This window comes from Neofelis nebulosa, chromosome 9 (genome assembly GCF_028018385.1).
Source record: "Neofelis nebulosa isolate mNeoNeb1 chromosome 9, mNeoNeb1.pri, whole genome shotgun sequence".
Taxonomy (NCBI): domain Eukaryota; kingdom Metazoa; phylum Chordata; class Mammalia; order Carnivora; family Felidae; genus Neofelis; species Neofelis nebulosa.
In genome coordinates, this window is record NC_080790.1 from 129,463,248 (window position 1) to 129,578,132 (window position 114,885).

The window sequence follows — 114,885 nt, forward strand, 5'->3', positions numbered from 1 at the left end:
GCTGTGGGGACATGTGGCCATCAGGAGGGGCATGTCCCCAGACAGGCGATGAGCTCAGGACATGGGCATCGCCACACCTGCTCCTCTCCCCGAGGAGGGGGGGGGAACAGTTGGGTAACCCCTGATAACACAGCCTTTTCTGAGTCTGTGTGTGCACTTGTGTATGGGCAGGAGGGCAAATGGGGCCTCGAGGGAGGGACAAGGGTGCTTGCACCTGCAGTGTGCTAGTGGCTGTCCTGGGTCTGCTTTCTCCCATGTCTCTGCTTCTCAGCTATTTCTGAATTGCAGGAAGAAGTACATTTTGTCGCCACGACCTGTAACACACACAATTGAAAGGGAAGCTTCATGAATCTGTACCCACATTATGAGCAATGCATGTTCTGTTCTATTCTGTTCTATTCTATTCCAGCCTATACTATTCTTTCATTTAAAAAGTACTAGTCATGGGGCACCTGGGTGGCTCAGTTGGTTACGTGTCCAACCCTTGATTTCGGTCCAGGTCATAATCTCACAGTTGGTGGGTTCGAGCCCTACATTGGGCTCTGCGCTGACCATGGGGAGCCTGCTTGGGCTTCTCTCCCTCCTCTCTCTCTCTCTGTTCCTCCTCTGTTCTCTCTCTCTCTCTCAAAATAAATAAATAAACTTAAAAAAAAAAGTATAGTCATGACCCATGAAATAAATTTCACAGTTCCCTAATACCAGGTCTGTAACGTGGGTCTGTGAACTTGCATGGGACAAAATTCTGTATCTTTATCTTCACTGACCTCTGGCTGAAATGCAACACTTCCTTCGGTTATGAATATGGGCAGCAAATCATAGTAGTATTAACAGTACTTGCAACATTGTCACTAATAGAAATCGTAGATTTTTCTGTATTGCATTATGGCTGTTGCAGATGACTCAAAGCAGCATTTACGCTCTGCATGACCTCAATGTTTTGGTAATTAGTAGACCCACTGCTACATCTTGTTATTTGTTAATAAGGAAGCACATGTATTACTATATCACAGTGTTAAAATATTTCAATAGGCTTCTTTTGTAAACCCGTGTATTTTATTTCATGCATTTAAAATTACTTTTCTGAGAAGGTGACCATGGGGTTCATCAGACTGCATGGGGGGACAGGGCACACAAAGTTGAAGAGCCCCTGCATGAGTGGGCCCCAGCTCATGGTTTATGAAACACTGTCCTAAGCTGTAAGCGTCAGGGGAGCAGTGCCCTGGGGTGTCTAACCCGTGTGTGGTCCCTGAGCCAGCACTGAAACCACATTAATGGCCAACGTTCGTGCAACGCGTGTGTGTCTATACAAGGTACTTAATGCAGATCATACAGTTTAATCTTTACACCAACCTTATAAGGTAGGTGCTATTTTGTTGCCCCATTTCTCTCTTTACCCAATTTTATCTTTTCTTCTTTGCAGCCTCCCTCTCTAGGACCTGTTATTCTTTTCACATTTCTTGCAAGGCAGGTCTCCTGGCAACAAATTCCTTCAATTTTTGTCTAAGAAAGTCATTATTTCTCTTGCACGTTTGAAGGGTAATTTTGCAGGGTATAGAATTCTAGGTTGGTGGGTCCCCCTCCCCGCCTCCCCCGCCCCCCCCCCCCCCGCCAACACTTGAAATCTTCAATTCCACTCACTTCCTGTTGCATGGTTTCTGAGAAGTAAGATGTGATGCTTATCTTGGGTCCTTTATAGGGTGTGGTGTTTTTTCCTTTGGATTCTTTCAGGATTTTTTCTCATCTTTGATTTTTCTGTAGTTTGAAAATGACATGCCTACTGTAGCTATTTTGGGAAAGTAATGCTTCTTGGTGCTTCCTGGATCTGTGGTTCCGTGTCTGATTTTAACTTTTGGAAATTCTCAGTCATTATCATTTCAAATATTTCTTCTGTTTCCCTCTTTCTTTCTTCTCTTTCTGGTATTCCCATTATGCAGATGTTATTCCTTTGGTAACTGTCCCACAGTCCTTGGATCTTCTGTTTCTTTTAGTCTTTATCCTCTTTGATTTTTAGTTTTTGAATTTATGCTCTACTGAAGGGAGGGATTTATGATCTATTGGAGGGAAGTGACAATATAGTGTGTCAGAGATAGTGTTATGGAGAAACAACAAATGCATTAGGGGACAGAGGTGACAGGTGCACGTGTGTGTGCAGGGGGGGGGGGAGGTTGCCATTACACCTAGGATTTTCAGATAAAGGGGATGCTGAGAAGGTGAACCTGAAGCTGGTGAGGGAATGAACCATGGGGCTAGCTTGGAAAAGATGTTCTAGGTAGAGGGGACAGCCAGTGCAAAGGCCTTGGGGTGGAAGTGTGCTTGGCATATTCGAAAATTGAATGGTGGCCACTGTGCCTGAAGGGGAGTGAGGGAAGGGAAGAGTAATAAGCTAGGGGATCAAAGAGGATTGAGGAGTCTGGGAGGGAGGCTGGAAAGGGACAGCGTCACTGGGTGAGTCCACACTGGGCATGTCTGAGGAACAGTGAGGAGACAAGCGACAATGGAGCCCAGCACCCTCAGGGTACAGCAGGGGGAAGTGAAATCAAAGAGACAGGTGGGACCAGGGGATGTAAGGTCTTGCAGATAGTGCCAAGGACTTTGGAGTTTATTCAAAATGTGATGAGAAGCCTTTGGAACATTTTGATGATGAAGTGACATGATCAGACTGACAGTTTGACAGGATCCCTCTGGCCACTGTGCTGAGAAGAGCCTGAAAGGGATCGAGGGTGGAACTGGGGAATGTGGTCTGGAGGCTGCTGTAATCATTAGGCAATAGACAATGACGGTGTGGCCCAGAGCTGTGGCAGTGCAGGGCCGAGGAGCACAGATTCCAAATCTATTTTGGAGGCAGAGCCCACAGGAACCGCTGACAGGCCATTCATTTTAGCACTGTTTGTTATCACAAAAGTTTGGAAGCAACCTTAATGGTCAGCTGTAGGAGACTAGCCATTACTGTGCATAATAGCACACAGCACAGGCTTCCCAGGAGAATGAGGAAGCTCTTCGTGCATTAATACAGAAATACAGAATGATTTTCAAGATATATTAAATGACAAAAGCAATATGCAGAACAGTTTATGGTATGTTACTATTTGTGTGGGGCAAAAAAGAAAAAAAAAAGCAAAACACACAGATACACACGTGGTCCTTGGATGTTCTGTTTTGTTTTTGTTGTTGTTGCTGTTTTGTTTTTTTAGTCTTTATTCTCTCTGCTTTCCAGTTTTGGAATCTGTGTTCTCTCAGAGGGAGGGATTTATGTTCTATTGAAGGGAGGTAAACAATAAACAAAATAAATAAGGTATAGTGTGTCAGAGGTGGTGTTATGGAGAACAGTGAAGCAGAGAAGGGGACAGATTGTGAAAGTTGTGTGTGTGTGTGTGTGTGTGTGTGTCCCCAAGGCCCCATGAGACACTTTGATGAGCGAGTGGTAGTAAGGCCGAGAATACCCAGGTACAGCTGACACAAGAGCCAAATAACCAGAATTTGGACTTTGGTCCATGAACATAGCATGGGGTGGGTTACCGCTGCTTGCCTACTGGGGTGACAAGCTAGTTACATTTTCGTACCCTCTTTCAGGTGAAGGCAATCAGTGCTGCCCCTCCATGTCCCCCAATTCAGCCTCTTGTGCAGATCTCACCTGCCCCCCATCTCCCTGTGCCCTCCAGAAAATAAAACAAACTCCACCAAGCTTGTTTTCTCCATACCTTTTTATTGAACTGTGCATACTTCATTAAAGGACCATTTGCTTAGAAATTCTTAAACATTTGGACATATTTTACAAGACAGGACAGCAGCTGGAGGTCACAATTTCATCCCATCACATGCATAAAAAGACACGGGTTTTTTTGTTGTTTGGTTTCTTTGTGTGTGTGTGTGTGTGTGTGTGTGTGCCTGAGCATGCACACACAATGCTCATTGTCACCTTTACAGGAAGGACTAGAGACATCAACTGACCAGAGATGAACAGGACCCACAAATGCGACCCCGAGAGAAGAGTGGCTAAGGACATTGGTCACTTATGGCTAATGTGATTGGCTTGGCCCCCATCATGGGTGGGGTAATCAGAATGGCTTTGCTGGCAGAAAAGCCTCAACCTCACACCATAGTTCCTGGGCGAGACAGAGGGTCTTAGCTAATGGAGTTGGGGCACATGCTACCAAGGGAGACACTGGGGCTCAGAAAATAGGAAAACCCATTGGCTCTCAAAGTTGGAGGGCAGGCTGGCCCTCTTTTCCAGCTGGACTCCCATGGCTCAGGGATTGCAATCCAGTTTCCAGATGTCAGCTCCCAAATTCCTGCCCCAGCAAGTCCCAGACCAGGAGAAATCCCTTCTTTGTGAGCTAAACTAGAACATGAGGCTGAAAATGCAGGATAGGAGAGTAGGAAGGAGGCTGGGGCTGCCCCATGGGGCCCCTGGTAGTGTTGCTCTGAGAAGACCAGGGCCCTGAGGGCAGACAAGTGTCAAATTTGGACATCACCTTGGCCCCTAATTGAATCAAAGGCTAGATGGCATTGGTGGAACTTACAGGTTTTAATGAGAGCCCCCTCTCCCTGCCCCGCCATTTCTCTTTCCTTCCCAGTTAGCTAACTAATGAACTCCTGTATTCACTCACACATTCGCTCATTCAGAAGTCAATCATTTACACATTCATTCACTCAAAGGAACACGGGTTGGGTGACCACTGTGTGCCAAGGGCATACACTGGGGGATAACCCTGAGTTCCTGGTGCAGAAAATAGTGTTTCCAGCTCTTGCCTTTGGATCAAAGCCAGGAGGTCTGGAGAGCAAAGAGACCAACTTGCCCCCAGCTCAGCAGCTGCTGATTTTCCTTTTCTCCACCCATCAGGCACCCGGAGCTTAGATGTCAAGCCTACCAAAGACAGAGCCCGAAACCCTAGTGAAGCCTTAGGGGGCCATGATCCAAAGCCATAGAGAAGTCTGAATCTCTTGGGCATCTTCTCTTGTGCTTCCTTCCTTGTTGTGCAAACCTGGATTAGCTCAGGAGGCAAGAAGCATGGGACGATCCACATATGATCCTCGAGAGCATCTTAATGGAACAGAATTGGGAGCCTCCCTTCGTTTTCTAGAACCGACATGCCTTTGGAGCCGTTAACGTGAGCTATTTCTGCAGGACAGAGCCTCAAAGGGGGATCTTGGGAACTGGGTTTTTGTTTCACTTTGTTTTGAAGGAAAGTAGCTGATCAGGCTATCCATGCAAACCTACTGTCCTGCCTCACTTCATAATAAAACCACCTATCACTGCCTGGACTTGGGGTCATCCTGAGGAGGAAGGGCCACCTCCTCCAAACCCACCAGACACAGTTGGGGGGGGGGTACTTTAAAACTTCTTCTGTCAAATGGTCTCCTTGGAGAATGCAGTACTCAGACCCACTTGGGAAGGGGCTAGAGATGTGGGCGACCGGGCAGCTGAAGCCTAGTTTTGCTGTAAAAATGGATTACATCTGCTTCTCTCTTTTGGTCCTTCTGGATTTACTTCATTGGGTGGGGATTTTAAAACATCTTAAATGGGGTTTTCTGTTTTACTTGCCGGTTGGGGGGGGAGCCCTTTTGGAATGGTGCCATTTGCTGTTGCCTAGGCAGTTAGGCGGCTGGCTAATGGACAAAAGATCATTGCATCTCTTGTACAGAAAGCCTCAGGCCCATGAGGGCACAGGGTCTGGGCAGAAGAGCAGCACCGTGACATGGTCAGCCAGAGAGGGACTGTTCCTTGGCTGGTCTGGTGAGGGCAGCATAAGCCTCATCCCAGCCAGTGTGGCTCCTGTTAGGGCACTGGGGACAGGTTGGATGAGTGACCAGCAGGGTCATTAAAATTACCCAAGATAGGAAGCAGAGGGGAAGCAGGGTATCTTGCTGCCAATTCCTTCCCTGGCACCCCTGCAGAAAACTCCAAATCCTAGAATTTGAATTCCTGCTAACTGTATTGCTTTTGCCTCAAGGCTTTGAGCCTGTGCCTAGATGTCCAAAACACACACACACACACACACACACACCCCAGAGAGAGAAGGAGAATTGCCCTGGTTGATCAGTCCACTTGCCATGCAAATTGAGGGTCTCTCTGCAACATCCATCTTGTGCATGATCTATAGCCTCTTTTCCTCAGCTCATCCCCCAACACGGCACCGACTTCCATGGTGAGGCAGCCCCACCTGCGGGAAGCACTTTCTTAACTTGAGCTGAAACTGACCACCTTGTTCCTCTCACTCAAGAGAGAGGCTTCACTCAGAGGCTCGCTCGCAGCCATTCTGCAGGCAGATGACATCTTCTTCAGGAGAACGGCCCCCCTCCCTCCCCATCCTGGCCAGCCCTTAGAAGATCTTTTCGGAATCTCCGCAGAGAAGAATGGAGAGTTAGAATCGGAGGGAAAAAAAAGATGAGGGACCACTGGATTCACCAGAGCCCCTTCCAAATCCATTTCGTCAGGTTGGCATTTGGGGAAGTTCAGGAGAAATTCCAGGTTAAGACAAAACCAGGGGCAGTGGAGGGAAGCCCAAATGACACAATCTCTCTCTAGATGAAAACAGCCACAGGCTGGAGTGTTTGCTTATCTGGGCATCAAACCTAGCAAACTACTAGGAGACAATTTTGTTTTGTTCTTGTGCAAAAGTTTTTAAAAATCTCGTCTGTTTTATTTGGCTCTGGTCCAAACCAGATTACCAGGAACTTTTGGGGGTAGCAAAACTCCGATTAGGGTCATAGTCCAGAATAACACATTTGTCCTTCAATTGGTTTCCTCTTGGGGTTTATCCAAAGGGATGGTTCACTGCCATGGGGGTCCAGATTCAGCTCAAATCTCTGATCTGGCCAGAGGCCAGAGCCCTGAAGCCAACAGTGAGGCAGGTGGGGGTATGAATACCTAAATGAATGGAAGCTGAAGATTATCTGGGTTTTCTTCAATTTCCTGTAGGAGTTGAAGAGTGGAGAATCACTTTCTGCTGAAGATCCTGCTTCCTGAGATGTCCTCTGCCCACCTGAGGCTGGAAGCTGCTTGGGGGGGATTAATCAGGACACTCCAGAAACTCCCTGGGGCCTGGATAGGTGGGAACTGGAGAAACACCACTGCCCTTGCCACACGTCTCTGGTGCTAGGGAGCCAGGCAGCTGGGAAGGGGAGGACAGATGCGTTGGCAGATTCTGGGGGACACGTCTTCTCAGGGTTCGGCTGCAGGCTTGTCTATTGCTTTTTGGTGAGGCTGTTGGAAATGGATTAAAATGAGGACCTGGTAACAAGTTGATGAGATCTGAGGCCCCAGCATGTTCTCCGAGGTTTGCAAGAACCTGAAAATGCTCTGGCCTTCGGATCCAACTGATGTTACAAGGGAGCAGGGGTGTTGCAACAGGCCAGCTGAGAGGGGCTTAGGTGTATCCTGGACCCCAGCAGGAAGTTTGCTTGCAAGAGATTTTTGGTTCCAAGATCTCTGGGGATGAGAAAATTCAGTCTCTTCCAAGTGCCAGCAGGGTGGGGGAGAATGAGCTGAACCAGCCCACATTCTATCCCGATCTTGAGGGCCATCCACGGCCCTGCTTCTCCTGGTCTCACTCCTGCATCCATGCCCAGGATTGTTAAGAACAGAAGAAACACACAGAACGAGGGAAGTAACAGTGTCCGCAGACTCTAGGCCAAGTGTCAGGAAACGCCTGCGTGAGCAGGTCAGAACCCCAAGTCTTTCCCTATCCCCAGAAAGTCAGAATCAAAAGGAAGAAAAGAAAGTAAGCCCAAGGGGCAATGGGAGGAAATGAAAAAGACCAGAGAGTATCAGCTATGGTGATGACCCAACAATAAAACTCCTAAGACGTTGTTCTAGATTACAAAAGTAGCCATGAGACGAAGCGGCCCTATTACAAATTGGCTAAAAACACCTATGTATCTATATACTTTTTATCTGAACAGAACAAGAGGCTACTCTGAGACACATGGATATCCTACGATGTAGACCCGCATCAGACACTTCTAGAGCCAGAAAAACAGCAACAGAAAATGCAGAGGTAACTTTTTTATTTCTGGGCGTAGCCAGGCTGGTCTGGGTCCCCCTGGCTGAGCGAAAGCATTTGGATGCGGTCATGTGTGTGGTGAGAAATGGGCAACTGTAACTCAGGGCTGGAGGTTCTCCACTGTCCAGTTGGGGGTGGCGGAGGTGACCTCTTCTTCCTCTCGCCACAGGAAGAGCCATTTCCCAAAAAGGATCATGCCCCAGAGGCGGTTTGCCTGGATCTCATCGGATTCAAAGTTACCTAACTGGAGGCTGAAGCCTGGGGTTATGTTACTTGGGGCTAGTTAGCAGAGAACTAAGAAGCGAGGGTGGGGGGAGGAGAGAGACGGGGAGAGAGAGAGAGACCTGGCTCCAGTGACCCTTGTCCGCGATGAAGTTTGAATTTCCCCTTGTCCATGGACTAGACACTCCAGCCATGACTTGGAGCAAGACAGAAACGTACGATAGTTACAAACATGAATACGTCAGAGTTTTACAGAAGAGAATACTGTTTCTTTTTCTCCTCAGAAAAGGGGATCTTATTAGGAGAGAGGGCAGGGCTGAAGCTAGTCACCAAGAGGCGGTGGAGGAGAGCTGGGAATCAGTTTGGCCAAGTTTGTGGTCGCCAGCACTTTGGGGGCGGGGGTGGGGGGGGTGGGGTGGGGGTCAAGCCGGGTGAGTTGAAAGGAAGTGGTCTCCTCAGGATTTTGCCGTTCTCCGTCTTCTTCTTTCTTCTTGATCCCCAGTGCTTTTAGAGAAAGGGCCTTCACAGGAACAAATGTCCTCTCCTCTTCTTTCTTTCCCCGTTAAGTGTGCTTAAGATAAAATTCCTAAAGAAGGCACTGAGAAATCTGCACCAAAGCCCTGTTTTTTTCTTTTTTTTCTTTTTACCCAAAGATAAAAAAAAAAAAAAAAAGGTGAAAAAACCGACTCCTCCAGAGCTGGCCCTCCTCTCTCTGCAGGTCGCAGACTCCCCTGTGTGATCGGGACACACAGCCGCCTGGTCCCTAGCCCTTACTGATAATGGCGGAAGTTGGAAGCCAAGTTCGGCTGGGTTCTCGGCGAATTTCACTGAGTTCGCCAAAGGGACCAGGCATCCACCCGTGCGAGCCCCTAGCTTGGTTTCTTTGGGTTGACTTGTTTTTTTCCTCCCCCCCCCCCACCCGTTTTTGTTGGTTCAGGAATGGGTGCGATATGGATCACCAAGGTAAAGTGGTATTTGCCTCCAGACCATGCCTTCCTCTCTTCCGTGAGGACCTGTCTGTCAAGGTCAGCTTCTCAGTGGAGACTCTTAGGTAGATTTCCCAGTGCATATACACAGGTACAGGTAGGGTGTACACGTATTAAAAATCGGGGTATGCTCCTTTTTGGCAGATGGGGCCTGGGAAAACTTACAATACTCTATTTTGAATTGGGCACAGGGGAAAAGCTATATTCCCACAATACATACACAAGTAAAAGGAAAAAAAAAAAAACCCAAAACATAATGCAATACTTTCTAAGCATAGTATATGCTGAGTTTCAATTATTCTGTTTCTATAAGAACTCTATAGGACTCTGGCTAGTAAGCCTGAAAAGGTAGGTTCTTAATGATACTTCTGAATTCGTCCTTCAAAAGTGACTCCATAAAATGCTACTTTAAGGTCAGACAAACTACACAGGGAAGGAAGGGCCAGGTCCTGTGTGACCACACAAGGCAGAAAGGGCCTTTGGTTACAAGGAGAGTTGCACCAATTGGTTATTAGTTAAAAAAAAAAAGAAAAAGAAAGAAAAAAAAATCATATCCAATCTGTACACTTCTCATCGGCTTCAACCAACAAATGAAATGCCTTGATTTGAAGAAGGGGTGGTAAGTTCCTTCTCGCTGTATATGGCTATATTTAAACATGTTCACTTTTCTGATATGTAAAATAGACTATATTACTATTGTTACTAATTTTTACAGATAGCATCAGCTCTAAAAATATCGGAATCGGAAATCACAACTATTTACTTTTATCAAAAAGCATTTGTTTTCCCTGAATTTTCACGTTTGTGCTGATGGCCGACGTAAATGGTCACGAAAACAAAGAAGAGGCAGGTGAGATGAGATGGGCCGGGGAGGACTGTCCGTCGGCCGCTCCTCAGTAGGCCCCCAGCCCGCGCTGTGTGCCCGGCAAAGCGCTTGGGGGCGTGGCTGCTTCCTCTCTCTCTGGTGCTACCAGCACAGGATGACCTCACACTTTCCCTGCCCCTTAAGTCCCTTTGCGGTGGCTGCGAGGATGCTCTGAAGATACCTCAGAGTGGCAAGATACTTCGGCATCGGCATCGTAGCCTTTGTTAACACAGCAAAGAACAGGACTGCACCCTCTTGGAAGGATCCACAGTCCCCGGAGACACTGAGAAGCAGTATGAACCAGGTACATATTCAGCAGAGCACAGGTGTTTTTAAGGGCGGTGGGATGACTCCTGTGGACACCTGTGACAGGTGGTCCAACCGCATGCCATTGTGCAGAGGGCAGGCAGAATGACTCTGATTATTTGTGTACTGACAGGTGGCTCATGCCATCACACTCACAGGCAGACCAATGACATATTGTAGGAGGAACAGGAGACCCACGCCGTGTTTGTTCCATCAGGAAGACGTGTGCCTGTCACCGTGTTGTGGGCGGCAGATCTACGCTCCTGTACTTGGGACATCGTCCATCCGCGTTGTATTCAGGGAACGACATCGGTCCGCTGTACCAAAGACAGGCAGATACGTCTTCTTGACTGACAGATGGGCCAACAGCAGGGCATCATGCTAACCGGTGGCTCAACCCAATGTGTCTGAACTGAGGAACGGCCAACACCACCGTCCTTCCTGGACCCAAATCAGGCAGGCCAACGCCAGGTCGTCGAACTAGGACAGGAAGACCCACACCAAGAAATACACCGGAACCACTCACAACGCACACAAATACTTATTGCTTTTGTCCGTACTAGCTGCATTGATGGCTGCAGAAAGGAGGGCTGAGTTTTAGTACAGACAGTGACACTGAAAACATACCAACAGCTGGTTGACGAGAAAGAGAACAGAGTAAACACCCAGTGCCCACCACCTACTGTATTCTTCCGAGACGCGCTTGTCTCCTGCACACGGGACTCTGTGAGAGGCCCCGCTCCAGGGCTCAAGTACCCTTCCTCGCAAGGGGGCCAGCAGGAAGCTTCAGAGGGACAGGGAAGGAGCCCACAGACTTCAACGTGGCAGACAGCAATACCCGCACAACATCACCCACCGTGGCCCGACACAGGCATGTAGTTAACAGCCCAACTGTAGTCCCAAAAAGTGGCCCACGGGAAATAGTGCTTGTTTTAAAGTGCAAGATGTTGACACTGTCCCTGGTAGAACCTATTTTTGAAAAACATAAAGTGCTTTTTATTTTAACTTTTTTTTTTTTAAACTTGAATACCACAGGAAACAAAAAAGAATTTCTATCATAGTAGATGCTTTCCCTGCTGCCACAGGAAGTATTCAAAAGTCTGAACTGGGCATTTCAATTGGGGATTTTTTTTTTTTTCCATTTTTGCAGGTAAAAATAAAAATCAGATTTTATTCCGTTCTTCGGTAACATACAGTCTCTTTGAATAAGCTATTTCTTTTGCATATTTGACACTTCCATATCTTTTGAGGCTATGCTAGTGATGTACAGAGAGGGTTTTCCTTATACAACCCTAAAGCAATGTTCACAGTTCACACTGTTGGCTGAGTGCCTGCCGTCTGAACCCTTCCCACGTTGCCAGGGGGCAACCAGAATCAGGAACAAGTGGTGCAACTCACCCTGATGATATCTCAAAATTAAATCTCAGGTACTACGGAACACTGAAGTCGATGACGACATTTGAGGAAGGGTTTTGCGCTGGGACCGTGCTTTATGGCGCAGAAATTTCCCCACGACACAAGCATCCTCTGCAGCCTTCTGACAGTGGGATCCATCCAGGAGGCGATGGACAGGAGTTCCTAGAGGTGGCTGGGCAATGCCGAAAACGAAATCGGTCAACCCGGCCACTTGTTGTCCAGCGTCCGTCTCCAGCCGAAGCCCAAGGGATGGAGATGTTGCCCCCTGAGGCTGCGATGGAGAGCCGTGACAGAAAAAGTGGGGACTAGGTGGGCTTGGTGAGGTCTAGCATGTGGTAGTGGGTGGCTATGAGTTCTGCCCACGTCATCTCCCAAAGAGGGCAGCAGAGTTGTCACAAGGAGACGCCATAGCCTGTGGCTTGGCCCACTTCATCCTGCTGTACCTGTCACGGCTCTCCAGGCCCTAGGGAGCCTCCTCTGGAGTCTCTCTTCTGCCTGGGGGCTCTGCAGAGCCTGTCTGTCTGAGTTCGTGCGGAAAAGCTCTGCGGCAGGTAAGCTGAACAGCACGCCTCTTAGGTCTTGCCACAGGTCTCTGCTGCAGGTAGGGTAGCTCAGAGGCTCTGATCCCGTGTGCTCCCATGGGCTCCTCCCCCTGGCAACACGCGGACGTCGGGGGAGATGTGGTTCTCGAGTTTGCACTTTTCCTGACCACTGGGGCCTTTTCCAGTCAATGCTTCTGTAGAGTAAATACAGTTCTGCCTTAAGAACTTAGGGGACGTGGGTAAGGGGGAGCTTTCAAAGTGGTTCTTCTCTGATCTTGTCCCGACGCTGAACTTGGGACTGGTGCTCACATGCACGCTCTTGGGAGGGCTGGAATCTACACTGTAGAGAACCTGCCCCTCATCGTCTGTGTCCGCATCAATGTACTGGTGGATACCTGCTTCGAAGTTGAATGCTATTGCTGTGTGTTTCTCAGGCGACCGGGGGGGTGTCCTAGCACTTGCTGTGGTATAGATGGAGGACTCTGGGCTCAGTACAGGCCTGTCCAAGAGTGTGGCACACTCTAGCCCAGCGACAGCAGCTGCACCCCCCCGGTTCCTAAGAGGGTCATGGTACATCCCCAGAACGGGGACTAGTGGACTGGGGTCACCCTCCATGAAGTTGACTTTAAGTGCTCGTAGCTTCAGGGGGTTATTCGTCTTCATAGAACTCTTGGGGCTCTCAATGAAGAAAGAAGAGCATTGGCTGGCATCAGGGGTGGGGTTGGCCTCCACAAATCTCCCACCACTGGCACCCAGAGCTCCCCGCCAGCCCACCTCTGGGGCCATGCTACCCCCGGTCTTGCTGGGGAGTGAGGCCAAAGGGCTGTGGGAGAATCTGGTGGCTTCGGGAAAGTCTGTGGCACAGCTAATGAAGCTATCGATGCTCGACATGCTTCGCATGTCGATGACCCCTTCTGTACGAGTGGGCAGAGGGGCTACAGGGCTGGGGATACTCTCCATTTCAAGTTCTTCCTTTGGTGTGCTCTGTGTTGTTGACTCCTTGGTATTGAGGATGGGTTGAGACTGGGTCTTGGCCATCTTATTGTACATGTCTTCCAACTGCTGGACGTTCAGGTGCTGAGGACTGGAAGATGATCTGGCCTTCTCAGGGGATCCCTGCTCCTTGGTCTCAAAGGACTTACTTGAGCTAGTTTCAGATAGTGTCCTCTTTGTCCATTTCCATTTGTTGGGAGACAAGTGATTATCTTGTACTTTGTCCTTCTTACTCATATTTTCTCCATTTTTCTCTACCACAATGTCCATCATCTCGATGCTCCGGGCGAAAGCATCTTTCATGTTCATGGAGACAATGCTGCCATTCCTCTTGGCTCTCTCCAGAGCCTCTCTCCGCTTGATTGCTTTCTCCTGCCTCTTCTGCTCCTTGTAGAACTCAGAGAAGTTGTTGACAATGATCGGGATGGGAAGAGCAATCACCAGGACGCCTGCGATGCAGCAGAGGCCTCCGACAATCTTCCCCAGGAGAGTCTTGGGGTAGATGTCTCCATACCCAACCGTCGTCATGGTGATGGTAGCCCACCAGAAAGAGGCTGGGATGCTTTTGAACTTGGTGTCATCCTCGTCCTTCTCAGCAAAGAAGACGAGGCTGGAGAAGATCATGATGCCCATGGCGAGGAAAAGGATGAGCAAGCCCAGCTCATTGTAGCTCCTTCGCAGGGTGAAGCCCAAGGACTGGAGGCCGGTGGAGTGCCGTGCGAGCTTGAGGATGCGGAGGATACGCATGATGCGGAAGATCTGGACCACGCGGCGGACATTCTGGAACTGCAGCACACTCTTGTTGGATTCGGTGAGGAAGATGGTGACATAGTAGGGCAGGATGGCCAACAAGTCGATGGCGTTGAGTGGGCCCTTGAAGAACTTCCACTTCTTGGGTGAGGAGAGGAAGCGCAGCAGGTACTCCATGGTGAACCACGCGATGCACACGGCCTCCACGTGAGCCAGCTGGGGGTTGTCCGTGGTCTGGCCGAACTCATCAAGGCTCTGCAGCTCGGGCAGCGTGTTGAGCGACAGGGCAATGGTGGAGAGGACAATGAACATGATGGAAATGATGGCAAGGATCTGCAAGGAGAAGAGAGTGGGGATTTAGTTACCGACCTCCAGTAGGATGATCATCCTAACACCCTGACTCTGCGGGGTGCCCCTCAACAGTTCAAGGGCACTGTCACATCTCACTTGTCACTTAATGACTGGTTGTTTGAGCTAAAAAGATCATTTATTCAAATCCATTTCTTTTTTTTTGAATCCATTCAAAACCAAAGCCCGGAGACTGCAATGATTTCAAGCTAACTGTTCTAGCCTGAGGGGTCAGCAGTGAGGACACAGCAGGTTTGAAAGACACCGTGAGGAGCAACAATTTAAGAGCTTGGACTCTGGTGTCAGGTTGTTTTGGGTTTAAATCCCAGCTCGGCCACTTCCTTACCTGGAGCCAGGTGTTTATCCTCAGCCTCAGTTTCTTCATCTGCAAAATGGGAGGGCAAATACAGTGTCTATTTCAGAGAGCTGCTATGAAAAGTCAATGCGTTAACGTGTGCAAAGTGCTTAGGACAGCTTCCAGCGGCACATGGTGAGTGTTTGATAAACACCCGCTATCTTCGTGGGGGCGACCTCTCAGCCCTCACCCCACAACATGCCGTCAGCTGAGACCACCCAGGCTCCGCGTGGCTCAGCTGGCCTTTGTTTCCTGCCCTGTCCCCAAATGTCCTGTTATGTCCCGTGAGCAAATGCCACTGCTGTTTGCATGTGAGAGTTTTCTGTCCTTTGCAATCAGTCCTCACGCACAACACAGGGTGGTCAAGCCTACGTTTTTACTTCGACCCCTCTCTTTGGGTCTCTCCTGCCACAGGTTCCCAAATGTCACACTTCTCTGGCCACACGCCATTTTTGGCCGATCCCACATGTCTGTGTCCCTTCTTCTCCGTTCAGTGAACTCCAATCCATCTTTAAAAACCCAGCCCACGTGACCCCTCTCTGTAGAGGTCATTCCTGGTGGGACTGGCCGCTCCGTCCTTCGGGGTCCCTCACCACTTCGCCTTCCCTTGCGTGCTTTTACAACACATCCCATTACAGAGGTGTGTGTGTTCATCACTGCCCAGAATCCGTGAGCTTCCGGGGGGACGAGGGATGGGTTCAGAGCTTTGTCTCTGCACCCCTCGCACTCCTAGCACCTAGCCCAGGGCAGGGGCTAGTCCAAGTTCACAGAGTGACAAGCGGAAGGAACACGACCAGAATTCAATTGTCGATCTGGCTACTATTTATTGATCATGTACAACATGTGAAGCACTTTGCTAGGCACTGGGGGCACCATGAGCAGCAAGAAAGCTCTTTCTCCACCAGCCCAGATGCTGAAAGGATGTGTTATGCGTTTCTCCAACCTCAGGTGCTCTATCAACTTCCTGGTTTTTTGGTTTTTGTTTTGTTTTGTTTTGTTTTGTTTTGCTGTACTCATGTTCAACGTATTCTGTGTCTTTTATTTTTTATTTTATTTATTTTTACTGTTTTTTTAAAATCTTTGAGAGAGAGAGAGAGAGAGAGAGAGAGAGTATGAGCATGGGACGGGCAGAAAGAGGAGACAGAGGATCCAAAGCAGGCTCTATGCTGACAGCAGAGAACCCCATGCGGGGCACGAACTCATGAACTGTGAGATCATGACCTGAGCCGAAGTCGGACACTTAACCGACCGAGCCACGCCAGGTGTCCCCCCCAAGTACCCGGTGTCTTTTAAACAAAAGTTTTGAGTGTTAATACCTTGATTTGCACTCACCGGAAAAGTAAAATTCTGTAATCACTTTATAAAAAGAAATATCCGATACACAAAAGTAGGTCAAGTTTATATATATTTCCGAACCATAATCAAAAGAACACCCACGAACCCACCACCCAGGCAAAGAAACAGGGTACACAACAGAAATGCTGACACTTCTCACAGGTCCTTCCCCACCCTGTGGGTAACCAGAAATTTTTCTCCTCCCTTGTCTTTTCTGTAGAGTTTTTTTTTTTTAAGTTTATTTTTGAGAGAGACAGAGAGAGAGAACTCGAGCAGGGGAGGAGCAGAGGGAGAGGTAGAAAGAGAATTCCAAGCAGGCTCCACAGTGACAGTGCAGAACCAATGTGGGGCTCAAACCCACGAACCGTGAGATCACAACCTGCGCCGAAACCAAGAGTCGGATGCTTCAGCGACCAAGCCATGCAGGTGCCCCATCTGTAGTGTTTAATGCAGAGGTAGATGGCCCTCACAAATTGGTACTGTGTCTTGCTCAGGACTGACATCCTACTGTATGTGTCCTTTTGCTGCCTGTACTCTTTGCTCAGTAGTAAAACAACAACAACAACAACCACAAACACGGCTCACCTTCTCTGTTCTATTTTAGTCTCGTCCTGAGAAATGACATTTGCAAAGATGCTGAGTTTGGGTGCCAGGGAAAGGTATGTTAAATATTCATTAACATAAATATGTGCTTATTGGAATAAAGCATTTGGGCAGCATACTTCGGCAACTCCTGCACTGAGTTAGGAGTGTGGGTCCTAGAGGTAGAGCCCAGCTGGGTGGCCTTGGCATTGAAACTTTGCCTGCCTCAGTTTTCAAGTGCGTAAAATAGGGATATTCTAGTCATTCATGACTGGGGATGATTTTGACACCCCCCCCCCCCCAGGGGATATTTGGCAAATTCCACAGAAATTTTTGGTTGTCGCAACTTGGGGGAGGAAGATGCGATACTGGCAGCCTGTGAGCGGAGGCCAGGGACGCTACCGAACATCCTACTTTGCACGGGACAGCCTCACAATGAAGAATCACCTGGCTGGAAATGTCGATAGTACCAAGGTTGAGAAACCCTGGGGAATACTGGTAGCCAGCCCCTTATAAATTGTAGAGTGGGGGACAAGGAGATTATGCACGTAGAGTACCAGCACAGGTGGGCCTGACTTTGTGGGGGCGGCCAGCCAGGGTCTTGGGCCGAGCCTGGCAGGCTGCGGTTCTGGGCACTGACCCCCCAGCCAGGAGGGAGTCTGCAGGAAAGGAGCTGATTCCCGATTCCCGGGGAGCCTGTTCCTTTAACAGCTGGGAGGTCCCATTTCCCCCAGAGGCTGGCAAGGGAAGCCCGAGCCAGTTTCTAACCCCTAGACAACTCCAGGGAAGGCCCACATAATTGACGTTCTGCTGACAGACGCATGAATTATGCACCCGGCATATTATGTACAGTCCTTAGGGCTTGTTATTTTAAGGCGGGCACCACCTTTGTACCTGAGAATGGGCCCTCCCCGTCCCTCCTCTCAGCCTCAGGATGCCTAGAAAAGAAGAAAAGGGGGCGGAGGCCTCCCTGGGTCCTGGGGGAGGGCTGCCTGCTGCTCAGGGCTGTGTTGGGAAGGTCAGAGCACCTCAAGCCTCCTTCCCCGAAGGCAGCATGCAGGGTCTTTCTCTGCACCCTCTCCTGGCCCTGCCCACGAGACAGTTTTCTTTCCTGAACCCACTGAAGCCTTTAGAGTCAGGGCCACACTTCCCCAGCCAGGAAGTGGCTGGGGAACTTCCAAATGGGTGTTGAACCTTCTGTGCCTCAGTTTCCTTATCTGTAAGACTGAGGGGTGGGGGAGGAGGTGTCCAGGGCAAGGCTGCAATGAGAATTCAATGAATTCATAAGGCCCTTAGCTCAGCTTTTATTGCTATTATCCCCAGCCTTACCCTTATTTATGAGCTGGTTTTGAGTCCTGCCACTATCATCCCGAGCTGTGTGGCTTGGGACAAATCATTGCCCCTCTCTGAACCTCCATTTCCTTCTGTCTATAATGCAGATGAAAGCAATTGAGCACTTACCACATAACAGCCACTTAATACACATTATGTTACTAAGTTATTATCTGGGTCGTTTATCATCGCCCCCATCCCCAGCCCCTGGACTGGTTGCTTAGGTCTGTGGACCCCAGTGCCTGGCTAAGGCAGCAGACATCCTACAAGCTTGGGCTCTGTTCTCAAACCCAAACAGTTTTGACCCAGTCTCCGGATGGACCCCAGGGATCGGGGGGACCGGCCAACATCCAGAGCCCTCCCAGGTTTTGCTCAAAACTCTGTCTGGGCCTCTGCATCCCCAGCCCTGTTTGCCTGGGATCTGAGCCCAATCAGGTTTGGGCAGGACTCCAGGAACCCGGGGAGCAAAGGCAAAAGCCGGGACAAGGGACTTGGAGGCAGTCCTCAAATTCCCTCCCTGTGAGGAGATTCTGGATCCTGGAACCCACCTGTCTGCACCGAAATGGGGGAGGAGGCTTGGGCTCTCTCGGGGGAAGAGAGCAGCAGCGGGAGTCCTCAGGGTGGGACCCAGGGGGTGCTGGAGCCAAGCCCTCCTCCTGATTGTCGGCTCTGGTGGCTGATCACGGGGATGCCCACCTTTGGCTCAGCAGCTATAAATACAAACTGTTTATCATTTCCTGCACACGTTCCCCTGCTCTTCCAGGAATGTGAACAAGGCACAGAATATCTGTGCATAAAAGGGCACAGGCTCCTGTCTGGAAAGATGGGGAGACTCAAGCAGAGAGGGAAGGGACCCTTTCATGGTCACACAGCCCACTGGGGTCAAATCCGTACAGTGACCAGAGGCTCTGCAAGCTAAGAGCTGTTCAGGGCTTGGAAGCTGCCCCACCCTTTTTAAAAAAACAAACGTCATAAACAATTGTTCTAATTTTAACTCCAGTATAGCTAACATACAACAGTTCTCTTAGTTTCGGTGTACGATACAGCGATTCAACGATTCGATACGTTAATACATTACTCGGTGCTCATTGTGGTAAGCGCGCTCTTATGCGGAAACTTCTTCATGCACAAGCATGTTCGTAGCAACATTATCCGTAAATTAAAAAGTGGAGTGAACCCAATGTCCGTCACCTGATGACTGGATAAGCCATGGTCTATCCACACATTGGAATAGTATTTATCCAGAAAAATGGACGAGGTGCTGACGCCTGCTACAAGGCAGATGAACCTTGACAACATGATGCTAAGTGAAAGAAGCTAGGCACAAAAGGCCACATACTGATTGGTTCCATTTAAATAAATTATCCAGGGGCACCTGGGTGGCTCAGTCGGTTAAGCGTCCGACTTCAGCTCAGGTCATGATCTCGCGGTCCGTGAGTTTGAGCCCTGCGTCAGGCTCTGGGCTGACAGCTCGGAGCCTGGAGCCTGCTTCGGACTCTGTGTCTCCCTCTCTCTGCCCCTCCCCTGCTCATGCTCTCTCTCTCAGAAATACACATTAAAAACAATTTAAATAAAGTGTCCAGAGAAGGCAAATCTATAGGGATACAAAGCAAATTAGTGGCTGCCAGGGTGGGACTATGGATTAACCGTAGTCAATGGGCATGAGGGATCTCACTGGGTGATAAAAGTGTCGTAACACTGAGGTAAGGGTGATGGCTGCACAACTTGGCAAATTCACTAAAAAAAAAAAAAAAAAAATCACTGAGCTGCACACCAGAAGTGGGGGAATCGTATGATATGTAAAATAAGCCTTGGTAAAGTTATAAAATTTTTGCTTTCCATAAGGAGTATCACATTGCCTTTTTTATTTTAAAAATTTTTTTACATTTATTTATTTTTCAGAGACAGAGCACAAGTGGGGGAGGGGCAGAGAGAGAGAGAGGGAGACACAGAATCCGAAGCAGGTTCCAGGCTCTGAGCTGACAGCACACAGCCCGATGCGGGGCTCGAACTCACAAACCGTGAGATCATGACCCGAGCCGAAGTCGGACGCTCAACCAACTGAGCCACCCGGGCACCCCTGTTTTTGTTTCTGTTTTTTTTTAAGTAGGCTTCACATCCAGTGTGGAGCCCAATGTGGGGCTCGAACTCATGACCCTGAGATCAAGACCTGAGCTAAGATCAAGAGTTGGATGCTCAGGGCACCTGGGTGGCTCAGTCGGTTAAGCATCTAACTTTGGCTCAGGTCATGATCTCACAGTTTGTGAGTCTGAGCCCCATTTTGGGTGAGCTTGAGCCCCACATCAGGTGGGCTCAAGCCCCATATCGGGTGAGCCCCGCTTCTCTCTCTCTCCCTCTCTCTTTGCCCCTTGCTAACTTGTACCTTCTCTCTCTCAAAAAAAAAAAAAAAAAAAAAAAAAAAGTCGGATGCTCCACTGAGCCACCCTATCCCACTGATTGCTTTTGATGTTCACAGTCATACTGATAGATCATAGAAGAGAAGCAAAACTCCAAGCAAGCCATAGCCCTGCTGTAAACCCTGCAATGGCTCTCCAAGCTCTCGGATAATGTTCTAATTCTCTGCATATAGTTGGCATGTGTTTACTGAGCACTTACCAAATGCTATGCTAGTTGCTGGGGATGCAGCATGGATAAGAAAGACCATTTTCTGTGGCCTCAAGGAGCCGCTAGGGAGAAGTGGACAAAATAACCCGTAGGCCCAGAAAGAACAAGATGATGTCAGATAGTGTTACGTACTACACGTTACTGAGAAAAACAAACCAGGGGGAATCAGTGGAGAGGCAAGGAGGGCTGTCCACGTGAGGTTGGGTAGTCAGGGCAGACCTATTTTGGGAGGTATCCTGGTTGCTTAGACTTGAGGATGATCAGTGCGTCGTTCAAAGATCTGAGCATGCCAGGCAGAAGGCATAGCATGTGCAAAGGCCCTGAGGTGGGAATGAGTTTGGCCTGATCAAGCCATAGAAAGAAGCTCAGTGTAGGTGGGACTGAGTGAGTAGGAGGGAGAGTTGGAGGAGATGAGGTTGGAGAGGCAGGAGGAACTGATGAAGAATGATAAAGAGATTTGGATTTTTATATTGACTACCTCTCTGTCTCCAGATTTTTCTGAATTTCCCACTGCATATTCCATACCGAATCCTGCCGTACCACCATGGTTGCTCATACGTTGATATTCTCACCATGCTGTTCCCTCTGCCTTCAGTGATCTTCCTCCCCCACTTCTCCTGGCTGATTCCTACTGCCCCATGAGGCCCCAACTCAGGGGCCATTGCTCTAGTGAGCCTGCTCTGACCCCCAGGTCTAGGTTGGGTGTGTCCATCCTCCAAAGCCCCACATAGCACTGATGTTGCTGAGCTGGAATTTTCTCCTCTGTGCCCTGCAAAGAATGTCAGCTCCTGAGGACCCAGGCTGAGTCTGTCTTCCACTGCTGTGGTCTTGGTTCCTGAAACAGTGCCTGGCACAGCGTATGTGCTCCCTAAATAGTTGACGAATGAATGAACAAGCAGATGAATGAAACGGAGGCCCAGAAAATGAAGTGACTTTTCCAGGGCCACACAACACGTGAGAGGTAGATCTGGTCCGTGGGTGTCCTGAAGAGGTTTTCAAGGACACAGGAGGAGGCAGCTTCCGGACCATCAAACCTTTCGCTCCTTTTATGGCCCTTCCGCTTCCGCAGCTTTAAAGGGGGATTACAGCCGGGGAGTTTTAATTAGAAGGGTCACTGGTGCAGATCCGATTAAAGGGATTGGGAGCAGGCTGATGGTCTGTCCCCCCTCCCCGGCTGGTGGGGGCCAGCAGTGGGGGATAGGTAAGAAGTTGGAATCAGAAGCCTGCCGGTGGCGCTCCTGGGCACAAAGGGACGGGAATCCAGGGATCGTGTGCTTGGACCACAAAAGAGGAAGGCAGAGGCCTTGGGGTGAGCCAAGCAACAGCGGCCTTCGCCATCAGAGGGCAACCGAGTCACAAAGGTGGAAAAGGCAAGGTACAGTGGCATGGCTGGGGGCATCCTAAGCATTATAAACCAGAAGCCTTGGGATAAGAAATTTATTTTTACTTATTTGCCTAAGTTTCAAAATGGCAAGATTTCACATAAAAATCTAGATTTTCACATTCCCTTGGAAAATCAGATGTACCTACACTCACCCTGCATTCCCGACAGCAACCACTGCCAGGAGCTAAGGAGCAGCTGCCCCTTTAGACAGGGCATGGGCTCCCCAGTTTCCCTAGAGGCCCCTTGACTCCTTTTGTTATCTGTCAGGTCACGGTACGGGTTGGGCTTGCAGTTCTAGACCCACTGACACAATATCGAAGATCGTAACCACTTAATGACTTGCTACTGTATATGAAGAACTTTCCAGACAAGATTTGCATCTAATTGCACAAGAAAGGAACCTAGGGGTCACCCTTGTCCCCATATCCAATCCCCCACCAAGTTGTGTCCATTCTGGCTCACAAACATCTTTGGGTCTGTTCCATTCCCTCTACCTGTGAGCCACCACCCTGCCCCAAGCCACCATCACCTCCCACTGGACCACTGCAAACAGACATCTTCCTGGTTTCCCCAAAGACACTCTGGCTCACTGTGGCAAAGACCACTAGATGTCCTCAATCTCTGTTCTTCCCTTCCTCCATTGTAATAAACTTTTAGCTAGACACGAGCTACCCAGAATGAAGACTACATTTCCCAGCTTCCCTTGCAGTGCAGTGTGGTCATGTGACTAAGTCTGGCCAATGGAACACGAGCAGAAATGAAGCTTGTCTTTGTTTCCTCTTTCTTGCTGGCTGGGAGGCAGATGTGATGGGCAGAGTTGAAGCAACTCTCTTGGATCTGAGACGGAAGCTAATCCCAGCCCTAGCCTGGCCCTTTAGTGAAAAAGTTTGCCAACTCCTGGTCTACCTTATAGTATCTATATTGTTTAGGCCACTGTATTTTGAGGTCTCACTGTTACAATCACTTAGTCTATACTCTGCTGAACTCTCCAGCCTCATCTTGTACCACACTCCCCTTTGCTCTTTCACTCCAGGTGCATGGGTCTTCCTTTGGTCCCTCACGGTTCTCATGATCCTTCTTGCCACAGGGCCTTTGCCCATGCTGTTTCTTCTGTCTGGAATGCTTTTACCTCCGCTCTGTCTGGTCAGCTCCTAGTCATCCTGCTTAGCGCAGGCATCACCTCCTCCAGGAAGCCAACCCTGACCCTGATTTGATCAGATCAAATCCCTAATTACAGGCTTTCTGAGTACATGTCCTTCTATTCATAATGCTGTCCAAGTTGCAATTTTACAATAATGTCCACCTCTATAGAATGTAAACCATTTAAGGGCAGGGGTTTTGTCTGATTTTTCTGAATCTTGAATCCGCAGAGTACACCATAGATTCCTGATACGTATTTACGGAATGAAGAAGCATTCCATCCCAAAACCCACCTGCAGGTTGTGCTGTGCCCTTGCCACCGTTTTATAATTGGGGAAACTGAGGCTTGGAAAGACAACATCCAAAGTGACAACGAGGGAAGTGGCTGAGGCAGCGTTTCATACCGTATGTACTAGTCTCTAAAGCCCTTCTTTGTTTTAACACACGAGGACCTTTCTTACCCTAGAATCCTGGGGTTCAGGTTATAGTTTTTAACATGTCCTCACTTGAACCATCTCCCCCAGGTGACCCGACTCTTCTCTGGGTTGGGCATCCTTCGCCTAACCGGTCAGTTAAGCTCCCGTGAGCCCTGTCAAAGCAGGGATTCTGGGAGCTGGTGATGTAACAACCTCCTGCCCATCTAAGGACAATGTCTCTGGTGGTGGTGGTGGCGGTGGAGACCTGACTCTGGTCCCTGCAGAGGAAGGGGGTGATAGTGAGAAGTGTGATCAGAGCAGTGTCCTTCCTGCCTGAGGGATCGCCAATTCCCTGTATCGGCTGAAGGCGTGTGGAACTGAGGAAGGGACCGTCGGTCTCAACAGTGATGAATGGTATCAGTCCATCCATGCTGCAGAGAGCAGTGTATTGAATAAAAAAGGAAGAGAACAGGAAATGTTAGGTAAGGATAGTGTCCACGGGTCCTGCTGAGCCACAAAGCTGTCCCCTTGCCCCCTGAATCTGGCAGGATGGGGAGCGGGGCGGGTAATGTTTGAGAGCCTGGCCGGGGCAGCTGGGGGTGTTAAGGGAAGCTAAATACATTAGTCTGGATGCTGGGATTGGACACCACTCTGGCTAATGTCAGAATGATGGTTCCATGAGTGTTCATTCTCAAAAATAGCCAGATTTTCTGGTTAATGTCCAATTTACATTTAGAAGGAGACAGTGGGGTGGCTTAACAAGAGATCTTTCTCATGTACCATTTTTTTAATGTTTAGTTTTGAGAGAGAGAGAGAGAGAGAGAGAGAGAGAGAGAAAGCACGGGAGAGAGAGAGGGAAACAGAGGATCAGAAGCGGGCTCCATGCTGACAGCAGAGAGAGCTCACGTGCTCACAAGCCGTGAGATCATGACCTGAGCGCAGTTGGACACATAACTGACTGAGCCACCAGGTGCTTCTTTCATGTAGTATCTTAGTCTCACTAGAGACTCACGCTGAGGTTAAACGGATGCGTACCTATTCTGGCGGGGCATCCTGAGGCAAGTGTCTTCACATCTCTGGTCTTTCTCACCGAACAGCCACTGAGAGTCTGCTGGGTCTCCAGCATAGCTCCTTTCCAAGCGGTGACTCGGGGAACCGGTGGCTCTGTCCTCTCAATCTGTGGCCTCCATTCTTGCCAAGGCAGGGGAAGGGATAGTCTGGAGAAGTCACACTTGCCCGTGACCAGAAATGATACAGGTCATTCCCTCCCGACAGTGAGGTCTGAGATCTACACCCTGCCTCCCTCATGGGGAGGAAGGAAGTGCTCTGAGACCTATAGAATGCTTCATGAAGGCTAAGGAGATGGCCTCCAATGCAGGTGTGTGCAGTGTGATGCCCTGGGGAGGTGCAGAATGAAGTGGCTGGCACTTGGTGAGGAAGTCCTAGACGTCTGCCAGCCAGCATTGCACCCAGAGTCAACAACACTGCAAGGCACACCAACAAGAGGGTAGATGTCGCACTGAGTGTTCTCATAATAAAAACAACTGGGATAGATTTAATGAAAAATGATAACATTAGAGGCAGATTTAAAAAAAGAGAGAAAATACCGGCATTTCTACTTTTCAATGTAAAGAAAATAAGGGGGCGCCTGGGTGGCTCAGTCGGTTGAGCTTTCGACTTCAGCTCGGGTCATGATCTTGCGGTAAACGAGTTCAAGCCCCACGTCGGGCTCTGTGCTGACAGCTCAGAGCCTGGAGCCTGCTTCAGATTCTGTGTGTGTGTGTGTGTGTGTGTGTGTGTGTGACTCTCTCTCTCTGCCCCTCCCCTGCTCACGCTCTCTCTCTCAAAAATAGATAAAACATTAAAAAATTTAAAAAAAAGAAAGAAAATAAGAAATTCAGTTTTACTGACATTGAGTCCACGTGTCAACTCTGGCATCCTGTTCACTCTGTACATGAGACAGCAGTAGGGGAAACAGAAGTGCCCTGAAGGAGGTGAGGGAGACCTTGGCTCAGCGGGTTGGCAAAGAAACCCTCACATCTTTGACTGCAGCAATGCAGTGTATATATGCCTGGGGTGGAAGAACCTTCTAGCAGTCACTCCTATCTGGCTCTTGTCTTCTTCCCGGGCACGTTGGAAGGCTGTTTTCTCTGTGCAGAAGGTGTGGCAGGCTGTGGCCCATGGGCCGTGTGCAGAGATGATGTAGGTCGCTTCTGGGCTGAGCGTGAGTGAATGTGGTTGTCTTCCTGTCCTCAGCAAGAATGGAGGTCTTGGGCACCTGGATGGCTCAGTTAGTCGAGTGTCTGACTCTTGATTTTGGCTCAGGTCATGATTCCAGGGGCATGGATGGAGCCCCACATTGGGCTCTATGCTGAGTGTGGAACCTGCTTAAGATTCCCTCTCTTGTTCTGTCTCTATCTCGCCCCCCCTTCTGCTCCTCTCCCCCCCCCACCCCATTCCTTTCCCCTGTTGTGCATGCACGCTCTAAAATTAAAAAAAAGAATGGAGGTCTCATGTTGAGATGACAGCTATCGGATCCTGAGTCACCACTTGGAAGAGAGCTGTGCTGCATGGTTCCCGGGTCCTTAGTGGCAATCACACAAGTGAGAAACAAAACTTCAATGTGTCAAGTCATGAGATGGTGTGTTTCTTCATCACTGCAGCATAATCTAGCGTATTCTGGCTAATTCATCTAGTTGAGTTGGAGTGCAGATTCTGTTCTCCATTTTTAAGCAAACTAGTCCTTGCAGGCAAAGACAAATGGCTTACAAAGATCCTTGTAAAGAAACAACAGCTTGGAGCAGGTATTAGGACGTGAGCCCAGGTAAGCATCAAGATAAGAGCTAAACTGATACCTGTCCTGGTATGAGCCCCTCGGGCACTGACAACATGAGGTTAAAGACAATGATGGTCTCATCAGATCAGACAAAAAGTTAACTAAAAGGGTCAAAATTACCAGGAAGACTCTGTAATCTGAATTTCTGAATTTCATCCTGTCTTTTACAGTGAACCCTGTCTTCATTCATCTATCGAACACAGAAAGAAGGCATGATAAATGAATAGAAAAATGAATGAATAAACTAAGTCCAGCAGGAGGGAGGCACTAGAATGTATCGGTTAAGAACTTGGACCTGCATTTTAATCCCAGCTTCCCAATTTTCCAGCTGTGCAACCTTGGAAAAGTTACTTAACCTCTCTGAGCCTCAATTTCTTCATCTGTGCAATGGAGATCACCATAGTTCCTACTTCATTAAGGATTCAATGAGATGATGCATGCATGTGGTGCCTGGCATGTAGTAAGGGCCCAGGGAATGTTTGCTGCTTACTTGTTTTAAACTGGAAGAAAGATGCGAGCTCAATGTAGGACCATTCTAATGCAGGCACTGTTACAATAAGCTATTATTACTATTCATTGGCAGGGCTACTGAAGAAAAGGGTGGAGTTGGTGAGGTCTGGGTTCAAGTCCTGCCCCTGGACAATCAATGTTCCCCATGGGCCCCTTACACAGCTGTATTAAGTTTACACAAGAAACTTCACCTCTCTGAGCTTCCATTCCCTCATCTATAAAAAGGGAATAATAATATGTACAAGGTCAGATTTTCATAAGGATTAAACTCGCTTGTTCATTGGTCCGTCCATCCATCCATCCATCCATCCGTTCGTTCGTTCAATGATGTGCCAGGTACCACCTGAGGTTCCGGATACAGCAGCGAACAAAGCAGGCAGAAATCCTAGCTTGTGTGGAGCTGACCATCTTATAAAGGGAAAGGATACACAGTGAACAATAAAAGATCAACAGGATAATTCTGGGTGATGCCAACTGCTTCGAAAAAATTAAGCAGGTTGGTAGGAAGGGAAATGACTAGGAGATGTGTTTACTTTACCTGACGTGGTCAGGTAGGGCCTCTCGGTGGAGGTGACATTTGAGCGGAGACTCGAATAAGGAGGAGCTGCGCATGTGACCATCAGCGGGAAAAGCATTCTAGGCGGAGGGAACAGCAAATGCAAAGGCCCTGAGGTGGGAACATGCTGGGCCAGCGTGGTTCGAGTAGGGCAAGTGAAGAGAAGATGCATGAGGCAGGAGAGGGAACGGGGGCAGAACTTCAAGGGTCTTCAGGCCTCCCACGCACAGTGCAGAACACCGTATGGTTCTCATTAATATAGTTAGCAGTAGTCTTCCTCTGACTCCTTCTTAATGCCCCACTAAGGGCCTGCTTTGGAAAATAAGGACAATCATTCTTGTGTCCAAGAAGAGTCCCTCAGATGTTCAGATACTCAGCCAGAATCCCCCCCTCCCCCATTTTTAAAAAAACTTTATTTTGAAAGAGTATGAACAGGGGAGGGGCAGAGAGAGAGGATAAGACAGAAGCCCAAGCAGACTCCATGCTGTCAGCCTGGAGACTGATGTGGGGCTTGATCCCATGACATGACCTGAGCCAAAATCCAGGGTCAGATGCTTAACTGACTGAGCCACCCAGGCGCCCCCAGGATCCCCCTTAATGTGCTGTTTTCTCGTAGTGATTTTCCAACCACTGAAGTCACCCTGCTCCTTAGCTGTAAATTCCCACTGGCCTGTGCTGTACTGGGAGTCGAGTCCAACCTCTCTCCCCGCGGTAAGATCCCATTGCGGTGGTCCCTATACGGCGCGCAACGTCCTGGATAAAGTCTGCCTTACCATCTATAACAAGTGTCATTAAATACCTTTTCTTTAACACCTTTCTTCTCTGGATCCTCTGTAGCCTCTCATTTTCCTGTTATAAAAGAGAAGTCAGCAGAGCCCTCAGCACGATTCCTTTGCTGTCCCTTGGGCCTGGAGAGCCCCTTTCCTGTCCCTTCTTGCACACACAGTTGGCTTTGTCTTTCTTTCAGGACTTGGCAGAAATGTCATCTCAGAGAAGCCTTTCCAACTTTTCCCCAGACTGAATTACATCCCCTTCTAATGTGTCACTCAACCCTTTCATTGTCCTTGTCATAGCAGTCTTTAAGGGAGGAACTAGGTCTTGTCACTCTCTTTTTTAAAACCCTCCAGTGGCTTCCTCCTGCACTCAAAACAAGGTCCAAACTCTTACAGGGCTTACAAAGCCCTGCCTGATCTGGCCCCCATGTTGACCTCTTAGATTTGCTCTTTCCCACTCTCCTCCAGCCACACTAGCCATCGATCTGCCCCTCAACATGCCAAGATCATCTCTGCCTCAGGACCTTTGCACTTGCTATCTTCTCTGCCTGTGATGCCCTCCTTCCAGATTTCTCTAAGGCTGGCTCTTTCGTATCCCTCATATTCCCTCCTTACAGGGGCTGTTCCTGACAACCTGATTCAAAATAAATACCCCCCGGGGGCTCTTGGCTGTCTTAGTTGGGGGAGCAAGCGACTCAGGGTTATAGGTTCGAACCCCATGTTGGATGTACAGATTACTTAAAAATAAAGTCTTAAAAAAAATAAACTCTTCCCATTACTCATTCTTCCCACATTGTTTTACCTCCTTGGTGATTTGTCACAATTTACAGTCATTGTGTTTAGTTATTTGTTCACTCATTTATTTTCTGCTTTCCCACCAACCCAGATTAGCACTGTGACGGCAGGGACTGTATCTGTCTTGCAAAGCTGGATCCCCACGGGCCGGCACGGAGGTCTGGTACGGTATTGACACTCAACGAACACGGATACATTAAATGAAAAGTGGATGGGTAGATCAACGGATGGTTGGAAGGATGGGTTTAGAAGGCATGGCCCAAGTTGGACCGCTCAAGATGCAATGCTTATCGAGTCCTCACCCTGTACGAGGCACTATGATGAAATACGAGCTTCAATCAGCAGCTCAATGTCTCATAACAATGACATAATAATAACAGCCAAAGTGTATTGGTTCCTCCCCATGGCAGACACTGTGTCCACTACTCTACATAGCTCATTTCATTTACTTCCTTTTTTAAAAAAATGTTTATTTATTTTTGAGAGAGAGACAGAGACAGAGACAGAGCACGAGCAGAGGAGAGGCAGAGAGAGAAGGAGACACAGAATCCAAAAGAGGCCCCAGGCTCCGAGCTGTCAGCACAGAGCCCGACGCGGGGCTTGAACTCATGAATGGTGAGATCACGACCCACGCAGAAGTCTGATGCCCAACCGACTGAGCCACCCCAGGCGCCCCTTGTCTCATTTCTTCTGATGTCAACCCTAAGAGGCAGATACTCTCAGAATCCCAGGCTCACAGAAGTGAGGCTTCATGGAGGAGGAATCATTTGGGCTGGGCTTTGAAGGATGAATTCCAGCAGGCGGGATGGGAGGAGGACGAGTTTAGGTAGAGGTAACCGCGGGTGCAAAGCCTTGGGAGTGGGGAATGACAGTCAACCCAGTAGTGGAAGCCACCACTTAGTGAGCGCCTACAGCATGCCATGTCCCAAGGCATTTGCTCATAACCATCCCAGGAGGCAGGGCCTCTTTTCCATTTTTCAGAGGGGCAATCTGAGGCCTAGAGCAACTAAATAACTTGCCCAGAGTCACACATCAGAATTAGGATTGAACTCAAGGCCGCCTAACTCTGGGGTGGACACGCTGGGTCAGAGAGGTATTCACGGGTCCAAGAGGGAGAAGACAAAGGCAACCTTTTAGCTGAGCACGTACTAAGAACCAAGCACAACATATTATCTTGTTCAATCCTTACAAGTACCCAGGAGGCATTACTGCAGTGGATGTGATTTTGGGCTGCTTAGCATCATTTTTTGAGCATCACCCCACGTCCACTCTCATGTACTGAGACAAGTTGCCTTTACTCCCCAGTCCCAGTGGGTAAGAGTGAGACCCAAGTTTACCATTTAGGATAATCCATACCCCTAAACCACAGTTCAGTAGTGTGGACATGACTCACACTGGCCAATCAAGTTTCATCCCGGGTTTTTTTTTTTTTAATTTTTAATGTTTATTTTATTTTTGAGAGAGAGAGCACACGCGCGAGAGAGTGAGTGAGCGAGAGAGCGCATGAGCAGGGGAGGGGAAGAGAGAGAAGGAGACACAGGATCAGAAGCAGGCTCCAGGCTCCGAGCTGTCAGCACAGAGCCCGATGCGGGTCTTAAACTCACAAACCGAGAGATCATGACCTGAGCCGAAGGTAGTGTTTAAATGACTGAGCCACCCAGGTGCCCCTCATCCTGGGATTTTTCTCCTGGAATTATTGCGGAAGAAGTGCTCCCTTTCGTCAAGGGCTACTGACTTATCAGGATGTTAACCTGCAGAGGCCAGAGTCCTCATTGGCCCTCTGGAAAGAATCTTCCAAAGAATATAGCCAATGCTGAGGGACTTTGTGCCAAGGGACAAAGGCAGGTTGCCGATGACCCTATTTAAGCACCTGGATACAGCCATTCCTGAAGCCAGTCTCCCTGGATTTTTCCAATGACATGAACTGATCAACACCCTATTTTGATTAGGCCAGTTTGGGTTGGGTTTTTGACCCTTGCAAATAAAAAGTGACCTGGCCAACAAAATTGTCATCTTCATTTAGCAGGTGAGATAATATATTCATAGAAGTAAAGTGACTTGCCTAAGATCCCACAGCCAGGAAGTGGTTGAATCACACTGAGATATCACAAAGAAGGTAGCTGGCATCTAATAGGTCCTCCACAAATACCATGTTCTTTTCTTCCACTGACCAAGAAACGGTGGAGCAAAGGACTGGAAAACATACATCATGTGGAACCCTGGAGCTCCAAGCTGTTGGGCAGATTCTGGGTTCCTTCTGGAATCCTCTACACTGCACTGGGGTCTGGCAGGAGCAGGAGTTGGCAAGTAAAGTGAACTAGCTGCCAGGATGTCTGCATGTGAACAAAATTCCTGAGGTCCCCACTCCTCCAAAAAAGGCCCTCTGAGGGTCCTGGCTGTAACCCAGGGTTTCCAGGGAAAGACCTGAGGTCTTAGCACTTACTTACTTACTTATTGATTTAAAGTACAGTTGATCTTCCTTCTTTTTTTTCCCCTTTTAATTGACCTAGCACTTCTTAGAGACTCACACTTGGTAGGAGCTCGCACAGATAACAGACTCAGGACTGCCGAAGACTCTGTGGTCATTCGAATTTTTCAAAGCTCCTTCACACTGGAGCTGACCAGCAAGTAAGGGGTTAGCCTGCACAGTCTGATGCCGGACTTGGAATTGGCTCGTGGCAATCCTGGCTCGTGTGAGCTTGGTGACCTCCGATATGTTACTTAACCTCTCTGAGACTTGGTTTCCCCTTGAAATGGGGAAGGGGCAGATTAGGAAGAAAGAATAAGACAAAGCACACAGACGCTCTTAGGACAGACACTGGGACCTCTTCCACTTTTGGGCCACGCAAGCGAGCGCTACACATGCCATGGGTAATGAAGTCGACTCTCTGAGCCTGAGTTTTCTCATTTGTGAAATGGGTGCTTGTGAGGCAGCAATGAAAATCGGGGGGGGGGGGGATTGCACCCAGGGCATGCCTCTTGGTGCCAGGGAAGGGTGAGTGGCCACGCCACGTGTGAATCGAGGCCGCCCTGCCAGCTGGAGGGCTCCACCTACCTGTGGGCAGGTTGTTTGGGCCCACACACTGGATTATTTGCCAACACTTATTTCCCCTATGAATCCAGATTTCCAGCTTCTCAAAAAAAGAAAAAAACAAAGCTGTAGCTCTGGCTACTCTGGACGTGTCTTCCTCGGTGGCAACCAGGCAGGATCTGAGCGCCAGCTAATCCGGGCCTGTGCTTTTAAAGTCTTACACACGGCCCGCAGGAGTTGTTTATGAGGCCTGCTTGGCGTCTGTGAGGGATCTCGGTTTGTGAGCCTGGGAATAAATCATTACAAGTGTGGCCAGCGATGAGGGAAAGGATTGAACAGTGCCAGGGAAACAGTCACGGCTTCCTCAGAATGCTGGGCCTGCAGCTGGGTGCACGGTGTGCTCCGAATCAGGCAAGTGGGGACGGGAGCCCCTCACCCATCTGTACTGTGGCCTGCTTGTCCTGGTCTGCTGGGAAGCCACGTTGCCGCTTCCTTGGAGTCCTTGGCTGCGTGTTCTCCCCTGTCTCTCCTGTTTCCAGACTTCTTGAAGCCCCTTCCCATTCTCCACCACCTGCTCTGCTGGTAAAACAAAGTTATGACATAACAAACAATAGAGTGCCCCTGGAGGGCCTCTCTGAGGAGGTGACATTGGAGTGGGGATCTGACTGACTGAACCACCCAGCTGCCCCTCATCCTGGGATTTGATCTGAGGACAGGGTGTTCCAGGAAGAGGTAGCAGCAAGTGCAAAGGCCCTGAGGCAGAGAAGAGACTGACATATAAGAACAGAAAGGAGAACAGTGTACCAGGGACATGGCCAAATGTGGGTTTATAGAGCTTCCAGCTGTGTTTGGTAACAGACTGTAGGTGGGTTGGAACAGATGCAGGAATCTAAGTGAGGAGGACTGGCAGGTGTCCAGGTGAGGGACTGTGGCTGTTGAGAATAGAGAGAACAGATTCAAGGCATATTTTGGAGGTGGAACTATAACCAATTTGCTGATGGCCCAGATGTGTGGGGTGAGGCAAAGAAAAGTCAAGGAAGAGTCCTGGGTGTTGTTGAGAGTGGCATTTCCCGAGATAGAAGGACGGGCGGAACGTCCTGAAGAGGCTGGAGGGGTACCTGGGGTCAGATCAGGACAGGTGGTGAGCACAGGCTGAGGGGTCTGGATGAGACCCTGTAGGTAATGGGGAGCTATGGAAGGCTTCCTGATATGTTCCCTTTGATACTTCAGTTTCCCATTGTTTATGGTTTAGGAATACCTAAAAGGGTTCACTGTTAATAAAACAGTGTTACAAGAAAAAAAGAAAGAAAGGAAAATGGCAGAATATTCATTCAGTCTTTTAACACACGTTTATGAAGACAGGTGGTCCACTTTTGCTCTCTCGCAGACAGCAAAGCTCCCCCAACCAGCTATGGGTTTGGGAGTACAAACCACCTTCCTGGAACCAGGGTGTGGATCAAGGGATCTCACCTGCTGACCCATGGATTCCCTCCCTTTCCTTCTCCATCTCCTGATTAAGGAGCCAAAGTGCCTTCAAAAAATCTTTATTGAATTACCGACTGCCTGTCTTCCCCTCTAAAAGCTCCGTGAAGGTAGGGACCATCTTCAAGATTTCTGTGTCCCCCGTTGCCTGGACCTGTACCTGGCACACAGTTGGTGCTTGATAACCATTTACTGAGGAACTGAATTCAGAAGAAAAAGCCCCCGTCTGCCATCTGTAAGGACCAACTGAGATACTATGACGTGCCGGGCTCGGGGCCGGGTATCCGTTAGGCATTCAAGAAATGGAAATAAGAGTGCACAGAAAATAGTCACACTGTCTGCAGCCCTGGGCCAGTCTCTGGTGGGTCTGGAGGCTTCCCCAGGGGAGGACAGGCCTGAGGGGTGGGAGGAAGAGGGGGCCTGTGACCCATACTCCCGGGCCCCTGTCTTGGGCCTGGACAGGATAGGCGTGGTGTGTGGACTAATCCCGGCTAAGCAGCCGGATGTGTAAAGATGTGTAATCCAAGGCCTCAGCGTCCTGTCCAGCCGGCTTTAGCCTGACCTTGGCTGAGGATGACCCAAGTTAAGGTGGGTGCCCTGGCCTCCCAAGGCTCCCCAGAGTTGAGACCCTTTATATAGCCAAGGACAGAGACCAAAGGGAGGCCTTTTTGGAGCACAGAAGGCGGCAGGCTCCCCCAGGTTTCCCCCACCCTCCACCCCTGCAAGTCTGGAAAGTGCATCTCTGCACTCCTCTCCTGTTCTTGTATCTCTGTCCTACAGCCCTGTTGGGGGAAATGCTGTACAAAGACTTTGTGTCAGGGAAGAAGAGAGGAATCCGTTCATTCATTTAGCAAACATTTACGAAGCCCAAACTATGTGCCAGACCCTGGTCTAGATTCTCAGGATACAGCAGTGACCAAAGCAGATCTTGTCTTCAGGGAACTGACATTTGGGTGGGGGCGAGCAGATATGAAATGAGGAAACATGAATTAGCAAGGTCACTTTGGACACTACAAAGACAAGCAAATGGGCTACTGGGATAGAGAGTGAGTGGGTGTAGTGGGGGCATCATTAGCTATGGTGGTCAGGGAGGGCTTCTTTGAAGAGATGACATCTGAGCTAAGACCTGAAGGGGAAAGATCCAGCTCTGTGAAGATCCAGGAGAGGAGCATCCGGGCAGAGGAAAGAGATTTCAATCCTCACAAATCATGTTTGACATTATTACCTCCATTTATTGAGCACTTACTATGAGCCAGGCTCTCTTCTAAGAACTTTACATGCAATACATTGTTCAATACTCCCCAAATCCATGACTGTCATCCAATTTTACAGATGAGGAAACTGACTCACAGAGAAGTTAAGTACTTTGTTCAAGGCCACACCGTTAGCAAGTAGCAGAGCTGGGATTTGAACCCAGGTCTGCTCTATCTTCCAGCTTATATAGGTTGTTCCCTATCCTCAGAGCATAGGGAGGAGAAAAATCAATTGTTGAGCACCTACCAAGCACCAGGCTCTTTGACTTCTATTATCTTTACCTGCTCTTACCTCCGAAGACAATCCATGGTCCCCTGCCACGCACCGTACGTCTCTTTCCTCCTCTCTGTCGTCACCTGTATCTACTTCCAACTCCAACAGTGGCCATGCAACCCATTCTGGCCCAACCCCCATAGTTCAACCCTTCTAGTCATAGTGATTGGCTGAAGGATGGGCATGTGACCAAGATGGGCCAATGAGAGCAAATCCTGGGACTTTGGCTGAACTGCCAGGGAGGACGAGTTCTTGTTTGAGGGGCACAGTCTAGCTGGGAGGCTGGAAGTGTGGAAAACCAGAGAGCTTGCCTGAGAGTGAAGCTGGCCCAGGGGAAGGCAGAGACAAAAGACAGGGAGAAACTGAGTTGCAATGACAAGTCCTGACAACATGGCTCGAGGGCCTGTGTGTCTGGAGCTAGAAGCCAGAGCTCCTTCTGGACTTGCCAGTTGCTTGAGCCAATAACTCACCCTTCTCTTTCTTTTCTAGCTTAAGCCAACTTGAATTGGATTTCTGTCACTTGCAACTGAAATGCGAACATTTTTTTTTTTTCTCCTGGAATGTGCTCCCTTCTCTTCTCCCCTGCCACCAAGTATTCTTCTTCCTACCATCAGGAAATAACCAGCACTGCCATCACCTGTGTACCTTTACAACTTTCATTCATACCTGTGTTACCACCGCCAGCAATAACACCATCACTGTCACCATGAACCCAATGACCCCTGGGGCCATGATCGCTCCTACGACTGATGCCGGCACCTCCGCAAATGTCACATTCTCCCTCTGTAAATCTGTCCCCAGCATACAGGACATTTGCACAACCCAAGCCGGGTTCCACTGAGGTCCCATTGGAGGAGCAAGAAAACTGAAGTTTGCAAAGAGGATGGAATCTGCCTACAGCCACAGGCGCGGCTGCTCAGATTTTCACTCATTCATTCACTCATCTCCTCATTCGTTTCTTAAAGAAATGTCACCGACTGCCTTCTGCGTGGAGATGGGCTCCCCTAGATGCTCGAATGCCTGGGTGAACACAGACCTGGTTCCTGCCCTCACTGAGCTGGGTCAGGTGGGCTCTAGGACATTCCAAGGAGACCCCCTTGCAGGCTGCACAGGAAGCCCGGCCAGGATCCTTCTCTCCTCCTTGGGGTTCTGAGACTATGATGGAAGAGCCCAGCTTGTAGGCAGAATTGAAGGGCTGCTGTGATTTTTTTTTTTTTTTTTTTTTTTTTACCTCGTACCTGAGCTGCCTTGCGCAATGGACAGCCTCTGATTCTTGCTTTCCAGCCAGCCAGAGAGTTCCTTGTGTAGGTGTGTTGGGGTGAGTAGGGATCCTTTACTGAGTTGACTTCTCTGTCTCTGCACAGTGCCAAGCTTGGGGCTGCGCACTAATGGATTGTTTTTCTCAGAGACAGAACTAGGGCTCCTTCCCTCCACGCACCCACGCACCTACCTCTCCACCTGCCCATCCTTTCTTCCCCTACCCTTTGCTCCTCTCCCTGCCTTCATTCTGTCCTGTGTCTACTCATTCTCCATTTTTTTTTAATTTTTTATTATTTTAAAAAAAAATTTTTTTTAACGTTTTTTATTTATTTTTGAGACAGAGAGAGACAGAGCATGAACGGGGGAGGGGCAGAGAGAGAGAGGGAGACACAGAATCGGAAACAGGCTCCAGGCTCCGAGCCATCAGCCCAGAGCCCGACGCGGGGCTCGAACTCACGGACCACGAGATTGTGACCTGAGCCGAAGTCGGCCGCTTAACCGACTGCGCCACCCAGGCGCCCCTCATTCTCCATTTTTAAATTCACCCATCTTCCACCTACTTCACCAGCATCCAACATCCTTTAGTTTTCTATCATCTATTTATTCACCCCTTCCTCTCTGTGTTCCCTTCCTGGATTTGTCTTTTAAATAACCCATTATTTAAAAATTTTTTTTCAACATTTTTTATTTTATTTTTGGGACAGAGAGAGACAGAGCATGAACGGGGGAGGGGCAGAGAGAGAGGGAGACACAGAATCGGAAACAGGCTCCAGGCTCCGAGCCATCAGCCCAGAGCCTGACGCGGGGCTCGAACTCACGGACCGCGAGATCGTGACCTGGCTGAAGTCGGACGCTTAACCGACTGCGCCACCCAGGCGCCCCTAAATAACCCATTATTTAAATCAATTCTTTATTCATCCCTCCAACCTGTCAGGTCTTACGTCAGCTGCTACGGCAAAGTGACCCACCATCACTTGATCCCCTCCTGGGGTGGGGAGTGGGGGGGGGGGGGAAGCATACTTGAACGTCACCCTGTCCCTACAGTCTGTCTCCTGAGCTCTGAGGGACCCCAGCTCTCATCCAGGCACACGAAACTCTTCAGCCATTTTCCTTTCCTGCCTGTGTTTGGAATCCTCCCTAGAGTTCCAGCCTGCAGACCAGGCAGAGGCTATAAACACAACCACTCTCTTTGGCTGTTCGGGGAGCCGTTCTTAACCCCTGCCTTCAGAGAACACAGCCCTGGGCGGGGCCCAACTGCTGCATAACTCTGTGCAGCTGCATACAAAAACAATACAGTACTGCTTAAGCGCCTACTGTGTACTGGCATCACGGGGAGTGTAATGAGGACAACCTTAAAAATTTCTGAGCCTAAAGGCCTCTTCCCAGATCAACCCTACCCTTTTCTTACACCCATTCCCCCGTAGGAGGCCCAGAGAGGGGATGACTAACCGGGCCGGTCTGTGGCAGAACCTGGACTGGAATCGGGGGCTCCCGACTTGGTGCTCTGTCCCCCACCTCACTGCCTCCCAGCCCCTACCCAGTCTCATTGGGTGATGAAGGATGATTCCAGCCTCCAGGTTTTCGTTCCTGCTACGCCTCTTCCCAGCCTCCTTTCCTAGATTGTTAGCGTTTTCCCAGCTCTAAGCAATTTGCCAGGAGCAAGCAAGATTGAATAAACAAACAAAAACCCTGATTCTCTGAGCCACTTTCTGAAGCACTCTGAATTCCTACAGGACTTCTTATCTTTCCTGACAACCCAGCCCCAATCCCGTGTTTCCTTTTAAAAACCTTCCTTCCGGTTTCCTGAGTGGTGTTCTTCTCCCCACCACCACCCCCAAGCCCTTGCAGGCAGCCTGGGGTCCAACACGCAGCCTTCAACAGGGGCCAGGCAGGAAGTGCGAACAACCAACTTCGGTTGGGTGTAAAATGCCAGGAAGGGTGAGGGATGTTCAGGCCACCTCTGGCCAGCTCCAGGAGGGAACAGAGATGGCTCAAAGGTGGCCTCATTTTCCAGCTTCTCAAGAGAAACAAAAAAATCGAGTTCTTCCTGCTGAAATCTTCCAAATTGTTAACGCTGGCAACTAATTAAAATACGCAAATGCAGTTCAGTTCAAACAATACACATTAAATGGCTAGATCTGCGCCTTTCCCCTTGACAAGTCGTCTGTGAGCCGCTCCCTCCTCCCCCACAAATTGCCACCGGAGAGCCTCTGCTCCAAGAAGAGTTTATCGCGTTGAATACAAACGACTTAATAACAACAGTAGCAGCTACCGCGACTTGGATATCCAAAGACTTCAATCCCTCCTAGCAGATACTTTTATTGCCATTTTACCCATGAGGGAAACAGGAGGCTCAGGGGGGTTAAAGAACCTGCCCAAGGTCACATAGGTAAGTGACAACCTGGATTTGAGCCCAGGTCTGCGTGACTCCAAGACTGAGATCTAGCTCAGCGGGCGGTGGCACTGACCCCTGGGAGGCACTTTAGAAAAGTGAGGGTGGGCAGGCATTTCTGAAGGTCACGGTGACGGGGTGGGGGGTGCTGGGTGGGAACCTGGGACGGAAGACGCCCTGTGATGTGCAAACAGCCCTGCATCCTGAGCTTCCATCCTGATCCCGTCCCCATGCCAGTAGGGCCCCCAGCTCTCGCTCTCCCTGGACAACGGCAGCCATTATTGAGTGCCAGCTGTATGCCAGAGATTTGAGATCCAGTAGCCTGGACGTAGATAGTATTAGCATCCCAACTTCAAAGAAAGACAAACTGCAGTTTGGGGCTGGGGTGACTGAACAAAGGTTACACGAAGTAGCCCAGGGCCAAGACCAGGGTGAAGCAGTTTAAGGGAGTCCCCCAAACTCAGGAATCCAGATAAGTAAGCCCTTAATGCACTATTTTAGAAAGTCAAAAAAGCTCAAGATGAACACAATATCTCAATCGGCTCTGAGAGAAAAGGCAAATCAATCACGCGCGGACCCTGGGTTTTTGTGCCTGGGGTAAGTGCCTCACCTACCTCCCCCTAGTCCTGACCCTGAGCAAGAACCACACCCTGGGGCCTCTCTATCATTAGCCTCAATAAGCCGGGGAGCCGGGCAACCAGTCCTCCCCCCTCAACTCGCCAGGCCTTGATTGTAGCTGGTTAAATTACAGGCCCCTGAAAGCCATGATTTGTAAAGCAGAAGACAGACAGGCCTTTAATTAGAGCCAGGCGGGTGGGTGGCTGGTTAATACTAAGTTCCGTAATAAGTGCTGTATTTTTGAATTTGTTGGCTCGATCACGCACATTCTGGAGGCCTCTTTGGAAACCTGTTCACAGAAAATAGGGTAAACAGCTATTTCCACCCTGAGAGAAGGAAAGTGACTTTGCAGCAGGGTGAGCGGCACGAGAGTGGGCGCTGGGGGCAGCGGATCTGGGACAAATCCCAGCCAACAAGCCCTCTCCGAGCTCCTGTTTCCTGGTCCACACCATGGGAACGGGGAGACCCTACAGGTGGTGAGGAAGATGGGAAATAACAGCCAGGACACGCCGTCTCCCAGGGGTTTGCCCCAAGGGTGTCGTTTAGGAGGAACATTCTTCATTTACTCTTGAAAATCCCTTTCAATTGTGACAACCCCAAACTCGCAAGTCCAAAAGGCGAGACATAATGAACTTTATTTCACATGTGGCAGGATGTAAATGTCTGATGGGGTGGGGAGCGGTTAGGGAAAGAGGAAGAAATACAGGGGAGGGTAAAAAAATCTTTAGCGAGAGAGCAAGAGCCAGGAGAGAGGGAGGAGAGCGAGCGGGGGAGGGGCAGAGAGAGGGAGACAGAATCCGAAATAAGTTCCAGGCTCCGAGCTGTCAGCACAGAGCCGGACGTGGGGCTCGAACTCACACGCTGTGAGATCATGACCTGAGCGAAGTCAGATGCTTAACTGACTGAAACACCAAGGTGCTCCTGTCTTCCCAGTTCTCATGCTGGGATAAGAAAACCTGTTCCAGCTAAAAGTCTGGCCTGTACAAAAAGCTCATTACGGTTCCAGATCTAGGAAACAATAGGCAGGGGTTCCAGACCCCACGAGCTCCCTGTTTGTGGCTAGAATCACAAGTGGGAGCTGGCTAATGTCCACAGTGTTCGTCTGGAGTGGCTGAGAGTCCTTAGTGGATCCAGCCAGGAGCTGCTGACTTCCATGGGCATCTCCAGCAGGGATGAGTAGCGAGGCTGCTTCGGACCAGTCAGGAGATAATGTGTGCTGTTTTTGCCTCCTTGACTTCCAAGGGCAGTTACCAAGGCTGTGCACAAATTGGACAAAAAGACAAGCCCCTCACAGCGTGCAAAAACTCTAAGGCAGTGTAAATAAATAAACCGCTAGGTTGAGAACGGACAGAACGACAGATAACAAACACGGCCCTCTACTCAGAGACTGGCTGGCTGGTAGCTGGAGGTTGGATCCAGGGATTCTCAGTGGGGCGGTCCTGCTCAGCGAGCGCTGTTTCTGGAAATCCATGAGGATGTCCTGAGGATGGAGGCTGGCATGCCAGGTGACCTTGAATACCCAAGCCGGTGCTGCTTAGGGCTTCCTGAACCTAGACTCTGACTCCGCTTTACATATAAACACAACGAATATCTTTTCTTTTTTTTATGTTTATTTTTGAGACAGAGAGAGACAGAGCATGAACGGGGGAGGGGCAGAGAGAGAGGGAGACACAGAATCGGAAGCAGGCTCCAGGCTCCGAGCCATCAGCCCAGAGCCCGATGCGGGGCTCGAACTCACGGACCGCGAGATCATCACCTGAGCCCAAGTCGGCCGCTTAACCGACCGAGCCACCCAGGCGCCCCCACACCGAATATCTTCTGCCAAGGTTTTAATATACCCCGAATTTTCCAGAAATGCAACCACTAGGTAAAGCAGAAGGACTGTACTTTTTTCTGTTCGGAACTTTCTCAAGAGTTAGTCACCCCATCGGAAAAATCACGTGGCCGGCTGACGGCAATGCCGCTTGTCTCTGTTTCTGTCACTGTCACACTCACAGTGCTTCTGTGTATAGTGGAAGCACCTGACACTTTCATGGTCTTCTGGTGTCTCTGTCGTGATCAAGCATCTGCACACTGAACTGCATACTAGTCTAGTATAAATTACTTCCCTCGTCATTCTCCTTTCTGCTACAGGCAGCGTGTCCCCTGGAGAAGGGTTGTCACGCTGGGCTTGGAGTGGGGTGGGGGTGAGTGATGCCTAGTGGCATCTAGAGGGCAGAGGTCAGGGAGGCTGCTAAACACCCTACAGTGCACAGGACAGCCCCACAGCAAAGAATTTTCCTGCCCCCAACATCAGCGGTACTGAGGTGAAGATGTCCGCATAAAAATCAAGTCCTGCTTCTGGGCCACATCGGCTCCTGGGAAGGTCCCGTCGGATCTCACTGTCTTTCTACTTGGTGACTAATCACCAGCCTTTCTACCGCAGTCTGGAACTGGTCTGGAGAAACCATGCTTTTTCCCCACACGCCCGGGGATCCCCACTAGCCCCCAGCTCTCCAGCTCACACTTTGATTTCTCTGGTTCAAACTTCAAAGCGCCCTGGACATAGGTGCCTGGATGTTAAGACCCCTCTTTTGCACACAGGCAGAGAGAAACAGAGAGAGAGTCACCAGCTTGACCAAAGTCACACAGAGAAGTGCGGGGGGGCTGGGATTTGAACTCAGGCACTGTGACCCCCAGCACATTCTCTGAAGTTGCGTTTTGAGAAGTGACCTCCTCGGGGGTTCAGGTTTCTTGTGACCTCTCTGCTCACCACTTTCCATGCCCTTCTGGTTAGAAATGAGCCCTTAAGTTACAGTGGAAACAGAAACAGAAGCTGGTTTTGAACCCTCTCCCTCGGTGATAGGCTGAGGCTCTAAGGTCGATCTTGGAAGGTCTTCCTAATGACGGCACGTTACGTACAGTGAAATGGAGGAGTGTGCCGTGAGCAGCACAACACAGGGGCTGAGGAAACAGACTCTGGCTCCAAACTGGGGTCTAGTGTCTGGCTTCCAGCCCAGACCCTGGAGAAATTCCTTCAGCTTCCTGAATCTCAGTCTCCCCATCTGGGAAATGGAGCAGTGATACTTCGTCAGTCATTGAGTTGTGAGGATTTGATGAGACTATTCATGTGGAAGGCTGGCCCAGGGCTTGTTCAATGAGGCGAGCTGGGGTGGCTGTTAGCTCCAGGGTCTGTGGAGGCAGGGGGATGCTCTGGAGAATTCTAGAAGGTGGCAGTGCATCCTCACCTCCAGAGAGTCGAGGAAGGAAAAGGAAAACGATGGTCTTGTTTTCTCTTTTAAGAATTCTCTCCAGCACCCCTCTTTGCCTATGTTCATGCCACAAAGTCATATGCCGAACCCTTAACCAGCAGCCCCCCCCGCCCCCAGCCGGGCACTGAGTGTTTAACCAAGAGGGGACCCCAGAAGCTTGGCTCGGCCCTTCTCTGGCTCGGGCATGTTTTGTATTTTATGTTCATTCAGTCACCGTATACTGAGTGCTTTCTGTGTGCCAGGCACTCTGCTAGGCTCCGGGGGCAGAACAGGAATGAGGCAGCAGTCACTGTCCTAAGCAAGAGAAGGAGTCAACAAACACACGCATGGACAAACAGCAGAGAGGGAGTTCATGGGTGATGGGGAGAAGTGTCTGTGGGAGGTAGGCAGCTGGTCAGGAAAGGGCCCCCTGAGGACACCTGCTAAGCTGAGGTCTGAGGATGAGCATAGAGTAAGATAGCCGGAACAGCAAGTGCAAAGACCCTGAGGCAGGAACAAGGTGTGTTTAAGGGCCAGAAAGAAGGCCAGTGTGGAAGAAGCAAGGGAAAGGGGGCTCAGAGATGATGATGGAGAGGCAGGCAGGAGCCAGATCATGCAGGGCTTTGAAGGCCAGAGTGGGGGGAAGGGGGAGCTTCCAGTTTATTCTAAGAACCCAGAGGAAGAGAAGGCTCTGGCCCTGAATGGAAGAGCTGCCTTATCTCTTGGGAGCACCAGGGCTCACAGGAGAACCTGTCACCCCTCCCCAGGAAATCTGGCTGGTTTGTGTATAGCCGGCCCCTGGGTACGATACCTCACTGCACATGCTGGCCTCATTCCTGCCTTTCCACCTTTTCTCAGGCAGGTTCCTCTGTCTGGAATGCCCTTTCCTTTCCCCTAACTGGTCCAACTTCTCCTCAGCCCACCCTTCCTGAGGAGGCCCTCTCTGACAGCTACAGCCCATGGCGACTTCTTCCTCTCCTGAGCACCTCTCTGATATTGAAATCATTTTGCTGGCAATGTAGATTCCTGGTTCTCCCAGGAGAGACTGATTCAGGAGACTGCGGTAGGGCCCAGAAATCTGCATTTTAGACAAACTCTTCAAGGGGACTTCATTACACGGCCTTGGAGAGACCCAGGTGCTGACGTTTTCCCAGAGCCAGCTCAGGCAGTAGGGTGTGAGGGGGGTGTATGGAGACGGAGGGGAGGGGAGGGGAGGGGAGGGGAGGGGAGGGGGGCTAGTCAGTGGAACCAAAAGACTGCAGGCTCAAACCTCAGCTTTGCGCCTTATAACCAGCTGGGTGCCCTTTGGCAAGTGCCGTCACCTCTCTGAGCCTCAGTTTCTTCATCTATAAAATGGGGACAGTCACACCTAACTCGAAGTGTTGTGGAGATGACAAATAGATGCCGCTCCCCCAGGGGGTGGCCGGCTGGCTTAATAAACACAGTGTGGTCCCCACCCCACAGCTGCTTCCCAAGGACCTGAATACAAAGAGCTATAGCACGGGGCGCCTGGGTGGCTCAGTCGGCTGAGCATCCGACTTCGGCTCAGGTCACGATCTGGTGGTCCGTGAGTTCGAGCCCCGCGTCGGGCTCTGTGCTGACAGCTCGGAGCCTGGAGCTGCTTCAGATTCTGTGTCTCCCTCTCTCTCTGCCCCTCCCCCGTTCGTGCTCTGTCTCTCTCTGTCTCAAAAATAAATAAATGTTAAAAAAAAAAAAAAAAAACCCAAAGAGCTATAGCACACTGAGGCTTGCTGTGTACGGGCAATGCTCTCTAGCCCAGGGGTCAGCACACTTTGCCTGTAAAGGGTCAGATGATGAGTATCTCAGGCCGCGGGCCATGTGCCTGTCACGACGACTGCACTTTGCACGGCAGCACCAAGGCAGCCAGAGACAACCCGAAACAAACTGGCATGGCTGCATTCCGAGGCACCTTTAGGGACGGACACTGAAATTTCAATTTCGTATCATTTCACTTGTCGTGAATGGAACTCTTCTTTCGATACTTCTCAGTGCCTTGGGAATGTAAAAGCCACGGTTAGCTTGACACAAAAACAGGGCGTGGGCTCGATTTGGCTTGTGGGCCCAGGTTTGCTGACCCTGTTCCACACGCTTTGCAGGGATTCGTGCCTGGGACCCTTACGGGATAAGCGTGTGGTCACAACCTTGGTTTCAGATGGGGGAAACAGGCTCGGAGAGGCTGAGATGCACGTGCTATAGGTCCATTCGGTCTCTGTTGAGAGCAGCAGTGGTCTGAAGTCGTAGGAGACAGATTCAGGGCCCATGCTGGTCACCACTGTGCTCTCCTACCTCGCTGGGGCCACACCAGCCTCAGATGCAGACGCCGTATTTCAAGAACCGGTGACCTCTCTTTACTGAGAAAGAACTCTGATATTGTTCAAGTCACTGCTACTCAAGTCTCTATCGCAAGAGCCAATCTGTATCCTAAGTGATGCTGAAAATGCCCGGGAGTCATACTAAGTGGGGTGGCCAATAATGGCCTTTCTGAGACGAGATGCTTGAGCTAAGAGCTAACTGCGTGAAGGGGCTGCTTATGAGAAGCACCTGAGGCAGAGAACCCCAGGCAGAGACCGGTAAGTGCAAATGCCCTAGGGTGGGAGGACCCCCTTCCCCAGGGCTTCTGTAGCTGCCAGGGCACCTCCCACCAACAGGCTGTGTTATGATCATCCATGAGGTTCTAACTTCTGTGGCAGGTGGCTTGATTTCGTTGAGCCTTAGTGTTCTCAGCTAAGAAATGGGATAAACGGTACTCTTTTCATAGGGCTTTTGTGAGGATTGATTGAATTAATGCACATAAGGTTCTTAGGAAAGTGTCTGGTGTATAATAGGTGCTCAGTAAACGATGGGTTCCCTTCCCTGCCTTCTCTGAAAAGAGATGGTGTCCTAACTACATGCTTCCCAAGGTGAGAGGGGAGCCTGATGACTTAATGTGCAAGAACAGCTTTCTCAGATGGAAATTCTCTCTCACACCTCTCTTATTTCTTTTTCTACTTCATCCATCCATCCATCCATCCATCCGGGAAGCATTTATGGAGAACCTGTGCTAGATTCTGGAGATGCAGAAACTAAATAAATTCAATCTATGCTCTTGAGGAGCCCAAAGGCCCTTATGCAGGATAAGTACCTAAGTTGCCTTATAGAACATGACAGAGTGTTGGGTTTGCCACTTCTCTCAAATGGCCTCGAAGTAGTGATTTCACCTGTCATCTCTAACTTCTTACCAGTAAACCAGAGGTGATAATCCCTACCCACAAAGATTAGATGAGATCAGAAAGTTAAATTACTTTCTACAGAGCTTGGCACATACATAGTAGGCATTCAAAATATGGTTCCTGTTATGCTAGTGGATACCCCAAAAGGTTTCTTGGAGGCTTCCAGGCTCGCATAAAAGGATGGAAAGAATTTGGATATGCGAGAGTGGCAGAGGGGAAGGGGAATCCAGGCAGAGGGCACAGCAAGAGCAAAGGCAAAGAGGAAGAGAAATTCAGGGTTCAGAGAGGGGCCAGAGGAAGAGGAATGTTCTGGTTTCCCTCTTTCAGTGTTCTCAGGGCAGCAGGGTTCCCAGAACTGAAAAAGGCGGCTGGGGTAGGATGGGCTCCGAGGGGTGAGGTCTTGCAGTCCGGGTGACCCAGATAGCCGGAGGCAGACAAAAATGGGTCATGGAATTCATCACTGCCACAGGGCGGGCTCCCCTCCACCCACCGTCTGGGCTGGTGGGGCCTGGCTGGGGAGGAGGAGATGTGTTTGGACACCTGGATGTCCCATGGGCTTGTCAAACTTAACCAGGTCGAGTGGAGGGGGTGCCTGGGCTGGCTCAGTCGGTAGAGCATGCGACTCTTGATTCTGGGGTCATGAGTTCGAGCCCCACATTGGGTGTGAGCCTACTCAAAAAAAACCGAAAACTGAAAACAGGGTCAGTGAAGTTCTTGATAACCTACCAACTGCTCCTTGCTGGGTTCTTCCTGCTTTGGCAAACGGCAGCTCCCTCCTCCCAGATCCTTAGGCCACAAACCCAAGAGGCCTCCTCGACTGTTCTCTGTCTACCAGCAAGCTGTGTGGGCTCCACCCTCAAAACAGACCCAGGGTCTGACCACTTCTCACCTCACCATCACCTGGTCCAGGCCACGGACATGTCCCACGAGGACTATTCCACCTGTCTCCTCACTGGTGTCCCTGCGTCCTCCCCCACCCCTACCACCCATTCTCTACAGTTCGTTTTGAGAGAGAGAGAGAGAGAGCGGGAGAGAGAGAGAGAGGGAGAGAGAGAGAGAGCGCCAGAGAGAACACAAGCGAGAACAGGGGAGGGGCGGAGAGGGAGGGAGAGAGAGACTCCCAGGCAGACTCCACACGGTCAGCACAGAGCCCGCTTCAGATCCTCTGTCCGCCCCCCCCACCCCTCCCCCACTTGCGCTCTCCCAAAAATAAACATTAAAAAAGAAACCACTTGGGGGCACAGGGCTGGACCCGGCTGGCAACACCCTCTTCCTGAGCTACTGACTAAAAGGACAGAGCAGGGATTGGCACCCGTGGAAAAGCAGGCGACTAACCCTCCTGAGCTCTCTGTGCCGGGCCTTGTTCAGGACGCGTTGCGTGCTTTACCTGTTACGTTTTGCTCCAGCCCCAAAAGGCAGGTGCTGTTCACCCCATGAGCCCCTTCACCATCTTCGCCCCTACGAGCAGTGAAGCGGGTTGCCCACAGCTTACCAGGGGCAGGACTGAGTTCCCTTGGGGCAGACGGGCTTTGGCCTCAGACCAGGCTTCTTGGCGGGGTGGGCAGGTGGGTAAGGGTGAAGAGGGGCCTGAGAAGGGGATCTTTGAGCTAAGACAGACAGGGGCTGACCACCAAATGATGGAACAAAGAGTGTTGTAGGGTGGCTAGAGGGGTGTATATGCCCAGCCCTACTGCAGTCCCCCCCCAGGTTCCCATCCTTCCTAAAATGTGCTTGGCCCAGGCCAGTGTGGACACTGGGATGGGCCAGAGGCAAATCTGCAGAGCTGTGGCAAGGCACTGGGCTCTTTCCTTTCTGGGGGTGACCTTGGGGAATGCTCTAAGAGGGGAGGGACCACCAGTCTCTCCAGGAACCAGAGGTCAGGAGAGGGCCATGTCGGTCTCTTGCAACATAATGTCTTTTTGGTTGTCATAGATGTGGCTTCATTTACTCACTTAATCCCACCTCACCATGGCCCACTGGTGCCCCTCCGCACCCTACGGCCTCTTTAACCTCATCTTGTGCTACTCACCCCCTCACATGCTCCAGCCACAATGGCTTTCTCGGTGTTCTCCTACTGTGTTGAGCTCATTTCTGCCCCAGGGCCTTTGCACTGAAGTCCCCTCTGTCGGGAACGTTCTTCCCCCATTTTGTGATGTTATCCTCAAACCTCAGCTTCTAGGAAAGGGTTGGGAGTATGCAAAGGAGAGGCCATTCCTCCCAGACCTCACAACCCCTAAAGGGCTTAAACAAGAATTTTCATGATAGAGACTTAAGATTATTCACTGCACCATAGCTTATTAGATCAGAAAGTTTGGAAACAACCTCAATGTCCATCAACAGGGGAAAAGTTAAATCAACAGTGGGCCATCCACACAATGAAATACGATGCAGCTATAAAAGAATGAGGTGGCCCAATATGCATACATAGGAAACGATTCCTATTAGCAACAAACAAAGCAAGATGAGAACATCATGTACAACCAGCTCCCATTTCAATAAAGCAAAGAAAAAAGAAGGTACACATATGGATTTGGATTTACTTATATATGGATACACTATTTCTGGAACGGATCAGAAGAAATTGGTAACAGTGGCTGCCTCTGGTGGGGGGGTGGGCAGCGGGACCGGGGACAGGGGCAGAGGGAAGGACTTTTCACCGTGTGCCCTTTTGAACACTTTGACTTTTTTTTTTTTTTTTTTTTTTTTAATTTTTTTTTTTTCAACGTTTATTTTATTTTTTGGGACAGAGAGAGACAGAGCATGAACGGGGGAGGGACAGAGAGAGAGGGAGACACAGAATCGGAAACAGGCTCCAGGCTCTGAGCCATCAGCCCAGAGCCTGACGCGGGGCTCGAACTCACAGACCGTGAGATCGTGACCTGGCTGAAGTCGGACGCTTAACCGACTGCGCCACCCAGGCGCCCCTGAACACTTTGACTTTTATACTGAGAAAATATATTACCTATCCACAGAACTGGCATTCCAACATTTTTAGGATTTTGACCTTATCTCTAAATGGGTTACGCACACAAACAGAGACAGAGAGGGGATGAGCAAAGGCTAGGTTTATTGAGCCACGTCACCCTTACATTCTGTCACCGGCTCACTCGGAGAAAACACCGTGAATTTCAGATATAAATGTATAGATAAAGAAGACAAATCCCGCGGTTATCTTGTGAGCCTCACACTTCTATGTTGCCTGGTAATTTCATGCACGTGGGTCAAAAGCATGAGTTTGGTCAATTGAATATTTTAAGTGAACTGTAACTTTAGGGATGTCTTCTTTTTTTTGTTTGTTTTGTTTTTAGATAAATTAATATTCTGGGAGTCTCAAAAAACAGAAGTCTTAGAAGTCTCCCAGGCTTCTGTTGGCCCGAGGGGACCCTGTCCCAGTTCTCTTCAGGGAGAGACCGGGGAGGCTCGGAGGACAGGAACAGTAAATCCACAGTTCCACATTTAGCTGCCCCTGGGGGACAATGACCAGAAGCAGGGCCAGCCCTGCCACTGGGAATGTGGCTCCTGATAAATGTGGGCACAAGCGAATCCCCAGCTTAGAAGGCCGGTCCTGCTATAAACTGGGGGGACTGCCTGTTGTTTTTTAGCTGCCTCTTCTGGAAACAGCCCCTCACAGTATGGAGCTAGAACTCTCCTCAGTTCTGTCCAAATCCAGGGCCTTTTAGCCACTACGTCAAAGTGAAGGATGCTGATTTAGCCGTGGCTGTGGCCTGACCTGAGCCAAGGTCAAAGTTTCCTGAAATGCTCAAACAGCCCTACTAAGGATATCTGAGACTTTGACCCGTTCGTGAGTGTCGTCCTTTGCTGCCTCCGAAGCTCATGTCCAGCCTGCATCTCACTGGATTGTCACGACTCCTCTAGGAGGTAGCCGGGCTGGCTTCATAGCTCCCATTGTACAGACAGGAAAGCTGAGATTCAGAGGGGGAAGGGACTCGTCTAAGGTCACACGGCTGGGGAATGTCACACATGGTTAGGTTTTCCAGTCCAGAGCTCTCTCTGAGACACTACCTGGAGGAAACCAGGGGAGGTCTAGCTCGGTGCCTGGGTCCCAGGGCATGGATGTGCGAGGCCCCTTCTCGCCAGGTGGGCAGAGGCCAGATGGGTCCAGCCACCTGTCCTGCTGAGCCTGGTAATGAGGGACTCCTGTGGAGCCACCTACAGGGCATCATGGAATATCTACAGGCTCAGCAAGCTCTGCCAGATCCGCCTCCAGAAGGTATTTGCCAGACACGTGCCCACCTCTCACCTCGGACGGCCCCTGGGCCAGGTCACCATCCTTTTCTTCCTGGAGGAATGCAGTCACCTCCTGTCTTCCTTCTGTCCCCCACAGTCAAAACACACTCCGTTTTGCACTTTCCTGTATTGGGGTCCTGCGAGAACCTAACCCACATCTCATAATTCTTCTTTGTTCAAAACACCCCCATGTCTTCCAATGCACTCAGAGCAAAAGCCAAAGTCCTAACAATGGCCCGCAAGGCTCTGTATGGCCTGGCTACTCCTTACCTCTGACCCACCTCTTTCCACTCCTTTCTCTCACTGCATCCTAGCCACCCTGGCCTTCTGGCTGCTCCTGAAACGTACCCAGCACTCTCCTGTCTCAGGGCCTTTGCACTTGCTACTCTCTCACCCACATGGACGTTGGTCTCCTTTCTTTACCTCTTTTATGTTTCTGCTCAAGTGTCACATCCCCAGAAAGGCTTTCCCTGACCTCTGTATTTCAAACGGCACCCACCCCAGTTAATACTTGCACCCTTACTTCTGACATATTACATCTTTGGATAGATATATTTAATTGTATCTTATTGTTTATTGTTCTTCTCTCCCTTCTGGAATAAACTGTGGGGTCTTGGTCCTTTTCTTGACTGCTGGAACCTCAGGGCCTGGCAAGGGGCTGGTATACGGTAGATAACAAGGATTTGTTGGAAGGACAAACGTGAGAATTCTAGGTCTCCGGATGAACTTCACTGGGCTCTGACTGAGCCTTCCCACTGAGGCTGGGCAGTTTACCTGCTGGCCACATGTCTGAGACCACAGTGACAGCACCCAGTGAGTACGTTTTTCTGATTGGAGACAAAACACACTCTGTTTCCTCAAGGTAGTCAAACAAACACAATGAGAACTTTCTGGAGCTCAAGGTAAAATGTGTACAGTGGCATCTAGTTCCAAATGTGTGGTTTACGAGGGACCAAAGAGGACCCAGGGATTATTTCTTTGAAAATAGCAAATGAGATCTTATGTCAAGTTGGCTTCCCTTGGGGTGGCTCCCATTTCCAAAAACCTCATTATTATGCAGAAAATAATCATTCATGATAGTTACCATTAACTGAGCAGCTATTATGGGGTGAGGCACTGTGGACTGCTTTGGGTATACTGTCTACCCAATCCTCAAGATACCTTTGAATAGTATCCCTGCCTGAGAGAAAAAGGAAACCAAGGCCCAGGGAAGTGAAATGCTTTGCGGGCTGTCCTACAGCCACAAAGAGAAGTCAGCAATCAAACCCTGGTCTTCTCACCCTGAATCCTAGAAAAGGTCCATAAAGGACCCTGGCCCTGGCAATCTGCTGCTAAGACAGCCCATGCAGATGAGCACAGGCCTGCTGACCAGGGCCTGAAAAAAAAAAAAAAAAAAATTCTAGGTCGTCCAAACAACAAAGCCAGTCAGTCATGCAGCACTGGGTTTGGGCTGGGGTTATGACTCACTGTGTGTTCCTAGAAGGTATCCAGAGAGCTCTGGCCATTTTCTCCTAAAAGCTTTGGTGAAAGGTGAGGGAAATTGTGTTTGGGAAGCCTTCTTTGGATTCCATTAAAGCAGGTGCTAGGGGCCTAGAGCAGCAACAGGTGCTTTGTCCCCACCAAATCACCTGTGGGTCTTTCTAGTTCTCAGGCTGGGCAAGAAAGCCTGGATTTTCAAGGACACAGTCCCTTGGGGGTGGGGGTGGGGGTGGGGTAGGGGCACTGCCCTGGGGGCATAGAACAGACAGGGTGGGGACTTGCTTCAGGCTTGCCCCATAAGGCAAAATGGAATTTGGCCCAAACCAACTTTGGCCAACATGAAGTGGTAAGGAATGTCTTATTCTGAGACGGGCCCACATGGTTTAACAGTCCTGTGGAGCATTTTCCTCCCAAACCTCTCGACCTACTGACATCGCTTTCCAGCCACGTGGGTCTTCAAACATCACCCCCACTTTGCCTGCCACTCCTCTATCAAAAGGCAAGGGTTATGCCCCTTCCTCTTGAATTTGGGCTCTGCAACTGCTTATTCAGCGGACTGTGGCAGAAATGACGTGGAACCTGTTTTTTGGTCTGATCACTCTTGGAACCCAGTCGCCCTGCTGTGGGGAAGCTCAAGCTACTCCACGGAGAGAAGATGCTAGCCAGGAACAACCCCATGTCGTGGGCGAGCCCCAGGTAAGCCACCCCCGCGGACACCATGTGTGGGGCAGAAATGAACCGGCCCCACACAGCCCTGCACCTGCTGCAGACCCATAACAAGTGACTGATTCTGTTCCAAGCCACTAAATTTTGGGGGTGGCTGTATGTTACACCCCAACAGGTAACCAGAACACCTTCCCAAATTAGAAGGAATTCCTGGGTCTCGCAGCACCCCCAAATCCAGATGGAGGACTTTAATAATAACAGAGAGGTCTGGTCGTTTGAAGGAAGGCTAGCAAATCAGGTCGGAAAACTTCATCTCATCGGTTGGAATAGCTAAGAATAGTCTTGGGCTCTTCCCTATTGCAGATAGAATCCTCGGTCAACCAAACACACCCCTAGATGCTCTGTGGTCGGGGGTTAGGGTGACAAAGGCAGATTTCCCTTAATTCAGGATTTTAGACATTTCTCACGGAATTAGCTGGTAGTTACCATCCTATTTGGAATATCAAAGGAAATGAGGCCACTGTATAGGAAAGCACCAGAAACCTTTCCTTCTGCTCTTTTAATGATTGTGTGGGGCTGCCATGGAGATAAAACCGGGAAGAGGTGGAGGAAGGCAGCCTATAAAATCACTGTGCATGCCTCTTTTTCTGGGGCTTGGCCCGGCTCCATGGAAGTGGGCTTGTCATGTGATTCAAAAAGGCTCCAAAACTCTGTCTGCCAAACTGTCCCTCTCTCTTAAGTTAGCTAGAACTCCTAAAGGGACCATGACAACGGGACAATGCCCAGGAAGCAAGAAGACAGGGATCTGAGGGCTAGCAGTCAGTGCCTGCTCCCTAACGGACAGAGCCCCCAAAAGCTTCCATCAACAGCATGTTGGAAAAGATAGTGAAGCCAAGGTGACTGGATACAAACCGTGGTCCATCCGAATGTAAGACTACTCAGCACTAAAAAGGAAGGAGATACTGCCGAGTGCTACGTGATGGACAAGTCTCCAAACACGACGCAGAGCGAAAGAAGCCAGACCCAAAGTGCCACATATCGTAGGATTCCATTTCCACGGAATGCCCTGAAGCGGCAAATCCACAGAGACAGAGCACAGATCGGTGGTGGCCTGGGGCGTGGGAACGGGGAGGGAGCGCACGGAGGCATACGGTGTCTTTTGGAAATGTTCTGAGATTGGATCATAGCGATGGCTGCACAACGCTGTAGGTTTGCTAAAGAATATGCTGAATTATACCCTTAAAATGAATGAATTTCATGGTCTATAAATCAGTCCTCAATAAAGCGGTTTAAAAACGAGAAGCCAGGGAAGTTAGAGGGAGGAGACGGAGGTGAACGCTGGGGGTTTTTAAGGCATCGCGGAACATAGGCGATAAGTGGTTACGTACTGCTAGGAAGGGATAGAAACTGTGATTGTCTCGTCACTAGCTGGGGAAATCACAGAGCAGAAGACCTCTGACTTCCTACTAGTCAGGAAGAGGTTATACCACGAGCAGGATAAATGCTGAGAATCATAATGATAACGGCTAACACTTACTAAGTTCTGATTCTATGCCAGGCTGTGTAAAGCATTTTATACGCATGGACTCTTTTGTTCCCCCCACCAGCCCTACACAGAGATGTTGGGAGACAATTCTCCACGGGCCTCTCAAAGTCTGCATGTTTTCTGAGCAAGAGACACAGAGAGCTTTGCCCTGGACTATCTTCTCAAGATTGTCGTATAGCAAACAGCCTTGGAAGAGAAAAACTGTATCTCCCTCTGGGGTAGAGGGCAGAGGGCAGAGTCGTTTCCTAACCAGTATAATAAAGAACATCTCTCTCCAGGGCAAAGGCTGGGCAGGTCTGCCAGGAGCCCCCCTTATAAGACTGGGGATTTCCTAAGCTTTAGGATCCCCAGTTGTGGCAAATGCAGGTGGTGTGGGATCTATGTGGGGTGCTTTGCAATGCTCCCGTGGAACTTAGGGGCAAAGAGAACTGATGTGAACGTGAACTCATTCCACCTGCTGGACTGTGAGTAATAAAGCCCTTTGTCTCTGACCCAAGAGTCTCGTGTTTTCTGCCAGCACTTATGAAACCGGCAGGCTCACCTGTTAGCTTATAAACAAAGTAAAATCTCAGGTCCTCTGCATTTCTTTTTCTTTCTTTTTTTAAAGTAAGCTTCACATCCAGTGCAGAGCCCAACGCGGGGCTGGCACTCACGACTCTGAGCTCAAACCCTGAACCGAGATCCAGAGTCGGATGCTTAACCGACTGAGCTACCCAGATGCCCCTGAGACCCTCTGCGTTTGTTGACAGTCAGCACTCACATCACCCCCATTCTACAGATGAGGACTCTGAGGCCCAGAGAACTGAATGTTCTTGCTCAAGGTCACACAGTTAGCAAGTGACGGAGCTGGGACTGAAACCCAGACAGACTGGGAAAGGCAGGAGACCTGAGGAGGGGGTTTGGTGAAGGCACCAGCTGATACTGATGAGAGCTGAAAGCTCCAAAGATACACAGAAGGTCGTACCTCTCAGCCTCCTCACCCCGCACACCCCCAGATGCTGCCTGTCCCCACATCCGGCTGCTGGGGCTGAGCAGCCAATTCGGGACGGCCGCGATATATTTAACGGTGAGTCACGCTCTCCCCCAGCAGTCAGCAGTGGCAGGCTTGGAGGATGCAGGGAGCATCTCTGGGAATCCATGCTTGAGGGTTGCCATGGCAACCCACCCGACCCGCTTGCCAGCAGCTGGGATGCCAGCGCCTGAATCGAAGCAGAAAACAGTCTCACGGCCGAGTGTGGCCAAGGACAGTAGCAGGCCCGCCACACGCCATCAGCAGTGGGGTCACCAGGGGTTGCTGTGGGGGTCTTGGGGACTGGTGTGAAGGAGGTCTTGTAGGCATGTGTGTGAGCTCAGAGCCAGCCCATGGAGGCCCAGCGTCCCTGGCTGGCTGGGATGAGGGTACTCGACTGAGGGTTATTTTGCTGAGTGCCACCTCTTTTTGCCTCAGTTTCTCTTGGTTTCTCTCTCTCATACACACCCACCCTGACAAAGACCCCTCTCCATCTGAGCCTTCTAACCAAGCACAATTACAACAGCTAAAGACTGATGGCAGCTTGGAGTGTTGACCACAGATCCATCTTCCAGGGTCCTTCTGAAGACTTGAGAACGTATGACCCATCGGCCACCCCTACACTGGTATGAATATTCCAGTGAAAGCAGTTTGGAATCCATCCATCCATCCATCCATCCATCCTCTTAATTGTTCCTTCTGAATTATATTCAGGGTCCTAAGGGTCCTAAGGGCCCTACATAGAGCTGGGTTTGGTTATCTCTCTCTCTCTCTATCTCCTTCCACTCTCCCCCCCCCCCCCCCCTTACTCCTCTCTAGCTCACTACCTTTGCTGCTGTTCCTTGAACATACCAGGCACTTCCTGCCTCAGGGCTTTTGCCCTTGTCCTACCTGCCTGAACCATTCTGCCCTCAGATAGCCACAGCCTGACTGCCTTACCCCCTTTAAGTCTCTGCACAAATCTCAGAGAGATACCATTAAGTCCACCCTAGGAGAAAGCACCCAATCTGGCCCCAGGGAGAAGGCCAAATATACACACAATATAACACAAATTATGACTTGGTTTCCTCTGTTTATGGTAAGGAGAGGGAAGTGGAAAGTTAGTGACTTACGGATTGAATATGGTCCACAGATAGGTTTCGTTTTGTCTGAATGGTGTTTTAAAAAAGTTGAATTAGTCGCTGACATTTATAGAATGTGGGAGATTTCGTTTTTAAATCCCACTTTTCAACTTCTCTTGAAAAACCGGAGGATCAAGGTGCACATTCGTGCGTTTGTAACGGCAGCTGGCTGGGGCTGAGTGGAGGTCACCCCTTTGGACAAGGCGTGAGCACTCCGGTCTGCCAGGGGCCCCACTTGGCCCTCATCATTCATTTATGTGGCCGCAGACACCTCTGTCACTCTGTGCTTACAACCTGGGCCTCCAGTCGGAGCTCTCTAAGGGTCTTTGGTTTGGGATGGAAGGAGTAGACAGCATGGCAATCGTTTTGCTTCCATCAGAAGAACTGAGGTTCTGGACTCATCCAGGCATCCCAGGTGAAGGCACTGGGTAAACCAAAGCTCAGAGGTGTGAGAATGTAGGGCAACCAGAAGGACGGCCAATAAGTAGTCTGGTGTGGGAAGAAGCCAGCAAAGTCATTTGGGACCAGAACCTTGAAGGGCCTTGAGTATCTTGATAAATCACTTCAATTTCTGAGGATAATGGGGAGCCACTGAAGATTCTGGAGCACGAAGAGAGACACGATCAGAGTTAGCAGTAAGATGGGGAGGGGGAATGAGAATCACCCTTGATATCAAGTCTGGCTCAGGGTTCTCTTGGGGCCAAACCCCAGTGTGGAGCGTATACAGGGGTGAGAGGGCTGTGTCTCCCACCTCCACGCGCGGCCCGCCGGCTCCCTCCTGGCTGTCTTATAATAACAGTGTTTTCAATCTGGACATTCTGGGTCCCCTGCGGCGGATCTCTCAGACATCCTTCTAGAGAGAAAACAAAAAACACTGTTTTTCCGTGTCTATTTTAGGCTGCTGCCCACATCTTTGTTCTTCGTGAGGAACACGCACTCCTGGGGGGCCCCGTTCTCAGCTGTGGCCCGGCAGCCAGGTCTGGACCACCAGGCTGGGTTCCGTTACGGGAAAGAACCAGCAGATGTAATGGAATCATGCCAATTAGGCCGGGAGCGGCACGGGGACGATGGTAGTCACGAAGTCCCCGAGACGTGGAGGTGAGGGGAAGGCAGCTCGTTCCGGTGCACGTGCCCCTCCTAGACAGACGCCCTTTGACTGTTCTGATGCTGCCTGGAGCTCGGAAAGTCCGTATCGTGTCGTATACTCCTGCCCGTCTTACTGAGAGGAGAAGCAGAGATCCACCTGTACCTGGATGGATCCAGCCGACTCATTTTACAGATGGTAAACTGAGGCCTGAGAGAGAAGCACGGGCTGCTCAAGACTGTAGAGCAGTTGGCCACAACTTGCGACTGAAGAGATCAGACTATGCAGTCTCACAGGGCCTGTACCTTGTCTGCCTTGGTCACAACTCCATCCCCGTAACACCTGGCAAATGGCAGGTGCTTGATAAACACGTGTTGGAAGAATACATCACATCTCTGCAGCTGCTCTCAGCCTTTACAAATAAGTCTCTCCCACGTTCCCATGATTATCTTTCCAGCCAGGAATGACATTTCTCCTCATTTTGCAGGTTCAGAGAGGTTTGGCTGCCTACCTGAGATCACACAGCCTGGAAGTGGCAGGGGCAGGATCTGCACCCACAGCATCTTCCCGTAAGGCTGGTCATCCCTTGAATCTCCAAGTAGAGGAAGAGACCCTGGAGCCCCCAGCTGTGAGGTAAAAAGCCTGATCCCTGAGGACAGCTCTGGTCTGAATTCCACTAGACAATCTCCGGGGGGAAGAGGGAGACTAAGAGAGCGGTTTCCCAAAATGCTAAACAGAGTCGCCCTCTGACCCACTCCTGGGTAGCTACCCAAGATAGCCACACAAAATTGTCTACCCACACAAAACCTTGTACGTGAATGTTCACGACAGCATCGCTCATAATAGCCGGAAAGTGGAAACAATCCAAATGTCCGTCAGCCGACGAAGAGCGAACACAATGTGGTCTATCCGTACGATGGGACAGGATTGCGCCACGAAGAGGGAGGGAGTACTGACACCTGCTACAACACGGACGAGATGTGAAAACACGAAGCTGAGTCAGAGAAGCCAGACACAAAAGGCCACAGCGCGTATGATTCCATTGATATGAAATGTCCAGAAAAGGCAAATCTCCGGAGACGGGAAGTGGGCTGGTGGTTGCCAGGGGCTGAGGGAACGTGGGATTGGGGAGCGACTGTTAACGGGCACAGGGCTTCTTTTTGGGGTGGTCAAAATGTCCTCAAATTAGGTTGCGGTGATGGCTGCACAACCCTGTGACTGCACTAAAAACTACTGAATTATACATTTAAATTGCCATGTGAATTATGTCCCGACCAAACCATTTTTTAAGGAGACCCAGAGACGCATTTCCATGACAAGGGAGTTTTAGAAGGGGGAACACACAAACGAGACAATGTTCCCAGCATGGGCAGTCTCGTCCTGTCTTCCTGGGTGTCTCAGGAAGGATTTCGACCCCACGCCCCGAGGACTCGCCTGAGGGCTTGTTCCTAGAGAATTGAGCATGTGCAGTGCACCTCTTCCAGGCAGCCCTCCCAGATATCCCACTCAGGGTCAAGAAAAGGAACCCAGTATGATGACTGGGCATTGCTTGGGGACCAGGGGCTCTATTGGTGATATGTCATGGAAGCCATGCGACAGACAGCCCTGCTGTGTTCAAGGCAGCATCATCACCCCATTATCCAGGCAAAGAAACAGAGGCTCAGAAAGAGGAAATGACTTGCCCAAGGTCACATGTGCTGTGACCTTCACTGTCCGGGTAGAGGCTTCATTCGGTCAGAGCATCCCCATCTGCCACTGATATAATGGTGCTCCACATTTCATCAGATTTCATTTAAACAAAGCCAAACATCTTTCCCAGGGCCCCACCTGCCACGGATTCTAGGCTTGATTGTGCTGTTTTTCTCGACTCTATCCTGCTAATGTCTGGCACGCTGCTGTGGGCCGTGGACTCTGTCACCACGTCTCAAATAACCCTGATGTGGGGTTCAAGGAAGGAGACAGAGTTGCTGCCTTGCGAAGCATTTGCATGATGCAATTTTTATGTGTTCTCTCCTCTCAGCACTAAATGAAATGAAGGGCTCTCCCTTCTTCTGATGCTTTAGGTGCAGCTCTGGAGTTTAGAGGTCTGAGAGCTGGCCACCAAAGTGCACACACAGAGCTGGAAACACACACCCTTTCACGTCTCCATCCATCCGTCCGTCCATCTGTCTGTCCATCCGTCTATCCATCCACCCATCCATTTCCCCATTTACTTCATTCCTTCATTAATTCAACATTTATTGAGGGCCTACTATGTGCCCGGCACTGGGTTAGTCGCTGGGTACAGTAAAAGGAAAGATAATACAAGCTTTGTCCTCATGGAGCTCACAGTCTAGTGGAGGAAAACAAGCCTCAGTAGACACACAAAATGTTAACATACATTGGGATGAATGTCACCGAAGAAAAGTTCAGAATAATAAGGGGGCCCTAATTTCATTTGCGGAATAGGAGAGGACTCTCTGAGGAAGTTGATAATGTGGGATAAGTAGGATTTATGACTTATCCGTGAGGAGTGTGCTTGGTTTAAAGAAGTAGAAAATGTTGGCTAACAGGGGTTGAAGGAACCAGGAGATTTATCATCCCACATATTCAAAAAGTCCTGAAACAAGGATCCAAGTTCTCTACCACCTGCCCTCCTGTCCTCTAAGGACTGGTTCCATTCCCAGGCTGGCTCACCTCGTGGACCCAATGTGGCTGCCATTGCTCTAACCATCACATGAAGACATGACCACACCCAAGAGCGGGGAAAAAAGATCCTCTCATTCTCCTATTATTTCCCGAGATAGAGGAAAACCTTCTCAGAAACTTCCCGGCAGACTTGGTGGGTGGCCACCCATCACATATCCGTCTGTAAACCATCACTGGTAAAAGGAATGGGGTCACCATGATTGTCTCAAACAAGCAGTTCTTATCCAGTGGTAATTTTTCCCTCCAGGGAACATTAGGAGACATTTTGGGTTGTAATAGTTATCATGCATGTGTGTATGTGTGTGGGGTGGTTGCTATTGATATCTAATAGGTAGAGGCCAGGGATGCTGCTAAATATCTTACAGTACCCAAGACAGCTCCCACAACACAGAATGTTCCAGATGTTAATGGTGCCAAGTTTGAGAAACCCTGCCTTGGGCCAATCAGAATCAAATCCTGAGTCACGGGGGCACCAAGTGGAAGCAGGTGGGAGAATTGGTTGGGAAAGGTTTCCTAGAGGGTATAATAGCTCAGCAGAGTCTAGAAAGATGGACTTTGGCTAAAGCGATCCAGGTAATGAGTCAAGCCTCCCACTTGGCCATGTGGATGAGCAGAAACGCAGATGACCTCCTCCGTCTTTGCTGCCTCTTCCAGTGGGATGTGAGTCCACATGGGCAGGGAGTCTCCTGTCCCGCCCGCTCGTTTATCCCCATTCCCAGTTCAGGACCCGCCACAGTAGTTGTTCAACATACTGTTGTTAAAGAATAAGCAAATCAGATGGAGGAGACCCGCTCTTGACCAAGAAACCTCAGCTCAGGAAGCTCCTGGGAGTCACACAGAGTGGATGCTGTGGACACATTCCGGAACAAGCAGAGGAGGGGCGGTCCGTCGGCACCAGCAAGACTCCATCATTGTACAGATGGGGCGACAAGCCGGAGGAGAGGAGACCGTAGTCTGAGATTACTCAGCAAGCTGCGGACAGAGGCAGGCCAGGATCTATGTGCCCTTTCCTAACCCTGGATCAACACCAATTGGTTGCTCGGAGACACACGATCTGGCCGATCAGTTTCTGGTTGATAAATCTAAGTCTCTTTGGGGTCCCATCTCCTTACAAGGCTGTCTTTCTAGATTCCCTTCCCTCATGACCCCAAAAGCACGCTGAGTGGATGGCGATTTTGTCAGTGAGATGCTCTGCTCAGTTGCAAAATGGCAGCGAAAATGGCTGGCCCATGAACCCACTCAGTTCAAAAAATTGTATTGTTTGCCTTCTTTGCCAACAACATAAATAACTGGGACGGTGTGCCTATAATCCAAATTTCCCACTTCTCTCGGACAATCAGAAGGTTTGGCAACACTGTGCCCATTTTTCTGCATGGCAGCCATTTCTTGGAGGTGGATGGTGGGCGCCCCTTCAGTAGGGATACCAACGCTCCGTTCCACCCCAGGGCCCCCCTAGCCCTCGCCCATGTACAGGCCTGCCTAGTCCCAGGGGTATCCTGAGATGGCAACCCAGCCTCAGCTGATGGGTCCAACGTGAGGGGCCAAGGCCACGAAGGGACCCCAGGCAGGACACTCTCCCCCCCTCTCAGAAGGAAGCCCTCGGTGGCCATGGCAACACATTGCCATTGGTAAACACACCTTCCACCTGAATGCACAGATGACGAGTACATCTCCCTTCTCAGCTCCCGGCACCCTAAAAATCTAAGGCAAGAAGGGGGAGGAGTGTGATCTGCCTTCTCCAATCTGGCCCCCAAAGGCAGATGCCCCAAACACCCCCACGTGTTCAACCAAACGAGAGACGGGGCGTTGGGGGAAGGGGGTTGTTTGAGATTCCATCTTATGTAAAACAACCAGAAAATGTTTGATTAGAGACAGAGGAAGGCGTGGGTGTCTGAGCCGGGGCTCTGATTCTGGGCAAACGTACACATTCCCCGTCGACGCCCTCCCCTTCACTTCCTCTGGGCAAAAGCAGACTCTCCTTGCAGCTCACGGCAGCCAGCTTCCCCTTAGCCGTGACCCAGCCCTTTATGGCATCCTGGAGTCCCCAGCGCATCGGGATGTTTCTAGGCTGCTTACACAATCAGGAGGAAATAAGGGAATGACATGAGAATCCGTCTGAAATAAGGAAATGCCCCACGCAATAGTTCCCTGTGAAACGGAGAGGCTGAGACCCAGCACAGCAGCAGAAACTGGAACCCTCATTGAGAAAAGGCGCACAGAGAGGAGTGCCAATTAGCACCCAGGTCCCCTTCTGAGAGTGTCAACCATAAATATTAATGGCCATAATCATCTGGTATTAGTCATAATGCCGTGTAAATTAAGGTCATTTTACTGGGGGTAAATAGCCGCATTAATGGCAGCACAAGGGAACCTCCGAGGCAATGGCATAAATCAGAAGTGGGACAACGGCATCTAGGGCAAGCGGGGTGAGGGGGCAGGAGGCGTGGTGGACCCTCTCTGTGTCTGCTGCCTCCAAGCGGGGCCCTGGGGGAGATCTGATCTGCGAGGCTGAAGCTTCAGGCGAATGATGTCTGGAGATTCGAGAGGAGGAGCTTCCAGGGAGGGGTGAGGCCTGGTGGGCAGTGAGAGGGGTTCTCAAGGGAGCCAGCCCCAAGGAAGCAAAGGCTTGGGCTAAGGACAGACGGAGGGAGTTCAAGTTGCTGCCCGTCATTTTTCATTTTGCAGCTCCTTGCTCCTCTCCCTTCTTCCCTCCTCCTCATTGTCCCTCCCCGCCTCTCCCCTGCCAGGGCCCAAGTCTCCATTAGGCACAGGAGATACAGAGCCTAGAACTCACAGACACCCGAGGCCCCTCCCCAATGTTTTCATTTCTTTTATAATTAGAAGGGGAAAAATGAACTTTTAGACTGCAGAAAATATTTTGATTTGTAGTATTAATACATTTACCTTTATACCAATGCAGCTATAAAATATAAGCTTTTATGGAGAAAAGGCACAAGGGCCCCAGGGCGCGGGAAACTCATCACATGGTCCTGCTTTCTGCTGTCCCCTCCTCTCCCATGCCTCCATTCCTTCTCTCCTTCTCTATTTCCTCCCCCTCCTCCCCTAACCATGGGATCTTAGGCAATCAGCCTTGCTTTATGGAGTCTCCGTTTCATCCTGTGCAAAATAATAATTTTGGCAGCACCCCATACAAAATGAACCACTGCCGATCGCAAACATCACAGACCAGGAGCAAAAATAAGATGGAAGCATAACAGTCAAAATAATAGAATCCCAAATTTCTCAAGCACTCGATATATCCTGGCCTATTTGAATGCTTACACCAACTTCTGAGGTGGGTCCCAGGATTATCTCCTTTGGACAGAGGAAGAGACTGAGGCCTAGAGAGGTAAAGTCACCTGCTTAAGGCCACACAGTCAGGAGGCAGCAGAGCGGGGCTTTAATGAAGGCTGATGTTGGACCAGAGCAGGGAAGGGAAAGGGGGGTCCTGTTTCTTCCTTTGAGGCAGGGACCCACAGACCCGTAGGGGATGCTTCGTCCTGGGAATGGACTAGAGAGCGTGGGTGACAGAAGTGAAGAGTATGGCCCCTGATTGAGTGCTAAGGCTGAGTCCTGAGGCCTATTGTAAGCCCTATGTTAAAACCTGGGTTCTACCAGTACATCGACCTGGAAGGTCATGCACCCTGATCTGTGCCTCCTCCCGACTTTGCTGACTTCACCTCCTGCACCCTCCCTTCCCTCACTCCATGCCAACACACTGGCCTCCCTAGTGTTCTCAGAATCTACCAAAGGCATTCCCACCTCAGGACCTTTGCACTTGCTGCTTCCACTTCCAGAGCGCCGTCATGCACCTATTTGCAAGGCTACTTGTTTTTCTGGTTTAAATTCAAGGGCCACAAAGCACGTGTGTGTTGGGGGAACGTGATAGGTCTTCTCTGACTGCCTCACCTGGTAATATATGTAAAGTGCTTCCACAGCACCCAACACTCAGTAAACACCACAGAAGTGACCAGAACTGTTTCTATCATCTAAATTTGCAGCCCCTCCACCTGTCACTCAGTTCCCCTTTCCTTCTCTGTTTTTCTTCATTGCACTCACCCCTTCCTGAAATTATTTTACATGCTTGTCTACTTTGTGCCACCTGTCTCTCCCACTAGAGGGTGGGCTCCATCGGGCTGGCACTTTGTCGCAGTCACTTTGGACCCCCAGAGTCAGCACAGGGCTCTGGTGTGCTGGGGCCAGGAAATCAGCTCCCTGAGCCTTGCTCTCTTCACCTGTACAAAGGAGGTACGGCAGCCCCCACAAAAGCTGAGGAGCAGAAGGAAGGGGGGAAGGCCCTGGCAGGGTCCTGTGATGCCAGTGAGGGAGCCACAGCGATGTCCCAGTTCCTAGAGCTTAGCTCTGAAAAGCTGGCCATAAGTGCCGGTCAGTGGCCCAGACTCGCCCAGGATGTCAGGACTTGCTGCCCACCAAGCCTCTTCCCACCCAGCTGGCCACCGGCTGCCTGAGTCAGCACGGAGGGCCGGCCTGGCCTGACCCGGGAGGCTGTCCAGCCTCGAACAACATCCTGGGGGTCACCCGGGCTCCAGGCTTCAGCCCTGCCGTGGCCCAGAGGGCAGCTGAGGGGGCTGGGCCACACAGACCCCGGTATGGACCCTCACCTCACAGCACGTCATTTGATGCACAGGGAAACGCAAGTCAAACAAAAACACTAGGAACAGGGGCACCTGGGTGGCTCAGTCAGTTAAGTGTCCAACTTCCGCTCAGGCCATGATCTCACAGTTTGTAAGTTTGAGCCCAGAATCGGGCTCTGTGCTGACAGCTCAGAGCCTGGAGCCTGCTTCGGATTCTGTGTGTGTGTGTCTCCCCCCGCTCTCTCTCTCGCTCTCTCGCTCTCTCTCTCTCTCTCAAAAATAAGTATTAAAAAAATTTTGAAAAAAGGCTATGTCTACACAAAAACTTATATACAAATGTTTGCAGAAACATTATTTATAATAACCAAAAGTGGAAACAATCCAAATATCTGTCAATGATGAAGGATAATCCAAAAGTGTGATATGCATACAATGGACTATTATTCAGCTATAAAAAATAGCAAAGTACCGATCTATGCTACATGGATGAACCTTGAAAACATCATGCAAAGTGAAAGAAGCCAGACATCAAAGGCTGCATATCACATGACCCATTTATATGAAATGTCCAGAAGAGGCAAATCGAAGAGACAGACAACAGATTGGTGGTTGCATGGGGTTCCTTTTGGGGGTGGTCAAAATCTAAAGTCGATTATGGTGATGGGCACACAAGTCTCTATATACTAAAAAGCATTGAATTGTATACTTCAGATGGTTGAATTATATGTCCCCGCCCAGTAATATCTCAACAAAGCTGTTGTATATATGTAGAGAGATAATATGTTTATGAAGTGTCTACTGAGTCAAGTGAGCCAAACAGAAGAAAATCCCTGCCTTGTCAGGAAGTTAACAAGGAGGAGACAAGAGTACATTTAAAAGTGTAATTTGACTCACGATAAGAATGAAGCAGGAAGGGAATCGTGTAATGAATGGGGTTGGAATCAAGGTCTAGGAAGGCCACTCTGTGGAGGGGACACGTGAACAGAGATCTGAATAAAGAGATACCTAGTGAAAGAGCACCAGCAGATGCAGCAAGTGCAAAGGCCCTGAGGTGGGAGCAATAGGCCAGTGGGAAGGTGGTAGGAGATGAGATCAGAGAATTGTCAGGGGCTGGATCATGGAAGGTCTCATAGGAACCCTTATTTTATTCTGTAGGAGCCACAGGAGGTTTTAAGCAGAAGAGGGATGTGTTCTCACTGAAGTGTTCATGGAATCCCTCTGGCTGCAAATGGAGAATGGACAGCGGGGAGGAGGTGGGCAGGATGGAAGGCGGGAGACCAGCGAGGGGGCCACAACAGACCAGGTGAGAGACGATGGGGGCTCGGCCCGGGGGGTGGAGGCAGAGAGGAAAGTGCGGAGAAGTGGTCGGCAGACAAGCCCGTCTGTGGCCTCGCCCAACCGCCCCACAGCCCCGATGTCTGCAGGCGACACTGGTTGCCATTTAAGATGAGACCAGCGGTCAGCTGGGAGCAGGGCTTCCTTTAACAGTCCGAACTCCTCCCACTCTCCAAGGTCCATCCCACATCCACAGCCCCTGCTCAGAACTCTGGAAAATCCCACAGATCCGTAGACTCCAGGTCCTTGCTGCTTCAGCCCCTGCATCCAAGTGTCCTGACCCCATCCGGGCCCTGGTTCAGCCCCCCACTATCAATTTCCATGAGACACTTAACCCCACCCGACTCTTGATCATTCTGGCAACAAAAGACTCAGCTTCTAGATCTATAAAATGGGGAGAATAATAGTAGATGCCTCCGGTGACTGTTGCCAGGGTTAAGTGAATGAATGTACATCAAAGCACTTACAACAGTGCCTGGCCCTCAACAAATGCTGGCTGTTATTATTATTGTGTGGCTGTACTCCCATCAGTGGCGAGGGGTATTTGGAAGGTGGCCAGGCGAGGGGGGTCATGTTGTCAAGGACGCCCCTAGTTCCACCAACAGATTCCTCTCTTTGTCACCTGTGGCACGATCTCACCCCCTTTCCGGGCAGCACTGGCCCCACCCATCCACACCCCAGAGGGGCTCACTCATTTCAGGAGGTCTTGAGATGCCATCCAGAGCAGCACTGGGCCCCTGGGAGGAAATCTCCCGCCAGCCGCGAAAAGGATAGATCTATCTGTATCTTGTTCACGGAGACGGAAGCACAGAAAGAGGGGGGAACAGGCCCAAAGTCACCAAACTTAGATTGGACAGCGCTGGGAATGTAATCCGCAGCTGATGCTAAGTGACCAAAGACGGAAAGCTGCTTTTGTTGAAAGCTTATTATGTTCCAGCTGCCTCTTTCAAGACTGTAATTTTACACAAGTTTTTTTTTTTTTTTGAAAAGGTGCATACAGTTGGAAAAATCAAAAAGGTAGAAAGGAATATACAGTTAAAAGGGTGTCTCTCTTCTGTCCCCAACCTTTGTCATTCAGCTTCCCTCCCCCCCACCGCAGGCAACGACTCTTCCCATTTTCTTACGGATCCTCCCAGTGATGGACTACCCGATGTCCTACCCAATATCATCCTCCGCCTAAGAGAACCCCGATTTTGTTCAGGCGACAATGTGTCCACATTAAAAATACTCAGGTTCCTAGACTCCCTTGCCACTAGGAGCAGCCATGTGACCCAGCTCTGTGCCATAAAATGTAGGTGACAGTCCCTAGGCAGGGCATTCCTTTCTACCCCCCTCTCCCCTCCCCATAAGACAAGGCAACTGAAAGAGAAGACTTTTGTCTTTTTCTTTTTCCTTTTGCCCTTCCTTTTTCTTCCTGCCTGGAATGTGGACATGATGCCTGGAGCCAGAGCAGCCACTTGGAGGACATGAAGATCAAAGTCTCATGCTCAGAATGGTGGAGTGGGAAAAAGGAGGACGCCCCAGTCCTTGAGCAGCTGTGCCAGCACCGGTCCACCCGGCTCTGGACTTCTTGTTGTGTTTGTTCAGGCCATCACTTGTGGAATTTTCTGTTCCTCGTGGCTGCATGCTTTCCTAACGTGTGCTTGCCTGTGTGCATGCCTTCCCCGTGTGCTGTGCATGCATAACCATTTATATTTATCTACATTCTTTCTTCCCCACAAAAACGGTAGCATACCCTATGCTCACCCTTCGGGATCTTATTTCTTCACTTAACGACGTCTGTTAGAGTTTGTTACAAATTGGTAGGCACAGAGCTGCCCAAGCTTTTTAATTAATGTGTCAAAGGCTTTGTACAGATGCCCCAGAGAGCCTTCAACCAGTCCGCTCTTGGGCCACATTTGGATTGTTCTCAAATTCGCAAAGATTATCCAGGTACATATTTCATTCCCCACGTGCAAGGGTTTATCTAAAGGCGTAGAACTGCTGAATGAAAGAGGTTTGGCCGACTTGCATTCCACCGGCTACGTGTTAGCCTACCTACACACGGTGTCTAACCCCTTCAGCAACAAAATAGAATAACGCTTGGGGAATTGTCCGTGGCCTTCCCAAGGGCATTGCAGGTAACAGGTGGAACTTGTGCTTAGAAACACTTGCACGACATTGCTTTCCATGTAGGGTGGATTTCAGGGCTTCTCAGCAAAGCGGGAAGAGTGAATATGACCGGGTCCTGGTCTTTTTTTTTTTTTAATTTTTTTTTCCCAACGTTTTTCATTCATTTTTGGGACAGAGAGAGACAGAGCATGAACAGGGGAGGGGCAGAGAGAGAGGGAGACACAGAATCGGAAGCAGGCTCCAGGCTCCGAGCCATCAGCCCAGAGCCTGATGCGGGGCTCGAACTCACAGACCGAGAGATCGTGACCTGGCTGAAGTCGGACGCTTAACCGACTGCGCCACCCAGGCGCCCCGACCGGGTCCTGGTCTTAACCTGGGAAGGACCATTAGAGTGGAGCCGTGGCAAGATCCACGTGTGTCCTAGGCTGGCTTCCAGCTCAGGTGTGCCACTGCCTTGCCGTGTGAGCAAGTCCTGCCTCCTCACTAGGCCACAGTCTCCCCATCTGTGAAACGGACCACTTGGAGCTGTTGATCTCTAAGACCCTTTAGTGCTCAGCTTCTGGAAAATCCCCACGTCTGAGGGTCTCCCGGGAGCTGCTTTTCAGCCCCGAAAATGGAAACAGTCTTCTGAGCAATTTTTCCTCCATTCCTGACCGATCAGAGGTCAAGCGCATCCAGGGGGTTCTATTTCTATCTGTGGACTGTGGCCACAATCCCTGGGGGAGGAGGCCACGCTGCGGGAGCAGGGAACAGCCTGGCCGCCCTGTTTTCTCCATGGATCACATCTTCCTCCAGCTCTCTGACACCCAGACTCTCAGGGCAACGATTCCAATTATGGTTTCATATACTGAGAGTTCGCGTTGGTCAGGCCCTTGCCAAAATTCTTTACAAACATAATCTATACAAACCTGGAGGAGAGGGACTGTTCTTATCCCCATTTTACAGATAAGGCCAAAGAGGCACAGAGAGGTTAAACAAGTTGCCTCAGCTCACTCAGTCAGCAAGTGGCAGGCCGGGGTTTGGACCCCAGAAAGTCCGGTGCCCTTAACACAGGATTTCTTCACCGTGGCACTGGTGACGTTTGGGGCTGGATCCTTCTTCGTTGTGGGGAGCAGGATGTCTAGCAGCACTCCCGGCCTCCACCCACTAGATGCCAGTAATACCCATTCTCCTGGCATGACGACCAAAAATGTCCCCGACACTGCGAAGTCTCCCCCGGAGGGGTCCAAATCGCCCTTGGCAGAGAACCTCTATCGCAACCACAGCTCTGGAGGAACGGATTCTGTGTCCTTTTGGGGACTCCCAGCCTCCTGAGCCCAGCTTTGGCTCTTGGGAGGCACGGCCAAAGGCTGAGAGGACCTCGCCCGAGGACCACGCCCTGCCAGGCCACGCAAGTGTCACAGGGCAGCCTCCTCTGAGACGAATGAGGGGAAAACTCAGTGAGGGGCACCGGTGTGCAGGTGGTAGGGTGGGTTTTGGAGGTCAGCTGTGTGACCCACATGAGTGTCTTAACCTCTCTGAGCTACAGTCTTCTCAGCCGAAATCAGAGATAACTGCTCGCAGAGTTGAAACGTGGAAAGCTGAAGTAACGTGTCATCACTACGGGTGAGGAAAAACGAAAGCCAGAAACTGCCTCCATGCGGGGTCTAGTTACATAAATCACGGTACATCTATAACACGGAAGAGTATGTAGCCGTCAAAACAAATGAGACTAATGTGTTTTTGCTGATGTGGAAAGATCTCTAAGATTTATTAGCTTATGTGTAGTTACAAAGCAAGGTACGGAGCAGTGTCTAGGAGACAATCCCATTGGTATTAGGAAAAAACCCCCTGAACTTTCAACATACCCTGATCGGAAACGTACTCCTGGCCACACACTGTTCTAAGCAGTGGGAACACAGCATGGACAGAACAGACACAAATCCCTATTTCCACGGAGCTGGTAGATAAAAACACAACACATGAAGAAGTCATAAGGGCGCACAAGCGAGGCTCCTCTTTGAACCTGTTGAAGCGGGGGTGACATTTCTCTCTCTCCCTGGCAGACCCCTGGGTATTGTTTAAGCCAGTCTTCACTACTTGTATGCACCCACGGTAATTTTCAGTTTTTAAAAGACTGCATCAGAACATAATTAGAGGGAGGGCCCAGTGCAGCCCCTGGTCCATTGGAAATGGTTGCTTTTAGTACGATCACACATTCCGTAACTGTTCCTCGAGCACCTTCCACGTGCAGGTACTGTGCTGGGTGCTGAGGACACGGCAGGAAGCAAGGAAGATAAGCAAACCGCCCTCAGGGAGTGGACAGTCTAGCTGGTGGGGGAACACGGCCATTAGGGAAGTAACTTACAAGAACCAGTACTCTCACAACGGAGGGGATTAGGGAGGCATCAGAACCTCACAGAGGGGTGGCCTACAGATCTGGGGAGGAGGAGCTTGGGCCCTCTCTCGCCGACGTGACTTCTACCCTGCACTGTTCACAGGGTGTGGGCCCGTATGTCTGTGGAGCTAATGAGAACAGCTAAAACTGATGGACAAATGCCAACCAACCAGGCCCTCTGTAGGCACCTTGCACGTATTAGCTTATTCTGCAGATAAGAAGGCTAAGGCACAGGAGGGATGAGTAACTTGCTCAGGGTCACACAGCTAGTAAGTGGCAGACCAGAACTGAAACTGGGTTGTGTGCTTCACACTGTAACTACTTCTTTCCTGACTCCCTTCGACTTTTCCTCCTCTTCCCTGCTCATCAGGAGCAGTCCCCTGCCTCCACACATGAGGCTGAGACATGTTCCCCCAGACATGAGGCTGGCCTTCTGGTCTCACCTCGGCAGAACACGCAAGAATTGGAGAACAACCGTCCACACCCTCACCTGCCCCAGGGGCTCACGAGGCATCTTAGTGGTGTCGTCAGAGCCCAGGTGGCGGAGGGAGTAAGGATAGACAGGAACCACAGGAGCATATTGGCCCCTCTTCCCACCTGTCCTTTAGGGTTAAGGTATCTCGGTTGACTCTTACAGCCAAGGATCCAGACTGAAAGTAACTCCAGCCCCTGAATGAGTCCTGACCAGAGACTTCACTCCGGTCATACGGAATCTGGACTCTAGCCACAGATTCCTTCATGACTCTGGTCCTAGCCTAAACCCCGACCCTGGCCAAAACAGAGCCTTGACTTCGGTCACGGACCTGATCCTAGGCTGAGTCATGACCCAGGTCACACATTAATCCCGACCCTTCTCGTTGGTTGAGACCTGACTCTGGTCACACGTTGAGTTTACTTTGACCTCAGATACACAGCCGTCTCCAAATGCTGCTGTCCACTGTCCAGGGGTCTGGAGAACTCCCAGAATGTCCCCTTCCCACCTCCCCCAGAACTTGGACCAGTCATCCCCTCTACCTGTGCAAGGACTGTCCAGCCTGCTGTCTCCAAGGGCCAATCTGGGGGGCCTGGGGAGCCAGCCCTAAAGGAAGGCATGATTTAAACAGAGCGAAGTTTTTGGGAGGTCCCTTTTTCTGTCCAGAGGCTCTCACACTCCAATTTCTCCCTGCCCATCTCCTGCCACGTTCATGCTTGTATTTATCCCAAAATAAAATTCATCAGCGGAGTTCTGTCTTTAAGGAAGTGGGGGTCAGACGGCAACCCGCCCAGCAGCTGGGCAGGATCCTATCATCAGGAGGCAGTGTCACCAGCAGGAAAAGACTGTGCCTTCTCCCTCCCAGCAAAGCATTACTCACTCTGCCCTGGTTCATTCTGAGGGACTGTGGAGTTCCTGGTGCTGGAGGTGTGCTGACCCAGGGAGCCTGTCCTCCCGGCATGGCTGTCTGCCCCCCACCCCCGTCCTGGGAATCAGCCCCAGTGTCTGAACAAGTGTGTCGAGATTTGTGCTTCCAAGGATGACGTCGGGAAAATGTCCTTGTGGCATCTTGGAGGAGTGAAGTTGCCTCCAGGCCCCGGGTGTTCTTAAAATGGGGCTGGGGAATGGGGTGGGGAACACACATTCATCGTGCCTTCCTTACCCACACAGAGTGCAGGCATTTGAAATCGAGGAAACTGAGCAGGTGCTCAACTTTCTGCCCCGTTCCCCTCTCGTCTCTGGAAGGGAAAAGACTTTAGCTCCTCTGGGTTGAGAGTGGGGAGAGCCACGGAAGGAAGGAGAGAAGCGTGGGGTGTTCCAGATGTGCATCATCCAAGCCCTACCACTACCTAGGACAGCCCCTCGGTAGTGTCCTCCTTGGGGAGTCAGGAGTCATAGCCAGTGAGCCAGTCAGGTGCACAGAGAGGTGGAAAAACAGCCGGTCAGCCGGTCAGCCATCTTGCCAGTCAGATACAGAGAGAGGTGACGGTCAATCACTCATCCATTTGACCAGACAAATGGTCAGTCAGTCAGCCAGACAAGGAGATGGACAGACTTTCTGTCCTCATCTGTTAGATACAACAGACACCTAGCAGACAGACAGACAGACAATCAGGCTGTCTGCAGGCATCCTGTCAGTCAGACACGGAGACAGCTAGCAGGCAGGCCAGGAGATGGAGAGATAGGCTCAGGTCATTCACCTAAGTACAGACAGCCAAACAGACTGTCAGCAAGTTGGACAGACACGGAGACAGGCAGATCATCTGTCAGCCGCTCAGTCACTGGGTCAGACACTCAGAGGCAGACAGATACATGGCCAATTAGACATTAAGAAAGGCATTTAAACGAGGAAATGGGCAGAGAGGAGATTTGTTATGCATCTAATTAGATACAACAGCCAGTCAGACAGGCAGACGGACGGTCCACCAGCCATCCATTCGGTCAGAGCTCTGACAACACAGTCAGACAGGGAGACAAACAGCCAATCACCCATTCAGGTGGACACATGGCAGTCAGCCAGACACCTATGTGGACAGAAAGACAGTCAGACAGCCACCCATCCAGTAAACCATCCAGCCAACCAAACATCCAGGAAGGGGGCCGGACAGACTGACAGTGATCTAGGCATATAATCAGCTTGTTAGTTGGACAGATCATCAGGCAGGCGGACAGCCAGTCATTCAGACACTCTGTCTGTCAGCCAGTGGTGTGGTGGACAAATCAGATGTCAGACACTGTCAAACAGACCCAGCCTGCCCCCTGGCCAGTCACCCAGCTGGTTATTACGAGGACATTCAGGCTGAGCAGAGTTGTAGCTGGACCCTGTGAGGGATGTTGGGAAATATGACAGGTGGTCCCGAGCTCACAGAATGACTGGAGTCAGAACACGCCTCTCAAGACTCTGACACAGCCCTGGAAGCAGTCAAGGAAGGCTTCCTGGAAGAGGAGGTAGGAGGACCAGGGTCAGCCGGCAAGAACAAAGCATTCTGGGTAGGCTAGCTGCCTGTTCCCTGGCCAGGATTTGAGGCATTTTTCCTGTTTGTACCCTCCTTTCCTTAACTACAGTGTTTTTTTAGCCAAGGGGATGGGGTCCACACACATCCCCCCACCTCTTTATCCACAGCATGCCCCCCCCCCCTCCCCAGCAGCCACTGCTTCTCCCTCTGAACCACAGGAACACATTGCCAGGGCCTGGGAACACCCCAAAGGCTTACTATTTTTACAGGCCACAGGACTGGAGAAGGGGCTGCAGTGAGTGAGTGAGTGTGTGTGTGTGTGTGTGTGTGTGTGTGTGTGTCTGTGTCCGTTGGGGGGTGTGTAGAGTCTTGTTGGGCCCCCTCCTTTCTCCCAGCTCTGCCAAGTTCTCGCTTCCTCCCTCCTCCACTGGAGCTGGGGGTGGGGAGGCCCTCCCAGGCCTCTTCCCATTTTGGGAATTGGGCTGAGAACTATGCAAGGAGACAGAAATAATTCCTTTTTCGAGCCTGGCCAGGGCCATAGCAGCCCAAACACTGGCACAAAACCAGTGCGGGCGGGGGTGGGGGGGGGGTAGGGGGTGCTGTCCAGGAGGGGGAGGGGTTCAGCCCCAGGCCCCAGGAGACAAAGGCCCGGTGTCTGCAGAAAAACTTCCTCACCCAGCCCCAGGGCTGGATACCAGGAACCTGGAAAGTTCAGCAGCTCCCAGTGGGGAGCTCAGCTGCCAGGGCTGAAGAAGGTTGGAGGGGTGGGGAGCTGGAGACGGAAAGAAAGAGCAGAAAAGGAGTCACAAGCCCCAGGAGGGGCAAAGACAACTTGAAAAATAGACCATTTCTGGGAACCAAGAAGGGATCTCTGATTATCTCCTGAGAACACGGGGGCATCTGCAAAATGGGGCAGACCCAGCGGGGAGCACGGAGCACAGAGTAGATGCACACTTAAAGCAAGTGTCCTGATCAGAAATCGAACACAGCCAGCTTCGCGCCCCTGCTGCGTTGCCTCCCGGTCTGTGACCCTGCGTAAGCCACTTTCGCTTGCTTGGTCTCCTGTCTCAAGTCTGTAAACCCGGAACAAGGACAGAAGCTGCTCTCCAGGGTGGCTACAGGTTTAAGTCACACGAAGATGTGGGAAACCTAGCACGGGGGTAAGGTGTGCAATGCATTCTAGTCTTTCCTTCTTCCTCCTCCTTCTCACAGCGTTGTTACTATTTCAGTGGGGTCTTACAGCAACTCAGCCCAAGGCAGATCTCCGTCTACATTTTCCAGGTGACACCCACCTGGAACCAGCCTCTTCTCTCTGAGCCTCAGTTTCCTCCTTGCACTAAATGACCGTGAAGGACAAGAGGAGACATGGTGAAGACATCCCTCCCCCAGCTGGATCAAACCTCACCGGGCCTTTTCAGTTATTCCATCCAATAAATGCCCTTTATTGTTTATGTCCGCTTGATTTGACTTTCTGTTTCTTGCATTCAAATTCACCCTTGCAGACATATTTCCTTTACCAAAGTTTTTTTCCCCCCCAGTGTTAACCCTCATCATCACCCTTCTGAAGAGATGTTATTGTTCTTCTCAGCTGAGAGATGAGGAAGCTGAGGCTCGGAGAAGTGAAGTGACTTGCCCCAAATTTGAACCTGGAAATGTCTTATGCTCCCTTCAAGACCTCCCATTTCTCATCTACCTCTGAGCAAGAGAGAGGGAGAAACACACCAACAGACACTACAAAACTTCAGTGATAAGTGTCCCAAGGAAGACAAATCCCATATTGTTGAAGCCTGGAAGAAGCTTAGAGATCCTCAACGTTCCCATTTCAGAGATGAGGAGACTGAGGCCCACAGAGAGGAAGTGTTACAGGGAGCAGGAGGCAGACTGGAAGCCAGGGCCTGTGAGGGCAGAGGGGTCCTCGGCTGTGTCACGCCTGTCGGGGGGCTTCCTTGTGGTAAAAAAAATTCCTCTCAAGCTTTTGGGAAACCATCCCTCCACTCTGGAGCGACATGCCCCTCCTGAGGCTAACCCCGGGCTCTAGCTCCAGGCCTGGCCAATCAGAACTGCACATTCCCCCGGTGATGCCAATTGGCTGGGTCTGGGCACTGACTCAAGCCAATCAGAGTGAGTCTGCCTGCCAGCCTCACCAAGCTCTGTTCTTAGCACAGAAAATGGGCTCTAGGTTCAGAACCTGTGGCAGGCCACAGGGGCCAGTTCCAGCTTGACGATCTAGTTCATTTTCACGGTATTCATTTTTAAAAAATGTTTATTTATTTTTGAGAGAGAGAGAGAGAGAGAGAGCACGCACAAGCCGGGGGGGGGGGGGGGCAGAGAGAGAGAGAGAGAGAAAGGGAGACACAGAATCCATAGCAGGCTCCAGGCTCTGAGCTGTCAGGACAGAGCCCTACTCGGGCCTCAAGCTCACAAACTATGAGATCATGACCTGAGCCGAAATCTGACACTTAACCGACTGAGCCACCCAGGCACCCATCGTAGTATTTATTTTTAAACGTCTTCCATTTAGGTTGACGTACTCAACCTGGCTTGCCAGGATTTTAAAACCCTGATTTTTAAATGGAAAAGTTCCATGTCCCGAGAACCACCTCAGTTTCCAGGCAAGTGGAGGCTGGGACAGGTGGTCACTCTACCTCAATGTATGGGTAACAGATCCCAGCTCTCCATTAATGGCAGGTTCTTTTTACAATAAACTTAAATTTAAAAACAGAGCTGGCTAAGGGAAAAAATACTAACAAAATAGTATACCTTTAGTGAAAGGAATTGGCAGAAAAATCACGAAAGCTGCTCGTGGGTGTGAATTGTCATTGGGAGAGACTCAATGCCTGCAAGGTTGGAAACCCACGCTCAGTCCCTGGGTCAGTGGCCTACTGGCTGTTTGACCCTGGATAACTTGCTCATCCCCTCTGAGCCTTCGGGTCCTCCCCAGAGGCAGGAAGGGTGTGGGCAGGAAGGCTCTGTTAACTCGCTAAGCATATAGGCTCTTCTCAGGGCAAGACCTGTAGCCAACAGCAGCTCACAAATCCTTGGGAGGCCTGTCACCTCCCTACTGTGCTTGCCTGATGGAGCCATGTCTGCCTGAAACAGTGCCTGGCATGTGGTTAGTCAGCTCTCAATGAATGAGATCTCATATGGATCATTTTTCCCCCAATACCCTCTTATTAAGGTATCATTTACACATCATAAAATGTCCAAGTTTTAAGCGTTCAGCGCTTAACCATTGATAAGTGGTTACACCTGTGTAACCACCACCCCAACTAAGTGTAGAACATTTCCACCACCCAGAAAGTTCCCTCGGGCCCCCTTCTAGTCAATATCCCCAAAGGCAACCACGGGTCTGATTTCTCGCACCATAGCTTAGTCTTGCCTACTCTTGGAGTCCACATAAATGGAATCATACTGTATGTTCTTCTTGATGATAACTATTACGCGCGTGCTCAAATGTGGGCACGCGAGTGCACACAGACACATACACCTGCACATGTGTGCCTGGGAACTCATGGACGCACCCACGCACACAGTATTTCCAAGCTGTAAATCTCTCGGCTTCAGTCTGCAGCTCGGCTTGGCCCCACCAGGCTTTCTGGTGGCTCAGGGAGGTAATGGGGCTCCCATCCCTGGGTCCAGACCTTGGGAAGGCTCCTCCGACATCTCCTTCAGCAACTTCTTACTGGATGACCTCAAGCAAACACTTAAAATCTGTTTTCTCCTTTGTAAAATGAGATGATTAACACCCACTTCATAATAAATAACTTCCCCGGACTGACCACTTACTATCCTGCCAGGCATTGTTTTAAGGGATGCACCAGTCCTAACCCAAGTCCATCCTTCCAGCAACCTTAGGGTCTAGATATAGTTATGTATGACCCCTCTCTTATAGGTAAGGAACCCGAGGCACAAAGAGGTCCAGCAGCTTGTCCGAGGTCACACGGCAGAGGAAATGGCAGAGTTGCGTATGAACTCAGTCTGGCTCTGGATTCTCCCCTTGCCACCATTTCAGTATCACGGCTCACGGGGAGACTATGAGGGTATTATCGTCTTTGTCCGTGGCCCGGCACATGGCAGGCGCTAAATCAATGTCTGATGTGGCTACCACGAAGAACAATGCCTCAGAACAACCCCATTTTGCAGATGAGGAAACTGAGGTTCAAAGAAGTCAATTGCAAAAATTCCAGATCTTCTAATTCTGAATCCCACATTCTTGCTATTTTCCCCACTGGTGGTGATGTTCTCCCCACCGGGGAGGGATTTTGCCTGTTTTGTTTACTGCTATGTTCCTGGCACCTATAAGAGTGCCTGGCATATACCCAGTACTCAATAAATGTTCTTCCAATGGATGCGTACAGCAGGGAGCCCAGTGCCCTTCTTTACAGCAGGAGGACCTAAGACCTGGGGAGGGGTGTGACTTGTCCAAGGTCACACTGTGCCTTAGCGCCCCTGAATCTATCATTTTCTCCCTGCCTGGCTCACCCTCTCTACTTCCTGACCTGAGCAGGCCAAAAGATTTGGGAGCCCCTGACGCACTCGCAAAGGCCCACATTAATGGGAAGCTGGCACGGAGCCTCCCCAACCTCATTACACCATCCAAGGTCGGTGCAGAAGCCTGCCAGGCTAACACTCAGGAAATGCCGGTCAAAGGGAAACAAGGCCCCGGCTTGCCAGAGCTTCTCCACTGGAGAGGGGGAGCATTCCTGGCAGAGAGGGTGGGGAGGGAGGGCCAGGCCAGCCTTTAAAAGCGCTCTGCAAACACATGCTTGGACTGCAGCCCACTCTGGCCATGGTCCCCACCAAGTCAGCAGAAGAAGCAAAACTCTTGGGCCCTGCAGGACACTGCACGGGGTGCGGCCTGGGGGGGGTCTGTGTTTGTGAGGACTGAGCCAATAAGAGCCCACCCTGAAGATCGAGGGGAGATGGCGATGCTGGGGGAGGGGACAGACTGCCCTAGGCGGAGGGTCAGTCTTAATTCAATCCCCAGCACTTGCACATGGATGGAAGTTTTAAACACACTGATCACTTCCTCTCAGGATTCAGGTGAGTGCTTCCAGACGCAGAGCCTGAGGCGAGGATTGTTAGGGAGCAGATGCATTGAGGAAGTACCTTTGGGAGAAGGGAGAGAGAGGGAAGCCGACTTGCCAGGGCAGGACCTGCATTGGAAAGTGGTCTCAGCAGGCAGCTCGCTCTGCTTGAGCCCACGGGGAGCTCAGGAGTGTGGACAGCACCCGGAGTTGGTCTCACCTTAAAGTAAGAAGGCCTCCGCACCCTTGATTCGGTGAGTCACTGGCTGCAGGCCGCCCGCAGCGGGGTGGGAGCTATTGTGGGTTGCAGACCCCCAGGCAGGCCACTCCCACTGGCCGAGGGTACTATGAGCTATTCACAGTCGGTGGGCCGCACCAGCCTGGAAAGGGGATGTGGGTGAGGCCCCACTGCGTCCACCACTCATTGCAATGACTGCCCCTCTCATTGCATTAATTCATCGGTACCTACACCTCCCCGCCTTAGGGCCAACCCTCACGAGAAAGGAGGAAAAAACTGAAAAGATATGATGTTTTCTTCTACCCCCCTCCATGGCAGGCCATTGCATCCGGTGTTTGAAGAACAACAAAAAAAATCAAACCAAAATAAAGAAATAAAAGCACTTCACGTGTCCAGACTAACAGGATTCCAGAGTCTGCAAGGCACCAAGGGTAGCACAGTGGAAGCGTGGCCTCCAGGCTCTCTGAGCGGATATGCCCGCTGCAGAGGCCTGACCCAGGACAGGATGGGGCCGGCTCCAGGACCAGGCAGGGCAGATGAAGTTACAAGGTCAAGAAAGACAAAGCGGCCTGGCTGGGCCTCAGGGGAGGCTCCGGGACCGTCCAAGGCGGGGAGGGGGGTGGGGGTGGGGTGGCAGACCCGACCCTGTGGGGAGGTGGCATGATGGAGTAGGAGCCAGGGGGCAGAGGGTCCCTGGGAAGGTGACAGCCTGGCCTGCAGCCCCCATCCCAGCTGTGAGCCCTGAGCAGCCCTGAGCAGGGCCTAGGGCAGGGCCACTCCTCACCTTTACCTCTGCCAAGTTGAACCCTCCCTCCCCTGGGCACAGCGCTCTACAGTGAGCAAAACACCTGCATCTCAGCATGTTGAGGTGGGCGAGCCAAGGGCTCAATGCTACACATGGGGAAACTGAGGCTTAGAGAGGTGCACAGTGACCCCCTTGGTTAACAAATGTTGATTAAGCACCTACTGTGTACCAGGCACTCCTTCCGGTGCGGGGGAGACTGTAGTGAACAGAAACCCCGTTCGCGTGGAGCATGTATGCAAGGGGTTCAGGGGTGTGGAGAGCAAGACGGTAACAGTTGCTCTGGAAAAGTAACAATAAAGCGGGGAAGGGAGAAAGAGGTGGCCGTTTAACAATGGACGGTGAGACACGGGAGAACACCAGCTCTCGAGTTTGGCAGGTTCAGTGTTGAGATCCCAGCCCTGGCAGAGTCTTGGGCAAATGACTGGGTCTCTCTGAGCCTCCGTTTCCTCACCTGCAAAAAGGAGGCTGTTATGGGGCGCCTGGGTGGCGCAGTCGGTTAAGCGTCCGACTTCAGCCAGGTCACGATCTCGCGGTCCGTGAGTTCGAGCCCCGCGTCAGGCTCTGGGCTGACGGCTCGGAGCCTGGAGCCTGTTTCCGATTCTGTGTCTCCCTCTCTCTCTGCCCCTCCCCCGTTCATGCTCTGTCTCTCTCTGTCCCAAAAATAAATTAAAAACGTTGAAAAAAAAAATTAAAAAAAAAAAAAAAAAAAGGAGGCTGTTGTGAGGAGGACGGGGCTTGTATGGGCTGCACCTCTGGATAAGGGGCTCTCGTGATGAACCCTAAGGCACAGGCAATACGCTTTTAAAGCACACTTTGAGGGCCGCTTCGGTCAGCAGCAACGGAGATCCTTGTGAGAATGTATTTCCACTAGAGACCTCCATTCTGTGATCTGGGGGGAGAGACCTGGGAGTCTGAATTCTGCTCGGGTTTGGGAACCCCTGACCTCTCAGGCTTGGGTGTGGGGTTGGCCCATGGCTGCCTCCCTGATGGAAACTCACAGGTGCCCAAAGGGGAAAGGCACTTAAGGATCACAGGGCTCAGCCGTGTGCTCCCATGATGCAGATGGGGAACCTGAAGGAAGACCAGAGAAGCTGGGTGACTTGTTCAAGGCCACACGGCTAACGAGCAGCAGAGCTGGGTCTGAGGCGGTTGACAGATGGATGGAGAGAGTTACCAGCTGGTTCAGGCACCGAGCAGTGGGTCCCAGATAGTGGGGGTGGGATCAGTGTGAGAGCTGAACTTCACCCCAGGAACCTGCACTTCCTTCCCATTTGAGAGTGTGAAATGGCCCTCACCGGACTCCTACTCAGTTCATTCCTTGGAGGAACCGGATCCTACTCTCCATCATACTCTGACCGGCCCAGGGCAGCCCAGTCTCCCAGTGAGCCCCTTCCTGCAGCCCGGTGGACCCTGCCCATGCCAAAGTGGGGCACATGCCAGCAGCACTAGAGGCACTGAGATCTGGATTTCTCAGCCTCGCCGTTAGTGGAATCACCTTGGGAGCTTTGAAAAATACCAGACCGTGGGGCCCACCCTAGAGATTCTGATTTAATTGGTCTGGGGAGGGGGGTGACTTGGCATTGGGACTTTCAAAGGTCCTCAGATGGTTCTCATGTGCAGCCGAGACTGGTTTAGCCACACGGGGACAAGACATCAACTCACACTGATCCAGAGTGAGCAGTGCTAGCTTTTCCAATTCTCCTTCAAACCTCTGGACTCCCTTAAGGGGAAAGTCCACTTTTAAGCTAACGGGATTTTAACACCTCTCTAACACGTGTACATCTCCCCTTTTAACCCGAAGAAAGCAGGTGTCAGCCTCCAGCATCGGGCTAGAATTTCACAGCATGATTTATAACTAATGGTACCAACTCTTCATGACACCAAATTTCCCCGCAAAACAACTTGATTTCAGTAAAATAAGTGAATTAATTTAAAGAAGAATATTAAGCAAATTCTATTTCGGGTATTTCCCTTGGACCCAGTAGTCTATGACTCAAACTGGTCTCACTTACGTTCTCTTCTGGCCACAAGAATTGTTTCAGAGGTGAGCACGTGACTAAAATGTACCCAGTCAGAGCCAATTCTGGAACTTTTGCTGGAATAGCCAGGAAAAAAGGGCTCTCTTTCTGCTGGCCTTGGTGCCGGTAGGATGGAGTCTGGAGAAAATGTCACTTCAGAGAGGGGAGTGACCTTCTAAGGCCACAGGCACTAGGGTTGGAACTGAGATTTGAACCATGTCCCCAAAGGTAGTATAAGTTCCAAATAAACCACATTTCTGGGGGAATTCACTGGGATCCCTCAGAACTTCTGTTACCTGGGTTTAGAGTCTTTATATGCAGCATTTGTTTAAGAAAAATTCAATAGCACCCAAGCAGGTACCTTTAAAAGCTGATAAAAGACACTGTCATTATCTTCAGCACATTCTGAGCACCAGAGAAGATTTGGCTATGTGTAAAGATTTTGGCACCCTTGTTCCTTTCAGGGTTGGATGGTAAGAAACTTCTGGTTGGAGTCTCAGCTAGACATTTCAGACTATCTCACCCACACCCCCCTGAAAGGAGTGTGATGTCTGCTTTCTGCCTACTGTGATAGCCTCTGAATCCATCCATCCATCCCTCCCTCCCTCCCTCCGTTTTCCTGTCTGTCCATCCATCTATCCAACACAATTTTACAGCATACTCCTAAGGAGGGAAGCACCATGCCAGGTGCAGAAGAGACAGGTGAATACATAAACAAGTCAAGCCATCAGGGAGCTCACAGTCCACTCCAAGTGGGGGAGGGCAGGCAGCAATCAGATAATTGCATGCATGAATGTGACATTACAGTGGGAACAAGGCCAAACCAAGGGAGACAGGTAGAACTTTGAAAACCATAACTGGGGATTTGGCCTATTCAGAGATCAGAGAGGGCTTCCTGGAGGAAGAAGGCACATTCGATCTGAAAGCTTCAGGATGAGCAGGCAATAACTGGGTGAAGTAGAGAGGAAAAGCATTTCAGGCAGAGGGAACAGAATATGCAAAGGCCTTTAGTAAGTATGTGATCAGTGTGGCTGCACACAGGAAGCCAGGAGATGAAGTCGGGGGTGAGTGGCTGGTCACATGGAGCCTTTTGGACCCCTGGGAGAAGATGTGCCCCTTTCCTCGCCCCATTTTCCTTCCAGTCAAATGGAAAACTCCCACCTTTCCCCTCCTCCCTCCCTTACATGATAAAGATGTGAAGAAACCAAACACAACGCTGCCCTTATGATTTCTGGGCTTGAGTAGTACAGCAAAGCATACACACAACGAGAGGGAGTTTGGGCTGCTTGCGGAGAAAAGGCAGAAGAGAAGAAAGAGAAAGACAAGCAGTCTAGGAGTAAAACGAAGAAAGGAGGGAAGCTCCAGGGGGAGTGGAGGGCGTCAGTGGCTCAGTGCCCGGGCTCAGATCTGCACCTTTTAGCTGCATTCTCGCATGTGTCGCTCGACCTCCCTGGGCTCAGTTTCCTCATCTGTAAAATGGGGGATAATAACAGTCCTTTCCTCATAGGGTGCAGTGAGGGCTGGATGGATTAACGAGTTTGCCAGTCTGTCCGTAAAGAGGGACGTAGGAGTGATACGTGGGTGTTATGCGGGTCTTGTCAGAACCCAGTCTGTCTCTAAACTCCTCAGAGTCCCCAGGACAGCTGGAGGGGGAGAAGTAGCTGAGGGGACAGAGGGCCCGTGGTGATGAGCTGTATGGCACAAGCTTTGGAAGGCAGCTAAGAAATCTCCCGGGGAGACCAGAACTCCTCCCTTGAGTGAGAGCATCTCATATCTGGGGGAAGGGCCAGGTTCTACAGTTTTCTGAGTAAAAAGGAAGGGGCTCTTGCCACCTCCCTCATAAGAAACCTCTAGTTCAGGGAAGATTATCCCCCACTGTTGAACTTTGGAATCCAAAAGCACTGACTGAGGGGGCTAATGGCAAATTCTTAGAAAAAAATGCCAGGGCCCATCATGAGGGAAATGACATTCAGTTTGGGAAGTCAGGAGGAAGCTATTTAAGTAGAGTCATAAACGATGAGTTAAGGAGACCAAGGGGGCCGGGGGTGGGGGGGGGGGCTGCAAGATTGTTCTAGTTAGCACAGCATGTGCAAAGGTCCTGAGGTAAGACACAGAATGGAGTCCTGAGGATCCGAGAAAAGAGATAGGGAGTCATTTAAAGTGTATAATATGAAGGCAGGGGTAGCTCTTATAAGCCCTTAGTGGTCAAATAAGGGCTTTGGAAATTATCCTGAGAGCAATGAGAAATCATGGAGGGGTGAATGCCCCTCCCTCTTGCCACTTCCCCTCATCCCCATCCAAAACCTCTGTACAGATAGAGTGGATGAGACAGGAGGCAGACTCCGCATGAAATAATAGAGGCTTGAAAAACTCTCTTAAGTATCTGAAGTGGCAACGTTCATTCGGTCAGTCAACAAATATTTATTTAGTAGCTACTATATGCTAGGCACAGTTTTAACACCGAGAAGACGAGAAGACACAAGCAGAACCTGACCAACTCTCTCTCTGATGGAGCTTATAATGTAGCGAGATGAGTCAGATAAACCTAGAATATAGCAGGTGGTGAGAGGGGCTTGAAAAAAACTAAGGGATGATAAAGGAATGGAGTGTGAAGGTCGGGGAGGGAGGAGGTGGAGGTCAGAGAGCAGGGCGCGTGAAGGTCGTGGAGGGGTTGTCTAGCATTTACTACGGGATGAGACCTAGCGAGCGACCTGTCCCTGCCAAGCGCCACTGAGTGCCCATCGTGTGCACATGCGCACGTGAGTAGGCTGTAAAGACGATTCCCTAGCACCTGTCCACTCCACCGTCAATGAAGCTCCCCGCCCAGCTGGCACTCACAGTGCATTTGTGGGGACCACAGTGACCAGCACACTATTCCACGTCCCCACAGGCTGCCGCCAGCCACGCCTCTCAAGAGCCAGGAAGCCGCACGCCCCTGGCATCCTTTCGGACCCTTGCCTGACACCGTTTGCCTTTCTCTGGATAATGGGACCCAGGTGAGATCATCCGGGTTGCCCACTGCCCCCCACCCCCCACTCCCTTGGGGTTGGTAGGGCTGCTTCCCTGGGCCCGCTCCAGGTCAACCGGCAAGAAAAAGAAGATTAAATGGAGTTGACAACAGGTCAAGGGTCTCTGGCTGGGGAGTCACTGTGCAGCCGCTTTCCTGAGGATCGTGTCACTTCTCACAGTGCCGCCTGAGGGGATGGGCATCAGAAACAGCAAGAGAAAGAGGCGAGATGGAGGCTTGGGGACTTCCTGTGGTTTGCATTTCCTCAGGAACTGCTCCCTGGAGGGTGGATGATGAAGCATTAATGACACACGTAAGGGATGAAACCCAAAAAATAACGAGTCAGGAACAAGAGTTCTGACTCCAGACATCAATGTTCTCAGTGCGCCTGCCAGAACGCCACTGAGGTGACCTGACCTCGACCTTCAAAATTCAGGCTCTGAACATCAGTTCCAGCTTGGAACATCAGCGTTCCGACCTTGCCCGCTAGAGTTTCGATCACGAGTGGCGATACCCTGGCCGTGTACCCCTTGGGTCCAATTACGGATTGAGGATTCTGACAATGGATGGCAGCCTTCCCACCTTGAATCCCAGAACTGCGACCCTGAATAGCGGTGTTCCAACAACCCTGGGCACCCCATCTCTACCAAGAACTCCCGAATGTTCAAGCTTCCCAGCCTGAATTTGTAAAGCTGACATTACTTTGCAAGGATATAAAGTTTAATTCTACACAATAAACGCTTCCACGGGCCCACAGTCCCTAGAAATAAGCCAAATGCTTGCATAAGGAAGAAAGATGAAAATAACAGTAAAAATAGCACCAGCTCATATTGGTTGCACATCAGGCACTTTGCTGAGCACTTTCCATGCTTTTTCTCATTCAGTTCTCTAGACAACCCCGTTTTACCGATGAGGACTCTGAGGCTCAGATCCAATCCAGTTTGCTGACTTAATATCCAGTGCCTTTTACAGCAACTGCAGTAGCCTTTTCTTCCTGCTCTGGTTGGAGGTTGGGTAGGGGGATGTTGGATCCTATTAGCTAATTAGTTAACGATTCACCTGTGAATTTCCCTGACTTGTGTTAACATCCACCGGGGGTGACTTGGGTTTTGAAGCCAAGTCCCAGCTGGGTGGGACAGTCATTCATTCAACAAACACTTGCCACCCTGTCTTGTGCTTGACAGCAGAGAGTAAGAAAAGGGGAGGGGGACCCGTTGCTTCTGACCCCCAAGCCCCACCCTCACCTCTCCCTTCTAGGCGGGAGGGCCTCAGAGGCGAGAAATGATTCCTCCTTCTCCTTGTAGCCATCAGAAGGCTCTCTGCTTCAAGGATCAAACGTGGAGCCCTAATGGCTGAAAGTGGTCCACAAGACCACTCTGTCTGGCCCACTGAAATGGTTTAATTTTTTAAAAAAACTAGTTGCCAACATTAGTAACTTGGGAGGTCTCAAATGAAAAATAAAATCACTGGGTGGGCCCAGAACCCAGCCCGGAGCTGAACAGCAGCTGCCTCTCTTGATGGGCGCATATGCCCCAGTCCCCACCACTCCCTGCTGCCTCCTTGACACTGAGGCTGAGTGTTAACTGTCTTGCTCATTGAACTTGCCTTATTACAGTTCTTCCATCCACCTGCTTCACTTGTTATCACTACCTACCTGGCCCCTGTGGCCATCTGAGTCCGAGGTCCCAGCTCTGGCCTCCGTGTCCCAAGGCAGGGAGCTTGGGGAGGTACTTTTTCCTTGATAGAGTCACCGGGACTGAAGGACTTTCCACACTCCTCACCCTCAGGACTTCTGAGTCTTTCTTCCTAGCGGGCAGGGCCGGCTTCACGGGGGGAGGGGGGGTGCAGCCTGCATGGTCCCACGGGGCCCTGCGACCAGAGGGCCCCGAGTTTGGCTGCGTGCTCTGCTGTCGCTGTCTTGAAATGCTTAGGGGTTTTCGCACAAGGGGGACTGCATTTCATCTTGCAGCGCACCCCTCCCGCCACCCTCAGATTCTGCAACCGGCCGGGTCAGCACATCACTCAGTCATTAGGGGCATCCGGTACGCGCGCGTGCACGCACACGTGCCCGCGCACGCACGCGCACTTCTCTAATCTGTCTGGAAAACCAGACAGATTAATTGGTCTGTTAATCACGAGGCCGGCAAGGGTCTCAGACTTTTATGTAGGGGTGGGGGGCATGGGGGCAGCAACCTGGACGGAGAGGGAGAGGGACTAGGGGACTTGCCTTGGGTTGCATTTACACAGAGCTTTATGTACGATAAAGCTGCCTACCCTCCAGCCACTCCCTGGCACAGGCGTCGTGCGAAGAATTCGGGCAGGCAAGGTGTCATCAGAGGCCTCGTTAGGGCAGGGTTTGGGGTCGACTATCTTTCTTCTCCCCCTCTTGAGAAAAGGAGGCAAAGATGAAAAACAACATCATGAACACAGCACGTGCGCTGGGCCCGGCTCAGTGCTGGCCGCTCCGGCGCGCAGATCTTTCCTGCTTGACGATGCCATACCCATTTCCCAGCTGAGAAAGCTGAGGCCAGAGATGAAGGGTCTGTCTGCCCAGGTTTTCATAGCTCATATGTGGCAGTGTTGGGATTATGAACCCAGGCGTCCAGAGTTCTTTCCACTTATGCTACCAGGGAGGTGGCACAGGAGATGAGGGAAAACACCAGTGAGGAGAAGGGTGTCCGCGCCCAGGTGGCCCTAACTTCAAAATAAAGCAGAGAGACATCTTATCGCGGGAAGAGTGTAAGTGCCATCAGATCCAAACTGGTCATTCAAGGTCAGGGAGGGCCTTTCTGAACAGGTGACATAGGAGCCAAGATCTGAAGGATGAGAAAAGGCAGCTGGTGTTGCAAGATCCGGAGTCAGAGGACCAGAGAGGTTAAGTAATTTGCTCAAGGTCACACAGGTAGCTTGTACCTTCATTCCCTCTGGCCATCCTCCAAAGCCCTCCTGACAAAGCCCCTACTCTGCATCAAGCCCCGAGGCGACTTTAGAATACAGGCCGGCAAACTTTTCCTGTAAATGCTATTGTAACTAAAAGCAGGTTCAGATAACAGGTAAGTGAATGTGGCAGGCGTTTCAGTAGAATTTTATTAATAAAACAAGCAACCCACCTACCCGGCTTTAGAACACAGAAATGAATACAAAACAGTCCTAGATTTTGAGAACTTCCTGCCTTACTCATGGAGATAAGACAAGGTCAGAAGAAAATAGAATAGAATCCAAGAGGAAGGATGCTAAATGGCGCAACAGAGAAAGAACTTGAAGAAAGATTGCTTCTGCAATTCGGGAAGGAAGGAGGTCAAGTACAGGTTCTCAGAAAGGACCATCTGCCCTGTGAGGCCCTCTCTGACCACACCCTCTTGTTCTCTGTCAAAATACCTTGCTTCAGGGGCACCTGGGCGGCTCAGTCCATTAAGTGTCTGACTCTTGGTTTCGGCTCAGGGCATGATCTCGCGGTTTGTGAGTTCGAGCCTCATGTCGGGCTCTGTGCTGACAGCTCAGAGCCTGGAGCCTGCTTTGGATTCTGTGCCTCCCTCTCTCTCTGCCCTTCCCCTGCTAGCGCGTGTGCTCTCTCTCTCTCTCAAAATAAATAAACGTTAAAAAAATTAAAAAAAAAAAAACCCACCTTGCTTCTGTCCTTCACAGTTGTACACATTATGCTCTGTGATTATTTTCATTTACTTTTTTTTTTTTAATGCATCTCTCTCTCCAGTAGGCTGTAAACTCCATGGCGGCTGTAGAGTTGCCAGTTTACGTTTATTTCCCGTCTTGGTAGCAGCACTTAATCTCTCCTTGGGGTGCCATCTCCTTTACTTCCATCTCTGGGTCCCCTCCCAGCTCTAAGATGTGATCCACACTTGGTGAAGTGATTGGCTTAGGGACAGGCCAACGAAAACAGCCCTGCGGTTCTGCTGGATCTATTTGGAAAGAAACTTGCTCCCCCTCCCCCCACCCCCACCCCCCCCCCACCCCCCCCCCCCCCGCCCACCATGGAAGCCTGCAGTTGCTGGAGATTATCTTTCCAGCCATGTTACAGCCTGCTGAGAAGCCAGAGCTTAGAGATATCGGAGACTAAGTATTGATGGCATGTTTAAGCCCCTGGATCCAGCCCTGCCTGAGGCCATCCCTAACCCAGGACTTTTCAGTTACATTTTTTGCTTAGGTCCGTTTGAGCTGTATACTTGTTACTTGCAACCAAAAGAATCCTAACCAATAGATACACAAGTGCTTCCCAAGCACCCAGCATGGTGCCTAGCATATAGTAACAAGCCCGTGGATGTTTGTCACACAAACAACATTGTGGCATTGAAGCAGGACCTCAAAACAAGCACACGTATCCACATAAAGTTACAAGAACCAGAGGAGACCAGAATGGAAGCTAACTTTGAATCCAGGAATGGGAGAGGATGACCGAAATTGTGGTCACTATTTGAAACAATAACAAATGATGTGTACGCATATGCACGGCACAGGAGATGGAGGAAAGTCGATCCCTTCAAAGAGACGCTGGGAATTCCAGGCATGAAGAGAAGACGGAAGATAGGGCCAATATCATCATCCCCTCTCTACCTTCTTTTTGCTCCTCACGTGTCCCTGGCAGGGGAGTCGTGGGCTGCCTCACTGGGGCCCTTGGGTCCACGAGGACTCTACGAGGCAGAGCTGGCCAAGGTGAAGGGCCCCGTGGATCACACAGGCCTTGAACGACTCCAGGATGGGCCCTGGGTAGCAATAAGTGAAATATGATGACCTATTTTTAGAAGCTGTTTGATTCCAGGTCCATTACCTGGTGGATGTGAGTGATGGTGTGGAATTGGCAAACGTAACATTATTCTCGTAGACGGCGTCCGCCTGCCAGGCCACAGTGGGCGATTATGGTGGAGACCAGCCTTGTTGCAGAGCAAAAATGGAACAGTCAGGGCATGAGGCAAACACCTCAAGTGTCTAATTTAATTGTGTCTCCTTGTTGTGAATGAAGGCCAGAGGCCACTTCTTCCTGGCCCAGGAAACATGGGCCTGAGAGTGGGCAGGTAGAGACCAGGAAGGTGGGAGGATATGGAGGAGGTACACCTGAGAGACCCTTGTTTCTAGGGGAGATCCCTCTGACCAATCATCACATGATCATGCAAGTTTGCACACTCATTCACTCAACAAACATTTACTAACACTTAACTTAAGCCAAAATAATAACAACAACAATAGTTAACTTGTACTGAACACTTGCTGAGTGCCCACGACTGCTCTGAGTGCTTCACATAGAACTCTCAGGGTGCCTGGGGGGCTCAGTTGGTTAAGCACCCGACAGGCTCAGATCATGATCTTAGGGTTCATGGGTTCGAGCCCCGCGTCGGACTCTGTGCTGACAGCTCAGAGCCTAGAGCCTGCTTCAGATTCTGGGTCTCCCTCTCTCTCTCTCTGTCCCTCTCCCACTCATGCTCGGTCTCTCAAAAATAAATAAACATTAATTTTTTTTTTTTTTTTTTTTTAGATAGAACTGTCACCCTGGCTGTTGTGAGACTCCTCAAATTATGGATCAGGAAGTCAAAGCCCAGAAAAGTTAAGCCATCCTCCCAAGGACACACAGCTTGAATCGTCACTGAGCTGGGATTTGAGTCCGGCCAGTCAGGCTGCAGAGCCTGCTTTTTTAAGCATTCCTGTCTCTCTGTGGGCCAGGCCTGGCATCACATAACAACGCAGAAGCTACACTTAACAGTGTTTTGTGCGAGGAAGGTATGAACATCGGGTTTTTGGAGCACAGAGGAGGGAGCAGCCAGTGCTGCCTGAAGAGGATGTGGGTGGTGAAGGAAGAGAAGCTGTGGGTAGATGAGAGGAAGAAAGGGGACAAGGCAGAAGAATCAGTCTGGCCAAAAGTATGGAGCAGGACTTTTGCATTCTGGGAATGCAAAAAGCTGAGTGTGGTATGAAGAAGCGAATATGGAGTGGTTGGCTGGAGCCTTGAAGGTCAGGCTAAGGAATTTGGGCTTTACCCTGGGAGTAGTGAGAACCATGGAGGGGTTTTTGGAAGGGGGGATGTGAGCAGATTATATATGAGAAAGATGCCTCTTGGTTCTCTGCAGAGGATGAACTGGAGGAGGAAGGCTGGAGACAGGGAGGCCAGTGTGGAAGTTCAGTGGAAAGGTCAAGTTCCAACAGTGACAGGTCACCCCTCTGATCTTACCTCCCCACCTCCCGGGATGGCTCACTCTGCTTCAGCCACACTGGCCACCTGGCTGTTCCTTGACTGACCCAGACATGCTCCTGCCCCAGGGCCTTAGCACATGCTGTTTTCTCCATCAGGAACACTCTTTCCCCAAAAGTCCACATACCTCCTCCTCTCCTCTTCTGATAGTCTTTATTTAGTTGGCATCTTCTTGGTAAGCCCTTTCCTATACACTGCCCCCCCCCCCCACCGACCCTGGTCAAATACACTCTCTCCTTCCTGCTGACCTTTCTTCATGGCATTTGTTATCAACCAAAATACTACATTATTTGATCTTGTAATCTCATCCAAAATACTCCAGTTTTTATCTCTAAAAGATGAATATTTAAATTTTTTTTAATGTTTATTTATTTTTGAGAGAGAGAGAAAGATTCAGAGCACAAGCAGGGGAGGCACGGGGAGAGAGGGAGGCACAGAATCTGAAGCAGGCTCCAGGCTCTGAGCTGTCAGCACAGAGCATGATGCGGGGCTCGAACCCACTGACTGTGAGATCATGACCTGAACTGAAGTCAGACGCTTAACTGACCGAGCCACCCAGGCGCCCCTAAAAGATGAGTATTTTAAAACACAACCACAATAACATGATCATACCTAAAAAATGGCATTAATTCCTCAATAACACCAAATATCCAGCCAGTGTTCATCTTTCCCGGTCATTTCATGACTCCTTTTTCACAGTTGCTTTGCTCTGGTCAGTTTCCGTATTTGTTAATGCTCTGAATGGTTTCACTCTCTCCCCTACTAGAATATTAGTGCCATTAGAGCTGGGATCTTTATTTTGTTCTCTGCTGTGTCCCCAGTACCTGGCACAGGGCCCAGCACACAGTAGGTGTTCAACAAATCTTGCTGAATGAACACAGCCAATCATAATCATACAGCTGATACTGATCTTGTGGGCATTACATGTTTCTTATCGTTATGTACCATATTACCTTATCTAATCCTCATAACGTCTTTGTGCAGCAGGGGCTATGATTGGACCCATTTTACAGAAGGGGAAACTGAGCCATGTGGCTCAAGGACTCACAGCTAGAAAATGGCCAGGGCATAAGACCTGAGACACAGACTGGGCGTCCGTGGATGCTGATGGAGGCTGAGGGTTTATGGCTGCCCAGAAACTGCCCCCACATCCCACATAGTCTTCACAGATTCCTCTGCCCCCACCCTCCCCCACCCAGGCCGCCATCTTCTCTTGCTTGGAACATTGCAACATCCTCCTGGCAGCTGGTCATCCTTTATTTCTGTAAAATGCCCACTTTCCAGGCAACATCCAGGGGGTGGGCGTCCACGATGCACAGGACAGCCCCTCACAACAAAGAATTATCCATCTTCAGATGTCCAAAGTGCTGAGGTTGAGAAACCACGCCCAGAAGTATCCTGCATCCAGAGCTTAGCTGAAGTCCATGCGAGTCAGACTTCCAAAAATGTGTTAGTGACAGCAACGAAAGTCCCAAAGTTGGTACGCCAAATTGCTTTTTTCGTCAATTAGTGTGTATTCTCAGTTATCTTTAGGATAACACCTTTCATTTGACAAACATTTACTGAGTGCCTGCTCTATGGCAGGCACTGTTCTAGGCACTGGGGACACAACAGTGAACAAAACGGACAAAAGCTCTGCCCTTTGAAGCTGGTATCCAAGTGGGGAACAGAAAAAGTAATTGCATAATTAAGTAATTATATGCTAGGTCAGGTGGAGAAACATAAAGCAGGAGAGGGGAATGGAGAGTGTTGGGGATACTGTTTTATAGGGTGGTTGGGAATGCCTCGCTAAGATGACATTCGAACTGAGATCTGAAGAGTATGGGCAGTGAGTCTTACGGCTACCTGCAGGAAGACTACCAGGCAGAAGAAACAGCAAATGCAAAGGCCCTGTGATGGGAGAACGGTATGCCTGAGGAATAGCAAAGAGGCCACTGTGGGTAGACTGCAGTGATGGAGAGAAGGAGGGTGGTAGAGAAGGAGGCCGGAAGGATATTGGAAGAGAGAGGAAAGATGCCAGACAAGGGCCCTGGATGATAGGACTTGAGCTTTTTCTCCGAGGGAGATGGGAGCCACGGGAGGATTCTGAGCAGGAGGGGTGAGCAGATCTGACTCAGAAGTTCCTCTGGCTCCATGTGGAGGATAGACTGCGGGGGTGTGGGGAGGTGGGAGCACAGACAGGAAGAGGCTCCTGCAGTGGTTCAGATAAGAGAGGAGGGGGACCTGCGTCAGGAACGCAGCAGTGGGGCAGTGAGAAGTGGCCACATTCTGGACAGGGGTCACCCACGTGTGTGGTGTGTGTGTGTGTGTGTGTGTGTGTGTGTGTGTGTGTGTGACTGGCATTCCACAAAGCTTTCTTCAGTGGAAAAGGAGAATGAGGGGGCCATGCTGGATGTGTCAGGGGCTGTCCGTTATCTCTGTCAACGATTACCCAGACGGCACCTCTCTACATCCCCAGCACGGTGTACAGAACTCTACATCTGTCAGGACCTTTGACTCTCCTTACCCCAGGGCTCTTCCCAGGAGTCAAAGGCATCTGGAGCAAACAAATGGTGCTGGGAAAACTGGATGCTCACGTGCAAAAGGATAAAGTTGGTCCCTTACCTTACACCACGCACAAAAATTAACTCAAAGTGTTTCAAAGACCTAAACGTAAGACCTAAAAGTATAAAACTCTTAGAAGAAAAGATAGATGGAGGACATTGGATTAGGCAAGGACTTCTTCGCTTTGACACCAAAAGCACAGACAACCAGAGAAAAAAAATAGACACATAGGACTTCATCAAAATTAAAAACTTAGGTGCATTAAAGGACACAATCACTCAAGGGAAAAGGCCTACAGAATGGTAAAAAGTATTTGCAGATCACACATCTGATAAGGGGTATTATAATACCCAGAATATATGAAGAGCTCTACAACTCAACCACCAAACACAAACCACTTGATTAGAAAATAAGGAAATTACTTGAATAGACATCTCGCCAAAGAACGTGTACAATGGCCAGCAAGCACACGAAAAGATGCTCCACATCACTCATCATTAGTGAAATGCAAATCAAAACCACACCAAGATACCACGTCACACCCAAAAGAGTGGCTACTATCAAAAGAACGGAAAATACCAAGTGTTGGTGAGGACTGGAGAAATTGGAACCCTTGTGCACTGTTGGTGGAAATGCACCATGGTGCAACAATATGGCGGTTCCATGGTGGTAATCGAATTACCACACGATCCAGCAATTTCACTACCGGCTATGTACCCAAAAGAATTAAAAGCAGGGTCTTGAGGAGGTATTTGTACCCCCATGGTCATGGTGGCATTGTTCACGGTAGCCGAAAGGTGGAAGCAAGCCAACCATCCATGGACGGATGAAGGGCTAAACAAAGTATGGCCCGCACATACAATGGACACAGCCCTAAAGAGGAAGGAAATCCTGACACAGGCTATAACATGGATGAACTGTGAAGGCGCTGACCTAAGTGAAATAAACCAGTCATAAAAAGACAAATGCAGTATGATTCCATTTATATGAAGTACTTAGAGCAATCACCTTCATAGAGACGGGATGATGATTGCCAGGGGCTGAGGGGTAGGGAATGAATTTAACAGATACAGAGCTTCAGTTTTGCAAGATGAAAAGGCTCTGGAGACTGGCTGCACAGCAATGTGAATACAGTCAACTCTACTCAACTACACACCTAAAAATGGTTAAGAGAGTGAATTTTATGTTATATGTATTTTGCCATAAATAAAGCAAGAAATCATCTGGGGGTTATATTCCTACTGTGGGGCCCGGGCAGAAGTGTTTCTCAAAGCTCAAGGGATGTGGACTTTATCGGTGAAATTACCTATGAAAATAATGCTTAATGCTAACCCTGTGTCTCCAGTGGTCCCATCCAGAAGCCTTTGGGGGCAAGGTCCTTATGGATCAGGAGCCAGGAACACCCCCAAGTCAGGTGGGAGACAGCAAATACATCTCTCCCCTCACACCATTCTCCCTACGGTGAGAAGGCAAAGCTGGGGGTGGCATCCCTGGGCTCGCTTCTCACTTCCGGAAGGCTATCCACACGGCACAGAGGCCAGACCACGGGCTCCCGGTCAGGGAGTCCTCCTGTTCCCTGTGTGACCGTGGGCCAGCCACTTTGCCTCCCGGGGTCTCAGTTTCCATGGCGGCAAGACGAGGGTAATTTTCCCTCCCTCACTGGGTGATGTGGGAATCAGATCTGGTGGGCATGTAATGTTCCTTGCACTGTGCTTGGCTCTCCTCACTGGAAGCCGTGAGTGGTAGCTACGGCTGCCATTGTTTCTCATTTTATCGGGGAGGGATGGGGAAGGGGCCGACGCAGCCCGCCGGCCCTGGGTTTTCTTCTTTTAAGACCGTCTCCGGTGGGGGTGTTGTCGTAAGAGGCCTTTCTGGCCCGCAAGACAATACTAGGACACTGATGAAGAAACATTTCCCACAGATCTTTGGCTCACTCCCCCAGGACCAGAATCAAAGTCAGGGATCCAAGCACAAGCAGCTGATGTGGGAAGGGATCCCAGAAAACCCTGGTAGGGGAGAGGGGACGTGAGACGGGGAGGGAAAGAAGCAAACTGGGTGTATTGTCAAGCAAGGAACTACTTACTGTAGGCGCCTGGAGCTTAATTCTTCTCAGGAACTCTGGGGCCCAGTGTAGACCATCCAGGGTGAGGGAACTGGAGTGTTTACAACCTTCCCCCATCAGGCAGCAGTTGAGGGCTGCTCTGGGTGGGGCATTAGGTCCCTGTCTTTACTGGACTCCACTGGCCAGAGGGAGCCTCTAAGGCAAAGAACAACAGGTGCAGGTGGCTGGGGGTTGGGCTAGTGGCCCCGAAATGGAAAGAGCTAAAAGGATCTGGGTAAGACCCGCATGTCCTCCCTCTATCGGGGCCGAGTCCCGACGGCCCCTCTTGCTGTTGAGCAAGTTATAGAACTTCACCTTACCATGAGCATGTACCATTTTAAAAGAAGAACAACTCTTTGAAAAGGAGCTTATTCATCTGGCAGGATCATCAGGAGGATTAAATGAGACAATGGCAATTAAAAGCAAAACAAAACAAAACCCCCCGACAGTTACTGAATGCTTTCTCTGTGCCAGACCCTATTCGAAGTGCTTTGCGTCCATTAACCCATTTAATTTGGTAGCAATTCAAGGAGACAGGCACTGTTACTGCCCTCATTTTATTAGCGAAGGACCCAGGGCACAGAGAAGCACAGCGTTTCGTCCCAAGTCACACGGTTAGTGAGTAAAGGAACCCAACTTTGAACCTGGGCGACCCAGCTCTAAAATCAGGGCTCCCATCCATGATACTATTAAGTCTAGGAAGTACACAAAGTCCTGGGTATGGAGTTGGTGTTTATTATTCTCTTTCAGCTAATGAAGCTTTGGCCAAACATTCATTTGGCCAACACTTTCCTTCCTAAGCATTTTCACATTTTCACATCTTGTAGCCTTTCAAAACCCCCGGGAGACCCACTGCCAAGGTGCGATCCTGATCGATTCCAAAGGAATGGAAAGATCTTTGAGCCTTGATGAGGGTACCAGTGAGGTCAGAAGGGCCTGGAAACGGTCCCTGACCTTTCACCAGCTCGATGCAGGACCCAGGCTAGTCGAAGCATCCTCCGTGTTTCCTTGTATCAAAAGGGGGTACGGCATTTCTGAAGCCCGGCTTCAATGCCTTACATCCACTATCTTACTTAATCCCTCGGGCAACCCCATGAGGTGGGTTTTCTTATCATCCTCACCTACAGATTAGAAAACGGAAGCTACAGCTGCTGGGATTCCAACCCAGGACTGTGTGACCCCACAGCCAGGATTCTGGATCTCTGCAATTTCGTCTCCAAGGAATAAATACAGACATCTAGGATGACTGACCTGGGGCTGGCAAGAACCTCAGCCGGACGACTTAATGATAATACATGAAGCCCCCTGGCTCAGGTCAAGGAAGCAGAAGCATCATCACATTAGAGGCATGAAGTCCCAAAGGGGCAGGCAGTGACCCGGCAATTAACAACACTGTAATAGGAGAGGCTGCCAACCAAGGGTGTAGCTAGTATAGAGGAATTCCGTGATAACGTTAATAATCACTGTTGTCATTTATCGAATGCTGACCACATGCCAGGCACTTTATGCAGCTTATCTCCTCATGGCCCTCTGAGGTGGGCTCCCTTATAATTCCCATTTCCTAGATGAGGAAACTGAGTCACAGAAGGAAAGGAACTTCCAAGGTCATATTACTGGCAAGCCATGGAGTTGAGACAGAATCACATCTACTGGACCCCAGAGATGATTCTTTTTCTTCTTTTTTTTTAGATTTTGTTTTTATGTAATCTCTACACCCGAAGTGGGGCTCGAACCTACAACCCTGAGATCAAGAGCTGCACACTCCCCAGACAGAGCCAGCCAGGTCCTGCCCCCACCCTTTCACCTGAGATGATTCTTAAGCAAATCTGTGGTGGGCAAAATACTGATCGCTGCCATTACATAAAGACCATTCCTGCTTTTGAATATAATAATATATAATGATGATTATTCACACATATAAAATACTTTCCACTTGCAAATTATATTCACATCTGAAATCTCACTGAGTCATCAAAACAGCCCAAGAGGTGGGCATGGCTCTAACTACCATTTGGCTGATGAGCTTACTGAAGCTCTGACAGCTTGAAAGGTCTACCCAAGATTCCAGGATTAAGAAACGCAGGCTGGGAGCCAGACCAAGCTGGGTTCAAACCCTGGTCCCAACCCCATTTTCATTCCTTCAACAAATATTCGCTGAGCATTTGCTTATGTGACTTCACCTCTCAGAGCCTCCATTTACTCTCTGTGAAAGAATCTGTTTAAAAAAATTTTTTTTAATATTTATTTTTGAGAGAGAGAGAGCGTGAGTGGGAGAAGGGCAGAGAGAGCCAGAGACACAGAATTCGAAGCAGGCTCCAGGCTGTGAGCTGTCAGCACAGAGCCCAACACGGGGCTCGAACTCACAGACCGCAAGAACGTGATCTGAGCTGAAGTCAGACACCCAACTGACTGAGCCAGCCAGGTGCCCCTGAGTCTTAATACCCCTCATCAAAGCCATTCTTTCCCGCATCTGAAAATGCCACTTGCTTCCCCCAGCCTTCCTTGCAGTGAGAACAGGAGCATGTGACCAGATCGTGGCCAATAGGATGTGAAAAGAAGTCTCATAGAGCCTCCTGGGAAAGGTTTGCCTCTCAGAGAAAAGGTGGTACACAGGAGGAAATATCCCTCTTCCCTGGGTGGATCTCATGGGCCTACATTAGCCCTCTTGTGACATGAGGCATCCAGCCTGAGGACCAAGCCAGCTGGAGGACTCTAGATTCTAGAATCCTGATGGCATCATGGAGCCATTAACCAGAAACCAGCTGCCTTGGAGCTTTCTGTTATGTGAGAATCTTCCCTCTTGTAGAGGCCACTTTGAGTCTTCTAGTTCATTACTTGCAGTCCAAATTGGCAGATTATCTGACAGGATTGTTGAGGGGATTTCAATGAGACAGGACATATAAAGTACCTCTAATCAGTGCCTAGCACCATAAACAGTAGCCAATCTGGAAATCAGGAAGTTATCTCAGACTGAGATATATGCCGTGAGACTATTCCAGGGAGGGCAGACACTCCTGGCCTCGCAAATTATTTCCCTCTTGCTCTCCTGCTGAGAAAAGCCTGTAGAGTTTTCCGAGAAAGCAGAAACCCAGGGGTGGCCCAGGACCACAGCCCTGTCGCTCCAACGGGGCTGACCCCAGCTTCCCAACAAGAATCAATCACGTTGCCTTTTGCCTAATGGCTTTTGATTTCCACGCCCCTGACGGTGAAGGCTAGGGCCTGTGCTTTGGCTTGCCTCCCGTTGCCGAACATCCCATCAATTATTAACAGCGTCAGCTCTGTCTTCCAGTACTGCTATCAGAAGGAAATAGTTTGTCGCAACTCAGCCCACCCGGTCATAGAGAAGGGCCTGCGCTCATTATTTATAGCAAGAAAGCCCCACCTACTCCTACGCGCACTGTGCTATAAATCTTGACAAACATGATTTCTTGATGACCCTGCAAGGTGGGCCTTTTAGCTCCAATTTATAGGTGGAAGGCTAGGGTTTACGGAGGCGAAGAACCTACATGAGGCCCGAAACTGGGGAGGTGATGCGGCTGGGCCCAGACCCCTGGTCTGTCCTTGCTCTAAACACATGAGGTACGGTTGTTTCTGTATCTCACAACCACCTGGGAATGATCCTTCATTTGACCATCTCCTTCTGTGGTCTCCAAGAAACTTCCACAGGCTTTACTGTTCTGACAAGCAAGACAACCAAGTGGGGGAATGGACGGGGTGGGACGGGCAAAGTGCAGACAACTGAAGGAGGCCAGAGGCCCGGGAAGCTGGGCTGCAGGCAGGCAGTGAGGAAGGAGAGACAGAGCCCCCAAACCTGAGACACCCTGACTGACGGATTGCTTGATCCATTCATTCATTCATTCCACATGTAGTTATTTGGAGCTCCTCTGCACCAGGTACCTTGATGGGTGCCGGGAACAGAGCAGCAAATGGAACTCGTGGCACTCACACTCTTGAGGGGGAGAAAGGAAAGGAAGCAAAAATGCAATTCCAGATGGTGCTTAAAGCCTATGCAGGAAAGACCCCGAGTGAGGTCGCAGAGAGTAAGGAGAAGGAGGCTGTTTTGGACTGGAGTTAGGAAAAGTCTCTCTGCGGAGGGGTTATTTGGACAGGGACCTGCTCAAATGAGGAATGAGGAGAAGCAGCTGGCCACGGGACAAGTTGGGGAAGAGCATTGTAGGCAGCAGGAATAGCAAATGCAAAAGTCCTGAGGAAGGCTAAAGCCTGCCCGGTTTCAGGAATAGCAAGGAAGCCAGTGGGTCTGGAGCCCAGTGAATGACAGGAGATTGAACAGGTGAATTCAGAGAGGACGTGGGGACCGATTCAGTAGCGATTCAGGTACGCCATGGTGGAGGGTGTGGATTTATTCAGAGTGTTGTGGGAAATCTCTGGAGGATTTTAAGCAGATGAATAATGTGATCCAATTTATATTTTGAAAAGCTCACTCTGGCTGCTGTGTGGGCAATGGATCACAGGGGGCAAAAGTGGAAGCGGGGAGACTAGGGAGGAGTCTGTGGCATTAAATCATTATGGAAAGAACAAGGTCTTCAAAATGACACTTGGGTTTGAACTTCTGGCTACTTCTGTTTGCTTGCTGTGTGACCTTAGGCAAGTTATTCAACCTCTCTGAACCTATTTGTGAAAGGTGGGATAACAACAGAGAGCTGGTGTAAGGATTAATTGTGTTGTTACATTTCGTGCACAGTTAAATATTTGATCAATGGTGGTCAGGATTTCTGCTGAGGATCAATGAGCCTGCCTGCCTCCCCATCTCAGTTCTGCCTGAAGAATATCCTAGACTGTCCATCTGCCAGGAATGTGAGCTGACAGCCTGAGCCTGGGATCACGGAGAGGTCATGAAGCTCGTCCCTGCGAGCGGATTAACCCGAGGGCAAGATGAGGCTGTTTATTGCCAGACGGCGTCTTTTGCAAGCCTGAGCTCCCCTATCTCGCTGCCAGACTCCAACCCAAACACGGTCCTTTGCCTGCTTCTTCTGTGGGAGGGTGACTCGACCCCCGTGGCCCCTCAGTCTCATGTCTTAGGGACAGGACAGGGAGGGGGAAGAGTCATGTTTGGACCTAAATAGGGTGTGTGTAGGAAGAACCCATGTCAGGCCTGGAAATAGCAAAGTAAGTCTGCTGATCCTAAGCCGGTTAAGGGTGAGTGACTGTCTTAAGAGGGAGGTTTTTTGGACACGAAACCTAGGGCAGGATTATGGTCAGAGGCAGCCCACAGAAGAAGAAACCAGGCCTAGAAGTCTCTCCTTAGGGTTGCCAGGGAAGAGAGAAAACCTTCAGGCCTCCCTCCACCGTCCTACCAGCCACCTCCTCTTGCATTCATTCTCAGAGGCCTCTTCCTGGGCAGCCCGATCTAGTAAAAGGACCCAACCTTGCAGGTGGATCTTCAGTAATGGGCTACCTGAGCCAGGGGAATCCCACAAGGAGAGGCCAGGCCGGGCGGGAGGCAACCTGAGCAGATACATGATGCTGATATATATGCTTCCTCCTGCCTTTTTCTTTTTGCCACGAATACATTTACCAACCTGCTCACTCCACCCCCACCCTCCTCTTGGCCCCACTCTTCGAAAGTGAGTTATGTTCGGGGTGCCTGGGTGGCGCAGTCGGTTAAGCGTCCGACTTCAGCCAGGTCACGATCTCGCGGTCCGTGAGTTCGAGCCCCGCGTCAGGCTCTGGGCTGATGGCTCGGAGCCTGGAGCCTGTTTCCGATTCTGTGTCTCCCTCTCTCTCTGCCCCTCCCCCGTTCATGCTCTGTCTCTCTCTGTCCCCCCCCCAAAAAAATAAATAAATAAACGTTGAAAAAAAAATTAAAAAAAAAAAAAAGAAAGAAAGTGAGTTATGTCCAACATATCTTTCCCAAAGTGGTCTTCCTGGATTTCAACATCAACACTTCTCTTTTCTGGCTCCCTCCAGGCCTCCCACAACCTCTTTTAGAGTGCTGAGCACACTGTGTTGTCATTTATTCCCGACACCCTGCCTGTTGGCCACCTGAAGACAGGCCCCATCTCGCCGAGGCATTCCCAGAAGCCAGCTCAACACAAAGAAGCCGCTCATCAACCAGTGTCCCCCTTCCCTGGCCTGTCCCCCCACCCCAAGTCTTCCTCAGTCTGTTACAGCCTCTGCCTTTACCCAACAGCACACTGGTCCACTCAGTGTGACTGAAGCCTTTCTGTCTCCTTCTGCTTCATTTTCCACATTGCCTCATTTTTGTCTCTTATTTCAAAATTTACATCCTCTCCCGACAGCCAAAGCATCTTTACAAGCTGCACCAAATCATTCTTGGAATAAACTCACCAAACAAATAAAGAACAAACCAGGGGTGACCCTTCACCCACAAGCATCCACAGCCAGCTGCATTCGTCATGCATGCACACACCCACCCCTGAGACTCTTTGCCTCATTTTCCTTACTTATGTTAAAACTGCCTGACAGTATTTCAGTGTCCTCCAAGCATGTCTGTAAGCTGCTTTCATTCCTTCCTTGGGGCAAAGTGGGGTTACGAATACAGGGATAAGTATTAGAATCGCAGGTGACCACCCCCACCCCCTCCAGTCTGGGTCTAGGACTCCACAAGGGAGCACTGTGTATACAGACCACACTCTACTCCATCCCAGCAAGGCTTTCACGTCGCTCTGTGCTTTCTTATTTACAGCGCCCACCCCTTTGCTGTGGATTTTTTATGCCTCCACAAATCCTTGTCTCCCACAAAGTCGAGGTATTGAATAATGAAGGGATGAGGTCACCAATGCAAATAGGAACAGTCCAAAGGGGTTGGTCCTCATCTCTGAGGCCTGGGCCATAGCCCCTCCCCTCTCTGGTCTCATTTGGGAACTAAACCAGAGGACCCCCCCCCCCCCCCAACACACACACCAGGCCGCGGTCCTCGATCTGGAGACACAAGCAGAGCCACCGATGCAATCTCCCGCAGGTCCCAGACTCACCTTGGCAGCCACGGAAGAATTGGGCTTCTCCAGGAGGTCCCAGAGCTTTTTCCTCTTCTCTGCACAGCACGTGTTATCGAACTCCTCCCCCTCTCGCTCCCTCAGGGTCTCTGCCTCCCGCTTGAGCTCCTCGTTCATCTGCTCCTTTTTCTGGTGGTAGCGGGCCTGGCAGCAGGACTCCAGGTAGATTTCGTCGATGCCCCAGTAGTCGAGTTCTTGGCTGAAGCTCAGCGCGCACATCTCCTCCATCATGTGCAGCCGCCCGGTGCGGTAGAAGTTCAGGATGGAGGTGAAGGCGCCTGGATGGCGGTCGAAGAAGTATTCGTTGTCGTCGAGGCTGTAGTCGTCGCACACCTCGAGCAGCGAGTCGTGCGTGTTGCAGTCGCGCAGCTTGCCCAGCCGCGTGCGGGGCAGGCGGTCCAGGGTGCGCCAGAGCACCTCGTGCGCCAGACCCCCGACGTTGAGGCGGACGCGCCTTGAGCACGCCTTGCTGCGCACGATCTCCATGGGCTCGGGCGGCAGCGAGCTGGTGGAGCGGGAGCCATGCTTCGTCATGCCCGCCGGCATCGCTGGTCCGGCTGCCCCCGCCCCCCCTGCCCCCCCAGGCCGCTGTCACTGGACGGCAAGGCCGGCCGCCGCGGGGGAGGGGGGCAGGGAGCGCTGTGGGCTGCTGGGGGTGCAGGGGGCCGCGCGGGCGCGCGTCACGGCCGTCTTCTCACCTCCATCCCGACCGCTGCAAGGCAGGAAGCGGACGCGGGTCAGCAAACAGAGAGCTGGGCGCGGCCCCTCCCCACCCCTCCACCGGGACCCCAAGCGGCCTTGACCTTCCCGGTGCCTAAGCGGCTCAGGGGGTGGGGGGTGGGGGTGTAGAAAGGCTTGGCGCTGTCCCTCCCGCCGGTGCTGAAGTCCGCCCCACCCCACGGGTGGAGGGAGGGGCCGCTCTTCGGGGCGGGGAGAGGGCCCCCAAGAGACGCACAGGGCACCCGGGAGGCCCCACCCCGGGGTTCTGCTGCCCAGGCCCGACCCAGCCTCCCGGGGCGCTGTCCTCCCCTTCGAGTGCTGAAACTCTCTTCTTTCTGGGTCTCCCCGTCGAGTCCCGAACCAGGCCCCGCAATGGGCAGAGAGGGGCGCTGCATGAAAAACTTTTTTTTTTTTTTTTTTTTTTTTTTTTTAGATTTCTCATCGATTCCTTCCCCCCGCTCCGAAAAAATTAGAATTTGAGAGCTCTGGGGTGGGGGTGGGGGGGCAGCGGGTTTGCTTTTTCTAAACCTTAAAAGCTTTGGGGGAATTTTTTGGTGGGGGTCCAGGTGCCCACCTGTCGGGGGTCGCAACAGATGGGGTGGTCAAGACCGCGTCGCTGTTCCGGAGCGACCCCGCTCCCTAAACCACGGGAGCGTCTCTTGAGGTCGCTCTGGGGACCAAGTGAGCTATGAAGATGCCAAACCGAGATCTGCAAAGGAGTCCCGCCCCTCCCTCTGTGCCCCCTACCCCCCCGCAGGAGGGGCACGCCGAGTCCTGCGGATCCACCTGCTCCATTCTTCCTTTCCTCCTTCCCCCCACCCCTCCTCCTCCTCGCTCCTCTCCAGCGATGGCTTTTTATAACTCCGGGTTCTGCGCCTTTCCCGGGGCTTGGAAGGGAAGGGGTGGGGGAGGTGGGAGGCGGGGAAAGGAGCTGAATTTTCTGGCCTTTTCAAAACGTGCCCTCCTCCCGCCGCTCGCTAGTGATTTCGGGGGCAGTCCTGAGCCCCCCAGCATATGAGCCTGACGCCCTCTCCCCTTGCGTCTACCCAGGCCCCAACCCTTGCCCGAGGACCCCCCCCCCGACACACACACACACACACACACACACAACCCCCCTCCCCGGTCTGAAGCCGCGGAGCCCGGGTAGACCAACAGGCCGAGCCGCGGCAGGCGAGCCCCCTTTCGGTGTCCCCCCCCCCGCCCCCGTGTCCCCGAGCCTCAACACTCACCCCCAGGGCGGCCGCTTCCCGGGGCCAGGGACCGCGCATCGCCCCGGCCGCCCGGGCGCCCCCGCCCGCGGGCAGCGGCGGACCCGGGGCCGGACCCGGGGCCGGGCCGGGCCCGGCCTACGCCGGCCGGGCAGGCAACGCGCTAGGGCTGCAGGCGCCGCGGGGCCGGGCGCCCTCTCCGAGGTTGGGGGCGCGGGCGAACGCTGGGTGCGCGGGTGGCAGGTCCGCGGTCGGGCGGCGCCTCCTGCTCCACCTCCTCCTCCTCCTGCTCCTGCTCCTGCTCCCGCGGCGGCGGCGGCGGCGGCGGCTGCTTGAGCGAGATCAACAAGTCGGGGCTGAGCTTCGGCTCCGCGCTGGCTGCGATTCTGTCCCGCACTTCGGAGCGCCCGGAGTCTGGCACAGAGGCGGGACGGCGCCACCTGCGGGTCGGAAGCGTGAGCACCGCTTAACTCCTGCCTGCCCGGCCCAGCCTCCAGGTGAAGCTGGGGGCGGGCTGGGGCTTTGGGAGAAGGAGATGCACCAGGCGGTCCGGCCCTTCCCACCTGGGCTGCCTTCCCTGGCTGAGTCGCAATCCCTCCATCCTTTGTCAGGTCAACAACGTGGGGGTGCGTGCCTTCTATGTGCTAGGCACTAGGATAAACGTCTGAGAAACAGCTGTGAACCAAACACCAGCGTGGCTGGAGACAGATGAAAAACAAGAAAGTCAAGTAGAAATATGTCAGGCAGTGATAAGCGCTGAGAGGGTAAGGAAGAGGAGAGGGATAGAGGCAGGGGTGGGGTGGGGGCAGACTGCAATTTTAAATAGCCCTTGCTTTCATGAGCTTCCATGCTAGTTGCTAAAATCTAATTCCAGAATGGAATCCTGGGTTCTAGTGGAGGAAGACGGACAATGAAATACATCAACAAATAAATATGCAATGTGGCAGCTGGTGATAATCACTAAGGTGAAAAATAAAGTAGGGTGAGAGGAAGAGAGAGTGAGGGGTCAGCTGATTTATACAGCCTGGTGATTCATTCATTTATTCATGTTACCTTGGGCATCTGGTTTTTGAGAACGTCCTGTGTGCCTGGCCCTGTGCCAGGCTCAGCAAAGGAAGCATCCTCCCTTGGATCTCCTGTCCAGTGGAGGAGACAGAATCCATCAAATAATCTCCAGAAATGAATGTAGAACCAAAGGATTTACCTGAAGAGATGAGCAAAGCTTCCCTAAAAGACAAAAGCTGACTAAAGCCATAGGGCCCCTTCCCCTCTCTGGCTCTTCCCGTCATTTCTTAAACGAAGGGATTCGTTTCCATAGTGTTGTGCATAATATTACTATATTTTTAAAATCTGTTTACTTCTCATCACCTCCATCATCATGAGCCTTGTCCAAGGTGTCATCATTTTGTGGGTAGAGGCCAGGGATGCTGAGAAACATCCTCCAGGTGCATAGGATGGACGGACAGCCACAACAGATAATTTTCTAGCTGTAGATGTCAATAGTGGCAAGGCTGAGAAACCCTAGATTAATTTAGCAGAAGGCAAAGGTATTCGCTGGTCTGGAAACGCTATTCTCTCAACCACTAATTAGTGAGCATCTACTATATGCCAAACGCTACTCGAGACACTGGAGACACAGTGAGAAGAATAAAACGGGCAGACCCTATGTTCATGGACTTATATTCTGGTGGGGAATACAGTTAATAAACAAGCTAAATAAAGAAACCAGATCACTTGGATTGTAATAAATACCATGAAGAAAAGTACACAAGTGGAAGTGATAGAGCGTGTCTGAGAGAGGTGCCAGCAACTTTAGATAGAGTGGTTGGACAGTCAAGGAAGACTTCCCTGAGGAGGTGATATATCTAAGGTGAGAACCTGAGGTCAGGGACAAGACAACCATGTGAAGTTCCGAGGAAGGGGGGACAGGCAGGGGAGCCAAAGAGAGCAAAGGCCCTAAGGAGGAAATGACCTTGGGAAGGGAGGTTAGAGAGGTGGGCGGGACTAGGTCATGCAGAGCCTTGTTGGGATTTTACCCTCAAGTTTAAGGAATGAGTTTGAGTTTTTCCTAATCCTGATGGGAAGCCATGATAAGAGTTTTAAGCAGGGAAGTCCCATGTGCTGATATATTTTTTGAACTGATTCTTCCAGCTGCATTATGAAGGGTTGGGGGACAAAGGTAGCAGGAAGACTCCTTGTGAGACATCTGCAATTGTCCAGGCCAGAGGTGATGGGCTTGGGCTGGGATGATGGTGGTGAAGGTGGCTAGGAAATTTCACAGCCACAGGGTTCTGCCGGGGGGGAGATTCTTCCCCAAGCCCAAGGCTACTTCTAGATGTTCCTTGCCATTCAGATTCTTCCCTCTGGGTGGCCCAATCCCTGCAAAGTTTGGTTCCGGGTTTAGATAAAGAACATCTAGACCCACGCCTGGATCTTGGAAGTGCAGACAGTGGAATAGGTCTAGTCTCTCTCTGTTTCCCCAGGCTCTGCACTGTACCCAGTTTAGAATTTTTATTTTCTGAATGAAGACTGTAACTATTTGGAAACATCTGGCCTTAATTGCCTAGACTTTTCTGCCATCGTAGGAAGAGAGACTACCTAGAAATAAAGCCAATTCAGGGGAAAGTAGACCCAGAGATTGAGATAGTAGTCCTGACAATATAGGTTTAGAACTTCTGGATCCAGATGTGCCTGAAGGTAATACCCCTGGATTTTTCCAGCTGTGTGAGCTAGTAAATACTCCCTTTTTTTCCTAAGCCAGATTAAGTTCTGATATTTTCCTTTATGTCCCAAAGAGCCAACTGATACAATTCTTTCTCCACAAACCCAAAGTTTACCATCTCCTTAGAACGTACTTATAAGAAACAGGGGAAAAGAAAATGAACTTACAGGACCCAGGGCAAAAAGAACAACAAAATTCAGAATGTTTTATAGAGAAGGGGTCCCCTGGTAAGAGTTCAGGTCATTTTACAGATGGGAAAGATACAAAGCTCACAAGGGGAATAGCATCGCAAAGGTCAAACCAGAGAGTGGACAGCTGAGTACGAGCAGCAAGTCAGAAACCCTATCTGCTCATGGCCTCTTGGCAGACTTCCTGTTAAAATGTGTTGAGATTTTTACCTGAGGCTGAACGACATCAAATCAGCCCAATTTGTCACTGTAAATACAGGTGAACCCCCTCTAAACTGTGGTAGCAAGTGATCTATCCACTCGAAGCCAGTTTTTCCTTCTTAAACTCCATAATAACAGCCATCACTTATTTATAACCCCACAGAGTGTCCTCAGTTTTCTTGGCACTTCTGGGCACTGAGCATGACTAATTAATCCCCTTTCCCCTCTCCCCCACAGACCCCTGGGAAGGAATAATTACTCTATGAGGGTAGTTATGGGGGCACCCAAAGGCTCAAGGGAAATCATTGACATCTCTGAGTAGATGTCACTCAAGACAACTGCTCTCTGCTGTGGCTTGCCCAAACTCCCAGCAGCCCCAGGGAATTTTCCACCAGCTTGAACTCCAGTCTTCTTGCCTGTTTCTCTTTTGTCACACCCAATAATAATAATAATAATAATCATAATCATGAGTAAAATGGGGCTAATGATAGCATCTACCTCTCAGAGTTGCTGGGGGGACAAATGAGATAATGCATATGAAGTGCTTAGCACCATGGTTAACACTAAGAAGTACACATTAATATAACAGTAGTACCAACAAATGGAAAATAGCAGCTAACATTGAGCTGTTACTATATACCAGGCATTGTACTAAATGCTTTGCATGTATCTAACCTCACTTAAGAGTCTTTCTAGCTCTCTCACCCTTTGGCTGAATATTCTAATATAAATACCTATTAGCTGTTGGATGACCCTTGAGCGACCAGATGTCTGATTCTAGTGCCCATTCTATGCTAGCCTGATAGCCTTTATCAGCCCTGGGTTTCCTGGCCCAGGTTCCTGGTAAATGGGTGAGTCTGGATTTCTTACCAACCCAAACATTTACCCATTCTTCTTCCATCTTTTGTCTACCACCTACCCATCAACTCAGTCATTCATTCAACCATCCATATACTATCCAACCATATAGCCACCAGACTATCCAACTACACACTGAGCCATTTATCTACCCACTCATCTATCAATCCATGTACTCATACACTCACACATCCATCTTTGTTTCTATTCATTCACATATTCTATTCACTACCCATCTTTCCACCCATTCATTCACCCACCAACCATTTATCCAACCATCTAACTGTGCATTTATTTACCCATTCACCCACCCACCCATCTACCCATATACCCAATTACTTACCCACCTACTCACACATCCACCTATCCATACACCCACTCATGCACCTATCCTCCAGCCCAAATATCCATCCATCCTCCACCCACCCACCCACCCACCCACCCACTCACTTGGCCATCCCCACTCATCTACTACCTAACATTTTAAAGTGTTTATTACATGTAATGCTCTCTGCTAAGCCCTGGCTCCCTCTCTGGGAGGAAGTATGGGTACCCCCAGAGGACCACACAGAGGGAGATAGGCAAAGCTGCACATAGTCCATTGAACCCCTTTGTGGCCCGGACTTTGCCAAAGCCAGTCTCCCAGGGTCTGTGGCCAAACAATGATGAAATACAGGGCACGGATGGACTGAGGCACGGGCTTCCAGCAAAGCAATTAAAGGTAAACTAATATCTCTTTCCCGCAGATAGCCTGGGAACTCCAAGATGTGATAGAAAAGGAGCAAGTCAGCAAAAGGAGGAAATCAAAGCTACAGAGATCAGGAGCTAATGAACTGATTCTTGTAAGATAACGTTTCTTTGACATCCAGATCCCCTGCCCTTGGGGACTGAGGTCTCTTACCTGCTTTCCACTGCCCTTGCCCTCCCTTCCCAGTCTTGTCTGCCTCCTCTCTGATTTTCCTCCCCTAGGTGCATCCTTCCTCTAACCCAACCTCTCCCCAGCTACCAGGGTGGACCTTTAAAGGCAGAAGTCTGACCATGTCACTCTGGTCAGACTGACCAAGGTAAAGGTCACCGTCCAAGGTAAAGGACAAACTCTCCCACAATGAGGAAAAGGCCATTTGTTCACTTAGTGCGTATTTTCCGAGCACTTACTATGTGTTGAGCTTATGTTGCATGCTGGAAATGCAGGAGCAGTGAAGCCAACCCACCCTCCTGGAGCTCACATTCAAATGGGAGACATAAACAGAGACATTTAAAAATAATCTAACACTGATAATTGCTGAGCAGGAAATGCAAAAAGTATGAAAATGGGAAGGAGGGGGTGGTGATGTTGCAGATGGGTGGTAAATCAGAGTAATCAGTAAGCCATAAAAAAGCAGGGGGAAGGGCATTCCAAGCTAAAGGTAGAAGGGAGAGCAGATACAAAGGCCCTGGGGCAGGAGGGAAGGTTGAAGGAGATGTGAGATGGTGGATGTGGTCAGAGCAGAGTTGGTGAGGGCAAGAGTGGTCCACGATGAAGTAGGAGAGAAAAACAGAATGAGAAAAATCATGTAGGCGAGGGCTGTGGGGAGGTATTTGGATTTTATGTCACGAGTGTTAAAAAGTTTTAAGCAGGGAGTAGCTGATTTGATTTTTACCTTTAGGATGTAAAAGACTGTTTTTTTAAAGACTTCTGAGATCTCAATTTCTGCTGTGGCAGAGGGAGGGAGAGTGCTGGCCCCTCTGACACACGGTGGGTCCTAGATGGCCCCTAACCATCATCCCCCTCCATGGAGATGGGGAGACAACTGATGGCATTTTGGGTTTGGGGAGACAGTTGCCAGAATTGTGGTATTTCTTTCTCTCACAAAGATGGGGTGCTTCTCTCCCCGCCCCCCCCCCCCAACTTGGGATTGCAGGGCATGGAAACTTGCATTTGACCCTTGCCCTGTCTGCTTTTCCAGCTTCATCACCCACCACTACATCCCCACGTTGCAGGCAAAGACTTTCCAACCTCTGGCCCAGTAGTAGCTGCTTCCCAAAGATGGCCTCCCATGAGCCTCTTGGTAGGCCCACCTTGCCCAGTTCCAATCCACATTGACTCTGGGCTTGGCCTTGTGACTCATATTTACCATCAGAACATGACAGAAGTGATGCCATTTCCAAACTTAAGCCCTAAAGAAGGTCTGACAGCACGTACTTCTGTGCCTTTGAGAGCTCGGATACATAAGCCCCGATTCCCTGCTGGAGAGGCCACATGGAGACTGAGAAGCCCTGAAACTACATGAGAAGAGACAGTGACTCGGCCACCTCAACATCTCAGCTGAGCACAGCCTGTCAAATGTCCCTCCCAAGTCACCATCTGAGATGTTACAGATGTTACCTGCATCTGACTACAGTTACTTGTGAGATCCCAAGTGAGACCAGCAGAAGAACCATCCAGCTAAGCCCCACTCAGCCCATAAAACCATGAGAAATAATAAAACAATTTCATTTTTTAAAGTTTGTTTATTTATTTTGTATGTTTTATTTAATTTCTTTGGTAATCTCTACACCAGATGTGGGGCTCGAACTCATAACCCTGAGATCAAGAGTCACATGTTCTTCCGACTGAGCCAGCCAGGTGGCCCTACAACAGTTTCATTTTAAATCGCTACATTTTGGGGTTGTTAAACAGCAACAGAAAACTGATATACACAGGGCCTTTGTTACACTGTTTCTGTTGCTTGGAATGGTTCCCCAACTCCAACCATCGTTTTTCCCACATGGCAGGCTCCTAGTCACCTTCCAAAGTCCAGATCCAGTGTCACGTTCCCTGCCTCCTCATGATCCGGATTAGTTTCTTTTCTCTGGGAAACTCTATTGTGAGGCTAACTTAGGATACTCATTTTTCCTGTCTCTTCCACGGGCTGTGAATGACAATATTACCTCATCTAATGCTCACAAAACCCTATGTCATTGTCCTTCATCCCTATTTGACAGGTGAAGAACCTGGACCACAGAGACATGACCTAAATCACCCTGATATGAGGTGGCTCAGCAGAGATTCCCACCCAGGCAGAGCCTGTGCTCTTAACCACTATGGTATGTGGTCCCTAAGTAGAACCTAAACAATGATGACCTTGATTATTCCATTGAACACAAAATCCAGGAGTAGGTGATGCGAGGGTCTGTCACAGCAGCAGCTCAGAGACCTCAGGATTCTTGGTTTTCTCCGAGATTCTCTTATCTTCATGATCACACAATGGCTGCCATGGCCATGGCATGACAACCCCGAGAAGGAGGAAGGAGGAACTTCTCCCACACTTCTGAAGCTCTCCACAGACTTTCCTGATCATCTCATTGGCCTGTACTGGGTCCCATGACAACTGGTAGCCCAATCACTGACTAGGGGGGCCTGATACCTGTATTTGGCTCAGCTCCAGATCTTGATTTGGAGGTTGGACCTATCTTCTCTGAGCACATGGCTCCCTGATATGTGATGGAAACCAGGGTTCTTTCACAGGGATGTTTGGGGTTTGGCCCTTGGCCAACCCATCAGTATTTCTCCACCAGTGGTCAGCCCGCAGAACCCCTGAAATAAAGTCACACAGACAGCCCATTCTTCACAAGGATCCAGATGCCCCAAGGGCTCCCTTCTCAGGTTTGCCTAATGTAGGAACACCTGCCTTGTCTTTCCCAGGCCACGCAGGCCACACTGGGGTCCTCGGGGAGGTCCCAGGGCAAGCGGATAGCCCCCCACCTTCTCCCCCACTTGGCACCCTCTTCCCCACACGCGCAGATGATGGAGTGACCAGAAGGGCCTGGTGATGGCGTAGCTGTGCCTCCACCGCTGGGGTCCCATATCTGCGTGCAAGGGAGAGAAACGTCTGTGTTGAATGTACACATTTTATGTGCAAAGTGTTGCTGTCTTACTTGAGAGGTCTACCCGAGCCAAGTTCAATCCCACCGAACCTGCCTCCATTCCCCCTCGAGGATGAGGAACCCGATGTGAGGGACATTTGCCTCCAGAAATTATTTTTTACTCAAAGATTTGAGAGGGAAAAAAAACAACCTGCTCTTTTTTATCTTTCCCAGATCTAATTCATTTCCCCGTCTTCTTTATTTTATTAAGACAAGTGCATAGATTATGGTGAAGGAGAGAGAACCTCCAGTGAATTTTTAAGAGATTTTTTTTCTGCTTGTCTTACTTCGGGTTGTGAGCCCCCATCTTCTGCCATCGGGAGGATTGCTGATAGAGGGGTCCTGAACACGGTCTCAGGAGGCAGAGAGGCCTATGCTCAACTCTTGCAGCTACTAATTAGCCATGTGGCAAGCCCCTTCACCTCTCCAACAGCCAGTTTCTTCATCTACAAAAACGGAGATAATAATATATGCAGGGCAGCTGGAGGTGGGGCTGGATTCTAAAGGCCCTGTCCCAAAGCTGGCACCCAGTAGGTGCTCTGTTCTCTCTTCCCAGAAACCAACCTTGCCATTCCGGACACGGCCGACGCTCCACCTAAATCACACTGAGGCAGTTCGACAAACAAGGATGATTTAATACATTTCAGCACATTTCTGTTCAACAATATTATATGAAAATAGAACTCTTTATTACAACAGCAAGGCATAACAATCAGTTACTCCCGAAACACGGTGTCTATCAAAAAATGAAAACAAACGGGTGGGGCGTCCCCAGCTCACTGCGAGCAGGGCTGGTTGGTGGCAGGAGAAGACCCTGGGTGGGGCTCAGACACACACCCTGCCCCCTTCACCTGTGACTGTCAAGGAGAAAGTCTCGGGTGATGCTGGCCTGGCTCTAACACCCCTGGACCGCCTCCTTGTCTCATTTTGTAACAGAGAAGAGACAGACCTCGGGCTCTGAGCCTTGGCGACACGGCACGGAGGCCCTCCCACCCCAGCAAATTTATATTTCACAGCCATTTTCTATTTTTGGCAGTGAGAGATACATGTTGTCCGTTACTGGCAGTGATGGAATAACGTTCCCTTTTAAGCAAATTTAAGTGTAAAAAATGAGTCTGTTTCAAGGAGAATATCTGGTAAACAGCAATACAAAATATAGCAAAAAAAAAAAATGACAATGGGAAGGAAACACTTCATTAGGTCAACCTAAGAGCATTTAAAAAAATGTTTATTTATTTTGAAAGAGAGGGAAAGGGAGCATGTGTGAGTTGGGGAGGGGCAGAGAGCAAGGGGGGGGGGGGGGACAGAGGATCCAAAGCTGGCTCTGCACTGATGCGGGGCTTGAACCCACGACGCGCGAGATCATGACCCGAGCCGAAGTCGGACACTTAACCGACTGAGCCACCCAGGTGCCCCAACCTAAGAGCATTTCTAACATGTGTCCTGCAAGTTTGTGATTCTAAAGCAAAATATGAAGAAATACAACGATGTCCGGGTACGTTCCTAACTGACCTGTGGCAAGGAGCGAACACACTCACCTTTCCCTCTTTTCACTGTACCTTATGTTTACATTGATTTCTTTTTAAAGAACGGGAAAAAAGGGGAAAAGAATAAAGATTAAAACAAAGGAGGATTTAAAGCATCGTCTCTCAAGCTCTACTCCAATATCTCTGGTACCAGCTGGGGCTACCTGGTGGGAGACCCATCTCTTCCCAATGACTGTGGCTCCAAGGAGGTGCCACCTTGAAAAGCAACTGGCCTTTCGGGGACATGGGTGAGGATCTAGTCCCGGGGACCACGCAGCCCTGATCTGTGGGGAGTCATCGGGGCTTTTCCCCAGCGCACCAGGGCACAGCCCTGCACGAGAGATCTTCCTGCAGCTATTTCTGCCAGCCTTCTTCCTTCCCTTCCACGCCAGGAGGAGGCAGCTACAGTTGCCATGGAAACCGGCACCGTCCTCCCACAGAAGGCTGCCAACCCTGATTTCCTGCGGAGTTAAGAAGCAGGTGGCAGCAGGGGTCACCCAGGCGTGAAGGTGGGTTTCCCTGGGGATATCCTGCCTCCTGCCAATCACGGTGTCTGTCTGGGAATCCTGGGGGTGCCTGGAGGCTGAGGGCCAGGGAAGCCCCCAAGCCCCTGGAGCGTTTGGAGGCCTCAGGTCCTCTCCTCCCTCTAGCCAGAGCTACGGGGACTGAGCTGTACGTACGTGTGTGTGTGTGTGTGTGTGTGTGTGTGTGTCTTGTGCGATGCTAAACAGGACTGCCCCTCCACCACCCGCCTGGAGCCCAAGGAACACAGAGCTACCCACCCAGCATTTACTACTGGGACACGAATTCTGCCAAATCCTACCAAGTCACGGCACCTCCCTGAGCGCCCTTCCTCATCCATAAAGAAGGCATAACCGTCCTCTCTTCACAGAGATGTCGTAAGAAGTAGGAATACTGCATCTACCACACCTGTCACAGGCACTTAGAGGGTCCTCGGTAAACAGGACCTAATGTTAATAATAATACTTAACATCACAAGAAAGGTTTCCAGGCAGTTTTTCTCTTTGCTCTGTCCCCCCCACCCCCGACCACAAAGGTGACGCAAAAGCAAGTTTTCATCCTTGATCTGTTTGTACGAAGGGGGGTGCACCCAGGTCAGGTGGACCGTGGGTCTGAGGACCAATTAGTAGGTTGTTACCACTTCCTACGGTATCACTTCTAAGAGTTGGAAGAGGGCTCTCAAACTGGAATGCCTCCAAGGGCCTGGGGGTACTGGGAACGGAGAAGCAGAAAAATCTCCACGTGGAAACCCAGCGAGCCAGAATGCACGTGCCCTGGATAAGGGAGGTGGCTGTATCTCAGCTCTGGCCAATAGCCGCCCTTGGGAATGTGGGCCCAGTGTGGCCAGGCTGGCCACGTTTTCGAGAGAAGCTGGACACTTTAAACAGACTCTCCCAAAGAGGACACGGTAACAGCGAATGTACTTTTTCGAAGTCTGGGCCACACAAAACAGCCCTGCCACTGGAGTGTGCAGGAGCTGGCGGTTCCAGGCTAGGGGTGTAGCAAACCAACACCTCCTTTTCTGACTCCACCAGCCCAGGGAGCCCTAGCTGGTTCCTTCCAACGGGGCCAGCCTGCTGGGGCTGTCTTCCTCATTCCCTACTGGAGTCTGGAC

General features: G+C 50.5%; 1 protein-coding gene across 1 annotated transcript; it reads right to left on the reverse strand.

The window, feature by feature from the left end:
* Nucleotides 1-3,683: 3,683 nt before the first annotated feature.
* Nucleotides 3,684-104,257, reverse strand: KCNB1 (potassium voltage-gated channel subfamily B member 1). The gene is made up of 3 exons (XM_058685911.1): nt 103,891-104,257; nt 101,921-102,653; nt 3,684-14,416 (listed from the first exon to the last, which is right to left on the reverse strand). The coding sequence occupies exons 2-3, from the start codon at nt 102,485-102,487 to the stop codon at nt 12,410-12,412; spliced, it is 2,574 nt and encodes an 857-aa protein (XP_058541894.1). The 5' UTR covers nt 102,488-102,653; nt 103,891-104,257; the 3' UTR covers nt 3,684-12,409.
* Between the last annotated feature and the right edge of the window lie 10,628 nt (nt 104,258-114,885).

What these genes read in the sequence shown, in the direction of transcription:
- KCNB1 (XM_058685911.1), bottom strand. Translation starts at nt 102,487, where the DNA reads ATGCCGGCGGGCATGACGAAGCATGGCTCCCGCTCCACCAGCTCGCTG. An exon ending in ATTCTTCCGTGGCTGCCAAG is followed by an intron (nt 14,417 to 101,920) that starts GTGAGTCTGGGA and finishes TTCTCCTTGCAG; the next exon opens with ATCCTTGCCATCATTTCCAT.